We start from the raw sequence: 116,649 nt of genomic DNA, 5'->3' as shown, positions 1-116,649 counted from the left end.
AACCTCGATCAAACAGAGGCAGATGACAACGTTTGGTTCGCTAATGAAAAAAAATTTATCCCCCCGAATCACGAAAAAATGGTTAATGGCTTGTAAATTTTACTAATTCAGTAAAAGCGGATGTATTTTTTGTATTGCAAGAACTCATGTAATGCTATATAGATAAACTGCAAAGTGAAATTCGTTCCAAAATAGTTTATCAAGGCTATTTTGCTATTATTATATACTCCATTGCCAATCTCCAAACACCGTGGGATATGTTCCGCTTTTTCAACAAAAGGCGGCACGCAAATTTGCAATTCGAAGCAATTCCCGTAACGGGAACAGCTGCAATGAAAACTTTTTCTCAATTTTAAAGTTATTGTTTTTATTTCTGTATATCCGACTACTCTTATAATTAAGCGCAAAGTTGCCACTACCCTTACCAATTTCAATAATTCTCTAAATGTATTTCGTCTTTTTTTTTTACTAGATTTTCCACCGATACATCTGAAAAGGCTGAGGAGTACCCAGCACTGTAGTCAAATAAACGTAACACGGCCAAGACACCCTCGTATTAAACACCAAAAATGGAGTTTCTAGGTTTTTAATCGCTTAGTTGCAAGGGTAAGGGAATGAAAAAAGGATTTGGGAAAAATTATAAACTTCGATCGTGAGTACTCCACTGAATAAAACAACAAAATGAACATGCGGTCTCCAGAAAAATGAAGGAACTGGCGATTGCAACAAACTTTCCAAGACACTCGGTTTAGTCAAGTCTGCTCCGAAAATCATCTGAGTTGTGGGTGGATGCAATGTTTCGTTTGAGGAGAAACAAGTTATGTTTACACGGGCAATTTTTCCTACTTGGTTTCATGGCATATGCTATTAAGTAAAGTTAGTCGAATTTAGATAATGAAGTATTCATGGGAGGTAAGTTATTTTAAGCTCGCTAAAGAGTTGAAATAAGACCCTGGAAACTAATAAAATCGATGAATCAGGTTGAATTTCAAACTATCATCATAAATAATGGTAACCCGTGTTTTAGCGGTCAATTCTGGAACTTTCATTGAAAATAATGCTTGACCATAAGTCAATACAATAATATATTACTCTACAATCCACTCTAATTCGATATATATCAGTCTATAAGTGAAAAATTTTACTTTCTTTAAATATACTACTTCCTTACTCAATTTGTATTTACAGTTATTTTCCATAAGAAAATACCGTTTTGTTTGCTACATTGAATGTCTTTTACCGAATCTTTAAACAAAAGCCAAGAAATGTTTGATATGACCGTAGGGGAAAGAAGGATCTGGTGCGCATCCGAGGATTTTTTACGTATTTTTCAACATGTTGTCATCAACACCTCATACAAACGTGATGCGGAGCACGAACTTTATCACGCGCGGCTACCTCGCGTGTGATTGACGCAAAGGCTCCTGTAGGCATTAGAGAAGGAATTGTCTCAGTGTGGAAAGATGAGCTGAATATTCTTGGTCCCTTCTTTCAACTGAAATGTTCTAGTAAGCGATTTTTTTGTTGTTTAATCCTCCTTCAAGGTGTTATAAAGAAAATACTTCTAAGTTACGGTCTGAAATGTCAAATTCACGTCTCTCAGATTCAGATAAGGAAAGTGTTCATAAAAGCCGACAAAAATTAAATACAGTAATAAACGTGCTGCAGTTTAGGTGGCGATAGAAAAATCAGCAAATGACAAGACAAACCATCAACAATCTTATTTATTAAATTATTCATGTCATTAATTCTTTCCGGCGACAACTCTTGTCTGTGTAAAATGTGATACACACGTCAGGTATACACAGATCTTTTCCCACAACTATTTATTGCCATTTGAATTGTCCATCTTTAAAAGGAACTTTCCATTCGTTAGTGTGCTGAATCAATGCTTTAAAACAAAGATTCTAAATCTTTATATTTTTTCTTTTTCAAATCTAAGTCCTTTATTTTTTGGTTCCATTACTGTTTTTAAGTGCGAGTGCACAGACAGAACTTACAGTTTAAAAACCAGTCTGTTATCATATTGACGAAGAAAGTTCACCTTAAAATTACTGAGTACTGTACTGTACTCCTGAGCTCTCGTTATCGGTCTCTAGCTCATCATTGCCGGCTGGGAAAAGCCGCTTGGGGACTGGTACAGGTTGAGAGGCGTTTTTCCATCAGTAATGAGGACATTCTGTATTCCCAGTCCCTTGAGGAGCCCGGCCTGTCGATAAAACGACATAGTATAAAAGAATACATATCTATTTAGTTCGGGTCATATCTTTCCATTTACCGCGTTGCGTTGCAATGTTTATCACGCTTAAGAGAAGCTGGTAGATTTTATCAATGTTTACTCGTGGTGGAATACTTTCAATTTTTTTTAAGTGATCGTCACAACACACGCGGTAACAGAAGTAACCGGGAGCAAATCAAACCAAAACATGTGATCCGTAAAAAGCGCGGGAAAAGCACGCCAAGTCATAAACGAAGATAAGCGCGGAAAAAGTACGAATAAAGGTATTAAAATTTAGATAAAAAGAACACAAGCCCGCATATAACATCGAAGATTAAGATATTGCTTAGCAACCAAACAATTACATCTTCAAAATTATCTCCATCCGTCCTCCGCTGTTATTAAACGCTCCTAGTGTAACAGTGTAAAGTTTAAACCTCACCTCTGACTCAGGACCAGAGCGCGCAATCTTACTGATCGTCTTTGCACTCAGGGCTTCCACCATGGCGGCAAACTTGTCAGTCTACGATAATGATCGAGTTTGAAAATAAGCACGAGGATATAAATATTCTCTTGATATGAGTCATGACCACTTTGAAATTGATGCCAGAACACAATGCTACAAACCTCGATTTCTGCCAGTTCTTTGGCCTTCTGTAGATCGAGTTCATTAAGTCGCTTCTGGTGTTCGAGTTCCCCATCTTTCTCCTTAAATAAGGAATGAGAAATGATAAGATATACACGCATTCCGCTACAGTTGCATATGATCAATTATCCTCCAACTCACCATTCTTTGAGATTCTAACTCAGCAAGTAGCTCAACTTCAGCAGCTTCTGCTTTGAGTTTAGCGACTAAACACACGGGAAAAGCTACGTTAGAATCAAACATATCTGCACTTTCTATAATGTATGAGTGGTATACAGGGGGTACTATGATACACAGCCAATCAGAGAGGAGTATTTTGTACCACATGGTACAAATAAACCATTCATATGACCGGATTGGCCTCAAAGATGGTGATTTGAAATAACTCAATCTCTTTGTCATGCCTAAGTGTCAAGCAAGGATTAATACTGTTACGCTGCGCGGAAATGACGCAAGTGGTACAAAATAATCTCATCTGATTGCCTGTAGACCATAGTGCCCCCGTATACTACTCGTAAGTAAAGCACAACTTCCACGACCAAACTCGTCTATACCTTCTATTGCACTCTCCCCTTCAATGAGCAAACGTTCTGCCTGAGCCTTTTGGAATAATAAGAACATTTTTTTACTGGAGTAACGTTGATTTAAATCTCGAAGAGGTTGTTGAAATGAAACAAACAAACACGAACTTGTACATTATCGAAAGAGGCGTCATATGAAGAATTCTGAAAAGTCCCACAAAATCAGAAAATTAGCAATATCTATGCAAAGGGTGGGTATATATGAAGTTGGCTGACCTGTGCCTCAGATTTAGTTTGTCCTGAAGATTCTACTGCGGCAGTAATCGCTCTCAGTTCAAATAACTTCACTCGCGCATTTTCAGCTTCCTAATGAGAAAGACACGTTTTTAATTACCATTTCTATTTTCACAATGAAAAATGAGTACAATTAATAATGGTAATTGAACTGAGTGGAGTGCAATTTGGGCTGAAATCATACGCGTGATTTCAAATCACAAGTATGATTTCAGACCAAAATTGCACGACACGAGGTTCAATTATCACTTTATTACATCCACTTTGAAATCGCCCAAATACAGGCTTGGTCAGTTCAATTATTTTATTGATGCAGTACTGAGCCGATTTGAAATTAAATTCATCCATTTTATGGGGGGGAAAATAAGAGTTTTAGAAACAAACGTTGCAAAATTTGCCACATGATACTATTTGTCTTTTATTTTCTTGAAATTTGATAGGTTACTTTAAAAAAGCCTTGAAATCTGATTGGTTGTTTTTTTTAGTGTAGCCTTCTCATTAGCTGGGAAAAAGATGTGATTTAAAGCAAATAATGATGTGATTCGTGAATAAATCGCACCGATTAGAGCCAATCAGATTACAGGGACCACCAGTGAGTTCAAAATGGGTGTAATAAAGTAATAAATCTATTCGTCAAGTTATAAATGCATTTGTAAATTCATCCACTCCGACCCAATAAAGGTTTTAAAGGGAAGCAACCCCTCTACACTCCATTGCCCTTCTCCTAACAACTTGGTAAAAGGAAAAATAGGGTAATTTAGTATTATCAACTGAGTTGATAACGTAAATTGGCCAGCGCAAAGAGTTTCAAAGCTGACGTCTCGAGCGTTAGCCCTTCATCAGAGCGAATGGCTATTGACAAAAACACGTAATAAAAACATAAGCGGTGCTATGGCAAGTTTAAAAACATAAATTTGACTTTGGCCCTGAGAGAAATATCCAGAGAGATGGAATTTTTCTACATCACCATAATATTTGTGCACAGGAGAAGACTATGGAATCAAGAGAAATTGCGGATTAAGCGCCTGAACTCAACAAAATCTAGTCTTGAGAATCGGGAGTGGAACCCAGGCCACAATACTGGATGTAGATAAAACAGCTTCTAAACCCTTTACCATCACTGATTCGCGTAACACAAGTTTATAATAAACTGGTCCTTTACTTTGTTGTAAGCTCCTTCACTGCACGAACCTTCTCGTTAGTAAGCTTCTGTCTTTCTAACAATCCTTTCGCCATTTGTTCTGTTCTTTTAGCTTCATGTTCAGCAGCTCGCTCAATGGACCTGATATGTAAACTCTACTATGATCAGTTTCATTTTCTCCTCACACTACCAACTATACAACCATCCCATCCACTGCTAGCGATACTAGGATACACTTCACCGGCTCGTTGCTCACCTAGCGCCCACTTACAGTCAGCGTCTTTTAACCCTTTACATCTTTACATCCTTATGTATATTCTCTATACTGTTCTCTATACATTTCCTTAGTGTGGACAAGGAGAATTTTTTTAACAATCAAGAGCTCCATTAGTCGGTAATCATTTCTTTTTTCACGTGACCTTAATGATTGATTAAGGGATGTTATTGTAAGGAGAAATTAGATGCTAGTCAATCATAGGGTGTTGACGTAGAAAGTTGCTTCTTGGAAAGGAAGGTTGCTGAACTTACTTTGTAGAAATCTCAATGGCCATTTGAACAGATTTACTGAGGCTTTCACTCATTTGCAAATCCACAGGCTCGATGCTTTGGATGTCAACATTAGTTACCACCTGGTGATTAAAAAAAAGGAAAACAACTCCTAATTTTCCATTCGTAACTTGACCTCACGTATTAAAACAAGCTAGAACTAGACTTTGCCTTTTTTAGGTCAAATGTCTTCTTTTCAAGCAATTTTACAAGGAATTCTGTGCCAAAAGCGTTCATGTGTCTTGATACAACTTAACAGGATTCAAAAAGTCCCGATAAGATTATTTTAGAAGAAATCGACTTCAACTGACGACAAAGAATGCTTTTCATTCCCTTACCAGTTGATTAGCGTCAAATCGAAGGCGTTGTTTGATTGTTCCATCTTTCTCGACTCCGAACACGGCCTTCTTAATGAGAGATGTGGAATGGCGATGAAATTCATCAAACGCTACTTGTGCTACTTTTCCGCGGATTCTACTGGCTAAATATGGAGAAAGAACGCAAGTTTCTTTTAACACACATACCTTCCATTTTTATGCTTAATAAATGGTGGGCGGAGGGGGTGGGGAAAGAGCGGGAGACTTATCTATAGAAGAGTTTTAGTTCTTAACCAATTGGAAAAGCCCTTTAAAGAAATGCTAGGTTTATCTTTTTTGAATCAGAGTAATACTGTATCTTACCAACACTCTTGCAAGCATTTCCAATATAATCTGGGACAGAAAAAATTGCCTGTTCTGACTCATTATTCCCTCTCTCGACCTGAAAGTACACCAAACCAAGTTAGCCTTCTCCCAGATTCTGAAAGATGATTGGCTCACAAGTAACTGAACGTCTTAAGAGAATTCAAAAACCAAATTACCTCAAAGAAGTTGTTCATTGCAATTCTGATCTTAAGCCTAGCATGGTCAGATGTTTCCACCTGCAATAAAAATAAATGAGTATTAACAAGTGGAAATGAAGTGAAATAGAGCATTTTTCAATTGAGTGACGAAGAACCAAACCCAAAGTAATCCCGACGACCAATCAGAAAAAAGATATATTATCAGTAGCCAATGAGAAAGTGGAAAAAGGCACATTACCTGAAGTGCGGGAAAACGTAGCAGACCAAGTGATACACAGACACTAACTGCCTACCTCTATAATATCTGTTATAAAATCCGTTCCCAGCATCAGACAGATGGTTTTCAAGGCGTTTGGCTTCTTAGGTTTCCCAGCTGGTAATTTAAGTCAACAGGTTGATAAGATTACTCATGAAGGAAAATTATTTTGTGTAATACACAGAAATACTATGTGTTTTGTTGTGGTAGAGGTTTTTGAAGTGAAAGAAAAGGAATAGAAAGTTCACTCACCACTCAAGCTAAGCACATTGAAGTTCTCATGTGGTCCAAGTACAACCTGAAATACAAAAAGCACAAAAATGAACAAGAGGCTTTCAATAACCCTTTCCACCCTAAAATCAGTATGCATATTTTCTTTTCTGTTCTGTCTACATTTTCTGAGGTGCTGGCAAGGAGAATTTGTTTTAGTTGGTGATCTCATTTATTCTCATGACCTTAATGTGTGGAGAAAGATGGTTTTTTTGTCTTGTCATGAGCGTGGGACAAAGACAAAATTCTGAGTCCTCATGAGGAATCGAACCTCAGACCTTTGGATTCTGCACTCTGATGCTCTACCACTGAGCCGCAGAGACTGTTTGGTTCCTAGCTGATATTGTAAGGAGAAACTAGATGCTGATCACTCTTTGGGGTCAGAGGGTTAAATTCCATGTTACCAGCCAGAAAGGTGCTGGATAAACAAGTGAGTGATTGCTAGTAATTAGACTGCTGATGAATCAAAGTGGTTGGGACCTCCTATCAGTCATTTTCCATATCATCTTAGTCATAATGTAACAATAAATTATGATGAAAATCATTCACTTTTCTACATACCAGGTCTGGTCCAAAGATGACTCTTGCAGTTTTCCTTAAATAGTCGTACACCTGAGAAAAGCACATTAAAAATATTGCTCTCATTGCATTTCTCTTCATGTATAAGGAAACTTAAGGGCTTATGAAATGTTGTAAATATGTTTTCATGGATACCAAAAGGTGAATTACCTGAACAGCAGTATATCCTGGGCAGCGGTAAACAATAACTTGAGTCTTATCTCTTCCCTGAATGGAGAACATACATATTACAGTTAAAATATATAATATCAATAGCTTTTTTATTCCATCATTAATTTTCATTCCTTGTTCGAAGTTTTTTTTTTACAATTCAATTCTTTCCGAAAGTAAAAAAATGATTCCTTTGGTCTTTGCTTTCATGGGTTGCAAGCAAATAACTTGGCACACACCTCAGCTCTTGTGAATGAGGGATTAATAGAAGATTCAAAGTATGCCATTTTCCGAATGTCACCAGAGCCAATGCCTCCACCATTCCTGAACATTAGATGAATGAAAATGTCAGTTTCTAAAATATTACTGTACAAATACCCTTTATCATTTCAAACACAATCAGTTTGCCAGTTCATCTGATAGACACAGAAAAAATTAAAGAAGGCAAACTAACCAAGGCAAATGCATTTTCGCAGCAATAAAAAAATATAGAAAACCAATACTACGGAAGACAAACTTAAGAATATTTTCCACATCATCAGTGAGGTCCTTTTCCCATAATTCCTCATAGGCCCCCAGTAGATATGCTTGTGGTCCCATAACAGCACGTACCTGAGACAAAATAACAAAGATGAACACTGTGAGAACTTAATAATTATCAATAATTAATTAAACCAAAGGCAACTACTCACTGCACCACTCTGTGTGTCCCTAACATAAATCCCTTCATTTTCACAAAGAGGGACAGCCTTCCTATTGAAATAAATAATACAGATTAAGTCAGAATGTTAATTAAACATCTTGGAAAGATAAAAATAAAAGTATTTTGTGATCACTGCTTCCCTGCTTACTTAAGATCATAAACTATTACAGGTACTGGTAGTGGTCTGTCCTCTATTACTTTTTTCCTGATTGCCCATATAATTCATTTACAATAGTCACAAATCAATATACATGGTTTGAACCAGTAACAGTTGATCATGTGGTCTGATTATCCTGTGAAAGTAGTCATGATATGAAAAGTTGCTGGAAACAGGGGCAAGTGACATTTTGACAAACTGAGTGGATGTAATCAGGTAAAGTGAAGCTGGTGCTAGAACTTCTACTCAGACTTTTGAGAAGACAGTCAGTATCATGGACAACAGATGATCTAACCATCACAGCCAAATGGACTGTTTGGGTAGCCCAACAGTTCAACTTGCAAACCAGCAAACTACCATGTCTTAAACCATCCCAATGTTACGTCTCAAACCATCCCAATGTCACGTCTCAAACCATCCCAACTCAAGAAAAAAATGCCATCAACACTTATTAAAAACAGCTCTCCAGACCTTCTTGCTTTAACAGCAACTTCTATTGGTGGAATGTATTCAACTGGACCAAATATCATCCAGCGGTCCCCTGGAGAACGATGATACTTCTCTGAAAGGATAAATATCACAAATCAACACAGTACAGTCATTATATGGGGATTTTTAGAAAACATACAATGAACAACTTCCAGATGGTTTGAAAGGGGTTATCATCATCATGATTTGAAAAGGGTTATCATCATCATCATCATCATCATTGTCATCAGTCCTCTCCCCATCAAGTGGTGCACAGGACATTGACTAGCTTCTTTCCTTTAAATCTTCTTAAAGCCACAATGCCTGCTTCCAGCTGGGTCTAGAGTCCTGAGTTGTTCTCTCTATAGTCCTTTCCCAGGGTGATTTTGGACTGTTTTTTTTCTTGAACTCTCCAGAGTTCCCTTGAGAGTTAAGGGATGCTTCAAAGAAAAGTTATTATCCATGCATAAATCTTTAACTATATGTCATTTGTAGCAATCACTCACTCTTTGCATATTCTTCATCAAAATGATCCACTGCTGACAATACCAAGGCTTCATCTGCCTCCAGGATATAAGAATTCAATATTCCACCATCCAAATCTTCTCCTGGCAATCACAAAATTTATACAAGAATGTGTTATTTAAACAATCCCCCAATGAATTGTCACTTAATATATGACATTCCTTTTAGTGTTTGTTGCCCCTGTAAAATGATCACAGCATGCATTGCCCTTCCTAACTCAATCAGAGCTCCTTTCCTTCTTCACCAATCAACAGTGATTGATAGAATGGTGATAGATAATACCATCAAATGGTTGCTTCACCAATTTCGAATGTTTGCTTTTTAATCTTAAGAATTACCTGGATGTAAGAAAAAAGAGGCCACTCCTTTGCGAAGTTCTTTCTTGCCCAGCTGGTTACGGCCTTTGCTATCAACAGGGTCCATAACAATACAGTATTCTTTACGAGACAAAACTGTCTGAGTCACTTCAGCAACAACTTCCTGTTAATTTCAAACAACACATTAAAGGAGTTTCCTTGAATGTGCTGTTGTACTTAATTGGTCTTCAGTTTTGATAAAGAAGAATTAACAATTATAACATAGCTCTCATACTACTCAGTTGTTTACTTTACCTCAAACACTTCAGGTATATACATCTCTGTGTCCTCAGAGGTGACAAGCCACTCCTCTCCTGCATTTCTAACAAACATATTTCTCACATTTGGTTTTTAGACAGTCTGATTAATAATCTAAAGATCAATGCAAACTTGCACTTTTGCAAAAAGCAACTAAATGATTATTACAGAATGACTACAGTTATTAAAATGAGCCATAATTCATTGAGTGAAACCAAGTCTGATATCTTTACAGCTATTCAACACATCACCTTAATTTTACACTTGTCTGATAAAATATAATTCCCAACCTCTTTTTCCCAAGTGCATCAATGCACGTCTGTTTTGCTCTCATGTGCAAGGCTATTGTCTCTGTCAGAGTGTGAGCTTTCTCTACACCCACCACCTGAAGAAGAATGGAATAAGTCATCACTGACAGAAACGTAAATGATGGCAGCAGGGCAGGAGAGGAAAGGAGGGCTACATCAGCCCATTTAATGAAGTTTTGGGGGCAAAGAGCCCCCAATATCCCTACCCTCCATGTTTTAGTGTGCTCACTATTGCTTGCATAGGAGAGAAAAATTTGTTTACTGCAAAATATTAAGTCTCACTCGTTTCATATGGATTGCCCTTAGCAACACAATATAGTGATGGACTTTTTTCAGAAAAAAACTGCCTTCAATTTGGTTGTGGAAATAGAGTAAAGACACACTTAACACCCACCTGTTAAGATTGCAAAAAGGTTTACAAAAAGGTTTGGAAAACTTGTGGGAGGTTATGTGTCTCACTTTGTGTTTACTGACTTTCTACATAGTTTAAACATTGGTCACTAAATGACAAAGGAAATATTTTTCTGGTGTACAGGCTAACAGGGGCAGTAATATAAATATTATTTTTTTTAGATTATACCTATGCCAATTAGTTAGAGTATCTATCAAAAATGATGATGATGCACAAATTGCATCATAGCTATGGTCCTAATCTGGTGTCCAGTTACTCTTACTAGACAAAGGTTTGTTGGCTACTTACCTCCTCATAGGCCCCAGGCAAATAAGCTCCAAGATCTCTTATTAACCATTGCTCAGATGTAACACGATTCCTACAAAGGAAATGAAGTTAAATGAAGTTAAAACTCATATCCAAGAATGATCAAATTATTACATCATAGAAGGAATTGCTATTATCATATAAAACTTGACTAATATACAGCAAATAAAATTACTTTTGGTAAGTAAATGGATAATATATGTGATTTTGGTATACATGCAGTAAAACAATGGATAGCATTGAAGGCATGCTCTGATTGGGGACTCAAACTGCAAATATCCTTTGTCATCCACCTCAAAGCAACTTGCACGAGATTTGCATCTGAAAATTTTGTAACCATTGCAGGAATAAATCAGGTAAAATCATCTAGTTGTGCTTTATTATCTCAATGTTTCAGTATACACCAAAACAACAATTAACATTAGTGGCTAACAGTGGATATTTATCTTGATGCTTAGCAGCCTGGTAAATATACACCTCCACTTTAGTGAATAGTTTTTAATACTAAGGTAAATTTTATTCCCTCCATCAAACTAAAAACCAATGAACAATTTGATTAAATTCTCACAGGTCAATTCTATACTGACAATCATAATGCATTTAAGTACAAGCAAGCAAATCTCAAAACCACAACTTACTACCATAGCTATTCCAGTTCAGTTTCCTGATACCAAATTGGTTTTTCCTCGAGAAAATTTCTCTTGTTTATGTTTACCTGAGTTCTACAGTTACTAACTATATAAAAATAGTAACCAAGGTTTGCTTTGTTTACTCTGAATTAATTCATTTAACTCACTTTCCTGTCTTATCCACTAATCCCTGACTGGCCTTCAGCCGCAAGGCTTCTCCATGTTTGATGATACAAGGTCTTACTCTTTTTTCAATTTTCTGCAGGAAATTACAGCCGTTTCTGACGTTAAATAGACTGAAGGAAAGTCACCCATAACAAAGCTGTTTTCATAGATAAAGGTTAAAATAAATTCCTTAGAAATAAGTTGTTTCATTTAATATTAACGTACTGCATATGGTGTTGGTCTGTAAGTCAGAGGTCCCTCCAGCTGCCACATATCTCCTGCCTTTCGCTCCTCTTCACCATCTATATGATCTACAATGGCTTTTAACTGAAGACCTTCATTGGGTCCAATAACTGGGAGAGCCTTGATTCCAGACTTACCACCTGTGCAATCAAATTAGAAAAGGTAACTAATTTTTAATCAAGGATTGTTTGCCTCAGAGGAATCACCTGTCCTAGCACCTCTGTACAATTGTACTCCAAAGATATCACAAAGTACTGTCCATAATGTAATTTAACATACACATTAATATGAATCTAAATCAACAAACTGGACACCTACCAGACATTTTTCTTGCTCCTTCAATGGCTTCACCAGGATAAAGAGGGAATGGTTCCTAAACGATAAAAACCACAAAGTAAAATTACAGGCTTCTTTGATACCCAAATGCATTAAATCATAAAGAAAAATATGAAGAGTCATCATTTGTAACAGAAACTATTTAAACCTTGAAAAATCTCATTTCTCTGTGCCCATGGTTCAAGTCACACTGTTTTCCTGGTTCACAAGGCTGTCTAAAATGTGCAAGAGAAAATGCAGTTATGGTTTGAGATCACAAATATTCTGGGAGATAACTGTAGAAATAACACAAAAATATTTTTTTTAGGACTCACTTGACTGGGTTTTGTATGACACAGTAATGACCTGGTGGAATGACAACAAATGGCAAAGGACCAGCCACTAATTGGTGATTATCCTGTAGAATCAAACTCTTTGGACCCACTTCCAGTACAGTCACATTAGTGTTCTAAAAATAGCAAAAGGACTCATAGGATGAAGAAAGCCAACTGACTATGTAACTAGTTACTTTCATATCTGTCTTAGTTTGATTTCATTCTCGGTTCACTTGTTGTTATCAACTTCAGCAGGGTTACACCCCCAGGTGTGACGTGCAACACTATTGACGTCACGAAAACTGTTTCACTTTCCCAGGTGAGAAGAAAGAAGAAGAAGAAGAACATTTTAAAAACAATACGAAGAAAAATATACTTAGTTCAGAAGATATTTGGTAGAGCTAATGCATTCAATATCTAGGAGCATTTAACGTTCAAATCCCCATGGAAAAGTGGAATTGGTAACTTTAACTGATAAGCTACGTAAAATTATGCGAAATTGAAACTTTTCAAAATTTCAGAACATACATTTCGATTTTTGTCGAAATATTGTGCTCTTTTGCCCTTAATAGCTGCATCAACTGGCAAAACGGAGAGATTGACAGAATTAAAATGTCACTACTTAGATAAAAACCATTTGGAATCATCGACGATTAGCAGCTGAACATTTTAGAACTTACAAACTCCCTGATGAATTCCTCCCCATAGAAGAACAGTTAGGAGCGAGTCATTGAGCAAATAATCCAAATGCATAACTACGATGTACCTACCAGATCTAGAAGATGAATATATTGCATAGGCTGAATCCGGACAATATTACTCATTATTCTCCTCTTGAATCGATGTAATTGAGAGAGGTCACCACAACCCGTCCGACTTGAGCAGAGAAAACGAATGTTATGCAAATCTTATAGAAAGTTGTTATTTCCAGTCTCTCGTCGTCTTCTCTGGGGTCCGCCACGGTTACTCCATATTTGGAGTGTTTGTTCCAAATATGGCATTGTATAGAACTCCCGCTTAAGTCCAAAATTGATACTTCGCGTTGCATTACCCTAGAGGTATATTGCTGGAACTCGAGTTCCGTTTTGGAATTTAGTTTACATTGAAATGCTAAGCACTGGAGAACTACTTAGATAAAATACAGTGATCAGGATCTTCTTTGCTGCCTCTTAAAAGCATATTCCAAGACGATGATGGTGGAAAACGAATGGTGGAAATCGCAGCTCGCTCTGGAAATACACGACGTTCTCCGAGAGAAAGAAACCAGATTGCCACCTTTTACTTCATCTTCACCTCAGTTAAAACTCAGGCGTTTTCTTGTTGATTGGCTTGCTGTATTCTCCGAGAGGATTAAAAGTTCTCATGGTGTGCTTCATTTAGCTGTGTATTATATGGACCTCTTTATGGATAAATTTGACATAGATGAACGCAAACTTTATCTTGTTGCGTTATCATGTTTGCTGCTGGCAGGTAAGTGTTATACTCCAGGTGCCTGCTTAAGGTAAGACTCCAGCACTCCTTTCTAGCATTTAGAAGAAACGGTCATCGGAAATAAATTGTTACATGTCGTATTGTGATGCTATAATATGTAAATATATCCAAGTTTGATAAAGTTGATCGTGATTTCCAAAAAAAATTATTGAGCTTACGTACCTTACTGAGAGAAATTGTTTTGTTGCTTCATAGATCACAATAAGAAAAGAAAAACTTTGAGTCATATAGTCATAGATTTAATTAATCATTTTGATGCCATGTAAACCAACTTCTGTGAAGATCTTACGAACGGAACCCTCTGAACCTTCGAACAAAGCGCGCCTTTCGACCTAATTAACATTGTTCAATAAGGTATTCGTTTTTCCCCTTGGGGGAATTTTTCTCCGAATTACAAAATGTTTTTAGGCATCTATTTTTTTTTTCTCTTTGGCAGAGATTTTATTGGCAAACTTATTATCGCTTTTTAATAAAATGACATTAAGTTGCTATAAGAAGCAGATAAGATTTAACACTTCGACCATTTTAGCCAAACGAATTCAGAAAATTCCAACAAAAATCTCAATTTAACTTTGGTAGAGGTGTTTTCTAGTGCTTTCCACCCGGAAAAATGATGTATTTTAAAGTTTTGACCATGCGTTCTTTTTTATTTTTAACAGCAAAGTTTGAAGAAAATGAGGACAAGATACCAACCATATCAACACTGAATGCCTACGTTCATAACCTGTTCAGTGCACCAGAATTTCATCAGATGGAACTCCTGCTACTGAATTTTTTCTCATGGAACTTAGATTTACCTACACCTGTACACTTCATGGAATACTACTTGATTCATGCAATTTCAGCAACAGACTGTCAGTCTAGTGGAAGAAGTCTTGAGGATAACACCAAGCCAATGGCTTATACCAGGAAATATGTGCATTATTTCCTGGAAATTGCTTTGCAGGGTAAGATATAATTTCAAAAAAATATTTGGACTAACCCTCAACCCTTTAAACCTTTTGAGTGACCAGCATAAAGTTTCTCCCTACAGCAATACTGCTGAATCATTGATTACAAGCATGATAATAGAGGAAATGGTCACCAACCTAAGAAGCTTGGATTAATAAACAAATTTTCCTTGTTAGATCCAGATGAAATTTAAAGAGAAGAGTAAGGAGAATGTGGGTACTGATGTTAGGATGCAAGGAGTTATAGGTTGTCTTCACACTTAATGCATCTCACATCCCTTGGTCCCACAAGTTCAAAATTTGGCATATTGAAAACTTCCTAGTTGACAAAATGTGAGCTTATCATAACACTTCGCCCAAACATTAAACCATTCCAAAATGGAACAAAAACAAACAAGCAAATAAAGTGTGTCCTTCCATGGGTTTAGGTCCCACTTATATGGCTACATTTGTATATCATGACAGTGGAGGGGATTTTCCAGTGAGGTACAGTAAGGAAGTATTACTAATTTATAGATTTAGCCAAGCCTAAAAGCGGAGCTCACAATTTTTTTCCCCACACAACTTGTCCCAGCCAGGACTAGAACCCAGGTTGTCCGACTCGGAGCCCAGTGCAAACCACTGGACTTAACTGAGCAAAGCCGTGGCATTGGCGTGCCCATGGTACAGTTGACCATGCATGTCAAAAGTAGCACCTTGTACGGTTGTACAACCAAATTTTTTCAGCTTGATGGGTTACTACTATTTTGTATAATTATGGGGCTACGCTCTGCGAGCTCCGCTATTATTTGCCTAACTATTTCCACTGTTCTTCACTTTAGATCATTCATTCCTAGCATTTCCTCCCTCGGTGATAACATCAGCAGCAGTAGCTGCATCACGACTGAGGCTTCACCTCTGCCCATCCTGGACACCCCTACTGATCAAGGTTACATCCTACACATGGGAGCAGATCGCACCCTGTGTGCACATTATGTTAAGGTACTGGAATACATAGACTTCAGATTTAAAAAGAATGGCAATATCTATTACAATTTAAAGGTGGTACTTCAATCCTTTAGCTTGGTGAAAGGAAAGAGTAATCTGATTTTGTATCTTAGTAAAAGAAAAAAAAGAAATTTAATTCATTTTGAATTAACAAGGCAGCTAAGTAGCTAATGTCTTCAAGAAATAATTAATTCAAACAAATTGTAAATAAACATTGTAAACAAACATAAACAAAATATTCAAGATTCCCAATTGGTTGGAAGCAGTCCAGTTGGCTATATACAAATTGCAGCAAAGGAGTTGAACTTGAGGCAACCAAGAACAAATCCAGTGAAAGACAGGGTAGAGGGCTTGAACCAAGGACCACTTGATTACAAGAACAGTGCCCCAACCACTTAGCCACCCTGCCTCCCCAAACATATTGACACATTGTATTGTTTCTGACTTTAGAGCACATGATGCAGATGAGAAAGCAATGTCACAACAGAAAGCAGTTAATGCCAAAGGATGAAAAATCTTCATTTCCTGGAAAGAATAACAAGCTGGACACACATAAATGTATCTCAGGATTCATATAAAAAACAAGCCACTGGTCTGAAATATAAATTGCTAAAAATATCAGCTGCAATAAAAACCCCTTTCAGTCCACTTGGTAAATGAAAACTGGCCAGCAAGAATGAAACAAAATTGCTTCAAGTGACAGTCAGTAATTAATGATTTTGATAAGAATTTGACAAGGCAATAAACTTTTCTATGTCCAAAGCTTCTCGAAGTTCATAGGAGAGCTTGCCTCTGCCTTGTTTAAAACCTTCGTATCAGACTTGCAGGCTCATTTAAAAGTTCAATACTTTTCAATGCCAAGTTCAAAGTGCATTGTTTCCAACATGTATGAAAGTACTTGAACCTCTAATAATATCAATTCTATAAAAATATTGCTGGCTTCCACAGGGTGTGAATAAACTATTTCCATACTATCATTCAATCTGTACTTTTTATATTCTAGTCTAAGACAATTTTTTCTCTATTAAATAAATAGAAGTAAGCTGAAATTCCAAAAACAGAGTACAATGGTAATATTTAATGGAATATGTAAGGTAAAAAAACTGACTCAGAATTCAGTTTACACTTTGATTGTCACTCAATTTTTTTTTTATTTTAATTTGAAAACTACATGGTCTTGCAGATGAAAAGTAATTTTAAGTAGAGATGGTTGTGAACCATATAGAAACTGAAGGCCCAGTAACTTTGCAAGAAACAAATATGATTTTACAATACAGTCCTTACTTTTGGTCCTAGGTTGTACATGCTCTAAGGGCCTGAGAAACTCACACAACCTTTATAATTTTGCTTTTACCAACAAAGTTGTTTATTTTCCACATAGCTGAACACAAAATCAACTTCCAAATGCTAAATCACTCCACAAGCAAAGTTCACATGTTCCTGCAGATCAGCAGGTTATTGGCTAATCTCTTAAAAAGTTCAGATACTCTAGTCTAGTATGAAATTAATTGTGATCTGAAGATAAGCCAACTAGAATCATTACTGGCACTGTCCTTCTAGTCTAAATTGTGAGAAAATTACAGTGATTTACAGTCAAGTATGATTTTATGTCAGTGATGTATAAATAAGTACATGTAAGTATAAGTACAATAAGAATATATATATATTTCACTTCTGTGGATAAATAAGAGTTCCTTCATTCACCAGTTCAAATAAGGCTATCTGAGTGCATTTAAAATAATGAAGCATCAGAAAATCAACTGAGAGCTTAAACTTATTAACATAAAAGCAGCTACATGTAGCTTCAAATACAGAAAAAATTATGCTTATCCATATGTGCTGTACCTATATTTGAATTATATCTTGAGTACTTACTGTAAACAATTCTCAAGATTGATGCAACAAAATACCCATAAATAATGGTTATAGAAAAATACTACTGTACAATTTTTCATTTCATGGGAATTACAAAATACTTAACATTTTGTAGGCTTCATAGACGATCATCAAATATTATTTCTCTCTTTTGGCATGTTCTTTGACAACCTGCCATTAAATTAAGACTTAACATTGCTCAAAACTTTAAGGAATCCTTCGATAACCAGCTGTTGAAGATGGCCTGCATCTGAGCCCTTTTTTCTGCGGAATGGACATTAACAGTAGGAATGATCCTCTTTGGCTGAAGAAACTTAACAAATCTCTCCAGTTCCCTGAAGCTGCTATGCTCACTATAAGGAACACCTAAGCATAAAGACGAAGAAAACAACAATATAACAAACCCTAGGAACTACATCATTGTCAGTAATGAAAAAAACTGACTTTAGGAGAGGAGTGAAGTTGGGTGGAAAAAACAAGATGGGCTGAGTAAGTTAAATCTAGCATATCACTGTACTTACCATATATTGTCACATTTCCTCTCTTGGAAGGTTTAATCATCGACAAGTCCTCTTGCTTTTCACTGTGTTCCCACCCAGTGGGTTTAAATGCCAGGAGTTCAGCATACTGTGACTTATGAGCCCCCAAATATGTTGTTAGATTCTATCAATAAATAAAATTGATGATGAAAATATGCTTTGAAATTATATTCCATCTTAAACATCTTTCTATATGTATCTTATTTTAATTTGAATACTTTGCAACTGATAAAACCACAGCAGAGACATCTAAAAAAATATCTGGAGTTCAGAATTTGTTTCACTCATAACATCAAATTCTCCTTACTGTCTGTGACACAATTCTTATAATATCAGCTCTGAAAATTGGGTATTGGATCAACTAATAATCCCCTGATTAATACTTTTCTTTACCCTCATAACTAGTGTACTTGATATTGTATTGATATTGTAAGGAGAAATTCAGTCTTTATCAGTCATGGGAGTTAAAGGGTTAACTGAATACATGTTCTGTTTTCCACCATAATAATAAATTTCAAGTTGCTTTATCTTAGCCATGAAAGTGAAGAATACAATTTCAGCACTAAAAATTCATCTTTTACCTGCAGCGTTAGCTTTGCCATTGGCAACACATGAATTCTTCCCGCCTTCCAGTCAGTTGTGATCAGAGAATTTATTTGATTGGATTCAAGACAGTCCAGAACCTTTTTCTTTTGTTTTTCTACACAAACTTTACATCCAAGTGCTTCTGCAATGGCTTAACATAAACACAAAACAATATCAACAAACAGTTCCCATTTAATTATTGGTGCCAATGATAGTTAAGCAACAAAATTGAATTCAATCTTATTAAAAAGTGACTATCACACAAAGCCTTGATATTTGCTGAAATTGTAGAATCGCAGTCTCCTGTGTCTGAATTAAGAATTCTCTCCTCTGTACCATCTCACAAAAATATATTAAACTGAGATTTTAAAAGTCCTCACCAAGAAAGACACGTTCTTTCCCAATTGTATATGAGCCACAAACTATCAGTGTCTTTGGGTTTTGTTTGCATGCTTGCACAGCTTTTGAAACAGCAAAGTTGATGGTTTCCTCTTGAGGAGGAAAGGAGTAATTTGGATCACAGTACCTGAAATGTTTTTAAAAAAACAAGTTGTAAATACTGAAGATTATTCCGTAATTACATAACAGATCGAAAAAACATGTCAGTGTAGATGTACTTACGTGGTGTCAAGGTACAGGACATCAATCTTACAATGTAACTCTGGATACCTTTCCATTTCAGGAGAGGCTCGAAAGTCACCTTAAAAATAAATTAAGTAATACTTTAAAATGTACTTGAGGAAACTTCCGCAGGTACTGTTGTCACAAGGGATGTAGAAAGTGATACTTTGATTGTAAACTGACATTCTTTAGCTGGGATGTCATGGACTGTTCAGGGTCACATTCAAGACATGACATTGTTCATCAATTGGTTGGTTATGTCATGAGAGCAATCACCAAGCATGCTGCTTTGTACGTGGTACATAAATGACAGCATGATGAAAAGCTACAATCTTTGTAAATCTTACAGTAGAATAATTGCATTTTTGAATACTTACATATCACATGTGGCAAAAGTATCTTAATTAAATATCAACCAAAATGAAGCTAAACCTGTGTGTAAGTAAGTCTGGCCAGAAGAGAACTGGAACACAAACAATACAGCTCCAGGGCAACTGAAAAAAAAAAAGTTCAATGAAAAATATAGGCCATGTTTTGCTGAGAATGCCACTCAAAACAGATTTTATCCTTCTATCTAAGTCATTATGAGTCATTATTTTAATTACTAAACATATTTCACTTAAAGTAATTTTATTAATTTTAAAGTGATAAGTAACAAACTTAGTAGTCCCTACTGGTTTGCCTCCAGAAGTGTAACTTGAACATTTTCCACAATGGTTGGTGCATTCATGGGAAGTGGATGGACAAACTCTTTTTTAACACACAGCTTGGATATCACCAGATTTGCAGTGATCTTAACAAAAAAATTATAAGTGAGCACTAATTCTTCAATCAATTACTGGCTGTTTTTATCAAATAATATACCATAGTGGAGTTATATTACCCAATTATGATTGTCTTCTCTAATTGTCTGAGTGAGACCAATTCTGAGAGAAATTTTTTATTGACAGTTCAAAAATATGAGCATATGTCTTTTCTAGAATCAAGTGAAGAGTTGTTTGTCAGTTAAGGCTTTGGAGGTTTGGTATGTGAAAACTGATTGGTCAGTTCTGCCGTTGTTCATCTGGTTGTCAGAGCCAAACAGTGTCAGTAAGTTTCAAACTATCAGCAAAGTTGTGTTGATGTTCTAAATAAGAGGTTTATAAGGTGCAGGTAATTGTTAACATCTGTCAAAAAGGAGTCTGTTCTAAGTTAATAAACCAGCTTTCCAAAATCTTTCACAAATCTGATCATCATGCATGACAAGGCTTGTAGCAATGAGATACATAAAAACAGAACCCAACTATAATATTATCCTTACTATTATTAAGGATATACTCTCCCACCGATGCAGCACCACAGTTTCTTTAGAAACTTAACCCCTTTATATTTCATTTGAACATCAAGAAGTTATCATTTCTGATCGAGTAACCTCATGATTAGGGTGCCCTCCCACATCAAATATTAATAAACCCTACAGTCTATTACCTTGCTACAATAGATTGGATTTTTGAATTTCCCATTCAGTCCCATATAGTGATCATAATGAAAATGGCTCAAAAAATAAGCATGACAGCCAGGAATGTTGCCATAGCGAAAAGCATCAACAGTAAAGGCACTGTTAGGGATCTTCTTGTAGAATGGACAACTGCGTTGAGTCTGGGTTCTATTACTACCAGCTAGACCTTCACTTTGACTTGAACTTTGACCTTCAGTTGTAAATTCTGTGTTTTTACGATCATTGTTGAATGTTTTTCTTGTTGCCCAGTGACCCTGTCTTTGGGATGCAGACTGTGATTGTGAAGAGTTTGTTATTCTGGCACCATTCTGAGAAGTTGTTATATTTTTTGCTGGCTTCTTCAGTGGTTTCAAGCCAAAGAACACTCCTATATCAGTTTGTTTCAGAGATGTCTTTGATTTAGAGGCTTCCTTCCCTTTTCTGACAAATGCCAAAATTGACTGTTGTTTCTGGCCTATACTTGAGTGCTCACCCAGATTATCTTCTTTGACATTAATTTTCTTTACATCCAAAGGATGTGGACTTGGTGTAAAATTTACCTCAGCCTCATTTGTATGTTCACTTGTTTTACTCTTTTTCTCCACAACTGAAGCAACAGGTTGGATAAAACACTGCTTGGGCTTATCATACACATCAACACATTCAAGACTGTGATAACTCTGTTGGTCTTTTGTTAACTGATCTGCTGCATAAGAACTTTCACACAAATTTTCCAAGACTTCAAGATCTCCAAACAGATCATCATCAGAGGACATTTGAAAATCTCCTGTCTCAACTTTGGTCATTGAAGCCTCACTTTGTAGAGGCAAAGAATGAGATTTGCTAGATTCTCCAAGGTTTGAATGTTGTGGGGAACTATGAATATTGCATAGTAATTCCTTTGATGTTTTATTTTCATCTAATTGTACTGCTTCTATTGCTCCATTTGCTCTACCATAAGGTAAACCTACTGTAGCACCAGGGCTCCCAGAAGATTCACACTCATCTTCATCTTTATGGAGTGATTCAGACAAAAATGGTTTTTCTGAAAAGTTCAATTGTCTTGAAGACTTGATTGCTCTTTCATGCTTTTGTTAAGGAAAGAATAAAAGTTAGTTCCAATTAGTGTCAACACCAATAATAATTCATGAGAAAGTCTGATAGTAAGAGTTTTCATGCCTTAGATATAGTTTTAAACTTACCAAAATTATTTCAGATTCCTTACTAAGTTTATGCCACAGGAAAAGAAATGATTTAGAGTTAAAAGGTCTTTACAGTATGTCAAACTCTTACTTGTTTGTGCATCAGATTATCTATGTTTCCACTACTTTCTCCCTCATCTCCTCTGTATATGTGACCATAACTCCTGACAGAAGCCAAAAGCTTGTGAGAGTATCTTTCATAATGAGGAGAAAATGTTGATCTGCAGTGGACACCTTCAGGACAATCACCTAACAAAAAAGAAAGGTTCTGTTTTATATTGATTCAGTTGTTTACGTATCGGATTTGTTTATCTGAATCAGTGAATAAGTTTTCCTATCCTTGCAGTCAAATGGTCCCACAAGGAAATTTTACCTGATGCAAATCCACGTATGTCCTGAGGTTCTGCATAGAGCAAAGTTAACAAGTAAATTTACACATACTTCTGGCTGGGCTGACTTATAGAGGGTATAACTGTTTAAACAGCAGTGAAATATTAATGATATTGTTCTAACTAAATCTATTAAGCTAAGTACGCTTTAATTACCTATGAAAGAATATTTCCTTCCCAAGCAATCGCTGACGTGCCACCCAGGAGATTCTCCAACCAATGCAACGAAAGGCATCTGGCATCTAGGGCAGTACCCATCTACGATGCTCTTTTGAGGTGTGATCTTGTTGTCAACCACAGCTGAGTCAACTTGGCTTCCAGATAATTGGTGACTGAAGGTTGAGTCCTCATCATTCAATTCCTTGCAACTACTGGAGGAATCTTCTCTCTTGCGTTTTAGTTCCCTCCCACTGTTCTTTATGATTGTCTGAGAATTATCCGTCTTTGTTTTCTGTGAGACTTGCAAACGACACCGTCGTTGAGGTTTGTTCAAATTATTGGCAGTGCGCTTTGATTTTGGGCTTTTGCGCGGTAAATTCGTTGGTTTTTCATCTCTGCGTGCCGACTGTCCACGCTTTCTTTCAAGCTGCTTTAAGGATTTTTCATCCCAGATATCATCTTCCTCCACCTCTCCATCCATGCCGTACAAAGGTGATATATTATGTATATTACAGCGAATAATCTGCGCTGAGTTAAAACCGTCAAAATCGCTCCGCGTCCACCATATTTAATTAATTTGAAACACTACGTGTACGATACTTACACATAATGTTCTCCATGACGATAACCGCTGGATAGAGCATTGTTGCAGTGATCAACAGATTACTTCACCTCTTGCAATCTTAAAGCAAGAGAAGAGTTAATCAATTTCAAACGGACAGTGACCGTTTTGTACATCCCAAATCTTTCAAATTAGGTTAAGAATGAGCATGCAAACTTTAGAAAGATTTAGCCTCGAGAGTATCGCGAAAGATATGAGCCTGTGGTGCAACGCATCGATCGCAGATCTTAATCGGTTCAAGTATGTTCTTGGTCCGTTTGATGGCTTGAGTGAGTTTAACTGCGTACATGTACTTTGAACTATTTTAAACGGTTTTGTAACCCAGCACTTATAATTATTTTAGTTGTTTTGAGGTAACATGCACGGTAATGACTTAGGCCATACTCTGTTTGTGGTCGAGAGTCAACTGGGGTTCTTGAGGAATGGGGCGAGGAAGGTGGAGTAACTGCATGAATCTCTCGTGTCTTTTTCCTAGTTTCTTATGGCATGAATTAAGTAGTGAGTCAGACTAGCGGGATTTGAAACTTGGAATATAAATGATAAATCGTTGAACTGTGATATTTATGAATGAGGGCCTGAAGCCTTCCTTAGCTTTAAAGGAAGATTTTTGGTTATCCAAACATTTACTTGATATGTTGTTGTTATTTTGTAGACTCTGGCCTTATTCAAGAACTTTTGAATATTTTGAGTCAAAAGAAGCAAATTAAAGTGTGTCACCTTCATGTTCTTCTCCACTCTAATGTTAAGCATGTGGATTTGAGTGTCTGTTCCTCACTCATCAATGATCAGATCATTTCTGCTGTGGGATTTCGTTGTAAGGTTTGTATTGTTTAGTTATCAGAGAAAACATGATGATTGTTATTAGGATATAACAGCTTCATAAAGAAAATTTTACTGGTCAATAAATCCTAAATCCTCTATTAAAAGGTTTATAAGCATAATGACTCATTCTTCTTTATAAAGAATATAAAGCACATGATGCTCTTGACGCTTATTGATCATAGCAGTATGCAGGATGGATGTCATACACAAACACAGTTTTTGACCTTACTTTTCCAAATTTACAGTAACTGGATGAAGCCTTAGTTTTAAAGGAAAACAGTTGAAATTATCTAGGACTTCAGGAAATTTCTTCAACATACCTTTGTGAAAACTGAGCTAAAACGTTCCTTTTTTGAAAAGAAATTGTCTGTTAAGTCGAGTCAATGCTCTTAGGAAGGTGTGTTAAGCCATCTTAGGGTACTTTCATTAGTGATTCTTTGAATTAAGGACTAGAATTATCTACAGATTTTATTGTCTCTCTTCAGAAAATTACACAGCTCTGTCTGAAGAACTGTTCACGCCTCTCAGCAAAAGCATTGAAAGAGATTCCTTCAGACTTACCACGTCTTCAGTCCATTGATCTCAGTGGATGTTTGGCTTGTACAGATGAAGTGTTAAACTTACTTGGAACATCATGTCCTGAGCTGACAGTATTGCGGGTGGAGTCATGCACCCTTCTCACAGATGCTGGTATAGATGGTTTGTGTGGAGATGATAAAAATCCAAAGTGCCAGAGGTTAAAAGAAGTCAACTTGTCATCAACTGGCGTAACCAGCTATGGAATACAAAAACTATTGAACTCTCAACAAGAAATACAAAAGGTGTCTTTTGCAATGACAAACTCAGTTGATGAATTTGACATAAGTGCTCCAAGCCTAAAACTTGTTTCTTTGGATTTGTCGTACACATTTATCACAGATACATGCATGAAAGTTCTCTGCAAGAGGTGCCCCTTATTATGTGAGCTATCACTTAACTGCTGTACTTCACTCACAGCAATGTCTTTAGAGTTCATTGCTTCACTAACCCATCTGAAGGTTCTGCACATTGGTGATAACAAGGCAATGAAATTTCATCCCCATATTGCACAATTCTTGGTCAAAGCTGGAAATTCGTTGATTGTGCTGGATATTTCTGGAATGGATAGAGTGGATACTGAGATCATTGGGGTCTGCTGCAGGTCCTTACAAACTTTAAATATGGCAGACTGCACTGAAGTAACTGGCAGTTACATACGTGTTTCAACTTCAGAGGAAAGCAAATGGATAACCTTGACACAAGCTTGCCCAAAGTTGTCTATTCTTAACCTCCATGGCTGTCATTTTTCGCATCACAAATCACTCACAGAACATCTCTTAGCCATTTTCTCCAAGTCAACAGAATTACAAGAGCTAGATTTATCTGGAATTGAAAAACTGAGTGACGGAATCATTTTACAGTTTATACAGTCATCAGGTTTATCACTTTTGAGGTCTGTTAATCTTTCAATGTGCAGTAAAATATCAGTAGAGTCAGCAAAATTGCTTGTTAAAACATGCAAAGGCCTCTCTCAGTTGAATCTTTCACATTGTAAAAATATTTCTTTGCGTGATGCTGAGAATTTAAAGAAGGTAGTTAGAGACGCTAAAAGTACAGCAAAGATTGCCTGGATATAACGTTCATATATAAGTTTTATCATCGTAACATTGTGCTACAAATTTTTTTTTCGAAATTTTTTTTTAAATTCTTACTCAGAAGTCTTTTGACACTTTGGAAAAAATTAAAAGAATCTGCCGATTTTATTTTGTAGTCAAAAACTGTTAGAGTTTATCGCAAAAAGGAAAGAAAAAGGAAAAGATAAAGTCGATTTCAGGCACAATTTTATCCTCCACACCTGGCCAAGAGGGTTTACTTTGCATATTAATGTTAAAATCACAAAGATGAGACGAAAATCGCGCGCTAGATGGTTTGGCGAGTCAATTGCGCATGGAAAATATTATGAACTGAGCAAGACACCGTCAAGTTGTTGTTTCGCTTCGTTCGTCTTACAAGAAGAAGAAATTGTAATTTTTGAAATGAAAGATGATACTGAAGCTAAACTTTGATGTATGGTGCCATCTGAACCTGACAACTGCTAAGGGGCCCGTGCAATATCATCTGCAATTTGCATTCGATATTTCACCAGAAGATCCCATTTCAGACACCGTGTCGATGAATACAGTTTCTGTACAACTTAAGAGATCCACATACTTTTATTAGTGGCTTACATAATCAAACCTTATAAAATTTAGTTATGCCGAAATTTAGACGAAAATAAGGTGATTTACAATGATCGGAGAAAACTTTGCAAGCCAAGACCGCAAAACGTGCGAAATAACGCTGTCAATTTCCAGAATGTGCTGATGCCTTCAATGTGGGTAATAACGTTATTACCATTCACAACTAAAACGGGTAGCTGTCTTCAGAGAAAATTGCCGAAATGACTTCAGGCGAATTGTTTCTTCGGCGTATTTTTGCCCAATTGTTAGGAACCGTAATAACCAAAGACGTTTACTAAACATAACTTGTCTAAATATTTGATGTGTCAAGTCGTTGCTTCTCAAAATAATATTGATTCGATTAGAAAGGTGAGTTATCCGCCAAGCCAACACAAAACATAAAGACCTGTCACAGATACTTGACAGAGTGACATTCATTCGGAATGGGTTTGCATAAGCAACATGATATATCTACCATCTGCGTGGTTCTTTATTGACATATTAATATATAAACTCGGTGATGAATTTTAACTTGGGAAAATTAATGACATCAGTTTAGTTTCGGTATTAGAGAACCTTTCGTGGAGCAAGGTTGAACAGTTGTAGAGAACAGAGGTGAGTATTGGCATTGAATTGTTCATGTCTCTCTATACTCCATGTTATATTTTTCATTCTAAGGTCATTTTTTTTGTCATTTGTTCCTTTTCCTCCTTTTGTCGCCGAAGTGACATGTTGACAAGCTTTTATTCATTATATTTTTTGAGGAAAGAGTAAGTAAACCTGAAGGACAAACTTATAATCAGCAGTTTTATAAAAAGTATGTCTTCTTGATTATGATTCTTTAATATTTCCGGGTGATATAGTGTGAGATCCAGCAAGAAGCAGATTTCTGTTTTTTCACCTATTCTGTTCAACACACCCTCCAGTCTTACGTTTATTAATCATACATTTCTCCGCTCCGATTAACAAGAGTTCCATTATTTTATCGGGGAAACCACGTTACACAATATCCATTTGTGTTTCCTCAGGTCTCAATAGGTATAACTTTTTTTTCTCTTACGCTCCTCAGAGCTTATGAATTTTAATTAAATGACGAATGGTGTTTCGTGTTATTGCCTGTGTTAAACAGAGATGGCTGTCAGATGTTTTAATATGAAAAAAAGAAAAGTGACAGAAAGAATAAGTCAACTTTAATTTATTTCGTGAGGCAGGAGAAGGAAGGGAAATAAATAGAAAAGCTAAACCTTTTAATTTAATCATCCATACTGAGTGCAATGTGCTGGTAACCCTTAGTGGTCTTCGCTAACGACCGGTTCGCCAACACCTTAGGTCGTACCGCTAACTTCCGGTTTACGGCCAACCTACTGCTTGGAGTTCTGGGAAACAAAATGGCGTTCGAACATTACCGGCGGGATGAATGCGTCGAAGGTAAAACGAATTGATTGGTAGATACTTGAGCGTAAGAAGTTAGCGAACTTGGACGACCTAAAACGTTACCGAACTGGCCGTTTGCAAAACCAACTGCTTGTTTCTTTTCGGCCTCTTAACGTAAACAACTGCGATGAACAATCCGTGATGTTGATGTGGAGATTTTTGAAAGGTCAGTGAGTTGCGAAAGAAACTGGTGATATGGACCAACGATGATCCGTTCTTAGGTTTATCTTTAAGTTTGTTTGATATTCAGGGATGTGTAAAAATAAAGAAGTGATAAATTTGCTCAGGTAATTATATTTTTTTCGGTGGGCATTTTGAAAAAAATAGGGTAGTGCTAGTGAAGACAGTTTAAAATGTCAAATGGAAAAAAAGTGAAGTGCTCGTCATGATCACGTGAAATTTGTAATTTGTGCGACGAGTTATCGCCACAGCTTATGATGGAATCAGGTTAGGTTGTGTTATTATTATTATAATTTTTTGTTCAATTTTCTTTCACCTTCGGGGCGTACTCACTTTTGTAAATGTTAGGACGCAAAGTTTTGTGTCTTTTGACAGACTCCTGGTTTTAACTTGGGTCAGATCTGACTATTTGAGTCTTAGATCGGGAAAAGTTTTGTATACTCATCGTAACTTGGTTCTTGGATCTGTTATTTTTTTATTTTTTAGGTAAAATTGTGCCTATTTTTATATTATTTATACAACTGGTTTAAAAAACCATGAGAAAATTATCTTTTTTTTTGAGAAAAGGTAAGAGTTTCAATATTCATGACGGACGTTCTACTTAACCCCCCCCCCGAATTTTTTGAGAGTATTCCCCTGAGGAGTGCTAGTCCTGTATGCGTGTTTCTAGAAATTGAAAATTGCGGCAAAAAGCGTGCTATTTATATAAGTGCCTCAATATATCGCCTCAGTGTTGAAGTAAAGTGCCAGCTTGTGGGGGCATCATAATGTCGAACATCATGTCGTACTCGGCTAGCTAAAAGCCATAACCTAAAATGGATAATAATTAACAGACGGTTTATCAGTCAGTAGTTAACAATCAAGACTCATAGAAAAATGGCAAAGATATATTTGTTTTTTTCACATTTCCGTTTAATGTTCAGCTCGCCTCCCACTCACTCATCTCGCGGAAAATTCAATATCGCTTTGGGCGGCGGTCATGTTTCATTAACAACTGAATTAGGTCAAAGTTCCTTGTTGACTTCGTTGAAATCACCGGTGCAGACTGTCGACGATTTGGATACAAAAAGAAAGCGTCCTTTAAACAACTCAGACAACAATTTTCAAACTGGCTGGCATTATTTGGGTAAGTTGTGGTTTAAGAATTGGCATCAGTACTGACAGAATTAAGACCGATGTTCGTATTTCAATGATGTTCACCGTTAAGTTGCAAAGGTACAGAAACCGGAATTTACTAGAACTTGGGATCCGAGTGTCTTTATTCACTTATGTTCTGAAATATGACAAGTATCCAAACAAAAGAGTATAAACATAATTGTCGACGTTAGATAAAACGAGGGAAGAAATAAAAGTTTTGTGAAAGAGATCTTAACGATGAAAAATGATGTAAACGTTACATACAGTCACGTTCTCTCTTCCGTACTGCTACGGATATCTGTTTGTGTGATGAACTGAACAATTGAATCCTTCTCGAAAACCAAAGGTCGTCCGCTAATCTCAGTCACACATGATCCGGATTTTAAATCTAAAAGTTGTACAACAATATTTTGTTTTCATCGACAACAACTCAGACAATTTTTTTATTTTCACGGTCAGTAGCTACGATAATTATTTTTTCCGAACAAATATGCTAGGTCCATTGGACTTTTACTACCTGCATTCAGTAGCTGACATAGGCTAAGAGCGCCTGTTCAGATCAGCAGCACTGCTTGATATTGCGGTCCGATAAGTCTGATCTCATCTTAGACATGTTTGAATTCGCTGCGTTCCGTCTTAGTAGAGCTAACGAGTGAAAACGTCAGTCAGTGGCAAAATTGAGAACTTGATGGAGAGAATTTACATATTTTAGTACTAAACATGCAGTAGTGAGAATTGAAGCTTGAATAGAAAATGTGCAAACTGAGTCTTGAGGAGCATGGAGATTTATGTAGTGGTGTTTAGAATATGATAAAACTACGATTTTTTAGTTAAACGTTACATCAGCATTGTCATGCGACTTGCTGTTATTCCAAGAGTCCGCGTGATAGTAACAAGGATTCCCGAGAAAATGAAACTGAAATTGCTGACTCATCATTTTCATTTTCATTTGGTTGTTTATCAAGTTATTGTTTTAATCATGCACTACGTAACCTGCGTGCTTGATTAAAATCTGACAAACGTGAGATGCGCTTATTTTAAAACTTCTACCGTCGAAGAATAATTTCGTCAAAGCTTCAGTGATCATTAAGTAAAGCGGATTATGCAGGCTTCATTTAACAAGGCTGGAAATTCAAGAGTTATGGCTAAAAAATTTAGGGAATAAGTTCTGTAGGTAAGGGCTTTTAGCGGAAGAGGGTAATTTTATTGATCACAGAGGAAATGCAGACCATTCTTTACTAAGCCACAATCTGGTTCCCAGTCAGTTTTCTTTCAACGAAACATCAGCTATCAGTAATTACTATCAGTAGTAACTCAGTTCATGGGGAAACATATGAGCAGATAAAACGTTATATGGAGTTGAATAAATACTTTAGTGCCCAGTTTGGCGTTAATTATTCCCTTTTCAGGCTCAACAGTTTTTGCATTTGATCTAATTGCAGTTAATATTGAACACGAGGATTGTAAACTGATAGAAACCTGATCTTCTGTCATTTTTCAGTGCTATCTCGCAATCCTTACCAGAATTATGAACTGAAAATAGTTCAAAAGTTGTGGAATTATTTATACCCTGGTAAAACTTTTCAAAGTCTTTTAAAGGCTTGAAAGATTAAAAATTATGAACTTCTTGGGGTCATTAGAAGAGATCGAAGACAACATTTTTGGACTCTTATGAAACTAACTGATTTATTACAGCTTGCTAAGTGAAAGATGCCGCGGGTGTAAAAGTAAGAGGGAAGGTGCATCACAGTTTTTTTTAAGTGTAGGACCTCTTAAATTCACAAAATTTCCTTTCGAATCATCGATCGGTGATGTTGGCGTTATATCCTCTCAAGGTCCACGAGGACTCGCACTGCACGTTCCCAGACCCTGCATGCTACATGAACCAATATATTTTTTCCAGAAAGGAATGGTTTCCAAACAAAAGCTTCTACGAGAATCCTGATAAACCTGCAATATTACGGGCAAACTTTGCATATTCAATAACTGTTCATGTTAAGATCCTCAAATTCCAGCATGAATATTGCATGGTGCGGGTTTCGATCATTAATTTGGGCGGTTAATTTTCTCGGTTAACTTTGACATGTTGGAGTATAAATGTTTACCAGTTAACAAAAAGGATTGTGAGAAAAACAATTTTTTATGAATCCCTGTCTTAACCTGCTCACAAGTGTTACTTCGCCTGCTGTCATTTCATGCGGATAGAAATTTTACCCGTAGTAACAATTGTCCGATCTGATTGCTTTTGACACAAATCAAATTTTCTTATTAAAAATCTCTTCAGTCTCAAGATACAAAAGATTCTAATCGGCGCTATATTTCAGTGAGATTGTTTTTATTTTTTTTATTATTATTATTTTTTTTTTACTAGCGTTTTGTTTGAATATATTTAAGTCACAGTAAACAATTATTCTATGTTTTGTGACCTATTGCCAAGGATACATTGCAATATATTTGCTGTAAGCTTTTCGCAAAATAGTGCGGCTTGTATTAATGGACTGATTTGAAACTGAGAGAGCTTAAGCGACGCACTGAGGTCGACTGAACAATGTGAAAATTTTCGTCATTTTAAAAGTGATTCAGCAAGGGGTTTTGGTGAAAGGTCATTTATTGCTTGGAAGCTGCGGGCATCACGGTACATTCAGGTCAGTTTTTATAGCCAGCGTGATTTAATTTGTATTCAAAGCACGTTTCAGTCAAATGGATGACCTTCAAATCTGCTCATAAGACATTAAGATCGTTCCTATAAAGCTGTCATTTGACAGCTTGCTAATCAAATTCATTTATTGACGATGCAGCAAAGTGGCAATTGAAGCCTTGCTGAAGAAACAAATTCTATTTTCAAGGAAACCCCAAATTTGAGTTCAATTTTGATGCATTTCTAGTTTCGATAGTTAAATCAAATACCCTGATTTTAAATGAAGACATTTTACGAGTTATTTATACTTAGAAATATTTTGTGGTCTACTAAATTTGAGAAAATTTGATAAACATTTATTTTTCAACGCGAGATTAAGACGACCTCTGAATCAATTTTTTTAAGTGCAAAAAAATTTGGCAAGCGATGTCGCTCAATATTTGCGGCCGGGTGAATTTCAAAATCTTGCAAGAAGAAGTAGAAATTTAATCAAAATTGGTTACTTGGTGGTTACGTGACCTCGGAGATCAAAGGTGTTTCCTTATTTCAAATAATTTCCAGTTCACATTTACACGAAAAAGAAGAGAGAAAATGAACATCCGAATCAAGTGTTGTTGAAAGCTATCACTCAACAAGAATCTTCATCCTGACCTCATTAGAAATCTTTCATGACCTGATTTACACGCCTTGAAACAAGTTCAATTTGGGTTTTTCCCGCTAATATTTATTTCGCAAGGGAGTTAATGACGTCCGCGTCATGGCTTCAGTTTTACTAAACCGCAAACACGTCCGCAGTTTGGCTCTGATTTCGTAATTATTCCATGTAAAATTACAACGAAATACTGAAATTCATCCAGTGAAAACACATTAAATAATACACCGTAATTCAGTTAAGAAAATAGCAATTTTTTTTTCTTTTTCCCCTGTCTTTGTTTTCTGAACCTGACAAGTCAGTATTCCGTTTTCCAAGAAATTAGCATGATTTTCCCCATGTACTCTTTCTAGTTATTCTTTAACTCAGCGTTTTACCTTTGTACAATACACATGTGGCAAGGCACGTTTTTTTTTCTTTCGCTCTCTCCACAAAAAGAAGCCAATCTTTTTTGTTATCAATGCATGATATAAATGTTCTTGTAATAACCATTCTTTTGTCATCACATTGCATGTGATACAAAACTTATTGATGTGGGATTTTATTGGATAGACGTGCTCTGTTAATTCCACGTGGACTGGAAGGACCCAAATAACAATTATAAGAGTTCTCAACTGTGAAAGGGAGTTTATTCAAACACATATCAATCGTTCTTAATCCATGTCAACCCTTAAGGCGATTTAGAGAATTTTATAAACATTTCGTACCCGCCTTCGTGATCGATAAAATGAAAAAAAGAATACCTCCGTGTGTGCTTATCTTAAACTCTGATGATGAGAAGTGGGAAGCTGGCCAAATTCGTTGCTTCCTGTGTTATTGTGTTGAAAGGGAAAATAAATGCAGCCTTTTCACCCCTAATTGCATAAACAGATGAAAATGAAAATTGTTGCCTCCATGGCAAATTTAATAGTTATCGGTTGGATTTTAGCATCTCTTTAAATATCTCTCGCCTTCCCCTTCATTGTTGTTTCTTTTACAAAAGGCATACCGTACCATTTGAATTGAGTTGGCGGGACTCCGTTTAAGGGACCGAAAATTTCAGTCTCAACCTCACTGTTAGAGAACGGAAAAGCGAAAGGCAAGTCTTATAAATTTGAATGTATTTCCTTTTATAAGTACTGAATATCCGGCCCTGCAAAACAAGGGCTTTTCATCAAGAGAACGACGTAAGATATGCGGCTCCTGTTTGATATCGGTCAGCGCAGAAAGAAAACAAGCTCTCCTGTGTATGGCTTAATTCTCAAAAAAAAAAAAACCGAAGATCGAAATGGTATAAGAAGTGCTCTAGCCCAGGAAGCTCTCTTAGTGGATTTTTTTTTAACCCTTCGAGAAATATCGAGGTTTGTTGTGTTTTAACCCCAAATTAATTATTCTGTTTCCCGTTCGCCCTTATTGCGACTAATTACCGTCTCAGAAAAATGCTAGTTTAAATGAAACTTTGACAAACGTGAGCACACCCAGCTCTTGGAATGAGAAAATATTACTTTCTAGACGGATAAATTGACAGCTAAAGTTTTGTATTGCCAGCAGAAGAAGAGAATTAAATATATCAAAACTTGTGCTACAAGTCCTTAGGATTTTGGAGATCTTCACGATACAGTGCGGGAGTGATAGATATCCTGAGAGAGATTTCCTGCCCTCGTCGAATTGTGTGGCAGGATAATGCCTTGCGCAGACGGCTGACTGGCTCCGGTCATGCAGGCACCAATATATTGACGGAGTATCTTGTGATTGCTAAACAATATTGGAAACGTAAACAAAAACCGTTTGGCTTCATTTCTGAGTCCATGAAAGGAAAACGGAAGAATGCTTGTGCAATACTTTTGAGCATTCTTACAAATTGGAACTCTAATCAATCCTTGGTTCATCTGTCAAGGCAACAGTTACGGGTACTTTCGGGTGCTTGGTTCGTGACCTATAGAACGTGCACCTGAAGTATGACTCTGTGTAATTTTGAATAAGCTTTCAGGGTAGGAGCAAAGTAATTAACATTTTGCTTGGGTTATGGATTAATTCAAGTCGTTATATATGTAGCCTAAAAGGTTGATATTCTTCGTGTTTTTGAAGCTTGTTGAATTGAAATCAATTATTAGCTCACTTTAAGTTGTAGAAGTTGACCTTATTTTATCACGATATTTCATGGTATCCTTCTTCAAGTAACTAAAACTTCGAGTACAGGAACAGTGAAAGTTTCGTGACCTCTGAAACCAAACTTAAAACCCCTTCTGATTAGAGAGCATTACAAGATATCAAACCAAACTTTTCAGCCTGATAATAAAGATAAAATGCAAGATACCGAGTCGTTCGTGACCCAAGAGCGCTATTTACGTAATTAACGGCGAGTGGCTTCTTTAGTTAATCGTATAATGTTCAAACATCAGCTAAATTGATATCACTCAGTGTAAAATGTAAAACAACTTGAAACACAAAACAATGCAGAATATCCAGGAAAAATATTACTGAGTTGTAACAATTTCATCATTAATTTGTTGGATAAAAGTGTATTTCGTGAGGCTTGGAATCAACTTCTTTTGTTCCATAAATTATCTTTATTTAAAACCACTTCAAAAATATATTCTCTTTGTAAAAACCATCGCGTTTTTAGATATGGAAATCAAACTCTTTTACCACATATTATATTTCCCACTCATGCATGAAGGCAATGAAATGTGCAAATGATAATTCGTTCGCGGAGAATCGATACGAAATTGTTGAATCTCTTATCACACTTCACACCGCTTACTGAATGGAAATTCTCTCCGCACGCGTCTCGGACAAGCCAATCATAGATCGATGGGATTTGAACACACCTTGAAACACAAAAGGAAACGCACATTGTGAAATTTAGCTTAAAATTATTGGCACAACACTAATAAAATGTTACAGAGAGCTTTTTATTATATCTGGAAGCAAAATTAATTTATTTTAAAGAACATCCTTTAAGGAGTTTTAACTAAGTTAAAATTCTCCTTTGACAAGCTGGCAACAAATTGACGTCTCTCGCGGGTGGGAAAATATCTTTATGAATGAACTTAAGCTTGTCACGAATTGTCACCTTTGTGAGTCTTCTTCTTCCGAAATTAAAGGCGGAGTAAACGCGTAAATTGGTTATCAGTTGAGACAGATAGCCGGCTTGGATTTCTCTCTCGCCCAGTTGACGTTACTTGAAATTGCCGAGTGATCGGTCAGTTTTGTCGTAAAGGTTCGGTAAGTGTCTGATTGAATTTGCGATTTAGAAAAAAAATTGCTTTAATATGATCTAGAGATTTCCAGTCACGGTATTTATTGAAGTAATTGTTGTATTTTTATTCCTCATCGAAATTAGTTTAGTTTATAAGGTGAACAATATTTTCATTAAATGATTTCCATATTAGCAAATAACGAAAGGATGCAATTTATCGAAGGACAGACTCAAGTCTTATTTTCAAATCATTCAGCTTCATTCTTCGTTATCCATTTCAACTCAGTCCTTAGGCAGAATACGGCACTGAACATTTCATGTAAATGAAGTAGCTTCTAGCATGAGAATTGACCATGTGCTAGTAACTCAAATAAGCGTGATATTGTGTGAAAATAAACGTGATAACACTTGAGAACACGACAAATTCGTTGGGAGGTTTTGATCGCGTTTTTTCAAATAATTTATTTCAACATTTGCCTCAAAGAGAAAAAAAAGTACAAATCATGATATGGGTTTGCATATTATTAATCTACATTCAAGGTGAGCTGAAGTGTTCTTCTCGAGACAGCATGAAATGTTAATGGTGTGCGAACAAATTTGGAAACGAAGCCGGCTTTTAAGATCTTTATAGTATTCGGCGACTGTATTGATCTCCGATACAAGAATGCTGTTTTCCGAAAAGATTGCGGTTGGAAATGTGTAGATTTGTCTGGAGAAGGTAACTGTAAAGTTTTAAATCACATGAAGAAGAAAAGGCTTCGAACACGGAAAAGATTCGAGCCGGTTGACTTAAAGGACGAGAAAAACAATATCTATATTCCATTTCCCCGAGGAAAGTATTTCAACATTTCTTAGATATCTGGTCGTATTATTTTTCTTAAGCCGTTACGAGCAGGTCAGAGAAAAGCAGGCCGGTTTAAATCTGGTTTAATTTTAGAGTATTTACCGTTAACAGGGATGCAGAATGAGGCACTCTAAGCTCCCAGCTAGGTGGAATTATTTATAATATTATTCACTTTCCATTTCATGATTTGAGCATTTATGTGATAACTATATATTTAAATGGAGATTAGAATCTTTGAGTCAGTCCGGAGTGAAGAAGATACTATCTTACTACACACAGAGCATAGACTCATAGCGTGAATGGGCGAGTTTAAGACACTTCATTTTGTATTTCAGAAAATTTGCCTTTGCAGCCTAGGAATACAAGGTGAACGATAGGCCTGCGATTATACTTATTACTAACATTGGTTTCAAAACTTTCCCTGCCGTATTCTGGTGGCAGAAGTGTTTCCCTTTTGGATCTACGGAATAGCTTCATTCAAAACTAACATCAAATGTATCTTAAGATGGAAACTTACATTTTTCAGATGACTGAACCTATGATGAACGAGTTTCGAAATGTTTTTACAACGGGATTTAGGCAAGATTTGTAAAAGTTCTAGGACGTGCTGAAAAGGTGAAAGAATAAAGCTTGTTTAGTCGCTGTCACTCGGTGATATCCAAGGCAGGTGCTGGAGTTAAGTATCCTGTAAAGATATAAAAAGTGCGCGCGTTTCGAATCACCAACGGAGTTCTATCTGAAATCCCTTTGAAATAAGACAATTTTTCAGTGTGAATTAGCGTGCAAGATTACACCCTGATGGTGGCTTCCGCTGTTTTTTTACCGTGCTTTTACAAATATTCGACCTAACATTGGTATACATTTGAACAGAGACAATGAAGTTGTATTTTTTCTCATCATAGAACCTCATTTCATGCAAAAATGTTTTTCTCTAATTGGTTTCTTTTCACAGGGAGGAAGTTTTTAAACTCAGTTCCCCACCGTATGTATTCACTGCCATGCATGCGATGTTTCCCTTAATCAGCTTTATTTTCTCCATTTAACAGAGATCACTCTCTTTCATCTCTGCTAGAAATGCTATTTACCAAAGAAAACTCTCACTTAAGTGCAAATGAACTAAAAAGTAAGCAGTTTGTAAAGCTGTTGTCATTTCGTGCCTGTGATGAGGTTGTTTGGAAAATATCCACTACTGGAGACAGTGATGAAAAACCCAGATATGCTTAATTTACTAAGTTATTTACTGAACTGCTTAGCAATTCAAACTCCTTGCAATTGCACGGCAACAAACCTGGACATGTGAATAAATTAACTGCTAAGCTTTTCCTTTTAAAGTGTCATGCCTTTAAGCTCACGGGGCCTGAGTTGATCTTCGCCGATTGATGAAGATATTTACTATGATTAGTGAAGCGATGTATTGCGACCTCCACATTCCCCCTGGGCTGTTTTGGTTCGGTGGTATAATGCTTTTGCTGTGCAATGTTGACCCACCAAATTTCAGTATTAAAATGTTTTCTTTTAGAACAGCTCGGCAGTAAGATTTACTTAAGTACTCAAGGATTTTTTTCCGGAATTGCAACAAAAGATGTTGCGTCATGAGGCAAACAAATCAAACATATTGACAAGACTGAACTGAAAAAGGCATACAAATCTAATTCAGCCAGCTAAAGATATTGGTTTCACTTGCCGCCTTTTCACACTGTGTTTTCCAGGTGAATTTTAAGTATATTCATATGTTATGCTAAAATTGTGTTGTGTCTCCGAGTGTGTTCTGCTAACAATAGGTACTATGAATCACATTAACGAGAAAAACTCTACAGAAGGATAAAAAAATAGGTTGTAGCTTATTTGAATAATCGAATATCGTATCAGAATTGTGTATATAGATGGAATATGTATAATTCATTACCACTACAACGACCTCAATTTGTTTTTACTATTTTACTTAGACCAAGAGGAAATAAAGTAAAATTCGGTGGAAAATAAATTAAGAATCCTATTTTCGTAAACCCGCGAGGGATTTGTAACCTTCGCCTGTACGATTCGCTACTACGTACGAAACATTCCTGTTTAGAAAGAGATATAAACGACTGGCATATGAAAAATAATACACACATCGATAATCCTGTTTCCATTTTTAAGGGAGGAAGCGCTCGACTGGACATAAATAAGGCTTGCAAATTTCTTTTACTTGTTTATCTTCCACAACAATGCAGGGATAGGAAGCCAATCGTGTCAAAAGTGACATTGTGTTTGGAGTGAGGTGAGACTGAATTCATTAGTGTAATTTCTCACAAAGTCCGCGTTGTAGCGACACGAGTTGGTTGGTTGATTTGGTAATAAAATATTTCTTTGCCTGTAAATTCATTGATGGCAAAGAAGTGGACGTCAGCAGGAAATACGAGCCAATCAGGGGCAGTCATTAACCTGTAGCTGCGCTCTGATTGGTTGCAGAGATTGTTCTTTACAAGGTGACATTTATAATCAGACAGACCCTATTCGGCATTTAGAGGCCACAAAAGCCCTCCAAACTGGTCCGGTTTGTACACTCAACAAGAATATCTAACCGATTTTCTTCGATTCACCTAAGCATCGAACTCATCGCCAAATTTACCAAGCTGTCAGCTAAAGAAATCGCCAAATCGTAGGTACATAAAAGGCCTTTCCGTTAATAGATCGAAATGTGTACCTTCTTAGTAGCAGTGAAATGCTTCGCTTTGTAATTTCATTTTGTTCGTGTACTAAGCAGGATAATTTTTCTTTTGCCAAGGGGTTTGGGATTTTTTGCGAGAAAAACTGATTTTAACATGGAAAGAGATCAAAGAGAAACGAGAATAACATCTTAAATGTGTTTGTTTCAGGCCCTGAAGTTACGCTGTGCCGCTGGTTAGATGCTAGAATCGATTGAAATTTACTACTACTGCTACTACGACATCCGAAACTAAACCCAACATGTCACGGTGCTCAGAAAGGTTAGTTTAGCAGCGATCGGGAACGACCTATCTACGGTAAATCTTATTCATGTTCTTTTAAATTTATCGAATTTATATTTGTGACGGCTGATATCCGGTTTAATTCTCTTTTAGGGCAGTCGACAAGTTCGAGTGAATGCCTCGCGCGTCAGTCACTCATTAAATTTATATTCTGTCATTCAATACAAAGAGAACTGTAGATCGTGGCCTTCATGTGGGGAAACCACGATGGTGACTGTCATAACAGACAAGCTAAAAAATCAATCGCTTGAGGACCTCCCCAGCGATGAACCCGAGGTAACATTTGAATTAACTGATATTCATTCGAGAGACCTGTCGTAGGAGCTTTTCCGTTCTGATTCGATCGCGAGTTGACACGAATTTCAATGATGTTTACTCTTCGCTGCTTTGCTTTCAGATAAATGCATTACAGCTCCGAGCCATCTCTTCCCGGAATAACCACGTTTCAGGTAAATTGCATTTTAGATGTTTCGCTTCTGATTGGTGCGAGAAATTGTCTGCAGTTGTATAAACTTTGCTAGGAAATTTCGCTGAATAAAAACTTGCATGTAATCATCAACGCATTGTTTTTGTTCGAATGAGCTGCTACAAAACACATGGTTCACGATGTAATATTTCACTTTGCTTTCAGAATGTCCTCTCGCTCACTGTCTGCGTAGAGATGTACGACAGATATTTGGTCATTCAAGGACTCGAAGTTATCCTTCTCATCGACCCGGACGAACATACTGCAATAACTGCTCTGTGACCGATTCATCAGCTATGCACAGTACCACTCAGCCACCCGCAAATAAGAAATTATGTTCTTCTCTGTCGCTGCCGGGGAGTACAGAGGTACAATCGTTGTGGGCTCCGCGAGCTTCCGCGGTATGGCAACCTGTAGAAAACTGCGGGAAAAAACCACGATCGGTATCATGCCCGGACGACAAATTTAAATTGGCCGAGCTGCTGTGGATAAACAACGAAGTGGAATCTATATCAACACCTCCTGCCTCGCCAACACCAAGACCTGCTTCAGCAGATGCTACCCTTGGGGAAAAACACCTTTTTATGAAAAACGAAAGTCCAAAATCTGATCCTACTGGGAGTAAGATTAACGAGAATAGAGACTTGAACTTTAACTGGAAACCGAATCTGTCAGGTTTGCACAGAAGCCGTTCTCAACCCTGTTTCGATCGCAGGAAAAGTGGTGTAAAAAGAAGAATTGAAGACGATTTCGACTCACACAGACCTGCCTTAGACTTGGAGAAAATGGAAGAGGTCTCAATTTTAGATTAATTTATTTCAGAATCGCTTTGACTAAAAAAAATTGTTATTCGTTAGTCCTGATGAGAAGCTAAATAATCACTGAGTAGTTTTGAATAATTTATTTTTATGAATATTTTACAAAAGACGGTTTCTAACTTAGTTGTTGTTTTTTTGTTTTTTGTTTTCATTTACGTAAGAAATGATTTGTGAGTAATTCAGAGCGGCAATTAAACAGAATGTTTTGTTTCATTTGCAGACGTCCTATTTTCGTTGCCAGAACAGAAAAAAAGGACTACGGATACCAAAATACATGGTAATTTAATGACTCGTGTTCGCGGTGAACGCTTTTTCCAGATAATTCTTGATGCAAATTCGTATGTTTTTTATTTCTGTTGTAGAATAAAAAGTGTTCAAGGGAATTAACAAGCTACTTTACTGAGTCTGAGAACTTCACGCTGAAACCAATCACCTCTTCGCCTCTGTACGCTTCAGTCAGTAGTGTTATGATAACCCCGACTTCATCGCCAACAAAACAGCTGGATTCCGAGATCGAAATCATTGAAGACCTCAAAGGACAAAACAAGTTATCAGACCTACAGAATGACGGATTACACAATTTAAACCCCAAAGCTCAGGACGAAGGAATCTTTCCTATAGATTGCAATTCCGACCTTGATTTGAATTCTATCGAAGACGATCTTTTTTTAGAAGAGATGTAACTTTGGGATGTGAAGTATTTTAAACTTTTAAAGTTTGTAAATGAAATCTACGTGGACACTTTCAAAACAAACATTAATTTATTAACTTGTATTTAGATCCCGGAGTTTTATAATCTCCGTGAATATATCCATGTAGAAAAACAGTTCTTGTATATTTTTGCATATATTAAGACTACAAAACGTTGAGAACACGTTTCTTCGTTGTTCTTGCTACGATTTCTTCGGGAAAGAAAGAAAAAGTTCAAGAAAAGATGGTTGGAAAGGAATACATGGATGTTATAAGACATCAAGTAGATTGCTAAAAGAGCTCTGTGGTATTTTAAGGGTTATTTACTTAATGGGCCTAATTGTGGTCACACTCTTTGAGGCGAATCGCATCCGTGGATGTAAACAAAACTTTTTCAAGATGATATTCCAACGCGCCATTTTGGATTTCGCGGCAAAGTCTGAACTCGACCAATCAGACACAAGCTTCGGTGACGTCATGGTTTTGAATAAGCGCTAAAAATGGCGGCCATGTTTGTTGTGAATAAGTTTTTGCAAGATTATGAGTGACTTTGCAGACAAACTTGCCTTTCCAAGGCCTGTTTCGGCTAAGAAAAAAGGTAAACACCAGCTGTACTCGCCTTTTGTGAGGTAAGTCAATTGTTTTTTACAAGTTCAAGGTTAAAATTACTGGGTTTTAGATCACTTTGGCGAAAACACTTATTCAGGTCGGCGACAAGTCAAATAAAAAAGAAAGGACTCTTTTCCCTCAAAAATGTGACAGAATTTTGCCTTCACTTTGTGGAGTTCAGAGTATGGTAAACTTTACCTTTCCAGGGGTCTTCATCCTTGCGTAGAGAATTAAATTTTGAAGTATTAATGACGTTTAATTTTTACGACCACTCTTGCAGAAACGTGTTTATTCCAGCTAAATTGAAATACAACAATAAGCTAAAATTATTATTGTTTATAGAGAAGACGAAGATTCTTTTCCTCCGCGGTGGGGATCTATTTTTGTCTAACAATGAGTATAATTGCTTTTCTCCAAATTTGCGGAAAACTTGTCGCCAAATCTAGGAACACTTAGATCCGAGTGGCAGAAGTTCCTATTTCGTCCATGATCGTTAGTGCCTATGGTTGTGAACCCGACATTTCGATGGCAAATATTCAATCTTAATGTGTATGCTTAATCAGAAAAATTGTTTACATCTTTGCACTAAGCGCAATATAGACGGTTGTCTTTGAGATATATTTGCAGCTCAATTAAACATTAGGCAAAATGCCCTGGAGTAATACGAATTGCCAAGGCCAAGGAATAACCGAGCAACCGATACTGCGATAAAGAATGGGCCACTTCGATTTCCGTAATAAACGAAGTGGTGTAATACACAAATATGCCGATTGATTGTTTTATTCTTTTGGTTAGTGAAAGCGGTCAGATCAAGAAAAACCGACCAAATAAAATGCGCTTAAAAATTCGTTTTGTCACTTTCCATGTCAGTTTTGTTAACATCTCTTTGATTAGGGAAACCCTTTTGTGTATTTCTCTAACTGTCAGATCACAATGAATATGTATACGGTGTGTATATTTTGCAGCCTGGTCCAATATTTAACTTGAGTTCTACTCTATGTTTTTATTCGATCTGGTTTTAAGTGGATTTTAGCTCCTCTGAGCATTCGTATATTGTTCGAGTTTTCGTGACTCCTTTTAAAAGCTAGACCCGGCGAATTTGATGTTTACACAAATTGCTCAACGGGTGACAGGAAACTCTTTCCGTTCTTGCAAAATTATCATCTGATCATTATTTTATGCATATGGGTTCCTGTTTTTATCCTCTGCTATCTCTGATAGTAAAAAATTAAAAAGGAGCACACAAATTTTCTAGATAAGGCGACATTATTTTGTCGAATATACTAAGGCTGTGACAAGCTTTTGTACTCATTCGCATGAAACCTTTTTTCACAAAATAGCAAGGTTTCTCTTGAAATAGGCTTGTAGGTATTTTCTATTCAGAAGTTACATGTTGTGGTTTAAGTAAGGTATCAGGTATCCTCTGGTAAAACTTCCGAATACATTTCAGTCAACCTTTGTCAAGGAAAAGTTATTATGGCTAATCTAAGCAGCATATTGACTTGTGATAGTAGGTTATCTTTTGTTAGAAAATTGTCTGTGGACAACTGTATTTTCAAAGAAATTACAGAAAAAAATTAACCAATTCATCACATGGAATGTATTTCCACATGGTTAATTTTGGCATCTTTGTAAAGTGGACTTCAGGATAGTATTTATAAACAAGCCAAATATGTATGATGTGACAAAAACAGACATCAAATGTGTGAAGGTTGACACAAACAGCTCAAACTGTTGCTGACAGCCAATAGGCTTTCTTCAGTACAATGTATGTACACCTGGGGTTGGGCTGCTCCAACCTGTCCTTATGTGTAATTTTGAAGGCTTTAATCATGAATGGCCTATTAAATTGCACATTTCCTAGCAACCAAAGTGCTACTTTAATTTTACTGAGTATTGTGTTTAAGAAACAAGAAGCTTGGCTTCAGTATCCGTTGAACTTTTTTCAAACTGAGCCTTGTTGTTATAAAAAATTGATTATTTAATAGTATTGTTTGAAATTTGTCTCAAAAACACCAAACTTCTCATGTTTATCTGTCACTGTGAGACATTCCTATTCATCAATGTCCTTGCTTCACACAGGAAAAAAAAGGCTGTAAATTGATGTCATTAGTCATGGATCAGTATTGTGTATTTTAGGTCTTCAACTCTGTGTGAAGAGTGATAACTTGAAATAGAGTGTAAATCAGCATTCTATTCACTGTTCTTTCATGACTGGTTCAGTTAGAGATTATAAGCAAAAAGTATAATATTAAGAACTGTGTGCAAATCATTGCTAACTCTGTGGAACCTTATCTCTGACTTATAAATCATAAAACAGTGTCTGGTAAGTTTCTTACACAGCAATGGTAAATGTGTGCACACTAATAATTGTGCATTAATTATCATAGAACAAAAATGTCCCATTAGATAATTTAGATTTTAGCTCCTGCAGTGTAAGCTGTAAGCACAAGTTGACATACAAGGAAAACACTGATTTACTCTAAAATATGTCTGGAAGAATAGGAACAGACCATTCTCCTAGGCAACCACTTCCCTTGAGGAATCAATTTGTGAATAACTTTTTGTTAGTGAAATCTTTTTAAAAAACATTTTATAGTTGCTATAGCTGCTCAAATTTCTTGTGCAATAACAACTACTAAGATTTTCTCGGAGTGTGTTTGTGTGTGTTTCTAATTGGTAACCTCCCAGGTGCAGCAAGAAATAGTAATGAACAGTCATTTATGATATTGCATGATATCCATTTGATGGGAATCTTTTATTTGAAGAACTCCATGTACTTTTTTCCCTTAGAAAAAAAAATATAAGAGCAGAAATAATCAAATGCTTTAAGGTTTTTGCTTGGATTTTTCTCTTGAGCAACCATGTTTTCCTGCACCAAAGGTTGTTATAAACTAAGATGGTTGACTGTATTCATATTAATGCTGGGAAGACTTTGGTGGCAAGGCCATACCAAATCAGAGCTCATTAGCTTTGGTAAATCATTAGCTTTGGCAAATCAATAGCTTTGGCTAAGATATTAACTTTGACTGTTTTGATAAGTGCATCAAGCAGCAACTCTTTTGAATAAGGAAATTATTTTGGGTACTTTATTGCCATGTAAGTGGCCAATTGGTTGTTCAATAAGCTGTGACATTTTTATGACTTAGTTTTATGGTCCCAAGTCAAAGTGAGTAAAAATTTTTCCTAAAAAGTTTTTCATGCTCTTTTATTTTCTCCCCTTAAAACATGTTTCTTCCTCTTTGGTTGGTTGAATATTGAGCCTTGAGAGGTTGGGTGAATTTTCAAAAATTAATGATAGCCATGCTCGATATTCTTAAGACTGGAGGTGTAATCAATATTTCATGAGCAAATTATTATTTCTGGTTCCCATTTCAAGTTGCTGTATGGCAACTTTGAAGAAAGTTGGGGTTGGATCCCTGTTGTTCTCTCCTGATATATTGTTAATGTTTGTTTTAATGTCTAGGGGCCTTAAGGAAGACTATGGTAGTAGACTGTGATTATGCACCCTGGATAAAAGAGGTGTTTGGTTATTTGTATGTTTGTGTTCAGTTCTCTTTGTTATTAGTGTGGGAAGACAGATTTTCACTTGAAATGTGAAAATGTTGTCTCATTTTAAAGTCTTCAGTCCTAAATGCTGTGTTAGGGTGATAGTGTAGTCTTTGTGGTCTTTATAGCTCATGGAAATTATTGGGACTAGAAACAGTTGAGCTGATCAAGTGATCCTTAATAAGGTTATTTAGTAAAATAGAAAGATTTCTATTGCAAACCACTGTTTATTGGGATTCCATGGTAGCAGTGTTAATACAAATCCTTGTGCACTAAGTCATGTGAAGCCTTTCTTCAAAAATTGTGCTAGTTGTTATTAGTGTTTGCTTTTAACCACGTAGACCTGATGTGGTATAAAAAGTCATTCAGGGGCATATATTTTTTCTTTGACTTAGTAATAGAGAATAGTTTTTTTCCTTATTTCTCCCATGTGTTTAAATCCCATTGTCATTTCCCATACTTATCAGAATGACTTACTGGAACATTTATATATTTAAAAGCAAAATAAGAGAGCACCATGTAGTAAAAGCAAAAAGTTTTTGATCAAGTTCATTGCTAAATGAGAGCATTCTTGTCATTAATATGCTAGAAATTTCCAAATGAACTGTTGATTTTCTCAGCTGTGGTCTGTTTGTTTTTCTGATGTAATCATAGTTTGAATTACAAAGACAGAACTGTCTGTGATCTATGGAGAGCAATCAAAAGCAGTCATGATTAAACTTGCAAATGAAAAAAAAAAAAAACAAGAGCAGTAATACAATCTACACTGTACATGACGCCATTTGGATATCAAGGGTTTAAAAGCCTGAAAAAAAGCAGAATTACATTTAGTTGAAAGGTTGAGCTCCAATGTTCTTTGCTCTGTCTCATTTATTTCCAAATTATTGTTATGTCTGGCAAAGTGTGTGTTGATTAGTTTATCCAGACTTTCTACCTTTCCTGTTTATTCAGATTTTTTCCTCCAGTGAAACAATATCTGTCAAATTTATACTAAAAAATAAAGTTTTCAAGGAAGTGCTTTTTAAAATTAATTCGTAACATATTCCCCATAATTGTTAATGTCATTATGGAACAATTTTCCCACTGTTGGACCAAGCAGCCTCTAAGTCTTACAGGATTATGTTGTTGTTTCAATTTATGTAACCACAGAAATATAATATTAGTTTGTATCAATTGTTTGGCATGTTTGGTTTCACTGATAAGTTTACATTTCACCATGTGTTCAAATATTACTCAGCCAGTTAACAAATTCCTCCCTTTGAAGTGTCCTTTGTGTCTCATTGTAATATTTTAATATTAATATGAAGGGTGAAATCCTCCATTAAGTCACAAGTACTAAAAAAGACAACTAAATGGAAGGAAGATGTTTAAAGTTATGGAAAATTTTTATTGCTTTGGAGTTTGTCACTTTGCTCTCTTTCACCTGATTTCTTTGAAGTTGGCATCTTTTTATGTTAATTTGTTACTAACCTGAATCAAAATCAAACATTGGCATGGCCAGGTGGCTCTAGATGATTCTTGGTGTTTACTTTGAAGTTTACACCTTTGAAATAAGTTATTTGGCGAAGTTATTGATATTTGACTGTCTTCTTTCGTCTGAAAATTTGACAAGTGTGAGGAACTTCATCATAGTGGAGAGAAGAACCTGTTTTGTTGGCAGATACGTTAAGACAATTCGAGCAGAGGTCATCTTTCATCAAAAAGTAACCTTTGTTGTGTGTTTGGGTTTGTCCATGGTCAGGGTAATCTAAAAGTCCATAATGGGCTTATGCAGAACAATATCATGCTGTCCTTGTTTACCTTTAATTTGAAATTTTTACTCAAGAATATTAAATTCAAATTTATTTTTTTGTGGTGCTAATTTCATGCCAGTCGTGAGAGTTAAATTACAAAGGACAGTGACTCTTAAAGATTAATAGTCCACAATTAGTGTTACCTATGTTTAAAAGCAATTTAAAGTAGAAATGCCATAGAAATTTTTTTTGTGACCTCTTGCTGAGAACATTGTTCTGTAATAAATATACACAACTTTAAAATTATTACTGCCTTTGATTGCTGTTTTATTTTTTAATCTATGTCATAATTCCTGCTGTTGACAAGAAATTTGAATTTGGAGCTAATAAGTGGACTTTGTTGTGGATTCTTCAGTCATTAGTTTTACTTTGTTGTTGGTTACCTGTCAGCCCCTGTCATCACAGAGCCTTGTAGTGTTAGAAAAATCTACACCTTCTAGCTACCTTATCACTTTTGTGGTAAGAGTAGGAAGGAAATATAGTACATGTAACTATTAGCAGTCAAGTATCTTTTCCCAAACTGTAACAATTTATTTGGAGAGAATTATCAGTGATGGTTAATACCCTATACTAAGGGAACCACAAAATGATATCTAATAAGCTTATCATCAAAGGAACATAAGTCATGCATTTTATGCCTTCTCTTTTTAAAGTGAATGTTTGACAACTTAGTTTTAAACATACCTGTAGAAAAGGTATAATAAAATCAACCTTAGGCTTAAATGTTGATTAATTTGTTATAAGATCATTTTGCTCAAAAGGCTCTACATGTATATTGATTCTTAAGAGTATAGTGCCTCATGCTCAAGCAGCAAACATTTTGTTCTTTCAGACAAGGAAAAAAAATCTTGCTACCAAATTTACAGCTTTAGTTGCAATTTGACATACTGTGATTGGCAGTCCTATAGCAAGTTGTAATATTTTCATCATTTATTGTTCATAGTCCAAAGTTAAATTGTGAAGAAACATTTGCATGACATACTTTTTAATGCTCCTTTGTTTCTTCATTAAAAAAATTCCTCTTGGTCATGTAAGCTCCATTCCAAAGTTTTAGATCTACTGGGCTGGCTTTGTTTGTATAAGCCACACATTTGTCACTATGTGATGAAGGACAATGTTCTCAGGCACAGCTGAGTTTAATGCTCTTGGAAGCTCCACCCAAACAATTTAAGGGGAACTAGGCATGTGCTGATATCCTATTCTGGCTAGTTTAGAGGAAAATTTCCAGATGTCAAAAAGAGTACAATTTCTTCAGTCTAGTAAAGTTTATGTTGCATATGATTAATGTGTTGTCACAAAATTATGGATACTTTACAGTTGTGCAAGGTTACGGAAGGTGCAGGAGCTGTTAAGGTGCGATAAAAATCAACTTTCCAAGATAGATGGCATCCTCTGTATACTTGGTAAGAGTGCAAATGAAAAAAACAAATATTTTTCAGTAGCCACCCATAGGTCTAATGTTAGGCCATGCAAGTAACTTTGCTGTCCATATATATGTAGTGTACATGTAATGGTGACTGAAATTAAAATTTAAAATTTAAGTAATTTGTGTTTCACTGTGGTATAAAACATTTCTAGAGATGACTTTGTGTGCTGCTAGTGGTGACTCCACCGGTTGGCTGTCCCATCTGAATGTTTTTGAGGTGCATTTTTGACCCCTGGCCATAGTAATTGTGTTGTATCTTAGGCATGACATCATATTGTCACACGCAAATAGTCATGGGTATGATTACACACCAGCAAACTGGATGGAAAACCTAGCCAATTTGGGAAACTTTTAATTCCATTCAAGAGGGGTAGCATATACAAGATGCTTCCAGGAAAGTTTTCACTAGTAAAAAAGTCAGGCCAAAGCCTATTACTCCAAAGATCTAATTGTTAATTTTGCTGCTACACATTTCCTTGTTAATTAGTTATGAGAAATTGGTATTTGATCAGGATTACAACCTTTACCTGATAAGTCTCAGTGTTTTGTATTCCTGTTTGCCAAATGATGTATGATAAAAACAGCCATTCATTTTTCTTGATCTAATAAGAAGGTGAATATGTTAATTTAGGCTCTGTTTTAAGAAAGGACAACTGACAGGCAAGTCTGTTTTAGGCTGTTCTAGCACTTGATTAAAAATGTGCATATATCAACATCTGACAAGTTGTTTGTGTAAAAATTAACTACCAATATTTTTATTGAGCCTTTAGCTGCCCCTTTGCACATGTTTGATAATTTGTTATAAACAAATGATATTATCTTCCTTTTTGCTTATACAGGTATTGATAGCAGGTAAGATACCTGTACTTCTCTCATTACCATATTTTCATGTTTGATGTTGTTATGGTTTCTTTAATTATTTGTGAAAAAATATATTTAAATTATGCTGTTTAAACTTACGAGCATTAAATTATTATTATTATTATTATTATTATTGTTATAAATAAATCTTGAACAAAGTTAAAACCTTTTGATCACCAGTAATTATTAATGACAATTAATGGGACTGTTTTAGGTACAATGGTGGAACCAAAAGCCTTCTCAACTACTTACTCTTTGGCTTTTGTAAACTCACACCAGTGGATTTTAGGTAAGAAAAAGAATGGTGAGAGTAAACCACAGATTTGAAATACAGTCACCTCTGAACTTTTCAAGCAGGCATTCACACAAAACATATCCATAGGCCACACTGAAGTGAGAAAATTTCTTTTCAATTGGTATGACATTACTGTTGGTTTAAGTATGTGGAAACATGTATTCTGGTGCAAGTTCTTGGTCTCATTTCTTTGTGTCAAAACAATCATATTCCCTTTCTGACCCAGTCAATTATATAAAAAAACATCTGAGAATAATACTAATTTAACAATTGTGATGTTTATTATTACAGTGGAAGTAAAATTACAGAAGAGGAGCTAGAAGGTAATTGTATTTCCAATGCATATTTGTACTGCAACATTGTTATTCTTGATTATAACCATCATGTTAAAATTTGTTTTCAATTTATTGGTACAGTCGTGCTGTTTTATAATTTTTCCTGAGGTTTTTATGGTCAGGTGTTTAGAGGTAATGAGGATGGACACAGTTTATCCTAAAGAGGGAGAGTTGTAACAAGCAATGTTCTACAGTTTTGTTGTTTTAGAAGAATTTCATGAAACCCATGTTTGTTACTTATAATGAATACACTGATGCAGTATGAACTATTAGCTAAAAATGTCCTTTTGATGTTATATGTTTGTTGGCAGACATTCTGGTTGTTGTGAAGGCAGAAAGTGTTCATGTGTACTGTAATCCAATCAACTATCCTCTGCTGCTGCCACGCATTGCACATTGGAGGAATCTACGTGTCCACTGCCTTGACAAGGAACTGGTACTGTGTGTGTTTGTGTTAATAATAATAATAATAATAATAATAGTAATAATAATAATAATAACAATAATCTCTATTTGAAATGCAAAATAATGGATCAGATAGACTAAAAAGACTATCTGGTATTAACCCATGTGCATATATATAGTATAAAATCTGTATATAATAAAATTATAATAAATACATAAAAAAGGACTAAAAATATCATGATACAAAATAGTAAAAATAAGAATTTACAAGAATAAATAAATTATAACATAGTCCTTATTAGTATCTATAACATATTTTCTATGAACATTGTATTAATTAAAAAAATAATAATTCAACTAATCAGTTAAGCCAAAGAGCATTTATGTTGATTGTGATTCTCTTGTAATAAAAATTCAGAGTTTACTTTAAAAGGTGCTGAGATTTGTTATAGTTCTGATATCCCTTGGTAGAGAGTTCCAGTCTCTTACAGCAGCAAATTCAAAAGTTTTTTCACCAAAAACCGACTTAGCATTAAGAACATTCAGTAAAGAGTCATCTCTCAAAGAGTGAGAGCAAATACTCAAACGTTTTATAGGTTTGTCTTGGAATTGCTTCAGACAATTAATATCATTCACTATTTTAAATGTATTTTTTAAATATTGTGACTTGATTTGCCAAATATCCATTGAAATGTTCAGACCTGGCTCTGTTGCATCCTCCTATAAACAGTGAGTGAACCTTCATGAAAACAACATACATGTAACTTGTAGCCCTGGGTAGACTAGATTAATCTTATTAACTAGTTGGTAAAATAAGACAAAGATTGCTACATCTTGATTTTAATTTTTCTGTCTTTGATGACAATTTGCATTTAGTATATAGATAATGAAGAGAAGGCTGAAGAATTCAAGATTCTAAGTTTCATATCCATGGTAGAGGGGTGTGATTGTCTTGGTATACCATATGGAGGTATGTAGGATTGCCATTTCTACAGTACCGCTTGTGTACACTCTAACCTAAAAACAAGAATAAAATGCACTAAAAATCGTTTGCAATTGGAAATAAAAAAAATTGTGCACATCAGAAAATTGCACATGCACACATGGCTGAATACATCTGCCTCATCAGGTATGTATGAGGTAGTCCTTTTGTTTGATATTGTTGTTGGCAGTTTATTGTTTTAAAGAATAGGTTACAATGTAATAGCACTAAATTACAACATGGCTACTGAGGACAAACAAACTTGTAGCTATTCATTGTTTCATTAGATAAATGTTTTTTGGGGCAGTTTATGATGACTGCAATTGTTTTGTCAGCTTGTGTTTTCTATTGAACATGCATGTTGTGTACTGGATGAAGTGTAAATATTTACCATAAAAGCTACTGGATCTTGAACTTTTTAGATTATGTAAGAAGTGACATTATAATGGAGAACTACTCAAATGTGGCTGTTAATTTCCAACTGTTTTGCACTGAGTATCCAGACTGTGAAAGAATTCAAGTCTCTTGGAGAAAACCAGTATGTTAGCCTAAAAACTGACATCCCTGTAAGTAGTAAGCTAACAATATGTTGTTATTTATTAGTACCCACCCCTGGTGATCAGCAGCCTTGTTTTGACCCATTTGTGTTGGAAAAATGGCCCCTAATTCAAGCATTTGCACTGGAGGGTTTTGGCAGGTAACATATACCTTTCTCACCTGATAACTTTTTGCTTCCACAGTCTACTGTATTAATCACTTTTAATAAATTTTTGCTTGTAACAAAACTGTGCTCTGCTTGTTTTTGTTTCCCTTGTTTTTATGTAGTCTATTGTCATGTCTTTAAGGAGAGTGTTATTTGTATGATGCAATAATCATTAATTTATTATCTTTTTGCCTCTGCAGTGGGGAATTTTTCACTATGAAGCACAGGGTAAGAGGAAATTTTGGTTGACAGTAAGTTTTTACAATAACTCTACCTTGCAAAGGTAAGACTGATTAGTGTGGCTTTTGGAGTTAATCGCAGTTTTGGAAACATAGAATGATCAGATATGGCATCCTTCTTAGAGGGGCTAATACTTTCCTCTTTAACCCCCCCTCCCCTCCCTATCTGGTCAGTGTTGTGCCCCGTTATACCCCTTGATAAAGAAGAGCCTTGTGGTGGTAAGATGTTGTCGAGGACATGGCTGTCCACATCATTTGTGATAAAAGAATCTTTAATGATTACTGTATTTATCAATGGTTAGGTCAGTGATGTCACTCAAGAACTGGACCAGATTTATGGCTTGTTGGACGCTGTGGCTGTAGAAACCCTTATCACAGAGGTAACTAGTATTAATGGCTAATTTTGTTTTTAGTCTGTTTATCTACAACAAATTAAGTAATTTAGGAATCACTGTTTGATTGAGTGTTGCACAATACATACAAAAAAAAGGCATCTCAATGGCTAGCCTAAGAAGTTAAATTTAGGGAAAGAAAACTGCATGAAGTGTGGAAAAAAGCAAGTGACCAACTTTGATTGGTTTTAGTCTTGAATGTGGTTGGTTGTAACAGTGGCACACATTTTCTGGACAAATCACAGAGCAAAGTAAGGCAAAACCAAAGCAATTGCAGATTACTCTGGACACTCAATTGAAAATTGTTGTAAGAATTAAACAGGGTACATTTTAATTCAGTAGTCACCGTTTTAAATCTCTCTAGGGTTATAATTCCATCCTGAACATATTGAAATTAGTTTTAGAATTAAATTTAGTCACTAACAAAGGTGTACTATATTTTCTTTCCCTGCTTTCCTCCAGACTCTTCCTTTGTTTGAACGTCATTGTAAATCCATTCTTTCGAATGTGGATGCAGAGAGGTGAGTGTAACATAGTGTTACTGTGTCATACCAGCTAACAGTCTCTGTGAGAACCATGGTAGGAGGCAAGGAGGGAGAACAATGACTACCCACTGTACTGTAATTGTTACAATTGTAATTGGATGGTCCTGGAAGGCATTTATACGTTATAATCCCAACTTTCCTTCAAAGTGTCACATAACTAGCTTTTTACTGTATTTTTGTTAACTTTTCCACAAGATTCAGTTTGGTTCCTGTTTTGATCCCTTGTATTCATGAAAGTTGGAGTTGATTCTTGGTGATTCAAATGTGCCATCTAAATATCTTAAACAGGTTTTCGTTAAGGATGAAATCTCTTTATTTCTTGCAGCCCAACTGAGCTTCTTAAAGTAACAGAGAGAAGTTTGAGCGAGGTTAGTTGCACACCTGGCTTAGAAGGAACTATGGTGAATATTTTCCTCACTGTGTGATTGTTTGGTGACAAGGACACATGCTAAAATACTTTTAAAAATGACACTAGCTGGGTGCAAATTTGTGTTACTCACTCGGTTGTGGTGTTTAAGCTGTTATTTGTTAAATATACATCGTAGTCATGATATGATTTGTATCAGCCACTTTCCCTTTCTTAGCTGAAGATCAAGGAAAGAGTAACACCTGTTTATATATGGGAAGCTTAGGTATGACATGGTCAATTTTGAGAAACTTCCTTGCCGTCATTGTGTTTTTATTCTTGAAGCCCATTGTGAGTTACTTTACTCATGGACACATTGTCGACAGGAGCAGTGCTAAGAGGTAATACTCTAGTTTGGACAAGAACTAAATGTCTATTTAAAAAAGTACACAGCTTCTGTAGAGAGCGATTTACACAAAGGTTTCAAGAAAGACTGATTTTGAATTATAAATGCTCAATATACATGAGGCCTGTAGTTGAGGTCATATTGTAGAAGTTGCACTTGACCTCTTGATAAGTATCTAGCGATGTGTTCTGATGATGAGTTAATGTAGCAATAAAAGTAAAACAGAGTCAACTGCGTGAAAGAAATCTATTGATTTACTATTGACTGATTGATTTGTTCTCCTTGCAGTTCCCCAGAAGATTCTCAACCTTTTGTTCTCCTGGGAGCCCACTCCACAAGAAAAAATATACACAGTTGCGAAAAAACCACTTCTAATAATAACACTGCAATTGGAAATAGTGGCATTAATGGTGCTCCTGCTAAACATATGGTGAGATGTCAGAAAATTTTTATCTAAGGACAATACCCTTGTTTACAAATGCAACATTTAGTTGGACAGGCTAGTCAAGTAGGCTGAACTAATGCTCTCAATCCAAAATAGTAGACACGCAACCTAAACTACAACAATAACTTTCAGCCTTAAACAATTTTTCAAAGGTCTCTTTTGCTGTGGAACCTAAAGGAAGAATAACTTGTGCAAGAACATATTTTCTACAAACTGAATGTGCACTATGTTCAGTGAGCGATGCAGCAAAGAATGAGTCAGTTATGCATAGTAAGGACTTGAGGTATGTAACATTGGCTATTAACAGCAAAGCCTAATAAACAGTAGTAAGTCATTTTAGACTTTGCACATACCTCTACAATATATGTGGAAGGACTTGAACACTTGTCTTCTTTATTTCAATTCAGGCTGCTAATGGAACTTTATCTTCTGTCAATTAATGCTGTGTTGGAAGGAGTCAAGACATTTTCACAAACATTTAATGAAAGAAAGGTAAATAACACAATGGCAACTGAAACCTTATAGGAAATGAAGTGTTTTTGATCTTTGCTTTTACTTTCCCTCACCTCTTTTAAGAGTTACTCAAGTGTTCTGTCAGAGCTCAAGCGAGGTTTGGGAGAAAGACATGTTGAAGTGAAATCTTCCTTTTTATCCAACAATGTGAAGTTTTCTGTGGAAGCTTGTGATTTTTATGGGAGGTACATATTACTTTCTGCTATTGAATTGTTTACTGTCAAGAAATTAAACTTGCACATTTAAATACATTTTGTAAAGTTTGTTAATTATTATTAATACTAATTCTATTATCTTTCATTTCTAGGAGTGTTGATTTACATGAGGATATACCAATCTCTGGTATTAAAAAAGTAAGCTTTTAGTATTAAGATATTTAAAACTGACTGTTTACATTTAATTTGTAGAGTTTTATTATTATTCCTTGATACTGTGTACACTGTATGCATTGATAACATTGATCTTCTGACAATTTTTTTGTTTTTGCCTTCCCAATGTCTTCACTTTTCAAATTGTTTTTGCTTTGTGTGTTGTTTCAGGCATGTCTGTATTTGTATGACATACCAAGTATAGAGCACCCTGGGCAGATCTTGGGTTCTGTGGTGTTTGGTGAATCTTTCCTTGACTCAGCCATAAGGACACTTGTCCCAGGTACACAGTGGATGTTTGCTTAACCCAAATCAGTTCTCATAATGCTTAAATCAAGTAGTTAGAGCATGCTTGGTATTATGTAAGAGAATCACAGAGCCATTGAAACATGAAGTGAATGTTTGGCATGATTTCCTTGTTTTCCAGATGGGTCACACTTATGGGACACCTCGTTTGTTTTCCTGACAGAAAACATCCCCAGATTTGTTACATGGCAGGTATAATAAGATATTAAGTTTTTCTGTGTTTTAAACATGCCATTGCCATAGTATTATGATTATTCTCTTCTCTTGAGACGATGAGTGGCCAAAAAAGTATTGTAATATGCTTTCTATTCTCCCAGGGGTATGGCAAAGACAGACAGATTTCTGAGGAGATTGAGTCATTTGCCAAGGTGACTTTGACCAGCATGACTTTTAAATGTTTACTTAAAATAAAGCATTTTGACACAAGAAAATGCATATCTCAATAACTGAAGACGATTACATGGGTTAGTATACTTGATTCCTGTTGTTTCATTGTTAACTCAAAATAATTAGAAACCCATCTTACACATCCTGTTTATTATTTTCTCTGTTTACAGTCAAAAGCTGATAGCGATGTTTTAGGAAAACAGTTACTGTGCGGTAACCAAGTTTTTATTTCAAGTTTGGTGAACAGTTGGGAAACAGGTTAATTCAGATTCTTTTCTTATATATGTATAATTATGAAGTCTTGTGTTTTCTTTTGGGAAAGGGACGTTTGACTTTTGACCCTTGATTTCTGATTGAGATCCAGGGTACATACTTCCTTTTCAACAAGAGACTTACAGGATTTATTGAAAATAAAATCACTCTCTTTATTTCCATGACAAGTGAGATGCTTTTGAAGGGGCTACTTTGAATGTACTTGACCTTAAATTAAATTAAGATTATGAATTCTACTCGGATATACATGTATAAAATAAATACAAAGGATATCAACGCCTGTGCTGTTGATTTCCAGGTTCGCTGTTTATCTATGAGCAAGGCTTTGTGTTTGTTCATCCCAGAGCTGGTTCCATTGTGCTACAAACGTCCAAGATATCTAAACTTCAGTTTTATGACAAGGTATGGTTTTAAATGAACGTTCCTTTGGTTGCCTCTTTTGATTTGTAGTTATTTATACCACTGCTAACTCAGAAAAGTGACTTGTGAGTGAGGAATTCTAATATATGTGTTTACTTCTTTGCGGTAGGACACGTTCTGTGCTCTCCTGATCATTTCATATCATCCCAGTTCAAAGGAAAGTCTACCCTATTACCTTACAGCCAAACAGAGTCACGTGCTGTTGGCTCTCACGCCTCGTTCCAGAACTTACAGACAATTTTACTCTGATGTGATCCACCTGTGGAAGGAAAGGCAGCTGCCAAACTTTCCACAATTTGAAACTGTTGACGGTAAGATAGAGCGATTTCCCTCTGAAGCTTGGTAAAGAGGTTTTACTCAGGCTTACTCCAATAAGCATAGGCTTTCTCACTCTCCGAGATAAGTTTCTTTTAATTTTCCTATTTGGGCATTGAATAGTTAGAGGTTTAACTCATCTTTTTCTTTTTCATTTTTTTTTCACGCGCTTTCAGATTTGCCCTACGATTTAAAAGAACAGTGAGTATGAATTTTTTGAGAATTGCATGTATCCTTTCATTTTGATGTGTATGTTTTGGTTCAATTTTATCATTGGTTCAAATTTTATTTTCCTTTGTTTCAATCTCATTATCATACATTACAATACCCAAAAACAAAAGAAAATAAAATTTGAACCAAAGATAAATTTGAACCACAACATGTACATGTGACATGAGTGATTGTTCAATTCTTTTAGGCACGTGAATTTGCAACAGTTGTTAAAGCTTTCAAGAGGATCGAATATACAGGATCTATCTACAGCTGAAGTCCTGCTAACAAATTTAAAAGGGTGAGGATAATTCTTGTACAAGTTGCTTGATGTGATGCACCGTACTAAACGTTGGCGTGATGTATCACGTACAATTACTTTATTCTTCTCGTTTTATTTCAGTTTCCTGTGTCATTGCTCCGTGAGCAGTTCGTTTGGTAACATGCCTGTTATGTGTGATGGTTTACCTGTGATTCTAGGAAATAAGCGCGTAGAAAAAGGGAGGCAGTCAAGGGATTTTGAGGTAAAGGAAAGTTGGTTGTTATTTGAGATCCCCTGGACTTGTACGTGTAGGATCCCAGTTGTAATGGGTATGATTTATACGGGACACGATATACAGGCATTCAGTGTTAAAAAGGCTGAAGATTTAACACTACAAAAGTAAATTCAAGATGAATTACTATATCCTCTTCGTTTCATTGATTCACTTTAATTCAGCTGCGTTGTTTGTTGTTTTTCAGTTATTATTAACCATCCTAACTGGTGTCCCTGGTAGCAGTAAAGAGTCTCTGTGTTTAGCTCTTGTAGCACTTGCCAAGGAAAACAGCAAGTATGTTAAATGTTTATAATCTGTTTATGAGGATCTGTATGTTATTTATACTGATCATGAACACGGTTCTTATTTTATGACAGGTGGATAATCTTACAGAGGCCAGTCAGTAATTCAGATACTTTTGACCCTAAAGGTGTGTTGTCTAGTATCTTAAGCCAGGCTTGGTGTTGTCAGTCTAGATATTTTTGGTCGGTAATTTTTCACTCTCGATACGGAACTAACAGTTTCTGAGGAACTAACAGTTCTGAGGAACAAACGGAAAGAAAGTCATATTTTGACGAATATGGAGAGAAATGGCCTCGCCTCGTTCTTATAATTAGAGAGTACAATGATTTCGGGTTTTAATTACAATGTTAGAGTAAGACTTCAGAGTGTGATTTCAGAGTAGTTTGTAAGGGAACCTAGACCCTTGTTCTGCATGGACGTGTATATCTGGGACCTATCCTTTTTCCGCGAAAAAGAAGGGGAGGGTGGGGTGAGTAAGAGAGCACAGCGTTATTGTTTCGAATTGAAATTGCCTTATTACGTTAACTTTATTTCTCTTCGTTAGGATTTTAGCCCTGGTCCTTCATCAGGAAACTTTTTTCTCTCAATTTTGTCTTCTTTTATTGTTTCAGTTTTACAAGAATCACTGACCACAACTTTGTCAAGTCAGCGACGCCTGCATGCCAGGCTCTCAGCCAGCGGTAGACGACTGCGAGTAATTGTGGTCACACCAGGGTAAGGCGCTCCGAGTAATACCGTGAAGTTATGGGGGGGAAGTAGTGTTGAGTTTGTCAGAGAATAATGAGCTCTTTCGATTGTTTGTAAGGTTCACTGATGTAGCAGAGGTTATTCAAGCCATAAGGACTCACCCTGATGCTGAGATGTCCAAGTGTGTCAAGATTGGTGCTGTCACATGCTGTGTAGACCCGCTTAATACCTTTATGGAGCACAGGTGAGAAAATCCATGATACAGATATCGTCTGAGTGATATTCTTTCCTAACTTGAAAAATATTCATGGAAAGTCTTTTGTTTGTTTGTTTGTTTTTTCAATAGACTGACATTGCCTATGCTACTGGAACAGTGCGCTCAAGGTTTGTGACAAACAAATTCAGTTCTTACGATGTGCACGTATTGTTCTGAGTGTAGAGACTCTATCAACACATGTCGCAATTGAAGATGACCGGATGAAAGAAGCTCTCTTTGTTAGCTCGAGCGTCGGACAACAGGCTTTTTCCACACATGTACATTAAAGGGAATTACTGAATTGACTCATATCTACGAGTCCAACTAAGTTTTTGTTCCATTTTTTACAAGAACGCTAGTATGTGTCAAAATTTTCTTGTACTATTTTCTTATTTGAACAGGCTGGGTTAACAATGTTGTGTTTACAAGCTGTTTGGAGCCTCAGGTAAAATTTCCCTCAGAACCTCTACGTCTTTTGAAACATTTAACGCAACCGATCTTATTTATGCTAAGTTCGTAGTCTATATTACAAATTTGTCTTTCTCTAGAATGAGCAGCTCAGCTTTGTCCAGAAACTGGTGCGAGCTTGTAACCCGGATGTGGCTTTTATTCTCGCTAAAGGAGGGGAAGTTACAAGGTAGCCTATAGCTTTTCCTGCTTATTAGTGAAGAAAGAGCTCTTACAGCTCTGTGCTACATGCCAGTTTGAACGCAGCTGATAGTGTTTGTGGTATGCTTATAGGACACCTGATGTTGAGTTAATTCTGTCAGACAGTGCATTTGACGAGGACAGGATGGTACAGAAGAGAGAGCTAATGTGTCCCGGCTGGTAAGTTACTTAAGATAGCGACAACCAACTTACGGTTCGAGGGCTGTTTCCTTTCTCTTTCCTGTTGCTTTTTTTTTTCCTTTATCAGTAGTGCAATTGTTACTCGCTTTTTGCTGTTTACTACTGTATGGCCGCTTCTCGTGCATGTTTGGTCGACAATCTAAGATCAAAGAACTCCAAAGTGAAAGACATTTGGTTTTTTTCAGACATATAGTTGGATCAAGACAGGATGGTACAGGTTTATAACTTAGAAAATGGATCAAAACCTTCAAGTCGAAAATATCAATTATTGTACAGATATCAACTTTAGCTTCTTTTTATCCTAAAGGTCTTTGGGTTTGTTTTCAACTGGAATCACAGAACCGCAAATTAACGAGGTATTTTTTAAGACAGTTACGCGTTGACAAATCACAATGCACTTGTTGGAATTAAATGATTTTATGATCAGTGACGTTTCACAGTGCATGTGAAAAAACCCATTCCGTAGTGTGCTTATAAATGAGATCGAGGAGTGTCTGCTGTAATCAGCAAACACTTTGGATATCAGCAAAGCTAACCTCGGTGCGCGATCTGACGTTAAAGTGAATAGATCATGGTGGACATATTTAACTTAGCTGAGGGAAATTTTGATCTTTTATTAATAGATTGGTGTGGCATTCTATGGACCACTAAGCAGGCAGAGATTTGTTTCGAACCTTAAAGGTGGGACATTTTAGCAAAGTTAATTCAGTCAATTTGTTTTTCAACTAATAATTACCTTACTGAATCATTGAGCAGTCCATGAAGTTCACTGCTTCTTTTTATAGCGCTCCATGGACCCATATCATCCAAGGAGACACATTCAACAGGTTGGTTCAGTCTCTTGGGTGGTTTACTTTGTTCTCTTGCTGCCCTGCAGCTTATTAGTCAAATATCACTATTATTTATCTTTTCCATCATAGGGGCAATTCACAGCCTACAAGGGCATGCCTGTTTCTCAGGTAACAGAGCCAATGCATTCTTTCTCTTTGAACATTGAATCAGTGTAACGATACGAAAACTTTTGTCTTACCTCATCACGCTCTCTCAATTTTTTTTGTTTCTGCCAGAAGAAGATCCTGATAAAAAGGTACACGTTCACTGGTCCCGTCTGAATGGATTGCTAAAAATGAGCCCCGTAGACAGCTCTGCTGTTCCGCGACCTCCTTCAGCAAAGGCCCAACAAAATGGCACTGTGGAGGGAATCCACGAGTACTTTATCGTTTTCACTGGATTTAGTCTTCAAGAACAGGTTCTAAAGGACTGGCTCAAAACCTGTTGTAAACCGGTATGTTAACTATCGCAGTACAACTATGATGCCTGCAAACTTGTTTGTGAAAATCTAGCCGCCCTACTCATGAACACAACGTGCGCAAAACTCTTGACCTTCAGTAAAAAAAAGTTGGAATGTGATTTTTTTTTTTTGGTGTTTATTGCATTGCCAGTGAAATTTAAGACAGGTTTCTGTCTATTTTGGGTCAAAGATTAACATAAACTGTTTGGAAGTAGGCGGGATCAAATCGCGTCGAAAGTTCGGTGGAGAACTCCCTGTTACACTTCCAAGTGTATTGTCGACTAAACTTTTTGAAAGAAATGTGTGTTTTAAGACTGATGAAGCTTTCTCTGTTAGTTTTCTTTTCAACCAATCTCCTTTATAACGTCAGACCAGACCGACTGGCTGTGATAGACCCTCCATTTTCATAGCCAGTGTAGGTTATCGCCCGTAGTCTTCATTTACAGAACAAAACATGTTGGTTGTAGGCACCAGGGAAACAGAAGTTAAAAACGCGCGAGGATCTGTCAGAGAAAGAAATAGCCAACGTTGGGGTAAGTACAGTGATGAGGCCACGGTCAATCCAAGTGTTTGGTAATAGCATAGAACATTCCTTGTTCCTTCTCCAAACCACAGATTTTCAGCATGACTCAACCGCGTGAAGGAGTGCGGTGCATCTGTTATTGCGATTCTTTTCAGACCACACCCTAAAGCGTTGGTCAGTTACTGTAACATACAGCCATTATATGGAGCCATTAAACGTTGAGGACAGAATGCGGCACTGAATAGTGTACCAATATAGGAACTTCGGTTGAAAAAGTTTATTTTCTCGTCATAAAACTCTTTTATCTGTATTTCCTGCGTTCTGCAGTGTCGTGATATATAAATAGCAGCTATTGTGAGATGATTAGCTTTGTTGATTTGCATTCATTACTTAAAAATCACTGTTGTTTCATGCTTAGTCCAAGCACAAGTTTGATCCACTGCCTCCAGGCTGGTTTTACAATGGCCTACATTACGTCAGTCTTACTGGAGACAAGGATTACAATCATCCACGTATCCTTTAATGTTGCAATGTAAACCCACTTGTGTATAGGAATAGCTGCTAGTCAACAACTACTACTGAGTTTCAATGCTTGGAAGCTTTATCGTGACAGAGTGACCTTGAAATGTTTTATTTTTCTTAGAGAGAATATAGATTTCTTACACATTGCTAGAAAAAAGGTCTTGCGTGACAAGGCAACAAACGTGTTGAGCAGAGAAAACTCAAGGTTATTCCTTAACTCACCCTTAGTTTTGGGAACATTCATAGACCGTTACTTGTTAGATATAAACGAAGAAATCACGAGACAGAACTCTCAGTCAGATGGCCATCCTCCTGTTGATATATTTTCCAAGCAAAAGGGCAGCTGTTGATTTACCAAGTGTGTTGGTTCTGAACTGAAATGATCTGTTGACGATTTAATTGCACATGGCTGTTACCGATAGTTTACTATTTCAGTGACTGTTTTGAAATATATTTATTTAGTTTAAGACGTATTTATATTACCGTTCGGATATTCTTAATCGGTCCTCGATAAAAGTTCTAAAAACCTTTTTAAAAAAGTGAAAAAAGATAGGAGAAGATTAACCAAAGAAACAAAATCTCTGAGGGACGCCGACGTGTGAACAGACAAATAAATGAGTAACATTGAAATAAACACTTATAACACAGTTATAAGTGTTTATTTTAATGCTTTGAATCTTGAGATTCATTTTCTTCACCACCACCACCACCACCCCCCCCCCCACCGGTTTTAAGGAGTGAGCACGCTTGATACAATGTAGGAGTATTTTGATATCTATCTAAAGTATTTTTGCCATTCTGTACGAATTATCCTGCTGACGTTGACGTCTCTTATAAGCAGGCTTAAGTTGTGAAGTGTGAACATTGCAATATTTCTTTGGTATTCATTAAATAATTATTTTGACCATGTGGCAAATGGTGTTGTGAGTTGTGAATGGCTTGCAGTGTAGTAACATTTAGTTGATGTATGATTGGTCAAAAAATATGATGCTACTTTCTCTATTAATCAAATGGAAAACTAAATGGCGACTTGGCTCAGCACTAGCGTTTTCCCGCTTAAGGTTGTTTTCTTCGTTTCCTCTGATTTTTCATTGGCTTCTTTTGAAATTGTCCTTTCTTGATTAGCCGTTGTGATAAGTATAGTTTTATACACACGACATCCGTGGAAAAGCTCAATTTTTTATCATCAACAAAGTGGAAACAAGGCCGACTCAAGGAACTTGCAAAACTTACCGCAGGCTATATGATTTCGAGTGGGAGAAGGCCTCTTTCTTATATATCAATGCACGAGAATGCATTTAAAAAGGCGGTAGCTAAAAAAAACAGAGTGTATGTGGGTAATTACCTTCCGCAGCATCCCTCTCAAATTAGTTATCATGATGGATCGCGGCTATGCGGGGTCAATCTCAAACCCTAGTCCCAAACTATCTTGGTCCTACTCCATCCGCATTCGGGTACAGCCTAGGCAAGAGCTATTTTCCTTTCTGGTCCCCAGTCTCCATCTTATCTTTTCCTCTCGTACAATGCATTTTGGGTTATCTGTTGCTTTGACAGGCGCCATCTTGGAATAGCGGGGCTTTCTCGTCGTAACTGGGGTAAAGATGCCGGTCAATGTGAATCCAGCGATTCGGGTAAGTCGTAATCATCGAATCTGTAACCTTGATGTGCTCTTATCGAAGGGAGTTCGTGAACGCGTAGTTTAAGCCTGTATGAAACTGGTTCACGCCAATAGTTAAGATAGTTCAGATTTTGTGTTGTAATGATTAAACAATATGAATGGTTTTATGTGAGTATTATGTGTATTTTTGGTTGAAACAGTTTGCTCTATGTCTGGTATTATTAAATATAGTCACGTTCTTTCTTGATTCTCTCTCTTCTGGCAGTGTAGTGTAGTGTATAATCTGTGTTCAGTGAAGGAATAGAAACATTGCAAACTTCAATCCGTTTAGAGATATTTTGAGCAGTCATCAATTTATGTTATTATATTTTTCATTAATATAACAGTTTTCAAGATATGCTGCTCTTCTCATTGGTGTGGCATATGGATACAGAAGAAATGGTTAAGTAGTAGGAACAATACATATTGCAATGATTTTGAATTTCTTGGATTTGAATTGTCTAAATATCATTCATGGGTAAAAGTTAATCCCAAATTTGTAGTAATTATAATTTTTTAATACCTTCAAACCTTTCGTCTCAATTTTCTTTAATATTTTTATTTTACACGTATTGAAATTCCTTCTTACTTTGATCATATAAATTGTTAAAGCATGGAGTACAGTACCAACCATCCTTACTGGCTCATTCTTTTTTGTGCTCCCTGCCCAAAAGTTACAAAAGCCTTCAATACAGGCCCATTGTCTTGTAAACCAAAATTACATCCAATTGTAAGCCCCTATCCCTCCCCCCTCTTGCTTTGTTTGTTATGAGAGGCAATAATCAATAATTATGGATTTTTAAGAGGGATGAGTCAGACAATGATGCTAACAAGACTATGTAAAGTTAAAAGCTAGCAGGCAGCTAGATCACCCAGGAATTATCAACATTAGCACCACAAGAAGATTAAATGTAATCTTAGGGAAAAGTCTTAGTTTCTATTTTGGTGATGTCCTATTTCATTTTTGTCACTAGTTTTGATTTTATTTTAAAATGCTGGGTTAAGTTTGATTCATAGTGACAGTTTTAAAGGTTAAATAAAACCAGCAAATGTAAAGCACCCTTTGATTAACAGCGTCATAGATGATTTTAGTGCACTTGTTTATGCAATACAAAGCCCCCTTAGCTCTAAGCTTAATGGAAGCTCTGTTAAAAGCCTATATTAACCCTTTCAAATTGGATTATAAGGGCAGAGTTTTCAACAGTATTTATTGTTAATTTAGGTTTTTAATCACCCATTAAAAAAATTATCACTCAACCCTTTTTTTTACCATTTCCTCAGAGTACCTCAAACCTATAGCAGCTCGTGAGAGGGAAGAAGAAGCTGCAAGGGCCAAAGAGAGAGCAGAGCTTGAGGCAATCAGGAAAGCTGAAGCTGATAAAGGTTGGTTAGGTTTTTGAAAGGAATTTGAAGTCTCCCTTGAAGGGAAGGTGGTACGAAGTTTATAGGGCCCTTTATATGAAAAACAAAGTGTTTCATCTATTACAGCTAAAATTATAAGTAATGATTCAAAGAATTCTCTGTTTTCAATGTTAGCTAGTTTACTCTCTCTTATGTTTAATGAAGCAACCAATATAAATCAACTTTCCCAAGACTACACTTGTGATTTCTTTTCCAAAACCTTTTTCCAAATTTGTGTTCAATATGTGGCTTATCTGATAGTGTTTAGGGCACCTGCCCCAGGGGGGCTATTTGATGGATAGGTACAGAAGTATTAGTTATTTTTCAGAATGACTTTTTTAAGAATTTCAAGGTCAAAACTAAGCTTCAGAAGAAGTTACAAGAGTGAGTACAGTGTTGATTATTATTTTTTTTTTGTGGTTTAAAATGAATGCTTTTGTGGTTACTTTCTGTTTCAGTTCCACTGTTTTAGATGGCCATCTATCTTTCTATGATTGTGGAGGGATGTGGAGTATCCATTCATGATATTATGTCAAACTTTTGGTGCCAATTTATTCCTTTATGTCCTGTGATATTAATTTTGTAAGGCCATAATACTCTGTACTTGATAATACAATGTCAATAAATGTTTTTGAAATGACTGCTTCTTCTTGTTTCATGCTGCAATGTTAAGCAAAGCTATGCAACTGAACAAACTTAGATTGCATTTTTTTTTTTTTTTGCCTCTGAGTACAGAGTGAGGTACGATCAACTAACTTGGACATGGTTGTGCTCATACTTTAGTTGTACATAACAACTTGAACTTTATTTATCCTTCCATTATCCCATTATTACTTTTGGAAACACTGAGATTTACAAAATAAGTTGTGGTATTGCATATAGCACGGCTGAAATATACACATTTCTTTCAAGTCTGTATTGTTTTTCTTTAAATGATAATTGCCTTACTGTTTGTCAAGAGGGTGGAGGTGAGGGGGAAGGAGGAGTGAGGTAATCACATGGTCAATGCTTTGCTGAGTTTCTGATGACCTAAACTCTAGTGAAGGTTTTCAATTAATAGCTACACATTTCTCCCTTGAAACAATTTCTGTTCAGTCCCAGAAGTCCTAGAACACTATCTATGTACAAAAATAATAATCCTCTGTGACAATTCCTTGTTGTTATTCATTGTATACTGCAACATGAATTTGTCTTCTTTGCCTGTTTGAACAGAGATAAAAAAAATTCCCTACGTTGGATAGAAGTGGTATGTTGGTAAGACTGTTTAACATATAATATAAAGGGATATTCTGGGACTTTTTGGTTTGTACTTAAGCAATAACTTAATAGACGGAAACTTATTATCCTAATCCTATTACCAACATAAACAAACTTTTGTCTGTGGTCTCTCCAGGATACTGCTACAAAGCTTAGTTGTTTGCAACTAATTACCCTCAAATTGTTTTGAAGAATAGTTTCTAGTCCAATCATGTGGGACAGCAATGAAGTAACTTAAATTGTGGCTGTTGTTTAAAACTGTTTGGTAAGGCACTAGTAGTTTTGTGAAATGACTCACTGTTTTGTAGAAGGCTTTTGACTGCATGGTTAGTCCTTCAGATTTTTCTACAAGATCATCAAGTTTCTCTCCTCTCTCTAGCACAGCTTCAATTGTGTTGTGCTGTAAATAAATGGATGGCAAATATTAAGGGGATAGTGATGAAATTTCATGAGTTGATTTAGGCAAAATTTACCTACACCTCAACAAGGAAGGGCAATTAAAGTCCAACAGATGTTATAGTTGATTTGAAAATGTTGCAGAATCTAATGTAATAATTCTAAAGAGTGTCTCATAGTGTATGGCTTTAACTCTATAATAACATTTGATTATGTAGTCTTATCATTCAGGCTCTGGTTGTTCCAGAATGGATATTGCTATCCATTAGATAGTGCAGTACCCTTGGTAACACTTATCATCTGGATAGCATTATCCACCCTTTAAACTACTGGGCCAAGGTGAGTAGTCATTTAGCATAAACAACTTATTCTTGACAAATACAGAATGACTGCACCCTTTTGAATGAACTTTGAATGATAGGATCTGACCAACCTTACATTAAATAAACCAATTTTAATAAATCTTAAAGACAATAATATTGTGACAAAACTGACCAATCTGTTTTGATGAAATAAACTTGAAACGATTGACTAATAAATCCTTTGTTGAATTCGACTCACTCACTGATACTAACAATAGTCCTTGTTAAGACAACTCACAACTGGATGAACTATACTTTTACACAATTGAAGGAAAAATGTAACAACAGAGGGCTGAGAACAGCTTAAAAGAAGCCATGATCTAGTCATAAGGCAGCAGGCAGATAAGGATCACTTGAAATCTGCACTAGTTGTCTGTTGATAGTAACAATCTTACAACCACATATACTGTATTGAAAATTTTCTTTGACCTACTAAGTTTTTAAACCACAATTCTAGTCCTTACATAAAAGCAAAACATTCCAAATTTCCATGTATTTGTAAGTCACTCCCTCATTTTCTACCCAGAGGTTGTATCACTATGCTTCATAAGTAAACCCTCGCTATCTCCTTACTACCAATACTAAAATGGCCCCAAAGCTGGAGCAGTCCTTTCAGCAAATTGCCAGTAGTGAAAACAAATTTTTGTGGAGCACTTACTAAAACTATCTTTGTTTCATCCAGTTCTGCCTGTACTTTAGTCATAGCATCAGCTTCTCTTGGATTCTGTAGCAATAATTAAAAAAGATTATGTCTAATACCACTCCATCATATTTCAAGTAAGCAAATCAGGCTAGAGAATTTGGTGTTACATCAAGATAACCCCTGCTAGCTGATTACCATGTCTGTTCTCATTACTTGTTAGCAGGATAAAATATTGGAATCAGAATGAAAAGTTACAGATTAATTACTTCTGGAAATTAAAAAGTTTTTAATGCATAAATCAAGTGAATCAACATATCTACAAACAAGTTTATATACTTTCCTTTTTCTTTGGTTTGTTTGCAATCAACAATTAATAAATATCATACTTAAGATGAACTTGTGAAGAAAGCCAAAACTCTTCAAGAATTTAGATTATTTAGTTCCCGAGTTTTTTTTTTGTTTTGTTTTTTTTCTTGTTTTCAATCCCCAAAGCCATAGTGTAGAAACTTCTTCTGAAGGAAAGGATTCCTTTCTTGACATTGGGAATGATTTCCAGCAAAGAGAGTAAACTGACAAAAGACTCACACCTTACAATATGATCTACATGTAACCATTATAAAATCAAGACCTGTGTACCTGATAATCTTGCAGATATTTCTCACATTCTGGCCAGACTATTGTACTAGAAATTGACAAGAGTTAAACACATCAGAAACATCATACAGGATTAAACTTTCCTTTGGGTCTAATTGTGTTCAGCCCCTTGTAAGAAAAACTAAATATTATTAATTATGTTGAACTATGACAAACATTAACTGACTTCAATTTCACAAGGAAGTATTATGGAACCATCCTTCCACACCATATCACTGATCAAAGCCATAAGCATTACAAGAAGATTTATTGTTAAAATACAGCACTGAATGTTTCATTCAATGCAGCATACACTCACTACAATGCCTGAAAATCAAACATATTTAACAAGAACTTACTTTGGTTCAGCTGTTTTCCAAACTGATGGGGATATTTTCTGAGAAAAGTCTTCTAAAACCTTTTAAATTTTGCATTAGAAAATGGAATAAAATGTTAAAACATACAACATTATTATCAGTTGTACATGTAACTAAACACATTACATTGCAGACTACAAACTAAGAATTAAGAACAAATCTGGAGTCTGATGAAAGTGACCAGAAGGTCATTAGCTCTAAGGACTTCTACTATGGCTGCACATTTAAAAAAGAACAACTTTTATTTATATGTTAACATCTTAAGAGGAACAATTTTTTAAGTCCTTAGAGAGTCCCCTGGATGAAGGTTCCACTGTATTAATAAAAGAGCAAATTTCCAGTGGACTTCCAGTAACTTAACACTTCTAGGGTAAATTACTAAGAGTTGATAACGAAAAAAACAGGAATGCAAAAAACCTCCTCCATTGTGCTTCCTTTCAAACAGAGTGCATTTTTAAAATCATTTATATATTTTTTTAAATCATAGAATAGGGAAGCTGAGTAAAAAGAGAATGTCTGAAAGAGTTAACCTATAGAGAGAAAGAGTGCTGAAAATGTTCAGAGGTTATCACTAAGCCAAGCTTTGTGCTGGCTACACATATATACACTCTATCAATGTAATACAAACATAACTCCAAACATATCTCTCCCTACTGAAAATGGAACGCTTACTTTATTTAACAAGGTAAAAACAACTCTTTGTGGATATTCATTGTCAGAAATAATAACTCCTCCAAGAGAATCTGATCTCACAAAGACGTGACAAATGTACTCTGCAAAAACAAAAGGTACATAAACAAAAAATATCCATAAAAGGCCTGTGATGGACAACCTGTGTAGGGGCAGTAAAAAGTTTGAAATGTTTTAGTCTAGAGTCCCTTTGATACAGGATATATAAGGGTTATATTATTATTATTATTATTATTATTATTATTATTAATCTAAATAAAAGAATGTATCATTAATTTCATTGTATTAAGGATCCAAAATTTAAGTCAGAGGGAAAACAATCTTCTTTTTTATCATTAATTTCATTGTATTAAGAATCCAAAATGTATGTCGGAGGGAAAACAATGCTCATTTAATTGTTAATAAAAATCATTACAAACCTAGGACTGTGCCAACAAATTTGCTAGCCTTTCAAGAAATTTGTATCAAAGATATACTGAGCTATTAGCCTAGATGAAAAAGGTGTGAGTCAAGACCCATGACAGAAACTGATGTGATCTATGTGTTTTTCTGCCCTCCTCCACACAGCTATGCTACATAAAATGTATTAGACAAAGCTTAGTGGTTCACATGGTCAGGAGATTTACTGTTCTGTGCTCAAAATAATCATTATTAAACAAATTATATTATAAAATATGTGGTTATTGTTCATTGTGGTGTAAGATAGGAGATGAACTTTACTCATTTGTCTCACAATGGAGTCACTTTGGATATTGATCAACATCCAAAGTGACTCCATCACAAGACAAACAAATAAAGTTCATCTCCTATTAAACAAATTCTTCATCACCCAAACCCCAAATGCTTATGATTTAACAAAGGCTAGGATTATCCTCTCTGATTAATCTTAACCTACCATTTTCTTTCACCGAGGCTCTCTCGTTAATTCTTGTTCTTTCCACAAGTATTTGGCCAGTAAACTGCATAAATTCTTTCACACTGAAAAATCAAGTGCATAGTGTGTGTACTTTGAATTCACCTTAATTTTCCAGCACAACCTTTACTGAGCTGACACTCAAGGGACTCTTGAAAAAAACTGAGTATAATTATCCAGCATAATACTTTAAATCTAAAAAATTGTAAGATATACTAGTCCATCTTAGGTATATTTGGTAAAGGAGGTGTAGGCAAATTTGAACTGTGACATATTAACTTTAAGGGTAACAGAAAGTTTAGTATTGATTCAAGAATCAGTCAATGTTCCTTTCTCCCAAGAGGGGAGAGGAGGCTCCATGTACCAAGAGTAGGACAGTCACAATACCAGTGTACTATTTAAAAAAAATTAAGTCATTCTGCCTAAAAATGATTACAATGTGTTTAACTACAGTTATTAGTCTCAAGAAATCGCTCATTTTTTGATCATGATGCTAAAAAATACAAATCGTCAGACCAAGGAACTCTATACTTCCCAGATTTGTTAATTGAAAAGAGATCAGTTCACACGTTTCAAAAATGATTTCCTGGTCACTGATCCATATAAAATTTCATGTAAACCACTACAAGCATGTTTTCACGGTTCTACCTTGCCTGATCAAAGCAAATTAGCTACTTGTACTGAGTCAGGCTCGTCTGATTTAAAAATAGTTTGATAGATTACGAAAAAAATAAAACAATTAACTACGAAAGAATAATGATTAAACAGAAAGACGCAAGGAGAAAAGTCTAGGTTTTATTGGTGTAACTTCTGATGCACACATATGAAATTGGAAATTCTTTCGAATACAGCCTTCAGAGGATAACTTATGAAAATAAAACCTACCTTGAACGCTGAAAATATCCAAAGGATTGAAGATCGTATGCTGAAACTAATGTTTTTGACTTAATATCTTTACGAACAACACTTAATGCGTATAATTTCATCCTGGAATCCTCCTCTAGTGACAGGCAAACTCAGTCTATTGCTAATTTCTCCGATTTTTCTCGTTCACGAAGGAACTATTGTGTAACCTCGCCGTTTGAGAGAGGTTTGGAAGTGACGTCACCACTCTAGACAATTACTCGCCTGCTCGGTTCCCCTTTTCACAACAGCTTCACAGATTGTAAGGAAGCTATTTCCTCTACAGTGACACGTTTTCAAACACATGGAAACGAATGAGTCACAAATGTTCTCAGTCTTATGGGAAAATCCAGGGCCACTAATTCATCACTTGAATTACTGTTGTGTGTTACCCTCTTTAAATAAAGTTGTTATTACTGTTATTATTATAATTATTATTACAATTATTATTATTATACGGTGGATCATGCCATGGTGTGCAGACGAGGAGGATTCATCATCCAGAGGCATAACAAGCTGTGTGATCTTGAGGCCGATTTGCTAAACACTGTTTGCCACGATGCGCAAGTGGAACCCGTTCTCCAGGAGATAACGGGAGAAGTGCTGACGAGGGGTACGAACCCAGCACCGGATGCCTGATTGGATGTTCGCGCTCGTGGGTTTTGGGATGGGCAATGCTCTGCCTTTTTCGACGTAAGGGTTTTTCACCCAAACGCAGAGTCTTACAAAGATCTCACCATTCAGCAGATTTATCGCAAACATGAAGATGAGAAGAAGAGGCTATACGCGAACAGGGTTTTGGAAGTTGAACGAGGGACTTTTACACCTTTACTCTTCACTCACTTGTTGTTTTTATTATTATTATTATTACTATTATTATTATTATTATCATTACATTGGTAGAGTATCTAAGGTCAAGATTAAATTTGTCTGGAACTTGTAATAGGCAGGTCGGTATGACGAGTGACAAGTGTCCAATCAGTTTGAATGAAGACGACCACGAAGCTTGAGGGTCTTTTTTACTGACACCGACTTCAGATCTCAACAAGTAACAGTCCCATTTTCTTAGATATATGAAAATTCACATATTTGCACTGCGGTGGAAAGATGAAATTAGAAGATCCTCGCAGCTTAGAACACTACTGAAACTAGTAGTTGTAAGTAGGACCTGATACCTGCACCGGTATCGCAGAGGTCATGGGTTCACATCCCGTACGGGCCTGAAATTTTTTTCAGGTCCTACTTACAACTACTAGTTTCAGTAGTGTTCTTAGCTGCGAGGATCTTCTAATTTCATCAGTCCCATTTTCATTTGACAACAAGCGGTCTTTTTGAGATAAATAAAATTCATTTTTCTTTAACAAACTTTTCGTTTTTAAAAATTTGGTATCTGTCTGTATCGTATATAGAAATAGTTTCTATTTTAAACTTCAATACCTCGATGTTTTGGTAATGTTTTGATTGACGTATTTTTAGTGATTATAAAATAGTTCGGATAACACCGCACATTCCTTGGTTTTGACGAAGGTTATGATTGCGTGACCATGAAGGCCAGAGTTCTTCAAGGGTGACAAACTAATCACGTACCTAGACAAGGCTCTTGAAGCTTACACTGTTTCAATTTCTTATGGAAAGCCTCAAAGAAATTCCATTCGCACTTCTTACAGTCGTATGACCGTTGACATCTTAGCTTCCACTCTACATAAAAGAATGGGCACTGTCAGCTTGCTTCAGTTACATTGCCCTTGCGATAAATATGGTCGGGCCAAAAGACTGACAACAGTCATTCGCGTGTAGTAAAGTAGATCAGCTTGAGAAGTTTACTACAAGTTCATAAAAATTATTGCAACTAAATGGCCGAGAAAACAGAGACAAGTTCCTGGTAACACTTACAGGACATGAGTGTAAATTAAAATAATTTTTTTTATTGCTTATCCAATGATTCAAATTTTATGTAACATCATATTAGTGATACAAATTCAAAAATGCAGGACTTAATTATATATTACAATGTCTCTTAAAATAACAATAACAATATATTGAGATCTACGCGCTCTCTCTGTACATAAATCATAATTCAACATTAAGTCTCTTTTTTTGTCTCTCCTGACAGGCTATCAACTGTGTCTGGTCACATGACCAAAATCTCCTTTAAAAAGGAACAACAGATCACCCAGATCCCTTACAGTGATGTAATTTCTGACGTCACGAACAGTTCTTGGGTTGATTTTACAACTATCTGTTTCTTCTGCGTTTGTCAGAGGGTGTTCCACGTTTTCTTCGTCGTTTGCACAGACAAATTCCTACAATGAGCGACAGGAAACTTTCAGGTTAAGTGGTTTTAAATGCGTTGCACATTGAATGTTTGGTGAGCTCCCTTAGGTGTGTGTAGAATAAAGAGATTAGAACATCTTAATATAATAAAATATATGTTAGGTGACTGGAACTTTGGCTGAACGCATTCATAACTTAATAACTTCCTAAACACCGAACTTCTTAAATTTAAACTTATCAAAGAATATTTATGCTGCCTTACGCTGGAGTAGTATTGTGTTCACCCTAGCATTGCAAGGAAATATATTATATTTCTATCACAGAGCAAAAACTTACCCTCAAAGAATCTTTGATTTGTTCATTCAGTCTCTCCTGTAAGTCTTCAGACGGTGGCGGTTTTGGAGGTGAAATGCCATTACTCCGAAGCTTTTAGAAAAAAAAATTGGAAAAAGTATGGATATAGGTAAGACAAGATTAATCAAATGAGAAGAGGAGTAAATCACACTGATTGCTTAAGGGGGTAAGTTTCTAAAGAAGCGTCGGTGGGAGAGTATAACAGGGTAATTGAGTATTATCAGCTGAGTTGATAATTTAAATTGGCCATCGTAGAGCGAATGACGAAGGGCTGACGCTCGAAACTCTTTATGGTGGCCAATTTATGTTAGCAACTCAGTTGATAATATTACATCACACTGATTAGTAATCTATCAAAACAGAATGAAGCAAATAAGGGCACAACATTTGCTGGAAAAATAATAAAGGAAATTTTCTTACCACTCTAATCATGACTGGTGTGATGGCATTAAGCCAATGTTCCAAGTCATCGCTCAGTTGCTGCACATTTTCATCCAGCACACTACCAGTCACCAGTTTAATGGCTGCCTTAAACATCTGGAACAAGTTAAGGTCTTCCTCCATTTTTTGCACATCAGTCTTGTCTAATTGTGCCTGTAGAAAAGATAAATAGTTTGAAATGACTCATTAATTACAAGCGCAGATGATTTGTTTATAGAGGGGTTCAAGTTTAACAGGCGTGGGTGAAAATCGACAGCCGCTCTCTTTTGTTTTGGATACTTAATCTGACGGGCCATCTCTATAGGAGTAAAACTGTTAATTATATTCCTTACAACAAGTTTTAAGTTTTTTCTACCAAGTCTTTCGTTTATACATCTTTCAAACTTTCCCTTCAACAAGCGAAACCGAAACCGATATAGGGAAATGAATGACGCATGCTAGTTAGGTCACGTAAGGGAATCTCCCGTCCGAAATCAGTTCCGTCACGTTTGACGGTTGGAGCGTCATGTATGGCGAAAAACACGACGTAAAAAACTTTAATCAAATGATACCTGCACCTACCCTTTCGAATAAGACTTGGGCAAGTTCATCCAATTGAATCATTTCAACCTTACCAGAGTCAAGTCTATGTTGCTCTAGTGTTTGCTCCTGAAAGAAAACAAAATGTTGAACCAATTTATTATTGATTGTAATTAAAACATTAACTGTCCGATAAAAGGTGAACTCCACAGTGAACTGAACATCACATGTGTCAGTTTCTTAAAAATAAACCAACTGAAAGTTGACTATTTTTAGAGAAGATAATTTGGTCAGTTTTATCAATGTATCTTGGCATTCGTAAAGGGTTTCTAAAGCTAATATAGAATGCTTCCAACGTCAGCCGTTCGTAAGAGCCAATTTTGAAAGGATCATGTTTATCAAATTGCATGTGAAATTTTCTCAAGGCATACAAAAACTAATCCCATCGAAAAAACCACAAACTCATTCTGCCCTACTGCTATGACAAAATACAACTTTAAATATTATAATTCAAAACATGAACCGTACTCACAGTCTAATGCAAATGTAATAAGCTGAATTTCACGACAATTCAATGTTATCTCTTACCAGAGCCTCTTGGCATTTCTGCTGAAATTCATCCAGTTTTTCCATCGCAAGTCGCAATTTCTTAATTTCGTCTTCAGATAAAACGAGTTTCTTCTCCTCATCCATGGAAGTTGAAAGAACTTCCGAACATTCAAAGGTCAATTCTTCCTTAATGTAGTTCATGTTGCGTTGTAAGATTCAGTTTGCAAAAGCTTAACGTGCCTCAACTATATATAAAACAATTTGATAAGAAAGGGAAAAAACCCGTTGAAATCACGTGAGTACTTCACATTTCATTATATCTTTCCCCGAAATAACTAATGAAAAGACAACTCGAGTTCTGTAACGGAAATTTCATTTTCGACGAGTGCTTCACTGTTCCTTTTAAAAAAGTAATGACGACTCAGTTGAAATTCCTTCGGTTTCCGGACATCTCGCGGACGTATTTGAATTAAATATAAGTCGAGATCAGACATTGCGTTTCTAACTAAAGCAGTAATGGATATTACATTTCAAGTTCCTTTCGGTTTCAATACGAGTCCAAGGTAATGCTTCATTTAATTGTCGATCAAATGAATAGTTTACTAACTATAAAAACAATAAAGTCCAAGATAATGCTTCATTTAATTGTCGATCAAATGATTTAGTCTACTAGCAAAAAAAAAACGAAGTCCAGGATAATGCTTCATTTAATTATCGATCAAATAATGAATTAGTTTACTAACTATAAAAACAATAACGCTGGGAATTTTCCCGGAATGACCGAGGCCTTAAGTAATCTCCTTACTGAGGTTTATCAAGACACTTGATATGTTTGAATCTTTGAAATACATGTAATTCTAGGAATACAAAGTCACGTTTGAAAATATCTTTTACTTCCTTTTGCCAGAAACCATCGGTTGTTGTCTGATCTGTCCACAATTCCGTATCAAAGTCGTTAAAGACGTGTTCACGTCATCTCCAGACCATTAGAGTTATTTTTAAAACGAAAAATACGAATCAGTCAAGGTTACTGTTGAGTTATTCTTCGCTATGCAGGGGTGGGGTGGGGGGTTGTGAGTTGTGATTCGTTTTCCAACTCTCTTCACATCCTTAAAAATGTCACAATTCACGACTTGAGTGATAAAAAATTCTCTCGCCATATCAAGAGAATCCATAACGACTAACAGACATTGCTTTTCTGACTAAAGCATTTAGTCGATAACGACTAACTATCGATCAACATCACTAATATCAATATGTCTCTTCATTTTTACATTATTTTTGTAAACAAATGGACGGTTCACAATAAAAGATATGGAAGCGTTACATCAACTCACACCAGCACACGCCCTCCCAATAAATGTCACTCTACATCAATAATTTAACTTTCTGCAACACTCATACTGCTACAGATGTTTTGACTTACAATTCTTACAGGGAGTTTCAGGTTCAACTGAAACCGGCGCTCTAGTTATGATTTCTAAGAATTTTCTTTTTTTAACCAAAGCCGGCAGATGTCGCTCATGTGATAGAGATCATAGACAGGAACTTGCTTTAAAACCACATATGAAAAAAACAAACTGTAACATCTGTGTCACAGATTAAAAATAATCTATTTTCAGTTCTTACTTTGCAATCCAGCTGAACGGAAAGTGATTTGGAAATATTGCTCGCCAATAAAATTGCGTTGAAAAGTCACACGACAACATTGTTTGGTTGAAAATAACTTGTAATAATTTTATCTGTCACGATCAGCTTTACACCATTTTTTGTAACCCATAATATTCATTAAGCCACCACAAACGTCCTCAACACCTTTGATGAGCTCTTCAGGAGCTTCTCTCTTCCATTTGCTAATAGCAGTTGAAGCATTCTTGAACAGTGAATACGGGTTCTTTTCACTCTTCCTTCTCCTGTGATCATTTATCCATTTATCCACGCTCACTGACCAATCAAGTCCCACGAATTTGTATATTTCTCGTGCAACATTTGAGGTATCGATTGCAAGATCTTCGAAGCGTATTACTTTGAAGCGGTTTCTAAGCCAGGGCGTGGGAGACAACAAGCCAATCAGCACATTTTTTTTTACTGAATCACAAATCCTGTGGACATTTGAACGAAATTCCGCATTTGAGTGGCCCTGTATCCAATTCAACTTTACCCAAGAAAACACCACAGCTCTAGGATCGCGAACCAAGCTGATGAATTTCACATCGTATTTTTTCTGTTGGACGAAATGTTCCTGAAAGCTCTTTAGCGAGTTGTTTGGTAATCGTCCACTCAAAATCTTGATAACAGAATACTTATAAGAATTACAAACCTGACCAAGCAAAGAGTTTGTCAATGGTGCACACTTTCCAGAGGTTTTTTTACCGGGGCATAATTTATCACTAGTGAGGGCTTGGCTGTGACGACGGAAAGAACTGGTAGAAATGTCTGATAAAACTGCATTGGTGATATTACTAAAGTCACAACTCAAAATACTGTCGACTAAATGAAAACAAGTATCTTTGTATGAAATTGGCTCCTTTTCCATAAACACGTTCACATTCAAAACATTGCCGACATGAAATAGAGGTTCGAACCAGTACATGACTTGAGGATGACAGTTGAAAATTCCTCCAAGGAACGAAGACCCCCCCCTCCCTTGACTTAAAATAACAACATTTTTCCTCCTGGGACAAATTCCGAGTTCTCGATTTAATTCACTGTTTTCCTCGCTCCGTATTGGTTTGGAGTGAAACCTAAGTTCTTGAGGTGATTTTCGTTTGTGATCAGGCAGCGATTTTGTTTCAAAGTGATAATGCGGACGAAGTTTCTTCAGGCTTTTGCCACTTTCTTCAGAAATCAAATCCACGGTTGCCTCCCACACATTACTGTTAAACAGGATGTATAAAATCAGCAAACACATTGAAATAAAGATACAGCATCTGAAATAGAACCAGTGATTTCTCATGATGAAATCAACTCTTGAAGACTGAAGTTGTCTTGTTTCTCCCTATTACGGGTACGACAGGCCAGGAATCAAAGCGACCGGGTATAATAAATTGAGATCTTTCTGCTTGTATTACATTTCGTTCAGTTCGTTGTTTGTGAACCTAAACAAAGCAAGAGAAATTTTTTTTGATATAGACTTCGAATTCGTTTAAAAGAAACCACGTGAAGTCTCTAGGACGAGTATTCGCCGGCATTAGTGAGTGAAATATTGACATATGCATTAAAATGGTAAACGCACGCACGTTACAAATCTGACTGCGTGGTATCAGTCTAGAAACCAGTAAATACTCTTATTTTAACAACAAAAAAATTGAAATAGATTCAAATCTCCGGCTTCACTCCTTAGAGTTTAAGACCGCATATGATGGCGAGAATTTTCAATGACTGTCAGGCGTCAGTTAGTTGGTGTCAGTCCGAAAGATGATCCTTCATTGTCAATGCACAGATCATCGACAGTTTGTGGCAGTAAATGAAAACATTTTAGTAATCCTTCCACAGAAAACTTGATTGTTCACTGACCTTCAATCCCTGTATATCTTTGCAACAATGGATTTGGCAAAAGTGTGAGTCACGTTGATATGGTTTTTTTCAATGACTTCAATGAGTTGATGTTGTTTCCCAAAAGAGTAAAGTATACTGCGTATAAAATTGCACAATTTTATATAAATAACAAAAAAAGTAAAAGAAAGCTGTGAATCACGTTGCTAGAGAACGTTGTTTTAAACGACTGCAATGAGCTGTTAATGTTCCACAAAGCCAATCGCATAGTAAATAATCTAAACCAAAGTGTTACCATAACATTTTCACTCGTACTAATGCAAGTTTTTGAATAAAACTGCCCTATCTAATGTAAATGTAAAAGTATTTAGTGTCGTCACTGGTCAATGTGATCATCCGGTGACTGAATTAGACTGGATCTTTAAGTAAGTCCTTATGTACATGACCTGGGACTATTCAGTGGAAAGACAAAAATGGAAAAAGCTCTTAAGTACTGAGACAGAGATTGAAACGGCTAAAGAAGACTTCACAAAAAAAAGATGTTTTCTTATCTATGCACCAATGGCAACATATCTGAAGGTTTAATTCAGAGATGTTAACAACAGCTACAGAAAAACTGAACAGGTTTTACTTGTATCATTTGTACCCTTCTTCTAAGAAAGTAACTGGGTGTGCATAGAGTTGCTTATTTACTTTGCGCTTTTCAAAGGATGGCTGTTTATTAAAGCTTAAAAGCTGTTTGGATACCTAAAATTCTTCACTCACCGAATAAGAAAAACTTTCGAAAATTAACATGGAGCTATGTTACCGAACTAGTCACCAAAGCTACAAATCGTTTACTTCAGCCTGTGAACCTTGTGGTTTTGAGGCTTTGAAGCCTGCTGATTTCGGCGGCGGCTTCAAAGCTCATACAGAACTTTCAGCTGCGCAAACTAAGTTTGCATTTCCATATGAATTTGACAGATGCGTACTGAATAACAATTACAAGTTTGTCTTTCGTTATTCTAGATAACCGACACGAAATAACTTGCGAGCAACTCAGTTGGTTCTTGTTCTGTCTGTGAAAGACAATCTCCAGTGGTTATAACACAGGTAGGCAAGATATAAAGAGGCTCTTGGTTTTTGCGCTTAGCGCTGTCTAATCTATTATGCTATTTTTTTCCTTGAAAAATTCCAGATCAGCCGCCAAAGTTCTCGTTCGTCTAAAATATAATTCAACTTTATCAAGTCGCCTAAAGACCGAACATTATAATTTCTCCTTTTGATTCAAGAGATGAGGTCAATTGAACTTGAGGACTGAAAAACAATACAACTCATTGTGTTAAACATGGCTTGAATAAATCGCCATTCGTTGAGAAGCTCTCTTAGAAATGTAGTTATCTAAAAAATGTAAGGCAAAGAGCATGTTTGCTGAGCTCGATCCGTCCACTCATACACTCTAATGTATTCGTTGAACCTTTTTTTACAATCGCTGGTAGTGCCCGCGGGCGCCATTAAGCGAGTCCTGTGTTGTTATTGGCCTCCCGAGCGGGCAAGAAGGGTTCGACCCTGCGTAATTACTTGGAGCGGAAACACAAAGTTCGTAATGTGTGGACAATGTCAGCGATGGAGTTACAAAAAGCGACTGAAAAAAGTCAAAACAAAGAAAAACTTAAAAGACTGTTGTTTGGTTTCTCCAACGGGGAATAAATGGCGTTGTGTGACGAGATCACAGCAAAGGAGACAACAATATGGCACCGATGCAATTCATTTTTGCTTAGAATTATTTAGACAATAGAGACAATAGACCACAAAATACCTGTGTGAGTTTAGATAAATTAGGTTTCTTTTCTTTATCTTAGGGAGAAGCAATGCGATATTTTCGTTCTTTTGAAAGTTATGCTCTTTTTCTGTTGTCGGAGGTCATATCAACATGAAGTATTACCCTTATTGAGCAAAGCCACTGATCAAAGTTGAAGCCGATATATTGACGCATTAGTTAGAGTTATTCAGTGTACAATTAGTTTAAAAGCTTCAGCACACGAGGACATCCAACAATTTTGTTCTTAACTGCTCTTTGGTCTTTTCAATCATTCGCGTCTTTCAGAGTTAGCTTTGCTACGACGACATCATGTGTTACTACACATGACTTCGCCGGGTCAGTTATTGTTTTATGACCCTATCAAGTGTTTACGTTTTAAATCAATCGTAAGAAATGTATGCGACGAGGACTACTGACCACTTCAAATGCATCAGTTGACTATCACATATGTCATCTGTACCAGTATAATAAACGGTCGACTGCATAAAATATCAACTCATTCTAATAAAAATTAAATTGTAAAGTTGCGGTGGATTCTCCGGTACTTACCTTAAAATTGTCAGCTTGATTGGAAGCCAAACCTTATGTTTATTTACGTCCTACAATTGTTGAAGAAATGAAAAGAAGTAAACACCAATTGAAATAGTAATCAGTAGAGACTGCATGTTACAGTATCGTGTTTTTCTCCGCAGCTATCATCGCACTTGACAATATTACAAACCGAACACAAAGTTGACGCCTGAGTTCGCCATGAAGAATAACTTGGTGTTGGTGACACTAAGCGTCCTTGCGTCACTGTTTGTTTTTTACACCCTAGTTCTTCTGTCATCATGGAAGTTGATTCCGCGTTTAAATCCATATACGAATATCGGTCCGGCAAAAAGGCAAACGATTTTGCAGGGATTTGACAAAGAACCACCACAACAACCAAAAACAGAAACAAAAAAATTATTCACCAAGCTTGATATCAAGAAATCAACTAAATCATCTGTTGAAACTAAGACACTCCACAAGAGGACTCCACGATCTAATCTCATTATATTGAGCCCAGGCAGAGGAGGATCTTCATTCTTAGGAGGAGTATTTGATGCTAATCCTGATATCATGTATTGGTTTGAGCCGCTACACACTTTATCCCGCGGCATATATGAACTCCATTTGTACAAAGACAAAGAGAGAAAAATTCAGTACAGCAAAACTGCTATCAACCTAATCAATAGCTTTTTCAACTGCAGTTTCACTCAGATCCCTAAAGACATTATGTCTGCATTATCTAAGAGCATATTTCGGATGCGAAGTACGTCACTGAGCAGTAGGCATTTGTGTCCTACAAAAAACAAAACGAAAAAATGTCTACCTTACTCAGTGAAACTACTTGGCAATGTTTGTAACTCTTCCAGACATACTGTTCTCAAGATCTTGACGTCCCGTTTGCCGAAAAATACACTTGAAAGTTTCCAAGAAATTTTTCAGAAACAGAAATATAAAATCAAACTTACTCACTTAGTACGGGATCCCAGAGCTGTGATTTATTCTATGCTTAATTCAGTGCAATGGATAAATATATCGAGCTTGTTAAATCAAAGTTTCCATGACGCTATTAATGGAGTTTGTAACTCCATTGAAAAAAACATAAAACTCGGTTTGTTTTCTCCCCCGTCATGGCTAAAAAATCGCTTTCAAGTGGTACGTTACGAAGATTTTGTTGTTAATACAACAAAAATTGCTAAGGATCTCTATAAATTTGCAGGATTTGATTGGTCACTAAGTGTTGATAAATGGATTGAAAAACATCAGAAAAAACCGCACAAAAATAATGAAAGGGATCCTTATTCACTTTATAGAAACGCTTCACTTGTTATGAACAAATGGAAAAAAGCTCCACTGAGCTTAATTACAGCAGTAGAACAAGTCTGTGGTAATTTAATGGACATGCTTGGCTACGAAAGAATGATTAAATCAGAAGAAAAAAACTCTATTAATCGAAGCTCACTTGTAATAACCTGAATAAAAATAAAATGACATTTGGTTGTTTATCAAAATCGACTGGGCTGGTATTTTAAAGTGTGGTTCTCACTCTCCTGTGACGTACAAACAACAAACTGAAATGTGAAGGGAACCTTTACAATGATTCGGATTCTCAACGGTCTTAGACAGCAGAAAGGTTCACGATAAAGCTGTTGATTTCCTTCAGAATTTCAATCAACCGACGTATTTTTGTCCCTGAACCATTTGAAATAAGAAAATTAGTCTTAAGAAATGAAGAAACTCGGAGTCAGTGGTAAAACCTCAATATCATGTGAAATGAGGGCAGTAAAGATCATTCAGTTGGTAAGTTACAACCTCCTACGGCTTGACAGAGGGAAATTTCCGCTGTAAATACAGTAAATAATAAGACAAATAAGAACAGGACTTAATCGTGAAAAAATGACAGAAACTCCTTCCCTTGATCACCCACATGGTAAACTTGACGTCATCCTTCCAAATGCCGCTTGGTTTCATAAAGGATATCGCGCTTTTAAAATGGCGACTTGCAATTATTATTTCTGGAGGCTTCCCGCGAGTGCACCGCTTAACAACTCCAGGTGTTTGAATAATCAAGATCCTGATGAAAAAGATCATTAACTGAGCACAAATATATCGTCCTCGACGCGTGCCACCCTCGGAGTAGCTGCATCCAATATGATGAGCATCATACGACTTTGAAGCTCATAATGCATCTGATTTTCATGGCCTTTAGCCGGCTCCAGAGTTACCCTACGACATCACTGTAACCCTTTAATCCCTAAGAGTGACCAGCATATAATTTCTCCTCACAGTACCCCCCCCCCCCCCCGAATCACACATTAAAGCCACGAGAACAAAGGAAATGATCAACAACCAAAGAAACTCTCGATCGTTGAGCAGATTCTCCTCGTCAGAAATAAAAGAATACAGTATGGGGGTCATGCATATTGATGCTAGGGTGCTAAGGGTTAAAGGCGTATTCTACTTTAAATCATAAAAATAATGTTGTTGAGTAACAAGAAATAACCTAATCAAATGTGATCCCTTTTCTCTCTGGATACATTCCTATCTACATATAAATAACATCAAAAAAGGTATTCCTTTGTAAGTATTCCCGCCAATATGCAGCCATTTCTTCTTTGACTTGTTGCTTCAATATAATCTTACTCACAGAGCCGTTAAATTAACAAATGGATTCCAAGTTGCCGTGCGTCTGTTCAGTAGCAGATCACAGATGAAGTAAAAATGTGGTAAGAACAAAAAAGTTGCACACGAGGCGCAGCCCAGTTTGTCACTGATATTCTTAACACATTTTGATGTCCTCTGTGATCTATTACTGAACAGACGCACGGCAACTTGGAGTCTATTTATTTTATATAATAAAGAATTAAAATATACTGTAAAAAGTTTTAATGATGACGTCATCTATACGTCTGTCCTCCAATAGTGCATAAGTGAGAACCAATCAGAATGCGTGCATAACTGAGCTTATTACATAAACAAGTATGGAACAAGGCAGTGATTTCTCCCGTCCCGTCAGAAACCGTGGAAGGCATGTAATAACTAATTTATTGCAGTGTTAGTTTCATGTTTAAAACTCCCGAAAATGGGTTAACAGTAATAACTAATTTATTGCAGTGTTAGTTTCATGTTTAAAACTCCCGAAAATGGGTTAACAGTAATAAATAATTTATTGCAGTGTTAGTTTCATGTTTAAAACTCCCGAAAATGGGTTAACAGTTGCCCATCTCTGAAAATTCCGCAGACGTGAAACGAGCATCGAGCATATTCTCAGGTTTTCATTACCGCCAATTTTTTGTCGTTTTTTTCTTGATGTAAAAACCTGTCAGGGAGAAAGAGTGTGAATGGTGGACCGTGAGGCCGGCGGATGAGTCACAGAGAGAGAGAGAGAGAGAGAGAGAGAGAGAAGGGGAAACAAAATATTACCAGTCACCTTCAAGGACAGATGTTATTATGTTTCAGCATAATATTTCAGCTAGTCATCCCCTTCATCTAATCCAATATCTTCCCAACATTTGTATGAAACAAGATTCTGAAAATGTGAGGAACTTAAATTTTCAGCTATTACTTGATCACCCTTGATTAGCAGAGAGAATCGCGCGGCTCAGCCTGTTGGGGGAGGGGAAACGTGGTGTAAGGGTGGGGTAGGGTTAGGCTGTCTATCTCTGGATGCCAACTCGTTAACTGATATCGATTTATTCTCCGTGAACGAGTGCTGAATGATTCTAGCAGCCAGAGAAGATCCGAGTACTATACTGGAGAAACTATGGAAAGAAAGAGCCGCTAGTTTGCCATTACAGCCTCGTCCTCCTCCTTAAAATATGGATTAATTCTTGTGATCTTCCACTGGCCAAAAACATACTCATTCTTGGAACTCATAATATCTTACAGAGATTAAGCAGCGGTCCAGCCAGGGGTTGACCAGCGGTTTTCAGAATTTGAGGTAATGCCTCGTCAGGCCCTGTCGCTTGATTTTTTTTTAACTGGAGAGTTTTTTGCAATGTCCAATGGTGAACTTATTATGTTATTGATGCAAGGAACAGGGAGGATATACCGTAATGTTCATAAACTTATTATTATTCATTAGGTGATCATGCAACCAAGACACGCCAATTCCGTCACGTGTTTGAAACCCGGTGAAACACTGGAATGACGCGCTAACCATGAGTTTCATATAATATCAAACCCTTGAGTTTGATAAAGCATCAAACTCTGGTGAACTCATTTCTTAATTTGAACAGTAATAATACATAGGCAGAGGGCCAGAAACTGATCACAAGAACTCTTCGAGACACCAAAGGACAACTCACCATAATGATACAATTTTTCGTAACAACAAACTTGCCGACAACATGTGAAAAATTCGTGAATATTTTCATTTTCTTTTATTCCTAAGGCGCGATTGAGAAGCTATTTTAAAAACTCGTGCATTGGGTTTCCTCAGGGTTTCCAAACACTCGAAAACAATAAAAGCAATCGGCCTGCCGCCTCGGGCTTCCATCAGATGAAACCCTCGCACTCGTTTCTGGAATAGTACATAAAAGTTTTGACCCAAAAATTTCATGGAAAAAGCAGTTATCCGACCAGATCAAGTTGAAGATTTATCATAAAAAAGGTAAGTCAAGAGTTTTCAAATTTGGGCAAAATAGTAACGTAAGTTAAGGCTGTTACTACTTCTCTATCTGAATGTTTCAACGAAGCATCTTTGAACTTAAATGAGCTACATGTGTTTTTGACAGCATTCTTCAATAACAGAAATAACTTTGCCGACAAAAAGAGGAAAAAGAAAAAGGGAAAAAGCCCATAAGTGTTACATAACAATGCCGTGGCTATATGTACTGCAGCCGGGCAATTTTTATAGAAATTAACGTGAAAAAGTGTCGAGAGAGAGTATCAGATATTTGCTTGGTAAAGTTACGCGATTCCAAACACTGTTGGTGTTCAAGTAAATGAAATATCGAACTTTAGTAAGAAAACCGCTGTGTGCTTGGCACTTGGCTCATCCATAGTCAGAAATATTGACCGCATTCCCGCCGAAAACCTCGGCATGCAAACCAAATGGAATTATTCTATGGTTTTTCAGCAATACCAAGCAATTCTGTAAATTACTTTTATTTAAATTGGAATAACATTTGCTGGGCACAGTCTTAATAGACTAAATCCGCCGTACTCGGAAATGTTCACCAAATTCCAAAGAACTTAATGCAAACCTGATAAGGCCATTCAATATTTATTTAGAAATACCAAGCGATTCAAGAGGACTAGTTTTCTGTGCTTTTGTCGAGAACATAGTAGTTCATGGTATGCCAAGTTCGGATATTTTCGGAATCGCCTACTCAAACATCTGACACCCTTAAGAAATTTGAAATTATTTCAGTTTTCAGTGGAAATTCTCTGAAAATTACCCGGCTGCCGCGCATAAAGCTAAAGCGAAATTTCATGTGCTAATTAATTCTTAATATATCATTACAGACGTATCAAAGTAGACAAAGTACCTTGTAAATCAATAGCTGTCGATAGCTGATTCACGTTGCTAAGAGGTTAGGTATAAACACTATGGATTAGGCATCAGCGCTTAGTATCAACACTCGTGGCGTGAAGTAATACCATCGTCAAGATTGAATAGATTCTTGTAAATATTGATATCCCAAGATTCTAGAAGGCACCTGTTACTCCAAATAGCACTTGTAAAAAACCGCCAAAGGCTGCATTTGCTGAACTTTCTTCATACTTTGTCCCTTCCTTCTTCAAGCAATCTCACAACATCTTACGAAGGAATGCCGTTGAATCAGTAAGCTCAATTTTGCATTTTCCTCAAAAAATATATATTGAACGTGTGGTAAATAATCCTATCATTTCCCCTTGACGAAGGTCGAAAGTTTGGCCAAAACATGGGGTTTTTTTGTAAGTTTCATGTACATTTTTAACTAAAGTTTATTATTTTTCTTATCTTTGTAAATCCACCTGGATAATTTTCAAGCACAAATGGCTTTAATAATGCTCTATTCCTTTGCAAGGAATACAAGAGGAATTACAGGAAACAGCCACAGGTCTACTTTAAAAAGATGGAGAGGTTACCAACGACTTTGGCAGGTTTACCTACCGTAGATGTATCTAAGCTCCTTAATAGGAGCCGTTTAACTGTTTTAACTTTATTAGCTCGTGTAGCAGGTTATGCTGAATGAGTCACGTGATTCTCTCTTGAAGTACTGTTCTATTCATAGTTGTTTCAAAGAGTGACATCATATCACATCAAAACAAACTTATATAATAATTCCGATGCTTTCATGGATTCTTATTCAAATATTAGTTAGCTGAAGTGTTTTCTAACTACACCTTTTGTCTTCCATGCGTCATTTTACATCCAAAGGAAAACGTTAAAGTTAAGTGATCACAGACGACAACTAAATAACCTGACAAACTTCGTTGTTTTAGACTCGAAAGCTTGTCTGATATCATGTCATTGTCGTTAAAGTATTAGCCTCATTTGACAAGGCTACTTATCTGATACAAATTATATTGATGCATTCGTTGTAGTTCGTCAGAGCACAACTATAAAGCAGTGGCCTTCATCAAGTTCCAGCACGTGGGAACAGTTTAGTATTTATTTATATCTGCTGATCATTCTTTACAACCATTGCTGTCTTTTAGGGTAGGTTTTGTTTCTTCATTTGTTCTGCACCTGTTTCTACTCCTGACTTTTCTGATTCCGTAGTTGTTTCTAGATTCTTGTGTTTTGCGCAAACACCGACTGCAGGAAAAATATCTGACTTGAACTACTAACACATAGCTGGCTGGGCTTCGCGGTTTTCAAATACTGTGTTGGTGTTTCGATAACCCCTTTCTATCAATTAACTGAATGGGACATTATGTTTCGATGAAAAGTCTCGCATCCAAAGAGGACATGGTTTTTTAACTAATAAACTGAATATTCTACGCTGCAGCAGTCCAAAGTCAGCCATATTACTTCAATACCACGAGAGCCATCTGTACCTAACATCACGTTTAATGCAAAAATTTCAATTCATTCTGATTGACAAATGGAAATAAGTCGTGCAGGTAAAAAAAACGCATCTAACCCTGCGCCCCCTTAGAAAAAAATGGGAATGGATTCTATGGAGTCCGGATATTGATAAATATCGTAATAGTAGTTAGCAGATGCACTAAGTGTTTGGTTAGGTCCTAAGTTCATCGACAAAGTGGCAAGATTTCTACAAAAATTGAAACAGGATTAAAAACAAAACGATATTCTTATATTATCTTTATGTTTTTAGGTAATCATCACCACACGTGACAATATAACATATTGTGGAGACGGTTGACGCCTGAGTTCGAAATGAAGAAGACCGTGGTATTAGTCACATTTGGTGTCCTTGTGACCCTGTTTGTTTTGAACACCCTGATTCTTCTCTCATCATGGAATTTGACTCCACGTATTAAATCACATAAAACCTCCAGTCAGATGGAACTTCCACTGAGTTTGCAAGGTTTCAAACAAGAACAACACCCAAAAACAGAAACAAAGAAATTATTCACCACGCTTGGTATTAAGAAATCAACTGAACCATCTGTTAAAATCAACACATTTAACAAGAGGACTCCCCGATCTAATCTCATTATATTGAGCCCAGGCAGAGGAGGATCTTCATTCTTAGGAGGAGTATTTGATGCTAATCCTGATATCATGTATTGGTTTGAGCCGCTACACACTTTATCCCGCGGCATATATGAACTCCATTTGTACAAAGACAAAGAGAGAAAAATTCAGTACAGCAAAACTGCTATCAACCTAATCAATAGCTTTTTCAACTGCAGTTTCACTCAGATCCCTAAAGACATTATGTCTGCATTATCTAATAGCATATTTCGGATGCGAAGTGCATCACTGAGCAGTAGCCATTTGTGCCCAACAAAAAACAAAAGGAAAAAGTGTCTGCCTTACTCAGCGGAATTACTTAACAAAGTTTGTCACTCCTCTAAACATACTGTACTCAAGATCTTGATTCATCGTTTACCAAACAACACTCTGGAAAGTTTTCAGGAAATTTTCCAGCAACAGAGATATAATTCAAAACTGATTCACCTAGTTCGTGATCCAAGAGCTGTGGCATATTCCATGGTCAACTCAGTCCAATGGTTAAATGTGACCAGTGAATCACATCAAAGATTTCGCGACACTCTTCAGAGAATTTGTACCTACATTGAAAGAAACATTAAATTTGGCATGTTTTCTTCTCCTTCATGGCTAAAAAATCGCTTTCGAGTGATACGCTTCGAAGATTTTGTTATTAATACAACAAAAATAGCAAAGGATCTCTACAAATTTACAGGGTTTGATTGGTCTGTAAATGTTAATAAATGGATTGAAAAACATCAGGAAAAACCGCACAAAAATAATGAAAAGGATCCATATTCACTTTATAGAGACGCTTCGCTGGTTATAAACAAGTGGAAGAAAGCTCCACGGAGCTTAATTACAGCAGTAGAGCAAGTTTGTGGTAATTTGATGGACATGCTTGGCTACGAAAGAATGATTAAATCAGAACAATTGGAAAATGAGAATCGTAACTCATTTGTGAGAACCTGATTATAAATAAACACTTCCAGAGAATCATTTACAATTTCTTGCTCACATTAAGTATTGTGTATGTATCAGTATTACACTGGTTTCTAATAGTCAAGTAACAGGGCATATCCAACTAACCGTACAATCCCTTTTGCCTTCAGTTACAGGCCCATTTTATTTTGTTTCCCAGAAATTACTAGTACCCCTACCAATTCTTTGTCATGATGTTTACGAAAAACCAAAACTCAAGAACTATCAATGGCAACCAATTTGCTTAACTACCATTTACCGTTTCTAAATGGCTGTACTTTTTCGTGGTTTATTATTTTTATTTCTTTCAAAAATTCTTTTATCATTTGTTCATCCATGTCAGAGTACGAATAAAAAGTTGCTGTTCACGTCGGTTAATCTTTGACAACAGAGCTGGGGTCAAGGCGACTGTTAGAGTCCTGAGTTCTTAAAGTTGTGCTGAGGTAAATTATATTTTTTTAGTAGTATCTTATTTCGACAGTTTTCAATCCATCCTCTTTCTTAGTTACACGACCCCGCCCCACCTCTGAATGCAATCATCGATCCTGGATATGATAAGCCCAGTGCTTACCCTAGCATCAAATTTACCGAATTTTTGGGTGATGTGCCATACTTAACTTAATTTGCAAAGGAAGCAAACCATCTTTCCTTTGGCTCTCTACTTCTCGTTCAAGCCTGGAAAGTTTCATAACAATATGGAAAAGAGGGACTACGTCTAAAACTTCCGAGTTGACTTCATTACGGTCTTGGTTTTAGATACATTTAACTGCCAAACTTTTCCAATGAATAATCACCTCTGAACCTTCTTTCCTCTGAGGAAAAACACGCACCTAACGTGGACTTGGGTTTGTGCAGCCACCACCGCCATTTTGAAATAAATAAACCCTTTTCCCCTGGCCTTTTAGAAGGTTTTTCGAATAGTTGGGTGGAGCCTTGGACTAATGGGTATATTTCATGGGTTGAATGTAGTCATAAACGGGAGCAATGTTACCCAATGTTAAGATTTTATTATTTTTTGAATCCTTGTTCTATATACACAAGATATACCAAGATTACGTCTTATAATACTGAATCACAACATCTTCATGCTCTTGAATATTTTGCACCTCTGCTAATGACTAAGTGAAAAAGCACCTGCATGATTCAAGAATGACCAATAGAAAGATCCATTTTTAGTAATTTTAAACGTATATGGAATTTTCTACATAAATAGAATGGTAGAAATGGTAATTAATCGCTTCATATCTTTGGAGTCCGATTAACCGGACTTAATCAATGATTTCAAATATGTTTGTGCAACTGAATGAAAACTGGCCTTTATATACAAGAAGTTATTTCTGAATTAAATTTGACAAAAACAAAATGCATTTTACAAAAAAAATCTCAGCCCTGTTTCAGCTATATGCTGATGTAATCTGTTTCAATAAATTTTCTTACTTTCCTTGTTCACCATGAGGGTTAAGAGGAAGGCAGAAAGAGGAGAACAAAACGTTTTCACTTTTAATTGGCAAATCCTCTTCTTATGAGATTGCTTTTATTTGAAACAGGACAAAGAGCCCAGTCATAAAAAGATGTATTTGTACCCTGTCTCGATCTGAAACCAACGTAGGCATAAGGCAGTCAGTGGATATTAAGTTTCCAATCCTTAGATTGAAGCAAAAAAACAAAAACAAAACAAAAATTCTGCAAAGTATGAATGCCTTTAAGACTTATATCTTTTCACTAGTCTGTCTAAAGGTGTGAAAAGAAACAAAATAGGCAGGGTGAAAATAATCAAAACAAAGAAAAGGGGGAAACCAAAGAGAATGCACCTATATCCTAAATAACCCAACCCCAGCCTGTTTAATGCCTTCCACACTAGCATTGGCCATGAGTACACTTCTACACCTCTTCAGGCACAATCTTGTTCCTCTTCATAACTATATGATTCTTCATATCATTTAAACATTAATAATCTAAGGCATTGTTAGATTTATTTCTTCATTTTTTTTTTGGTTATGCTGTCTTCCCATCTACGGTTTGTTCTATGTTTGAACTTCAGAGCCCTCAGGTAATCTTCCCATGCAAAGAAAAACTGTTTAAAATCCACTCACAAACCGATTTACTCCTAAAATCTGAATAAAAATTTTCTAAACTTTTGGCCATAAATTTCTTATAATTTTAGCTCTGATATTAAGCATCAGATCAAATAAGATCCCCTAATTGTTAAGTTTCTTTCTTCACATCACCTTTGTGCAAGAAAATTTATTGATTCTGAGGACAGAAACTCCTCTTGGTGTCAAATCTCATCTACTTCAATGTAGTCAGTTCTGTTAATGGCTAAAAGAGCACTAAATATGCTTTAGACTTAAATTAACACTGAATTACTGCACATGGAGAGCATAATTTTGAATGGTTAAAACTCCATATGTGACAGAAAATTGTGAAGCCTTAAACACTTGTTAAATACTCTACAATTTCAACAGGTCCACCATTTCTGACGAGTCCAGGTCCACCTGTAAGAGGTTTTAAAAAGTGCGCAAATGTTGAATTGTAGACCAGTAAAACATTAGGAGTGCTATGTTCAAATTGAATGACTTACATCAACAGCTCCCTGGAAAAACTCAAACTGAAGCAAAAGTTAAATATTTACCAACCTTGGGAAAGGGTGTCTTGAGAAGAATCCAAGTTAAAATATAGAAATACAGGCTGTGGAAGGATCAAAAGAAATGACAGAATTGATAAAAAGCCAAAGCCACTAAAAAGAATAATTCAGGCTGAAACAGATACTGTACCTTGTGGTCTCCCATACAGACTTGTTTACCCATCATGTCATACACCACTGATGAACCTTTGCTCTGATCAAACACAACAAAACATTCATTCAAATACTAAGGTGAGTTCTTTGAAGCTCAGTTAGCACTCAAGTAATCAACATTTAACTTCCATGGCAGCTAGCCCAGGGTTTTAGTGGAATTGGTTTTTGAACAGTTCAGCTCTGGTGATCAATATGCTGGATATGATTAATATTTAGCTGAATTGAATAACACTCTGACTTTTTATTAAATCATTTTCTTGGCCATTATTTGTGTCATCCAAAGACTGCTGTCTAAACATCAAGTAGAGTACAGCAACACATCTACCCTACTACATACTATGAAAACACACCTGTTGCTATTGGAACAAGTTCTCCTGTGCTGATCAATAAGCTACCTTGAAGAAACTAACATTGCTTCTGATGATTGAAATGAAGCTTGTGAATTGTGCTTTCTCTTTATTGCATTAGTAAATGCATAGAAAATCAAAACAAAATGTGTTTTATTTTAAGTAGATTTTATGAAGGCAATAGACCACTCTTCCTATTGGTTTTGAGAGAACACACAAAAACTATTGTGTTCTCCCAGCATAGAAAATACAGCCTAGATATTACTTAATTAGTAAAGATTATGAAAACTGACCTGGTTAATTATGGCTCTGCTTGAGTGACTCAAGAATATTCTGTCACACCAAGATGGACACCTGAGATATTTGATATCACAGAAGGAAGTAACATTAATAAGAACAGCAATCTCATTTTTCTGCAAAAATAATGGAGAAATCTTGGTTTCCTTAACACTGATTTGGTTCATCAGTGTATTTCATACTTTCTGACTTGTTAAAATGTTTTACAAGGAAAAAAATACACTTGCACAGCACCAGTACTCAAAGGAGAAATTATCACAATGGATGAAGATGAAACACTTCTGACCTGATTTAGGAAACACTCTTTTTTACACTACATAAAAGATTTTGAAAATATGTACCTTGAATCACTATATACTGTTGTATCCTTTACATTTTCACTGAAAGGATAGCTATTAAAAAAGAGACAAGAAATATTTAATCATGTTGATGCTACTGTACCCTATTTTTTTTTAAACAAGGGGGACTTTTGATACTATAGTCACAAAAACATTTTTCCCTGAGGCAAAGGGACAAAAAAAACAGTAATACATGAGCAGTGTATGTTAACAAAACGCTACACTTAAGAAAAAATCATAAAGTTGGACATTGTACATTTCAGATTTAATTAGTTAGTCAGCAAGATTCACACAACTCACCTCTAACTTGATAAAATGCCTTACACATTTCACTGGTTAAATATACAATCTATTAAATGGTAATAGCTTTTACCTTGGATAGAATGAAATATCAAACTCAAACAGTCTGTCTTTGAAGACATCAAATTCTCTGTTGTACTTTGAAAACTTCTTTCCATTGTGGTATCGAAATATACTTTGGTCATGAAACTTGAAAATTCGAGGTTCCAGTGTAAGGAAAACCTGTCAAACAAAAAAACAAAAATCAAAAAACAAAGTACATCATACATTCAGGCCATTCATTAATTGATAATGAAAACATAATTTTTACCATTAGTAATAATAAAAAGAGCCAGTCATAACAAACAAACTTAAAAACAACAGAGGTACAATCATAATAATCTGAAAGTGTCCAGATCTAGTGTACCTGTATTCTGTCAGCAATAAAATCTCAGCCTCCTACAGAGCATCAATGAAAGTATTCTGTCCTTTTTGCTAAATGTGAGCCATGTGAAAGGGAAACTACCTTGTGTCAGCTCAATATTCACAATCTACATGTATTTACCTTATCAGCCTTCTTTCTGTCCCTGTAGATGATCTTTGAAGGAGTACTCTCACCTTCCTTCCTGATATGTTGCTGTGGAAGACCAGCACAGAGAGCCTGTAAAATCCAAAAAAACTAATGATGGTTAAGCCAATTGCATCACCACATATAGCCAACCATGGTTAGTTACAGGACTCTATGTGTGCAGTCATATGGTAGTATATTATGATTTGTGCATTAATCAAAGGCTGGAGTATCTTGTGCACACTTAAACTGCTTGTATATATGTATTTTTTTTTCATAACATCTATACTGTACCTCCACCACTCTCTTGTTGTCAAGTCTGAAGTTGAAGTCACCAAATAATGTATGGGGAACTACAGGAATTGAACTCTTTGTTATTCTGCCAAAACCAAGAGATAAATAGGATTGACAGTTAGGGTTAGTCACTAAGTATCTCCTGAGGAACTATAGGTTAGAATAAAAAGTAATACTTATTCTGCCAAAACCAAGAGATGAACAGTGCATCCAGTACAAGTTAAGTTAGATATTAAAGTCACCAAGTATCTGCTAAGGAACTATCAGTTAGAATCAAAGTAATACTCATTCTGTCAAAACCACAAAATGCATTTTACAAAAAAATCTTAGCCCTGTTTCAGCTACAATTATGTTCATGCTATCTGTTTCAATAAATTTTCTTACTGTCCTTGTTCACCATGAGGGTTTTTTATTTTTAATTGGCAAATCCACTTCTTATGAGATAGCTTTTATTTAAAACAGGACAAAGAGCCCAGTCATAAAAAGATGTATTGGTACCTGGTCTCGATCTGAAACCAACTTAGGCATAAGGCAGCCAGTGGATATTAAGTTTCCAATTCTTAGATTTAAGCAAAAAAAGTATCTCCTAAGGAACTATAAGTTAGAATAAAAGTAATACTCATTCTGCCAAAACCAAGAGATGAACAGCGCATCCAGTACAAATTAACTCAGATATTAAAGTCACAAAGTAACTCCTTAGGAACCATAGATCAGAATAAAAAGTAATACTTATCATGCCAAAACCAAGTGAAATCTAGCTTAGAGTGTACACAAAAAAATGACTGATCAGCTCACCTGTCCAACACATGATCAAGAGCTCTCATGCGATTTTTACTGTACACTGATGGAGTCTGATAATTAAAAAATAATAATTATTATTATAATACAAAAATAAAAAAGAGAATAACCATCAATCTTGGGACAAACTAAATTTTCATTTTTATTCAATTTGAGCATCAATACAACAAACTAATAGTTGAAAGTGATCAGTGAAACCTAACTTACCACCTCAATGGATACCAGGTTTGAAGCATCATGAAAAAGGTGAATATTGAGCAAATCAAACACACTGTCAAATAAAGTACAGAGCAAACTGTATAAAAACATGATTCTGTACAGAATGACAAACATGACTTTATTCATGTAAATTGAACCAGAAATCATAGAACATAATTGCAAATCATGGAATATTTCATTCAAACATTTAAGAATAGTAAAACTTGGTGCCCTAGTTATGATAAGTTACATCAATCTGAAAAATGCAAATAAATGAATTACCCATTAGTAACTATGGACAAAAATGTAAAGAAAAAGGAAGGAATGTAGAGAACTAAATGAACAATTTCTCTGACTCTAACAGTGACTTGCATAGAAACTGTTAGAAATGTCTACTCATCTCCAGCAGTTCCTCATCAAGTTACTATTCCAGTGTCATATAATGGTATCATTTCAATATACATTCTCACTAACTCAGAGATTGGGAAGGCTATGCATCATACTTATATGGAACATAAATAAAGATATGACATATCAAAAAATCCACTCACAGAACACAAGATATAGCCCACCCTATTACTGTAATGGCCCATACTTTTTATAAATGACCCAAAACTTCTAAAAGCCAGGGGCAATAAGCCATATGGCTGTTTTGCCTTCTCAGTCTCTGCTAACTATTTAATAGTGGAGCTCACAAAGCGTAGTCCCATAATTATACAAAATAGTAGTAACTCATGAAGCTGAAAAAATTTGGATGTACGACCGTACGACCGTACAAGGTGCTACTTTTAACATGCGTGGTCAACTGTACTGCGGGCACACCAACACCACGGCTTTGTTCAGTAGTCCAGCGGTAAGTGCACTAGGCTCTGAGTTGGACAACCCGAGTTCTAGTCCTGGCTGGGGCAAGGCATTGTGCCCTTGAGACATGCAGGGAAAAAAAATGCAAGCTCCACTTTTAGGCTTGGCTAAATCTATATATTATTTGCATTTGATGATGGTGGCAAGCCATACAGTACAGGGCTGTATTTAGCTGAAACACCTTGTTTAACAATAAGTTACAATTCTTTAACTGGGGTTTTGAATTTCTCAGAGGATTTAGCCAAAATAACTTTCATGTGCAAATAAACTGATGATCTTACCACTTGTTGATCTTCCACCTTGTCCTCATGAAGCCCTTCCGTGACCATTTGAACTGCAGAAACAATAAAAAAATAATGTTTAAGTGTGAAACTTAACAATTATTCCACAAGTGCCCCTGGGATATGACATGATAGATAGCCAAAAGGGCCCAACAAGCACACCTTACAAATTGGTGTACAAATTATCCCCCTTAAATAGGGGAAATAAAAAAAAGATTATTCAAATGGAAAAAGATAAAGCTAAAAGTGTGCGCAAAACCCTTAATTCAATGATACAAATTATGACCTGGACAGGAATGACTCAAGGAACATTTTGAGTCAATGTCATTTAAATTTGTGTAACTTTCCCACAAATTATATTTCAATTTGTTCCATACAATCCAGATATTCAACCTACTAAGTTTTTTTTTTTAAGTATTACTTTAAAAACCCTTGCTTCCAGCTGCAGCAAAATATATAGTGAACTGATAAAATAACATGAGTGATAAGTGCCAGTACAGGCATAAATGGGGTAAGTTTGACCCACTATAACTCCTAAACAAGCATGGTGACACATCTTTTTTATTGTATTTTTCAAAACAGATAAATTGGTAACGAACATTTGAGGGAAGTTTAAACAAAAATTGTTGAATAAATTTTTTTTTGTGAGGAATCACTTTAACAACTCATTTCACTTTCCATGGAGTGAAATAGAGTAACAATGCAGCATGTAAACAGTGATGCCTTTGTTGTATCTATGACCTGATTGGTTTGTTAAAGCCCTTTCCTTGTGATTAAATTCAAAATAATTATGTCTTGTAAAGACTTTTAATTAAAGAACTATTGAAAGTGTACCTGGGGGAAAAAATCCAGTGGAAATTTTTCTTTCTCCAGGAAAGGGACATCTGTCAGATTTCCCACTTGTATCTAAAACCAGCAAGGATTAGTTGATCAAAAATACTCTTACCAGGTAACTAATAATAAAAATTTTTAAATTACAGTTTATTCAGTATATAGTATGCCAAAGGAGCCAAGAATATAATAGAGCTTGTTGACACTTTACTAAGGTAACATGTGTTCCTGTTCTGCATGACACAATCTCTGTTTACAATTTCTCATGAAATTTAAGTTAACTCTGTCTACAATTATGCAAATAGAATTACATCTTTATCATTATACACCTGTAAGCAATATAATTGTCAATACTGATAGTATGCCTTTATTGATATCTTATGCAACTACACATGCATTTCAAGCAAAATACATGTATGGTACATCAAAATATATCAGTTTATAAGTTTTTGGAAGACTGGCTTCTGTAGCTTAGCCAGTACTTACATGGTAAAAAGATTCCAGATTCAACTGCTAGTTAAGCTTTTGGTAAATAAACTCTATGCAGAAATGTTAATGCACTCACCTCTTCTCCCTCAACCTTGGAGAATGTAGATTCTTCAGATTTTAAAAGTGTGAAAAAAAGAAATAAAAACAACCTCATTGAGTTTCCTAAATCAAAATAATTGTTTACAGGTATAGAATTTACACAACTGCCTGACTAGTTAAATGTGCTGTTGCAATTACCATAAGTAGCTCTGCAAGATCCAATTGCTTTCTTTTAGAAGTTTTTGTTCAACTCTCTTAAACTCACAGTTTTCTTATGAGGTGAGTTATTATTTCACACCAAATGGATCACACTGCCATCAAAGAGAGAATTTACCTTTGAAATTCCAGAGAAACACATCCTCTAAAGACTTGCTTACCAGATATATACAGCCAAGAGCCTGTTTACAAAATAAAACTGTTCAACAAATATCACAATAACAAACCCTTCTAAGGTAATCTTTCACTACAGGGTATGTAAAACCAAAAAGCATGGACAATGTGACATGTCTTTGATCTGTGGGGTATTTTAAAACAATTTCAAATAAATGTAATTAAATATGATTGAAAAACTCATAGCTATGGATAAGCATTTTTTTTAGCTTGTAAGATGGTATTGATTTGGGATATCTCAAATCATCTGCATGATTGTATATGTCTGCAATTCATCTAAAAATTCTGTAATAATCTTTGGCTTTCCATTAGAATAAGCATAGATTTCTTCCACCAACACAATAGATGTCATGCCTTGGTTGCAACTATTTTCAGCTTCAAACATAATTTTCTTTAAGTGTCGAGTGTTAGGAGAAAGTATTATTCTCTGACTTAAACCAAGATGGTTGATTTGAAGTAATGCAATGAGCTAGTAGTACATCTCTATCCCTTAAATCCCTTTAAATCCTTGTCAAAGCAAAGTATTTAACACAGTGCATTTCCTTGATATGCTTGAGACTGTGCCAGGAACTACTCCAAACAGTCATAAATTAAAGAAAAATGTGCAATAATTTCTCTCTCTCTCTCCTTTTTTTTTTCTAACTGAAGTTAATAATGTTTAAAATGAAACATTTTCCATGCAGAAGGTACAAAATGCTGCTACAGTTCACATGGTTTAAAGGTGGGCTATCCAAACACAATTTAATTCAAAATAATAAAGGCTTATGCTCTATGTACACAAACCCATGAGCAGCCCCAAAGGATGATGGAATTGGATTTACAAGCTTGTTAATTTTTAAATGTTTTCTTTTTTTCCAATATAGGAGCAGTCATTGATGCCCCAATACTAATAAACCGTCAACTTATTCGTGAAAAAAAAACACGATAAATTGTGGTGTCTAATCAATTACTTTAAACATCAATTATTCTACAAGTGAAGGAACCAAAACAAAAAACTGACAAAGAGCCAACATGCCTGTAGCACTACGCTGATTTTCGTTTAAGTTAAATGCCACAAAATTCCCAACTCGCGACAGTACAATCTGTTTTCATAATAATAGAAATTAAATAAAATTTCACCCTGGTAATTAGGGTTTATTAAACGAGACAAACAGAACAGTAAAAATTATTTCTTTGGACCTTCAATAGTGCTCACCGTATATTGTTCTTTTGTACGATAATCTTGATCGAACCATGCTCGCACTTTGTCGAATTTTTCTTTCAGCAGTGATTGATCGATGAAGATCCTAAATCACATAACAAAAATGATTCGATTACAATACGCTTTCAAAGTCCTACTAATATATCCACAACAAATTTTCACATTAAACAGAAATTGAGGGCATCCATCTTCTGATTAATTCTCACCGGACAAATTCTTTAACTTTTTCTAAGGATTCTTCGCCTGAATCTTTCCCTCCACTTTCTTGAAAATGAAGTGCTACTAACTTTGGCTTGAATCTTGTTACAGTCTACCAATGAGAATCCCAAAAAGATTGCACAGATCGATCAACAGTATAATACCACAAGAATTTCGCAAAGTGGATTTTACAAATTTCATGCATGTAAAAGAACAAAAAGTTAACTCGACCTTTCACTTTTGTTCATAGACCCCTAATAACCTACTTACAGTCACTGTTTCTCGAATCCAGCGCTCCTCCAAACCATCTCGCTACAACGAAAACAACAAAATTATCAGGTATAAGTTGTTGATAATTACCAACATGGGAATAAAGTTGAGAGCCTCCTTTTGTAAACAAGTTGGACACCAACGCAATAAAGAACATTTTATATTTAATTATGAATTCGCAATTAAAAAAGAAGTTTATTTAAAATTTTGGAGCATTAGTAAGGTAAATGGCGAGGTGAATCTTCGTGCATCAAATCTAAAGGCAAGCAGGACATTGACAACATCAACGGTATTAAAGAACAACAAATAACATCAGTGGTGTCTGGAATATAACTCACATTTTCGAACACTGAACCCACATTTGCTGTTATAAACAACACAGGCACTAGATGTTCTCCCATACTCATGTATTTCTAGCCATATCTTGCAGTCTTGTCTCTATTGTCGAGCACAGTGTGTGCAGTTAGTGACTGTGTGTGTCTTCCGTTTCCTTTTCGCGCCGGTAGGCCTCATGGGATCGTACCTCCCACACAGGCCTCCGAGTTTCCCCGATTACCACAATTAACTTTAAAAACCTGCTGTTACCTTGCTTATCTAAATTACTGATAAATGCTGGACTAGCGAGTGATCGTTGAAAACACGCTTCAATCGAATTTTTTTTTTTTTTTAATAGAAAGCACTGAAGCAAGTTTTTTTTCTGTAAGTGCTCGTATGAAGTTCGGGATTGGTCGGGTGAACTCGGAGCTCTTTTTTATTTATTTTTTTTTGCAACATGCCAAACATGGAACGCCTGATGGTTCTGCGCCCACTGCTCTGTATTGCCGGTAAAGGTGGATTTCCTTCGCATGGCACTTTAGCGGTCCAATGTTTTTTCCCAATTAAGAAAGGGCCCATCAGTCTTTTTTGGAAAGCTTAGTCACTATATTGCTTATATTGATATTGCTTATGAATATGTAACAACTCATTTGCGGCGAATTGACCCTATTATCTCTTGAACAAAGATTTACGTCAAACTTTCGTGACACCGAGACACTATACACAAAGCTTTAAACACCAGAGGACAGTCATTTCCTTTTCAATGCTAACGAAACGTTAACTTGTGAAACAGAAGTCTTTCTTTCGGCGAGGCACGACAGCACGCTATGGAGACGAACACGCTCAAAAACAGGGCTTCAAACTTACCAGATAAGAGAGCTGATAAAGAGAAACACGAATCCGAAAACTCTAAAGTTTTGTCATCAGATCGAACAGTATGGATTGTTTTCTTCTCCCTTCTCATCGATCTCCTAGCTTTTACAGTCATTCTACCGCTTTTTCCATCATTACTGGAGTTCTATGCAAACAACAAGCAGGTAAAGTAGGACTCATTCACTTTTTACGTTGCACGTTAGATCTATGCATATATATATGAAGTCCTTGTTGAGTTCTTGTTTCACAGTTTCATTCCACATACATTTACGGGGCAGGTATGTTATGGAAGGGAAATTTTGAGATACAGATAACTGTTGTAATTCCAATTTGCAAGGTTTAACCTGATTTTTTAGTGAATTTTACCGATAACCTACAGAGTTTCAGCTGTATTTTGAGACTGGCTGGTTTTTCCTGTTTGTTTTGAAATAAACACATATTGATAATTTATTCAAAACTTCTCATCGCTACTACAATGAAAGAGGAAAAAGTGTCCATGACTGTCACAATAGAAGTTCCTTGATATTGGTAAACCAAGTTGCCCTTTGTTTTAGAAATGAAAATGTCATCTTTTGAGTGACATTCAAAAGGAGTAAAAACGGAAACAAAAAATTAAAAATTCCACTAATGTTGACCTAACTTTGCGGAAAAATTATTTTTTGCTATATTTTGTCAACAAATTCTTTTAAGTTAGCACCTTATTTTTGAATGAAAAGAGCTTTTTGTTGCAATGTTATCTACATGTGGGTAACTTTGGGAAAAAGTTTTTGATGAAAGGAAATAAGCGTCTCAGTTATGACCTATAAACTACTTTAAAAGACAAATTTTTCTTCAAGATCCAATGACAGTGATGAATTGCAGAAAGTGATCAAGCCTCATCCAAACTTGGCTCAAAAATCTTAGCATGAAAATAGCTAAAATTTGCTGAATACATTTTGAAATTTTGAGCTACAGATGATTTTTTTTTGAAAGATTTAACCCGCTTCTTAAATTAATTTTACCCTGGACTTTCAGAGTTTCATCAGAATTTTGAGACTTACTGATAATTAAGAGATATGCATGAGAAATGTAACTGTTCAAAAATATTGTGAAAGCAGTGCAAATTGAATTTGTTTGTTTGTTCAGGTCATCTAATGATAGTTTATCAACAACAGGACATAGGTTAATAAAAAGAAAAACCATTATTATAATGCTTTACTTTCATAGTGACACTTCTTGCTTATTGGCTTTGGTTATAGTTAATTGCAGAAAATATAATTATTTGTAAAATTGGCTTGTCTGCAACATTATTGTACAAAATATTTTACATGCACCTTGTGCCACTCTCTGTGGTATGACATAACTAATGCATTGTTCACATCCCTACAGGACAGTTTATATCATGCAATCATGCAAAGAGTCAATACATTCAGAGAACTTTTAGGAATGCCAGATGTTGAACGCTTCAATGTTGTACTGTTTGGAGGTAAGCAGCATGATTGTACACATGTAATATTTAGTAGCTAATAATATACGTGCAAAAATTAGGTATGTCTGATTGGCTGAAAACAGGTGCATTTTTCATGTAACATGAGTACAAATTACAAATGTCAAAATTATGTCTGTCTTGACTTTCTATGACATTTTTTTCTTTTAATTTATTCACAAGTAACAACATGATTGTGAGTGCAATTTGGTGTATACAAGCACTCATAGATTTTTTCAAAGACTACATTCATATTCTTCACACTGCTCTCCTTACTCTTCCTATGATATGGACATGGAGAATGTGTTTGAGAATCAGGAGTTTCTTAAGTCAGGGATCATTTCCTTCATTCTCATGACCTTTACTTATGATTCAAGGGTAATTCTGCAAAGAGAAATTAGAAGTCAGTCACCCTTGGAGACTAAAGAGTTAAAAAATGTTCCATGAAAATTTTCTGTAGGGTGTTACATTGCTTCTTAATTTTTATAAATGTCATAATAGGCTATATTTATTTAAGCTTAGCTTGGGGAACTTTTATTTTTTTTTTTGTAGGTTTCCTTGGATCACTGTTTTCTCTTCTTCAGTTTATCTGTTGTCCTTTGATTGGTGCAATGTCAGATTTTTTTGGAAGGAGACTGCTACTTATGCTTTGTATGGTGAGCAAACCCTTGGCCTTCCTTAAAATAGAAAGGTTTTAGTGGAAAATTAAATTGTTAAGCTGAACTTGAATCTTAAGTGCTTAATTTATTATGGGAAAGACACAAGATGATGAATTTTCCAAATTTTTTTATCCTTATATGTCCCTTTTTTGTTTCTTTTGGATTGCTCTTTACATTTTCTCCCTGAATTTAGTGCTAAATTTGACAAGGATTGCTCAATCTAAACCCTTTTGAAGAATACATTTGTTTAATTGATTGGGAAGAATTGTCTTTCAGGTCAGTTCTCAGGCATGCATTGTCTATTTATTGTACAGTAAACAATCCCCCATTCCCTTCCCCACCCCCCTGCTACTGAAAAGGAAAATTTTAGAAACTTTTTTTTCTCAATATGGATTTTGTTGTGGATCAAGGCAAGCATAAAATTGTATTTTAAAGTAACTCATGCTGCATGCTTCATGCAAAAATTACCTGTGTTTGATTTACAACTTTTGACACTCAACATTAGCTGTGGCTTCAGTATGTCACAAGGTTTAAAAGTTATTAAAAATGCTACTACCAACAGTTTTTGGTGTACAAGTGTCATTAGGTCATTTGAGACAATCAGATGATGGTTCTATTCTACATTTAGTTTTTTTTGTGTTATTATATCAAGTGATGATGCAGGATGTTGGTAAAAAATTGATTACTACATTGTGGAGAAAGACACAACATAATTATTAGATATTCTATGCCTTTAAGATGAACATGCTCATAAAGTATTTCTTTCTTTTCACGATACAATATCCTATGCATAGTAGTTGACTGTAACACATTTTAAAAAGTATCATGTCTAATTATTTCAGGTGGGAGTATTGGTTTCATATGCTGTATGGGCATGTTCATGGAACTTCACCATCTTTGTGATAGCCAGGATCATCGGCGGTTTGTGTAAAGGGAATGTGACAATTTCAACAGCTATTATTACTGATGTAACCACTGTGAAAAATAGAGGCAAGGGAATGGTAGGTTGTTCCTTTTTCCATTCATGAGGGTAAGAATAATTACATCATGGAAAATTTTGCAGAAAGTTGTGACATTTTATCATGATTTCATTTTTCTTAGACTTGAGAAATAGCTGAAACTTATTTGACTTATTTTAAAATGATGGATAAATGACTAGCTTTTAGTTAACAATAATTTGTCTCTACATTCAGTTTTACAACATAGTTTTGAATACATAGGATTGAGGTTTGCTTGAAAAGCTGCAAACCTATTATAATTGTTAGTGATTTAGAGGTTGGAAGCATTTTTGGGACACTGAAAAGCGATTTTATATTTCATTCATTTAAGCCTCAAACATTGTTATCTACATGTACATATGTGTACACATAGTCAAGACGTGTTCTAAACTGAAAAATGTAATTTACCTTGTTAAGAGTATTACAAAAATATTTTTTCTGGGATGTTAAGATTGCTGACGAGAAGAAGCAGGGAATGTGGTTGGAGAATGTTTTTCTTATTTGTCTCATTAATTTTTTTCTAAAGTGTGAAAAGTATATACACGGATCAAAAAATGTTCTCATTTTATGATTGCAAAAAGTTTAACTGAGGGTATCAAGGGAGAGTCAGAAAGGATAATGTAAACTGACAATGTTTATATCTAACTTTTATTTGCTTGTCATAATTTTTCCTCTGAATTCTACCTGTCAGTCCTACTGATGCCCCCACTCTCTTTCCCTGCCAGAAATTAATACAGTTAGATATGTATACTTCATAAATACATGTATTGACAAAGCTTTGTGTTACTAACAGGCTCTTGTGGGGATTGCATATTCCTTTGGATTCATTATTGGACCAGTTGTTGGAGCTGTTTTTGCTAAGAGGTCATCTCTCGAAAGTGGAAACCCATATCTGTTACCAGCTCTGTTTGCCATCACTTTGACAGTAGCAGATTTGATGTTTGTCTATGTGTGCCTCAGGGAATCTCTTCCTAAAGAGAAAAGGGTGATGCATTTCATAAAGTTTTTTACCTTTCCATTTTAAAAGTAACAAAGAGTTTCAAAACAGTGGAAAAACTTATGATTTAGGTGTAATTGATTCTATTGATTAAAAGAAAGAAGGTATTGGGAATGATACACATGCCAAGTTTCAAGGTCAGTAATACTTAGGCTGTACAGGAAGAACGTGAAAGATATATATTTCAATTTTAAGTTAAATTTCAAACTTAAGTTCCCAGTTAGTTTTGATAATCTTTAATAATCTGATCTAAAAATTTATATGTATGTATGTATGTATATATATATATATATATATATATATATATATATATATATATATATATAAATCTGTAAATCTGTTTCATGCATTTTTATTCCACAGGCTAAGTCTTTGGTTTCTGAATTTAGAAATGCCAATCACCTTATCAACCCTGTATCATTGCTAAAGTTTGATGCTGTAGATATACAATCCAGTAAGGAAGGTAAATGACACTACAACGAAAAGTTATCAACCATAGATCTAAAGGAAATAATAAAGAGGAGCCACAGGATGGAAAGCTACCTTTAACTGTAATATGATCTCACACCTTTTAACTTACTAACCATAAACTTCAACTTGGCTGCACAAAAATTGATTGTATATATAATATTGGCAACTTGTGTTGAGGTGATTTCTGAACATACTGAGGTACATGTACAAGCAAGGAATGGCTCATGTAAACTCTGTGAGAAAAATGTGAACGTACTGTATGGAGATGACTTGAATTCAGTGAGTTTGTTTTAAGTTTCTAAAATATTTCCCTTTGATAAGTGTGTTTTGTTATTTAATTCTTGGCATCAACTATATTTAATATCATGCCTGGAAGCACAGATAAGCACTGAGATTACAGAGGCCTTCATATGCATTAATGAGCATATGCTCCTTCAATCTTCACCTCTAATCAGCAGTTAAACAAACAGGAAGTCATTGATCTTAGTTCAGCTAAGTTAGGTCCCTCTTAATAATAAACAGCTGAGACATTGTTTCTATTATAGATTTAAACACAGTTCGTGGCCTTGGCCTGGTGTATTTTCTGTTCCTCTTTTTCTTCTCTGGACTTGAATTCACATTAACATTTTTAACACACAAGAATTTCAAGTATTCAAGGTATGTGATAGAAACTGAGAAAGTGTTGAATATTATTGAATATATATCTTGCATAAAATTGGAAAGATACAATCCCAACTAGAAAGAAAAATGAACAATTTGGGCATGGTTTTGTTTCTCATAAAGTCTTATGAGATTTAAGGAAACTACCTTGGTTCTCAGTAATAATTTTTATTAACTCTTAAGAAAAACATTTCAGGAGTACTCATGAGTACTCCATGATGTCTGTGGAACTTTTATTTTTTTAGATTATGTTATTTTTTAAAAAAAAGGTTTACCAGTTTGATGTACATGGGATGGAAATTTTAAATCATGTTGATCTGCTTTTACAGTATGCAACAGGGGATGATGTTTTTCTTCATAGGAATTACTATGGCACTTGTTCAAGGTATGCAAAACAGAACACACAAGATACTCTATGTTGCTGTTATCCTTAATGGATACAAGTGTAATACATATTACATTGTTAGTTGTATAAAGCACTAGTCTCATTTAATCTTCACCATGATACAATGTATGTCAGACATGCATTTTGATTGGTCTTAGAATTGCTGTGAACTCAAAAAATGAGCTTAGCAATTACTTATTCTTGTGAACTTAATGAACATTTCTGTAGATTGCTCACTTCATGTATGAATGTTCTTTGAAATGGAATCTGAATGATACAGTTTCATAGTTGACAGAAGAGGAATTACTAAGTCCCTTAAAAATTGTTTGAACCAGTTCATTTATAGATCACTGTCACTAAGTGACATTTGCTCACTCTTCTTATGTTCATTATTTTTCTGTAATTAGGTGGTTATGTCCGCAGACAAACCCCAGGTACAGAAAAGAAAACAGCTCTTAAGGTAAAGCTATGCCTGGCAAACAGTTAGGGAAATTGCCTGCTTTCAGTTTCACGATGAAATATATTTGTTAATGAGGGAAATAGCCTGCTTCCACTGTAACAAGGAAATAAATTTGTTAGTCAGAGAAATTGTCTGCTTTCAATTTCACAATGAAATATATTTGTTAATGAGGGAAATAGTCTGCTTCCACTGTTACAATGAAATAAATATAATTTTGTTAGAAAGGAGAGTTGCACTTTCACTTTCAATGAAATAAATTTGTTAACCAGTCTAGAATGCCTTGAGCTCAATATAAATCTGATGGTACTTATGGTTCTCTAAGTCAACATATACAAGTTATACATACAATCATGGTAATAGTGATTTGCTCTTCTCCTTTTATGTTTGTTTGTTGACATGCAGGGTATGGCAGCCATCATGCCCGCAATGGTCATTGTTGGTTTGGCAAAGACCATCACCACACTTTACGTGGGGCTCACACTGTTTGCATTTGGTATGTTCTTTTTATAATTTTTATTAATGTTGTGGTCCTCATATAATTCCAACTTGATTCCAGGAGGAAAACTGAGCATCACAAAAAGATATAGAAAGTATATATTTATGTCAGTAACATTTTACCTCACTACTGGTTATTTTAGTCTATTTAACTGATCTCCTGGATGGATGTCCTGTGGCCATCACAATGATAATAAATCAGTTCTTTCCATTGTCCCACTTCATTATCTGACTGTATCTGCAAAGTCATTCATACAAATTTCAGAGGAAGTTTAAGGTAGTTTTCTTCCTTTTTTTTTAGGTTCAGCAACAGTGGTACCATGTTTGACAACCATGATTTCCCATCATGGTGAGGAAAAATTTCCCTCCTTCCAGTGCTTTGATTTCATTGTTAACTGATATTAGTGTTGGTGTTTGACAAAATTTGAAATCTATTTCAAGGTAATGCTGACCAAAAAGGAAAAATCATGGGGATATTCAGGTCTCTTGGAGCATTTGCTCGAGCCATTGGCCCCTTTGTGAGTTGTACAGGTATGTAATTGCACCTTCACTTTTTCTTTTTTTTTAGGTCAATTTGTTCCCTGGTTTGTTTTTGTATTGTATTTATCATTCAATTTTTAGGTACAATTGGTTTCCTGTATTGTGTTTTTTAGTCTACTGGAGTGTGGGGCCCTTTTGGTGTTACTTCGTTGGTGCCCTGCTGTTTATGATCCCCATGCGGATTTTGGTGAAGCTGCCTGCTTGAATGGGTTTCCAGGGAAGAAAATGAATTGAAGAGATCAGTTGAATAAGTTTTGTAAATTGGGAAATCCATTTAAGGGAAAGGGTCAAAGGTTTTTGTAGATTTCATTTAAACACAGATTACAGTTAAACTCCAATGTAACAGGGATCTCATTCTTACCAACGATTTGATGTTTAAGGTAGTGAAATTCATTGGAAAGTAACATTTAGGTTAGCGTTAGGGGCTCCACTCTTTCTCAGTTTAGCAAGAACAAGGAGTAACTGCAGAATACCTTGCCACTTTGGTCCACCTCAGTTAGATGTGTTGTGAGGCTTTCGAGAACGAGGCTCAACACAGTAGAAGCTATTCAATGACATGTAAATGAGTGGCAGGGTATTGTGCAGTTTAGCCAAGAACGGGTTCAAGTTCACTATTTGAGTCTCATGTGCATCAAATATATATAAAATTATCGAGAGGCAAATTTGGAAATGCGTGAGTTATTCTGTTTGTTGTCCAACCTGTCATGAATTATCGATTTCTTTATCTTGGAGATGCACCCTAATTCTGTTCACAACTGACTAATTTTCACAATATATGTATTTTAAAATGAATTCAAGGTTATAAAGATAAAAGCAAATCTAAAAGAGTAGAGCATGCGTGCCAGGTGGGATGTTGCGCGGAAGAGACGCCCAGAACAGCTGGCTTCCAGTATTAGGATAGTAAGACCTCTTGAATTGTGAACTTAGGTGATCAAAAAATTTCGTTGTCCTTGTAAGAAAATATTTTTATACAAATGTAATGGCAAAAACATGCCTTTAACAATATTTAACCTGTACCGAGACTAAATTGGTGCAGTCTTTATATTCAGTACGATTTTGTTGTTTAAAAATAAATAAGTAATTTTTAAACCCTCAATCGAAATCTCATGATGTTATCATTCTTCTAGTCATGGGGTTGAACATGTGCCATTCTTGGCTCATATCTTGGAATGATAACTTCTTCATAACTTCTAGATTTTTGGTCATATTTACTTCGGCCGATTCTTGCCCTACCATCTTTAATTATCCTTGGAATTGTTGCTTCGAGAAGTTGGTGAGGTTGTCCATGAATCCTCTGCATGCTTACACTTCAGGAATAAAACAAGTTACAAGGTGATGAAAAAGGCAGGCTGCGCGAGTTATCCCGCAAAAACAGGATATGTCTACCATTCAGGATGTTAAAATGATTGGCGCGCTTACTAAATTCATATTGTAAGATGGATGAATAGGTTGTTAAGAAGCAAACAGGAAGGCAGGAAGTATCTTCTGAAAATGCAATGGTGCTCACTATTATCGGTGTCTCTCCCCTGTAACATGAGGCATGGGAATAAAATAAAAGAGGGAGGACCGAATTAGGGGCGAGTAACAACAAGGCAACAGATGGCTCATAGTACGAGGATAATGCGAACCACTTCCGTATCAAGAAATGGCCCATTGTTCCGGGTCAACTTTCCAAACAAAAGTCCTGAGTAATTGGTAGTACTGAGGGACTTTGGCCGAAGGGAGGCGGGAAAGCTCGTAACTGATCGAGAAAATTATGGGAGTGACAATTTTGCTGCACTGGGGGAGTGGGTAGTGTAAATATGCACATATAGCGCTATGTAACACAATCGCGCTTCGCTCACAGGGATTAATTTAAAGCCGATGGTTTGCATAGCATACGTGTAGCCGTGCCCTCCCTCCCTCCGCAAGGAGAAACGGAAGGGAGAGAAGGGATTTCAACATTCGCGTCCTTGCGTGACTTTTGCGTTAAATATTAGCTTCTCAGATTTCCGACGATGAACGAAGGGGAATGATAAGGTTCTTAAAATTCAAACCAAAGCACTCATCAGTGTTTGTCGTACTTTTCCTGAGTATTTCAAGGTAAGCCCATCCACAGTATTGTTTGGGTAATTTGTGAAAGGAAAGTGTGGACAGTGATCTGATACATATAACCTTGCAGTCAAATAACCAGTATTTCTTCTTGAAACCTATCCGACCTGACATGTTGGGACATGACAGCTTCCCGAGACAAATTCTACACTTTGGATAAGTGCAAATTAAACAATTTCGACCGTTTTTTGTAGAAAAAAATGTCTTCGATATTTTGTCTTTGTTCTAGAGCTACCAAGGACGGTAGTTGACGATAGAAGCGAGTGATAATAATTAGGAATTGTTCATTTCATTGGAATATGATCAAGGTTCACAAATGCCTAACATTTTGACCTTCTTTCAAGAGCAACTAGCGCTTTAGAATTCTTTACATTTATACAATAGCTCTATCTAACATGGATTTTATTATATGTCATGGGAATATTAATCATTTTGTTCCATATTTGTGGAAATACACAAGGTTCCTTTAGTATAACGAGGTTTTGTTCAGTCAACACTCGCGTGACAGCCAATCTCATGTCCCGCGTCTTGAGCAATGGCCCAAGCTGGGGGAGGCCGTACTTTCAGAGAATCCTGAGAGCATTTCTTTGAAAGCAGGCCTGCTTTGGAAGGCAGCAAAGTGATATTGCGTAGTCCTCTAATCATGGCTCTAAAAAATAAGAAGATAATATGGTCCAAAACGTTTGTGTAAATGAATGCGTTATCTCTACGTTTCTGTAAATGGAAAGACATCTAGTCTCGACGTTATCTATCGCTTGTCTTGTAACTCATCCTATGTCTTCGTAAACTTACCGCAGGAAAATGAGCCTTAGTACATGTGAAGTGGATCTTTCCTCCCAGATCGACTTTGTGGATGCAGTTCTGAATGAACTCCAGTTTCTGAGGGTTGTAGACCATTATCCAAACCTATTTGAAGGTTCACTTTTCAAAAACGCTATAAGAAGGTATGAGATGTTATGGCTACCCCTGTTCAAGAGCGCCAACGTCAATGGAAGAGAACTCCAGGCTCCACTAGATGTAGAATGGGTGTGGCAAACGCACATTTTGAATGGGGATGTTTATGAAGAGGACTGCAGAAACATTGTTTCCAGAGAAGTCGATCATCGAATAAGCACCGAATTTGAGAGAGAAGAAGCCCTATTTAGAGCACGAACACTTTGGGAGAAAGCTTATCCTACAGAACCTTTCGAGGTGGATCTAGAACAGCTTCCCAGATCCGTTCCAAAGTACATTTGCAACCTCCAGTGCGATTTACAAGAGGCTTGTTGTCGTCTACGAAACCTATACCACAACACCTCTCTTCCTCATTATAGAGACTCATTCTTTCTCATGTCCTCCTTGCGACGTTACAAGCAGCATTTGATCCTGACGAAGGAGAACCCGGACAGTAATTTGGTGCCATGTTGTGATGTTGATCTCATCTGGAAAACGCACCTTCTTCACCCTTCAATATATAAAGCAGACACGAGGAAATTCCTTGGATATGTCCTTAAACATCCCCAAACAAAAATTGGTGCTTTGGAAATTTCCAAACACCTGTCGCTTGAAAGTGACACTGAAGCAACATGGAACAAGTACGACATGGCTTTTACAAGACCTGGAGCCATCTTTCGCGGTGAGTGTCCCCCGCCTCTTCTATTTCAAACCAAGGCAATTCTTCATAATTTGGCAGTGTTTGAGTTTGCAATGGAACTTTCGAAGTTTGAGATAGAAAACTTTGAAATTGACAAAAAATTTTCCTTCGCGCTTCAGCTTGATAATGAAACAGCTATTTGGAAAAAGAAGTTAAAAGGCGGCAGTCACATCCTTGAGGGAGATCACCAACCACTTGCTCAATTTGTCGTTAATACGGATGATAAAACCAGCATCACTCTTTCCTTCCATCAAAAGAAGTTGTTTTCCAAGACTCCAAAGCTGTGCCATACTGTGGACTTAGCTGACTGTTTACAAACTGCCATCAGAATGGAGTCAGAAGAGAACATATTCCGAATACCCATCCCACTGTTTGGTCCTGCTAATAGAAAAGCATACATTACCATTAAGACATGTGGCTTACCCAAACCACTGAGTTACAGATTTACTCTTAGTCCAGAACCAGAGTCTGCGAAATTTTTGCATCCTGCAGATGTAGTTTCAACTCCCAGAACGGTACTTAGGCGTGAAATACTCACGAAACAGAGGGTGCCTTGCGAACTATCAGTTTATCGAGTGTACAGCTATAGTGGAAATGGTGCATTCACATGCCGTGTTTTGAACGCCGAGCAAGCCGGAGTCATGGTATTAGAAGTCGTTGATGGTGATGGAAATACCGTTGCCTCAGCTCAAATGATCGATAACAATGTATTTCCCAGCTCTTTGGAACCATTAGAAGACCCATCCAAATGTATCACCAGGAGCATGTCGGACAGCGAGACAGCCCTGTTAATCAGAGGACAAGTGGACTGGGCAGTCTGCATGGGAACGAGGCAAGCCAACGAACAGTCCCTGGATGAAGAGCGAAACATTGTCCAGATCAAATTTTTCAGACTTGGAAATAAGCAAGGCTGGTGTGAAGTGCGAAAGACGGAGCATTTGCTATTAATCCAAGTTAATCGAAACGAAGAAATTTTCATGGCTGTGAATCCAGATGAGGGACTAATAATTTTGCCAATAAACTTGGAGGATGTTACGGAATGTGTTGCTACTGCTGTTGGTGTGATGTTGTTACCTTCATTGTGCTACATTGCAAAACCACAGGATAACCAGCCCGGCGATGCAGATATTACCAGCGTGGTTCTCCGCTGTCCAAGTCTGTCTCGTTTCAGCTCGTCTTGTGCCACAAATTTAAAGCTACCGTAACCTTAGTTGAAAATTATTGGAATATTTACCGCGAAATAACGCTGAAGCTACACAATAATCAAGGAAACTTACACAGTTGACTTCTGCAAAAATTTTATTTTCTTTGTAATCTTATCCTTGGAATGGTAATGAGGTCTATGGTTACCTTTTCTAGTAGTTTATTACGGGAACAGCGTACAAAACTCTTCTTTCCTTTACATTACAGTTTTTATTCACTTTTCTTCAAAATTCTAAAATTCTAACAGCCTAAGGCATACATAACATCAAACCTGTTCACGAAAACGATTGCAAACCCTTGTGAAGACCAAGGTTACAAAGTAAAAAAAATTAAGTTCAGATGAAAACAATTTCTAGGGCTAATAATCGGTACGATAAGAGTTAATTTTCCCAGAGCCTATTTTATAATGAATCAGTCAAAACAATTTACTGGCTGAAGTTTAGCTCACTTTATTTTTCACAATCCATTAATTTCTAAAGAAACATACCAGATGTTTTTTACAAGACCAGCTTGTTAATATTCATTCAATAACTGTTTTATAACGTCAGTTCATGGTCACTTTTAATTCAAGGTGTAATAGTTCCTTTATTAACTGGCACATTGGCATTCAATTGTTAGAGGGGGACACTTGGTAATGAAACTGGCTTCCCAGAAGCCCATTACTGGTTCACACTTTGGTCGAAAGTGCTTAGGGATCACGTGGTTACACACCGGATGTAATGAACGACAAATGACCTCCGCCACCATTTTGTTTCTACATTTATCAAACTTAGTCACTCTTTTTGAAACGCAGCCATGGGCATTTCTAGCCGTACGGTTATGTGCAGTTCTGTACTTCACCAATTCGTCGATCTCATCACCCCAGACGTGATCATCGATGATGCGCTCCTGGGGTTCAAGGACATCATTTTGCGACAAAAACAATTGATGTTGGAATGGCTGTTCGTCTTCCTCTTTATTAAAGACAGGTTTGGGAGAAGCCAAGGCGAGGGAGCCCAATATTATGGCCATGGGTAAGAGTATCTGAACATTAAATGCAATACGTAACCATAATTAAACTGGTGGCTTTTAAAAATCACATCACTCTCAAAAATTTCGGAGAGAAGCCAAACTGTTTCATGGCTTAAATGAAATTCGGCCTCTTCAAAATATTTTATCCTAATTTTTTAATCAAAAAGAAGAAAATCATGGGTCGTTCATTTACACGAGGACTAACCCAAACCGCGGTTTTACGCAAGCAGTGAGCCTTCTTATCCTCTATAAGAGGGTTGTTTTCATTAATGTCCTTGTACTGCTAGCTTTCGGTCCTCTTGACATTGATCGCAACAATAAATGTTCAGATGAAAGACTCAGCTAAATTCAAGTTAGTTTAGAACGCGGTTTTGTCACGAAACGGCTAAACTTTGTTTAAATGACTGGCCCTTTAGGTTCAAGAGTAAACTTTTAAAACTTTATGTTTTTAAACCATGATTGTATTTCCTTACTTCTCTAACAACAGCCATTGTAGTTTCCACTGGAAGATCTAACTTGTTTTCCGCTTGTCTTCTGTAATGTGTTTTCTATAGAGTCCTGATTATCCAGAAATAATTACAAACCCAAGTTACATTGTAGAAGCATCGAAAAGCCTGACTACACTTGCTAAGTTAAAATATTTGTTCGTATCTTACGTTCACAAGATTTGGGGTCAGTGAATAACACTGTTAGCAGTAAAGGATGGTAGTTTCTTTTTTCGTTACCAAAGTGTTTTTAGGTTGGTTGTACGATGAAGAGCTAACCACTTCATAGTTAAACGGTTCAGAAAAGCGATTGAAAAAAGGGAATCGAGGAGCTTCCTAATCCTCTAAAAAAATATAAAAACAACTGCTAGCTTTCTAAGTGTTCTCTCTCCGCTCTTGGCGTGTTAATGCTGTTTGAATACAGCCGCGATTCAGAAAACGCCGGCAGGGCTAAATGGAGTCGAGTAGATTGAAAAAGAACGCCACCAAACGACAGTGGACATTTTACAATGGGAACCGTAGATGACTTTTAAATTGGCACTGTATCAATGCACTGTAAAGCTATGACTCTTCTTACCTTTAACTCACAAGGCCGTGATTTCCAAGTTCTTTTATGCTCGGGAGTTTCAAGTCAATTTTGGCGAGGTTGGGAACGATTTTTATACCTTTCTGCGCTCATTAAATTCCAGAGCTCGAGTCGTGTAGGGTGAAGCATACTCTTGGCCCCACCCACCCACACGAAAGGAAGTTTAATCAGTTTTATCCTATTTTTAACTGCATTTTACTTTTTATTTCCTTATTGGACACGCTGCTTGGGTGAGATGGGATGATATGCTCGTAATGTACTAAATTGTTATTCAACGAAGCACACAAGAAATGAACTCCGAGAAATGTAGAACCAACATACCGCCAAAATAGTTTTAAA

The 116,649-nt window shown here is 36.1% G+C and overlaps 14 protein-coding genes across 26 annotated transcripts; 8 read left to right on the top strand and 6 right to left on the bottom strand.

Moving 5' to 3' along the window:
• Nucleotides 1-1,706: 1,706 nt before the first annotated feature.
• LOC131785463 (major vault protein alpha) lies at nucleotides 1,707-13,539 on the bottom strand. The gene is made up of 30 exons (XM_059102350.2): nucleotides 13,413-13,539; nucleotides 12,643-12,776; nucleotides 12,477-12,543; nucleotides 12,311-12,365; nucleotides 11,975-12,132; nucleotides 11,752-11,843; nucleotides 10,938-11,007; nucleotides 10,220-10,314; nucleotides 9,927-9,993; nucleotides 9,654-9,795; nucleotides 9,297-9,398; nucleotides 8,794-8,884; nucleotides 8,155-8,215; nucleotides 7,980-8,074; nucleotides 7,702-7,786; nucleotides 7,463-7,519; nucleotides 7,295-7,345; nucleotides 6,716-6,761; nucleotides 6,501-6,580; nucleotides 6,226-6,285; nucleotides 6,047-6,125; nucleotides 5,705-5,847; nucleotides 5,349-5,449; nucleotides 4,871-4,961; nucleotides 3,662-3,751; nucleotides 3,419-3,464; nucleotides 3,006-3,070; nucleotides 2,846-2,926; nucleotides 2,661-2,741; nucleotides 1,707-2,209 (listed from the first exon to the last, which is right to left on the bottom strand). The coding sequence occupies exons 1-30, from the start codon at nucleotides 13,464-13,466 to the stop codon at nucleotides 2,096-2,098; spliced, it is 2,553 nt and encodes an 850-aa protein (XP_058958333.1). The 5' UTR covers nucleotides 13,467-13,539; the 3' UTR covers nucleotides 1,707-2,095.
• A 160-nt stretch (nucleotides 13,540-13,699) lies between these two features.
• On the top strand, nucleotides 13,700-17,135 carry LOC131785515 (cyclin-J). The gene is made up of 4 exons (XM_066168708.1): nucleotides 13,700-14,112; nucleotides 14,793-15,080; nucleotides 15,905-16,064; nucleotides 16,521-17,135. Exons 1-4 carry the CDS (start codon nucleotides 13,833-13,835, stop codon nucleotides 16,579-16,581), a joined length of 789 nt encoding a protein of 262 aa, XP_066024805.1. The 5' UTR covers nucleotides 13,700-13,832; the 3' UTR covers nucleotides 16,582-17,135.
• Nucleotides 17,136-17,630: 495 nt separating this feature from the next.
• Nucleotides 17,631-23,479, bottom strand: LOC131785514 (uncharacterized). The gene is made up of 10 exons (XM_059102421.2): nucleotides 22,915-23,479; nucleotides 22,461-22,618; nucleotides 21,158-22,255; nucleotides 20,365-20,483; nucleotides 20,123-20,184; nucleotides 19,691-19,769; nucleotides 19,450-19,595; nucleotides 19,066-19,220; nucleotides 18,467-18,608; nucleotides 17,631-18,311 (listed from the first exon to the last, which is right to left on the bottom strand). The coding sequence occupies exons 1-10, from the start codon at nucleotides 23,396-23,398 to the stop codon at nucleotides 18,145-18,147; spliced, it is 2,610 nt and encodes an 869-aa protein (XP_058958404.2). The 5' UTR covers nucleotides 23,399-23,479; the 3' UTR covers nucleotides 17,631-18,144.
• Nucleotides 23,480-23,574: 95 nt separating this feature from the next.
• On the top strand, nucleotides 23,575-26,903 carry LOC131785499 (F-box/LRR-repeat protein 2). 2 transcript variants are annotated; one of them, XM_059102393.2, is made up of 3 exons: nucleotides 23,575-23,808; nucleotides 24,192-24,358; nucleotides 24,847-26,903. In XM_059102393.2, the coding sequence occupies exons 1-3, from the start codon at nucleotides 23,682-23,684 to the stop codon at nucleotides 26,014-26,016; spliced, it is 1,464 nt and encodes a 487-aa protein (XP_058958376.2). In that variant the 5' UTR covers nucleotides 23,575-23,681; the 3' UTR covers nucleotides 26,017-26,903. The 2 variants fall into 2 exon arrangements, with proteins under 2 accessions (XP_058958376.2, XP_058958377.2); XM_059102394.2 differs by having other exon boundaries at nucleotides 23,633-23,779; nucleotides 24,192-24,353.
• Nucleotides 26,904-27,189: 286 nt separating this feature from the next.
• LOC131785508 (protein FAM53A) lies at nucleotides 27,190-41,761 on the top strand. Of its 10 annotated transcripts, none has more exons than XM_059102415.2 (7): nucleotides 27,190-27,213; nucleotides 39,523-39,633; nucleotides 39,748-39,930; nucleotides 40,052-40,103; nucleotides 40,286-40,914; nucleotides 41,159-41,215; nucleotides 41,301-41,761. In XM_059102415.2, exons 3-7 carry the CDS (start codon nucleotides 39,862-39,864, stop codon nucleotides 41,619-41,621), a joined length of 1,128 nt encoding a protein of 375 aa, XP_058958398.2. In that variant the 5' UTR covers nucleotides 27,190-27,213; nucleotides 39,523-39,633; nucleotides 39,748-39,861; the 3' UTR covers nucleotides 41,622-41,761. The 10 variants fall into 10 exon arrangements, with proteins under 10 accessions (XP_058958398.2, XP_066030621.1, XP_058958399.2 ...); XM_066174524.1 differs by lacking the exon at nucleotides 27,190-27,213 and adding an exon at nucleotides 28,006-28,026; XM_059102416.2 differs by lacking the exon at nucleotides 27,190-27,213 and adding an exon at nucleotides 28,047-28,198.
• Nucleotides 41,762-41,874: 113 nt separating this feature from the next.
• Nucleotides 41,875-66,416, top strand: LOC131785511 (dynein axonemal assembly factor 9). 2 transcript variants are annotated; one of them, XM_066174495.1, is made up of 46 exons: nucleotides 41,875-42,257; nucleotides 48,897-48,982; nucleotides 49,845-49,857; nucleotides 50,081-50,155; nucleotides 50,453-50,484; nucleotides 50,808-50,932; nucleotides 51,778-51,871; nucleotides 52,487-52,580; nucleotides 52,787-52,814; nucleotides 53,128-53,205; nucleotides 53,680-53,738; nucleotides 54,088-54,130; nucleotides 54,454-54,509; nucleotides 54,803-54,944; nucleotides 55,112-55,242; nucleotides 55,367-55,451; nucleotides 55,536-55,657; nucleotides 55,780-55,825; nucleotides 56,012-56,123; nucleotides 56,268-56,338; nucleotides 56,464-56,514; nucleotides 56,704-56,791; nucleotides 57,105-57,208; nucleotides 57,336-57,537; nucleotides 57,718-57,742; nucleotides 57,960-58,052; nucleotides 58,155-58,275; nucleotides 58,493-58,581; nucleotides 58,665-58,717; nucleotides 59,202-59,304; nucleotides 59,396-59,521; nucleotides 59,624-59,661; nucleotides 59,935-59,978; nucleotides 60,082-60,170; nucleotides 60,275-60,361; nucleotides 60,690-60,738; nucleotides 61,006-61,063; nucleotides 61,168-61,209; nucleotides 61,303-61,341; nucleotides 61,453-61,667; nucleotides 62,141-62,206; nucleotides 62,615-62,708; nucleotides 62,947-64,349; nucleotides 64,723-64,777; nucleotides 65,657-65,758; nucleotides 66,235-66,416. In XM_066174495.1, exons 1-43 carry the CDS (start codon nucleotides 42,169-42,171, stop codon nucleotides 63,066-63,068), a joined length of 3,579 nt encoding a protein of 1,192 aa, XP_066030592.1. In that variant the 5' UTR covers nucleotides 41,875-42,168; the 3' UTR covers nucleotides 63,069-64,349; nucleotides 64,723-64,777; nucleotides 65,657-65,758; nucleotides 66,235-66,416. The 2 variants fall into 2 exon arrangements, with proteins under 2 accessions (XP_066030592.1, XP_058958401.2); XM_059102418.2 differs by having other exon boundaries at nucleotides 41,881-42,257; nucleotides 61,450-61,667.
• Nucleotides 66,417-66,463: 47 nt separating this feature from the next.
• LOC131785510 (synaptobrevin homolog YKT6-like) lies at nucleotides 66,464-72,120 on the bottom strand. The gene is made up of 8 exons (XM_059102417.2): nucleotides 71,933-72,120; nucleotides 71,030-71,112; nucleotides 70,117-70,217; nucleotides 69,427-69,485; nucleotides 69,071-69,116; nucleotides 68,450-68,515; nucleotides 67,332-67,433; nucleotides 66,464-66,976 (listed from the first exon to the last, which is right to left on the bottom strand). Exons 1-8 carry the CDS (start codon nucleotides 72,031-72,033, stop codon nucleotides 66,941-66,943), a joined length of 594 nt encoding a protein of 197 aa, XP_058958400.2. The 5' UTR covers nucleotides 72,034-72,120; the 3' UTR covers nucleotides 66,464-66,940.
• Nucleotides 72,121-73,885: 1,765 nt separating this feature from the next.
• LOC131785531 (uncharacterized) lies at nucleotides 73,886-76,408 on the bottom strand. The gene is made up of 5 exons (XM_059102440.2): nucleotides 76,127-76,408; nucleotides 75,581-75,667; nucleotides 74,999-75,172; nucleotides 74,561-74,650; nucleotides 73,886-74,253 (listed from the first exon to the last, which is right to left on the bottom strand). Exons 1-5 carry the CDS (start codon nucleotides 76,286-76,288, stop codon nucleotides 74,068-74,070), a joined length of 699 nt encoding a protein of 232 aa, XP_058958423.2. The 5' UTR covers nucleotides 76,289-76,408; the 3' UTR covers nucleotides 73,886-74,067.
• A 1,366-nt stretch (nucleotides 76,409-77,774) lies between these two features.
• On the bottom strand, nucleotides 77,775-81,996 carry LOC131785429 (carbohydrate sulfotransferase 3-like). The gene is made up of 3 exons (XM_066171035.1): nucleotides 81,933-81,996; nucleotides 79,604-79,720; nucleotides 77,775-79,185 (listed from the first exon to the last, which is right to left on the bottom strand). The coding sequence occupies exon 3, from the start codon at nucleotides 79,041-79,043 to the stop codon at nucleotides 77,826-77,828; it is 1,218 nt and encodes a 405-aa protein (XP_066027132.1). The 5' UTR covers nucleotides 79,044-79,185; nucleotides 79,604-79,720; nucleotides 81,933-81,996; the 3' UTR covers nucleotides 77,775-77,825.
• On the top strand, nucleotides 80,561-83,390 carry LOC131785528 (carbohydrate sulfotransferase 3-like). The gene is made up of 2 exons (XM_059102437.2): nucleotides 80,561-80,674; nucleotides 82,076-83,390. The coding sequence occupies exon 2, from the start codon at nucleotides 82,134-82,136 to the stop codon at nucleotides 83,388-83,390; it is 1,257 nt and encodes a 418-aa protein (XP_058958420.2). The 5' UTR covers nucleotides 80,561-80,674; nucleotides 82,076-82,133.
• A 4,210-nt stretch (nucleotides 83,391-87,600) lies between these two features.
• LOC131785533 (carbohydrate sulfotransferase 1-like) lies at nucleotides 87,601-90,743 on the top strand. Its single transcript, XM_059102442.2, has 4 exons — nucleotides 87,601-87,702; nucleotides 87,929-88,004; nucleotides 88,449-88,563; nucleotides 89,186-90,743. The coding sequence occupies exon 4, from the start codon at nucleotides 89,248-89,250 to the stop codon at nucleotides 90,496-90,498; it is 1,251 nt and encodes a 416-aa protein (XP_058958425.2). The 5' UTR covers nucleotides 87,601-87,702; nucleotides 87,929-88,004; nucleotides 88,449-88,563; nucleotides 89,186-89,247; the 3' UTR covers nucleotides 90,499-90,743.
• A 751-nt stretch (nucleotides 90,744-91,494) lies between these two features.
• Nucleotides 91,495-101,484, bottom strand: LOC131785519 (inositol polyphosphate-5-phosphatase A). 2 transcript variants are annotated; one of them, XM_059102427.2, is made up of 18 exons: nucleotides 101,322-101,484; nucleotides 100,984-101,025; nucleotides 100,722-100,825; nucleotides 100,510-100,600; nucleotides 99,259-99,322; nucleotides 98,962-98,993; nucleotides 98,400-98,471; nucleotides 97,566-97,618; nucleotides 96,433-96,496; nucleotides 96,223-96,278; nucleotides 95,428-95,512; nucleotides 95,131-95,244; nucleotides 94,660-94,808; nucleotides 94,290-94,340; nucleotides 93,945-94,005; nucleotides 93,282-93,344; nucleotides 93,144-93,195; nucleotides 91,495-93,002 (listed from the first exon to the last, which is right to left on the bottom strand). In XM_059102427.2, the coding sequence occupies exons 1-18, from the start codon at nucleotides 101,388-101,390 to the stop codon at nucleotides 92,938-92,940; spliced, it is 1,287 nt and encodes a 428-aa protein (XP_058958410.1). In that variant the 5' UTR covers nucleotides 101,391-101,484; the 3' UTR covers nucleotides 91,495-92,937. The 2 variants fall into 2 exon arrangements, with proteins under 2 accessions (XP_058958410.1, XP_058958411.1); XM_059102428.2 differs by having other exon boundaries at nucleotides 95,131-95,226; nucleotides 101,322-101,483.
• Nucleotides 101,485-101,794: 310 nt separating this feature from the next.
• Nucleotides 101,795-110,397, top strand: LOC131785526 (major facilitator superfamily domain-containing protein 10-like). The gene is made up of 13 exons (XM_059102435.2): nucleotides 101,795-102,335; nucleotides 103,540-103,636; nucleotides 104,189-104,292; nucleotides 105,138-105,296; nucleotides 106,087-106,278; nucleotides 106,654-106,753; nucleotides 107,307-107,418; nucleotides 107,751-107,806; nucleotides 108,214-108,266; nucleotides 108,669-108,759; nucleotides 109,063-109,110; nucleotides 109,203-109,292; nucleotides 109,415-110,397. The coding sequence occupies exons 1-13, from the start codon at nucleotides 102,126-102,128 to the stop codon at nucleotides 109,504-109,506; spliced, it is 1,404 nt and encodes a 467-aa protein (XP_058958418.1). The 5' UTR covers nucleotides 101,795-102,125; the 3' UTR covers nucleotides 109,507-110,397.
• An 894-nt stretch (nucleotides 110,398-111,291) lies between these two features.
• On the top strand, nucleotides 111,292-115,940 carry LOC131785520 (uncharacterized). Its single transcript, XM_059102429.2, has 2 exons — nucleotides 111,292-111,383; nucleotides 112,190-115,940. The coding sequence occupies exons 1-2, from the start codon at nucleotides 111,313-111,315 to the stop codon at nucleotides 114,228-114,230; spliced, it is 2,112 nt and encodes a 703-aa protein (XP_058958412.1). The 5' UTR covers nucleotides 111,292-111,312; the 3' UTR covers nucleotides 114,231-115,940.
• Nucleotides 115,941-116,649: the final 709 nt, after the last annotated feature.

This window comes from Pocillopora verrucosa, chromosome 1 (assembly GCF_036669915.1).
Source record: "Pocillopora verrucosa isolate sample1 chromosome 1, ASM3666991v2, whole genome shotgun sequence".
In the NCBI taxonomy this organism is placed as follows: domain Eukaryota; kingdom Metazoa; phylum Cnidaria; class Anthozoa; order Scleractinia; family Pocilloporidae; genus Pocillopora; species Pocillopora verrucosa.
This window is presented reverse-complemented; position numbering and strand designations above follow the sequence as displayed.

Excerpts from the sequence above, each read along its gene's own strand:
- LOC131785463 (XM_059102350.2), bottom strand. The coding sequence starts at position 13,466 with ATGAGTAATATTGTCCGGATTCAGCCTATGCAATATATTCATCTTCTA. Across the intron at positions 11,844-11,974 it reads ACAGACCAACACCATATGCA|AAAATTGAAAAAAGAGTAAG; the intron begins GTACGTTAATAT and ends AATTTCCTGCAG. Across the intron at positions 7,346-7,462 it reads CAGGATATACTGCTGTTCAG|GTGTACGACTATTTAAGGAA; the intron begins GTAATTCACCTT and ends TGCTTTTCTCAG.
- LOC131785515 (XM_066168708.1), top strand. The coding sequence starts at position 13,833 with ATGATGGTGGAAAACGAATGGTGGAAATCGCAGCTCGCTCTGGAAATA. Across the intron at positions 14,113-14,792 it reads ATCATGTTTGCTGCTGGCAG|CAAAGTTTGAAGAAAATGAG; the intron begins GTAAGTGTTATA and ends TATTTTTAACAG. Across the intron at positions 15,081-15,904 it reads CCTGGAAATTGCTTTGCAGG|ATCATTCATTCCTAGCATTT; the intron begins GTAAGATATAAT and ends TCTTCACTTTAG.
- LOC131785514 (XM_059102421.2), bottom strand. The coding sequence starts at position 23,398 with ATGGATGGAGAGGTGGAGGAAGATGATATCTGGGATGAAAAATCCTTA. Across the intron at positions 22,619-22,914 it reads AAGGAAATATTCTTTCATAG|GTGATTGTCCTGAAGGTGTC; the intron begins GTAATTAAAGCG and ends CTTTTTTGTTAG. Across the intron at positions 20,185-20,364 it reads ACACTTCTGGAGGCAAACCA|TTGCCCTGGAGCTGTATTGT; the intron begins GTAGGGACTACT and ends TTTTTTTTTCAG.
- LOC131785499 (XM_059102393.2), top strand. The coding sequence starts at position 23,682 with ATGAGCATGCAAACTTTAGAAAGATTTAGCCTCGAGAGTATCGCGAAA. Across the intron at positions 23,809-24,191 it reads TGGTCCGTTTGATGGCTTGA|ACTCTGGCCTTATTCAAGAA; the intron begins GTGAGTTTAACT and ends GTTATTTTGTAG. Across the intron at positions 24,359-24,846 it reads CTGTGGGATTTCGTTGTAAG|AAAATTACACAGCTCTGTCT; the intron begins GTTTGTATTGTT and ends GTCTCTCTTCAG.
- LOC131785508 (XM_059102415.2), top strand. The coding sequence starts at position 39,862 with ATGGTGACTGTCATAACAGACAAGCTAAAAAATCAATCGCTTGAGGAC. Across the intron at positions 40,915-41,158 it reads ACTTGGAGAAAATGGAAGAG|ACGTCCTATTTTCGTTGCCA; the intron begins GTCTCAATTTTA and ends TTTCATTTGCAG. Across the intron at positions 41,216-41,300 it reads TACGGATACCAAAATACATG|AATAAAAAGTGTTCAAGGGA; the intron begins GTAATTTAATGA and ends TTTCTGTTGTAG.
- LOC131785511 (XM_059102418.2), top strand. The coding sequence starts at position 42,169 with ATGAGTGACTTTGCAGACAAACTTGCCTTTCCAAGGCCTGTTTCGGCT. Across the intron at positions 59,522-59,623 it reads AATACCTTTATGGAGCACAG|ACTGACATTGCCTATGCTAC; the intron begins GTGAGAAAATCC and ends TTTTTTCAATAG. Across the intron at positions 61,210-61,302 it reads CAAGGAGACACATTCAACAG|GGGCAATTCACAGCCTACAA; the intron begins GTTGGTTCAGTC and ends TTTCCATCATAG.
- LOC131785510 (XM_059102417.2), bottom strand. The coding sequence starts at position 72,033 with ATGAAATTATACGCATTAAGTGTTGTTCGTAAAGATATTAAGTCAAAA. Across the intron at positions 69,486-70,116 it reads TTTTTACCTTGTTAAATAAA|GTTTTAGAAGACTTTTCTCA; the intron begins GTAAGCGTTCCA and ends AAAATTTAAAAG. Across the intron at positions 66,977-67,331 it reads CAAAAGCCTTCTACAAAACA|GCAAAGAAGACAAATTCATG; the intron begins GTGAGTCATTTC and ends CTGTTCAAACAG.
- LOC131785531 (XM_059102440.2), bottom strand. The coding sequence starts at position 76,288 with ATGAACTACATTAAGGAAGAATTGACCTTTGAATGTTCGGAAGTTCTT. Across the intron at positions 75,173-75,580 it reads CCCAAGTCTTATTCGAAAGG|GCACAATTAGACAAGACTGA; the intron begins GTAGGTGCAGGT and ends TCTTTTCTACAG. Across the intron at positions 74,254-74,560 it reads AAATCAAAGATTCTTTGAGG|GAATTTGTCTGTGCAAACGA; the intron begins GTAAGTTTTTGC and ends CGCTCATTGTAG.
- LOC131785429 (XM_066171035.1), bottom strand. The coding sequence starts at position 79,043 with ATGAGAAATCACTGGTTCTATTTCAGATGCTGTATCTTTATTTCAATG.
- LOC131785528 (XM_059102437.2), top strand. The coding sequence starts at position 82,134 with ATGAAGAATAACTTGGTGTTGGTGACACTAAGCGTCCTTGCGTCACTG.
- LOC131785533 (XM_059102442.2), top strand. The coding sequence starts at position 89,248 with ATGAAGAAGACCGTGGTATTAGTCACATTTGGTGTCCTTGTGACCCTG.
- LOC131785519 (XM_059102427.2), bottom strand. The coding sequence starts at position 101,390 with ATGAGTATGGGAGAACATCTAGTGCCTGTGTTGTTTATAACAGCAAAT. Across the intron at positions 101,026-101,321 it reads TGGGTTCAGTGTTCGAAAAT|CGAGATGGTTTGGAGGAGCG; the intron begins GTGAGTTATATT and ends TTTTCGTTGTAG. Across the intron at positions 95,513-96,222 it reads CTTGATCATGTGTTGGACAG|AATAACAAAGAGTTCAATTC; the intron begins GTGAGCTGATCA and ends TGGTTTTGGCAG.
- LOC131785526 (XM_059102435.2), top strand. The coding sequence starts at position 102,126 with ATGGAGACGAACACGCTCAAAAACAGGGCTTCAAACTTACCAGATAAG. Across the intron at positions 108,267-108,668 it reads AAAAGAAAACAGCTCTTAAG|GGTATGGCAGCCATCATGCC; the intron begins GTAAAGCTATGC and ends GTTGACATGCAG. Across the intron at positions 108,760-109,062 it reads GCTCACACTGTTTGCATTTG|GTTCAGCAACAGTGGTACCA; the intron begins GTATGTTCTTTT and ends CTTTTTTTTTAG.
- LOC131785520 (XM_059102429.2), top strand. The coding sequence starts at position 111,313 with ATGATAAGGTTCTTAAAATTCAAACCAAAGCACTCATCAGTGTTTGTC. Across the intron at positions 111,384-112,189 it reads CTTTTCCTGAGTATTTCAAG|GAAAATGAGCCTTAGTACAT; the intron begins GTAAGCCCATCC and ends AACTTACCGCAG.